We start from the raw sequence: 144,179 nt of genomic DNA, 5'->3' as shown, positions 1-144,179 counted from the left end.
CAAATTTACATTTTCTTCCACTAACAGCCCCAAATACAAAACTACCATGACAGCCATGCCCTAAGATCCCATTGGACACACAAAACCCATGAAAACCACCCTCAAATCGAAGAAAATGTTTCACCAATTACGAAAGCTTAACTGGGCATCTATTTCTTTGAAGAATCTTTGCCTACTTGTGTGAAAAACCTTTGTTGAATCCTAAGCACTGTAGTTGAATGAATTCGAACCTAACCCCCTCCCTTTCTCTATAAATACTGATCTAATACAAACTCAAAAGGGAAAAAAAAAAGATAATGAAGGAAACCTAAGGGAGTCCCCTAGAGAGAGAAAGAAAGATAAGAGAGCTTTCTCTTAGCCTATATACTACCTTTTGTTTACCCGAAATTCAGAGGTACTCTGAACCTTAGATTCCAAACTCGTTTCTTCCATCTACAAGCAAAAATTGTTGCAACCAGAAGCACTCCCTAGCTCAAGTACTCATTTGAACTTCATTTTGTCTCATCTTAACCGTTGAAAACTTTTGACAATGTACATACGAAAAGTAAGTCTTTTTTTTTTGTCTTTTTTGGGTTGCTCAAGGTTCTGAAATGTTGGAGAACCATCATTTTCAATTTCTTCTTGATTGAGAATAGAGGCAGAGAGGCGAGGGTCTTAGGGAAATCAGTATTTAAGACCCAATAACATCACCTGAAGATCAGTCTTAGGAGAAGTTAAAAGCATGTTCCTCCAGATTTAGGAAATTCTACTTGCAACAATTTCTATTTTTCTCCAAAAGAAACTAAGCCTGAACAACTCTCGTATTGGGCTTCTACAACAGCTTGGAAAGAGGGGTGCCTAATGCCTTCCCTCTCCCAGTCCTTGGGACTCGAAATCTCTCAATTATGTGCATTTTCTATGGAGGACGGAATCACCATCAAGACAAGTAAACTAATTTTCGAATCTAAAAATGATGGTTCATTTCCTCTAAAAAAAAATGGATGACGATTCCATCTCTTTCAGCCAGCCATGAGATTCCTGAAGATCACAATGGAACATTGCAAGTTTAAGAGCACGTAGGCCCACAAATAACCATGAGGAAAAAAAAAAAGAAAAACTATGGTTGAACGTCCTCAGCCTTCCTCCTAGCCTCCATCGTAGCTAGCTCGCCCACTGCTATAGTGTCCTTGAAAGCACCATCACCCAAGCAGGCCATCAGCATGACCATCACCCCCTCCATCACCTTGGGCCTCGGCTTTTCTAGAACTATCTTACATCATGGCTTTGATTTGCCCTTGATCATTGTCCCCGTCATCGGCATAACTGTCGAGTTTGTTAGCATCAAAGTCTAGAGCAATGGCCAACTTGGCATAGTCTGCTAAGTCATTCTTATACTGCTTGGATGCTTGGTATTCAGCCATAGTTGACATGTAACTTACACAAACTATAACAAGATCGATTGCTAGCTGAATGAAGGAAGAAGTCTGTAAACAGCTGAATGTGGAGACATATCAAATGAGGGAACATGCCTTTGCTTATACACAGTTGACATGGCAGCACATTATTTCCGGGATATCCTCTGATATCACACCCAAGATGAAGAATGAAGACAGATACAGGATTAAATTGGCCTTTAATTTTCTCTGTTACATGAACTGCCCTCGATCATCTCCATTGGTCCTACCTATCTTCATTTCCTATATGATTCAGATCTTTATGGATGGAAAAAATTTTCTACATTAGCTCCTAGCTGTGATAAGGTTGGAGCCAAATAATTCTCCTCTCCTCTTCATGGAGTAAGCTTCTGCTTGCCAATATAAAAGTAGGTCCTCTAGTATTGAGATTTGTTTTTTTTTCTAATCAAAAAGTTCTGTAATTTTAGGACTGTAAGTGGATCAATTCAATCCAATTCATTTATGTCAATTTTGGATCGGTATTTGTTTAGTCATTTTACAAAGGAAAAAAAAAAAAAGAAAGAAAGAAAGTGCAATGACTCATCTAGATGTTTAAACTAGGAGTGATACTTGTTATCTGTTCACCAGATTATTGAGTTTAATTTGTATTCTTTTTCTTAAAGTTTTTAGGGTAATTTATAGATACCCAACCTGTACTTAGGGGTGGTAACAATCAGCCCGTTGAACTTCATTCTGAAAATGACCCCTTGAAATTCTAGGTTCCAGCACTTTTCCCCCCTGATCCCTGTATTAAGGGAGTCGGTTTAAGTAAAACTACTAAATTGCCCATTTGGAGATTCTATGAGATGACAACAAAAAATATCAAAATGATGAAAATAACCATTTTAAAGCACACAACATTCTCAAGGTGTTGATCAACCACTTAGTAGGTATTTGGGATCGGTGTCGTTTCTTCAGAAAATGGTTACAAATCAGAAATACGTTTTATGAGAAAACACATGCTATTTGGTAAACTGCTTTTCAGAAAAAAAAAATGTTTTCTTAGACCACGCCTTAGAAATCAAGAAAGGTGTGGTATAAGAAAACGCCCTTTTGGTATTTTTCCATTTTTTTCTACTATTGCTAATAGTAATGTGCTGATGTGACATTGAAAAACGTATGGCAGCAACAGCAATGGTACCAAGTAGAAAACCTGAGAAAACAGTATGCTTATGTAACACTGTTTTCTGGAAAAACGCCTCTCAAGAAATAACATTGATCTCAAACACCACCTTAATCATTCTCACCACATTGTCGAGATAATATTATTGAAAGAAAGTTGAGAGAAACATGTGAGAGCGGGGATTTTAGAAATTCTAGGTTAAAAGGGAAAAATGGTTCTCATAAAATAACACAAGGGTAATTTGAGGTTTTAAAACTATTCCAATTATTCCATGAAGTTAATTATGTTAATTGACAGAATGCTAATTGTGGGGTCATAGTACTAGTATCCAAAAGTTAAGGGATTCATTATTGCAAAACAAAGTTCAAGAGCTAAGTGTCATTACCCCTAATTACAGGTTGGCTGTATGTAATTTACCCAAACTTTAATAGTCATGACATCATGCATTAATGAAATTCTTTTCACCAAAAAACAAAAAAAAAAAAAAAACCAAGAATTGGGTGTAAAATATTGGGTTTTTTTTTTCTGGCGGTCAGAAGAAAAATAGTAAAATACCACAGCCACTACATCAAATGTGAACTTTCAAGCAAGTAGGCTTGCAAAATAATCTAGAAAAGAGATTACTGTAGTTGACCAAATAAAGAAACCTCCCATTTATGTTGCTATCAAAAAAGGACAAGATCTAAGAAAAGGTGGAAGGTTTTCTTTCAAAAAAAAAAGAAAGAAAAAAAAAAAGGTGGAAGATCTTTCTTAGAGATTTCATGTGAAGTTCAAGGTTTGCAACAGTAGAAAAACAACAGAATCTATTAACCAACCAACCATGACTATGAAGTCAAGCTCTGGTTTGTCCATTAGGATTCGATCTCTTTTGTTTATTTATTTTTTGTATGCCTGTTCTTCCCTGAAATTTCTGGTTTGTTTGGTCATGCAAGCATTTAAGGAAGTCAATGCGCATAAACCTATATAGTCGAATGGTTATTCTTGATCCCTAATTTGCTTTATTGCTTGGAAAAGTTGATAAATAGTACAATATAGAAGGAATATGGTTGGGAGGCCTTTATCTATTATCTTCTTCAATTAACGTTGATATCAAGATAGATTATTGCTTCAGACTGATAATAAGATTTAGAACCACCCTAGAGAATCCAAACCTAATATCAAAGGTTGTAGGCAGCTTTACAAACAACCGCCCACATGATGAGATCACAAACTGTTTCTGAAACAAAACAAATTAAAGTAATTTAAAGAATCCACTTCCAGTAAGACAGACAAAAAAAAAAACACTATGATAGAAATTATATGGTTCTACATCCATCGGATATATGAATTGGTCTTTCATTATGACAGAGAATAAGCAGTTATATGTAAAGGTGTTAACAGTATTCGAAAATCTGATTTTGAATTCGAGATTCAACATAATCAAATTGAATTCGGATAATTCGAATATTTAATCCGTCGAATTCAAATATCTTATTTATACCAAATAGCTAATCGGATTCGAATTGAGATATGACTTGATTCGATTCGATAAATATACGAATTCAACCGATTATTTAATTCTTATATATAATATATAAATATTTTAAATGTTTTATATAATTTATATATATAATAATTAAATTATATAAATAATTTATATATTTATATACTTAATATAAATATTATATTTATTTTATATATTTATTAATACCTAAAATAATTAATAGTTGAATTTGAATTGAAACAAATATTCCAATATTTAATTGGATTCAAATTCGAATATTAATTTTTAATATCCGTTGGATATTGAATTTTTTAATCGAATTCAAATTCGGATAGTGCCTGATCTGATTCGAACTCGGTCCATTTACACCCCCAAATGTATGCCCCTAATCTACATTATAGAATTTTGATTATAGACTTTCATGATTGGTATATAATTTAAAAGTTCTCAGTTAATGGATAAATTAGGACAGTTTATCCTAATAAGGCTAACATAACAATTTATCTCAACTATTAGAATTAAACCAAAGGTATAGGCACAGGTGTTTCCGAAAATATTGAATTGGATCATTTCCAATGTGCTCCTAGTCAATTGATGGAGTAGATTGTATTGTTGATTGCAATCTCGAGCATGATAATGGTATTATGTTCGTTATCAAACTGGTTTACTTTTGATATACCAAACAGTGGAATCCTTTTAGGGCCAATGCCTAGGCATGAAGCAAACCAAGGTGATATCTAGGCAAGTGATCATTGTAATAAGATCTGTCACCTTATCAGACAAAGAAAATATCCCCAAACATACTTTTTTTTAATGGAATTATAAAACTACGGGCAATGAATTTCAAATTGTTTTGGAATTGGTTTTACACATAAATAATTTATTTTAAAACTTTGTTTGCAAATTATTTTCCTACTATCTATCACTGTAGAAAGCGTGACATTAGGCATTGTCAACGAAGGGAAGAGATCCTTCCCAGTTCCTAGTATCAGATAATAATGGGAGAGAGACTATACTTGAAATATTCATTTAGGTCCTTTTTACTTGATGGATTTAATCCCATTTCAACCAATGGGCCCGAGTACTTAAGGGTGGCAGAAATTGGGTTAATTATGTTTGACAAATAAGGGCTGATTTGGAGGCCCAAAAACCTAGGACAATCTCCCCTGAAAGAAAAGGGAGAATTGGTAGCATAGGTGAGTCCCACCTTCCCTTAGAGAAGAGGAACCCTTAGGTTGCCACACAAGACTCTCCCCGTGACACTCCTCTCAGAAATTTTAGATAGTAGAAACATACTAAGACTAGTGCACCCCTTTTTTGGAATACTTATTAATTGGATTAGAAGTTGATTAATTTGACTAGCCAAATTCTAAGTGGATGGAAACTCTAACTTGATTCAATTCCATGTTTGATCTTAAAAGGAGAAATTGTTTCTCCTAGGTGAATTTCAGCACTGAGCAGTTTCTATCATTCTAAATTTTTTAATTTATACTTGCTTTGGCTAGAATTTTTTATCACCTTTAACATTACAACTTTCATTGTAACCTAGACACCCATTTTGACCCTCCCTTTGTTCCTCACAAGCATTGCCCCTTGGGGACATTTTAGTCATTTTTTGTAATAGAAAAAAGCAATGCAAACATGCATGAAGACAAGGATGGTGGGAAACCACTCCAATCTAAGCATTAAAGCAAACATATCCAAAACAACCAGGTAAATATCCCTACAATTAATCAAATAGTCCAATGCTCCTATCTTAGGTTTGATTGGTATCTATTTACCTCACTAACGGCTTGAGTAATGTTTAGCTGAGTGCACAACATGCCATACATGATGCTCCCTATAATTGAGGCATAGGGAATCTCTCTCATGCCCTTTATTTCCTAAGGGGTTGTAGGTGATATGCCTTTGGAGAGAGTGACTCTATGTCTGAAAGGAACGAATCCCTTCTTAGAATTCTCCATGTTATACCTATTGATGATCTTGTCAATGTAGGTAGATTGGGATAATCCTATTATCATTTTCGATATATTTCTATAGAGTCGAAGTCCCAAGATATAGAATGGTTCTCCAGTATCTTTCATGGAGAATTGCTGTGAAAGCCATACCTTCATCGTAGTCAACATTACCACATTATTCCCAATTAATAGAATGTCGTCTACATATAGAATCATGAAAGTAACATTTTCTCCCACTATCTTTATGTAAATACAGGGTTCATCCAAGATCAAATTGTTTGACCATTGAGTCAAATTGGATGCTCTAACTTCTAGAACCTTGTTTTAACCCATAAATGGACCTGTTTAGTTTACAGACCATGTGTTCGTAACCTGAGGCAACAAAGCCTTACGGCCGTTGTATATAGATATCTTCAATAAGATCTTCATTCAGGAATGCAGTTTTGACATCCATATGCCATATTTCATAATCATAGCGTCTAGATATAGCTAACAAAATCCATATGGATTTAAGCATGGCCAATGGCGAAAAAGTTTTCTCATAATCGACTCCTTTCTGAGTGTACCCTTTCGCTACAAGCCAAGCTTTATAGGTCTCGACATTTCCATCAGGGCCCTTTTTCCTCTTGTAAATCCATTTGCAACCAATTGCTTTCACTCTAAGGGATGGGTTTATGAAAGTTCAGACTTCATTAGTTTTCATTAAAACCATCTCGAATTTCATGGCACCTACCCACTTCAGGGAGTCTATGTTCCGTATAAATTACAGGATCTTCCTCACTATCCGTGGCTTCCATCAAATAATTTTTTTAATCATAGTCATAATGAACTTGAGGTCTAGAAAAACGGGTAGATCTCCTAGGTTGAGTATTATCTGGAACGTGTGGGTTGCCTCCACTACTCCTGAGCTCTCATCATCAAAAACAAATTTTCGATGATGATCATTCAAGATATAGTCTCTTCCAAGAAATAGGCATTTCGACTAACAAATAATTTTTGTTCTCTTGGGTCATAGAAAAGATACCCTACGGAACCTTTGGGGTAGCCTACAAATAGGCAACAACAGGTTTTGGATTCCAATTTTTTTGCATTTTTCCTTTTGATGGGTGTTGGACAACTCCATATTTTCAAGTGTCTTACACTTGGTTTCTTGTCAGTCCAAAGCTCATAAGGAGTCTTAGGAACTGATTTGGTTGAAACCCAGTTCAGCATGTATATTGTAGTCTCCAATGCATGCCTCTAAAAGGATATGGTTAACTCTAAATGGACGAGAAGTGATCGGACCATATGTAATAGAGTCTGATTTTTCTCTCTAATACACCATTTAATTGAGGTGTAGGAGGAAACAATTGTGATATAATCTCATTGTCCTTTAAGTAGTTCATGAATTCGTTAGAGAGATATTCATCACCTTAAACTAATCGAAGGGTTTTGATGTATCTCCCCAAATATTGATTGACTTCTTGTCTAAATTCCGTAAACTTTTCAAAAGATTTAGACATGTGTCTCATTAGGTATCATAACCATACTGAGAGTAATCATCAGTGAAATTTATGAAATAACAATGTTGGTTCTTTGTCCTAACAATCATGGGACCACAAACATCTATATGTATAAGGTCATGTGTGCCTGTAGATCTTTCAGTTTACCTGTAAATGGCATTTTTGTCATCTTGTCCTAAAGGCAAGGTTCACAAGTTGGTAGATCTTCCACAGTGAGAAAATCTAGAGGACCATCCTTCACCAATCTTATGATATGCTCTATATTTATAAGGCCAAGTCAGTAATGTCACAGGCACGTGGGATTAACTTTATCACATTTTCTTTTCTTAGGGATGTGCTCCAACGTAGTTTCGGTTATATTTGTTTCTAGAAAATGATGTAGGACATAAACTATTCCAATTATTCCATAAAGTTAATTATGTTAATTGAAAGAATGCTAATTGTGGGGTCATAGTACTAGTATCCAAAAGTTAAGGGATTCATTATTGCAAAACAAAGTTCAAGGGCTAAGTGTCAACTTCAGAATTTGCACTCCCTTTCTTTTGTTCTAATGCAAATAAAATTGCACTACTACTGGCAAATTAGACCAAAAGGAAACATTGCTAAAACAAACAAAGAACCTGATAATATGTAACCTCTAAGAAAACAAATTAGGATTTGCACACTCTCTCTCTCTCTCACAGGTCCAAATATTGCTTGATAGGGTTTAGTGGGTACATATGCAAGCCATGTAAGGTTTAGAATTCTATGAATCTATGCTTCTCATTCACTATTTGTGGCTTCTGAATTTTCTAATATCTTAATATCTTACCAAGTTGTATGAATTTCTTGGATCATTCATATAAGAAAATTGAAATGTTAAGTTTCTTTCAATTTTTTTTTTTTAAATAAATAGCTTTGGCTCGATTCATGGCCCAGTTGGGTCCACGGGCCAGCCCAGCCTACAGCATGGCACGGGCCCGCATGGGCTTGGGCCGTGGGACGTGCCAGGCCGACCCCCAAGTTATCCCAAGGGAGGGTGGCATGGCACAACCTGCACTTTACGTGGACCCGACACGGCACGTTTTACACCTCTAACTCCTATATTATTATTTTGATTAATAAAAAATGAATGAGAATGAAATTTGTAACCAAACGGGTTAAAATTTTACTCTCATTCTTGTCATAAAAAATATCATTTTTTGATAAAAAAAAGTGTTTGGAAGATGACGGGCATCAAATTTATGGGTTGGGTCGTATAAAATACCATTTATACTCATTTTTTCCATCTTAAAATTTCATCTTAGATAAAAATAAAAAAGAATGAAAATTGAACCAAACATGACCTAACAACCATGATCACAGTTCTTGAGGAGAGCGGTTTGTCTCCGTTTATTTTTGGAAGATGATGGGCAATTTGTCCTTGCATAGTTTTCTACATGTTCAAACATAAAAATATATAGTTATTGACTGGTTAATCCTATTATTATTCTCTCACTTATCTGACAATCACTAAAAATTTTCACTAGTTTTAGGATGTTTAGGGTACGTTTGGGAGAGCTAAAGATTTGATTGAGCTACTGAGCTACTTTGGAGAGACCGAAACCATAAAAGAAGCTTAAGCAGAACACCATATTTTCAACTGTAATAACAACTTTGGGATTTCAAGGATTTTCACCAAACATTACTTATTAAGCTTTTCACATGGGGACACTATGTAATGTCAGAAGCCGTTACGTGAGAGCCTTCCTAAATGTTCACATCAATTCTTACAAATTGATGTGACCGTTAGAGTTATCTTCTTTTTTCTTTGGTATACGTGTTAGAATCGCCCTGATCGATTCATATGATCTACGACTAAAATATCTTACAAGTAATAGTACTTAAATACCCTTATTTGTATGAAATCACCATTCGCTTTTCAGTAAATTATTTATTTCAGTAAGTTTTCCAAAAAAGGTTTACGTGGAGAAGTACATTTATTCATATGTTTTTATTTTTCGTGTAATAAGGTAATGATCATTTTAGATATAAAAAATTAATATTAAAAGAGACATTTTTGTTCCATTCAAGTTTTGGTAATTTTCCCTTAAAACCCCGTTTGTTTTTCGATAAATTATTTATCTAGGTAAATGCAATTATTTTAGTAAATTTTTCCTGAAAAATACTTACCCGTATAGGTACATTTATTCATGTTCTTTTATTTCTCAGATAAATAAAATAATGATCATTTTAGTCATAAAAATCTATTATTAAAATAGATATTTTTATTCTAACCCAGAAAAAAAAACAAAAAAATAAAACAAGTTAGGGGTTGCCTATCTAGTGATTTGAATTAAAAGGCGGCCCAACACAACCCATAAAGAATTTGGGTTGGGTCAGGGTGGATTCACAAATCATCACTGAGTCAAACCTGTAGTTTTTTGGTAAAAAAAATTATTTTGATTGAATAGTTGGCCGATTTGACCCAATATTGGTCAATCCTAAATAGTAAATAAATATATATCAATTTGATCGTAAATGACCGAAAAATGGTAGGTTTATTTAAGTCCAATACAATAAGAATCCAAAAAATCTCAATTCAATTCGATATATAATGAATATATAAAACATATATTGAAATTTGATTCATTTGCATATCTGAATACCTCATTCAAAATCAACACAATTAAAATATTAGTAAAGCTATATAATATTAGCATAAATTTTAAAATTAAATATAAAACAAATATATATAATAAATAAAAAATAAGTTTACGTATATTTTAAATCCAATTTAATTTTAAAGAATTTTACTACTAAATATAATATCTTATATGTGCGTATGAATGTATATATAATCATTGAATCTTAGCGAATCAGATTAAGCAAGATCCAAATCTGACTCATTTATGGCTTAACAATATCCAATCCAACCAAATCGAATTCAATTTAAATTGGACTAAATCTGATCAATTTGCAGCCATATCTCTTATCGTTGCTTTGTCTATTTTCATCATTTAATTAAAAACGATAATCAACTAACATAGTGGTATTATTCTTTTTTGGGGTAATAGCATTTGGGGGTATAATATAATGAAAGTAATATATTTAAAAAATCTTCAAAAATAGTTTTTTTTTAAATAATATCATTAAAGGGCAAAAACATTGTTCATCTTCTTCTTCTTGCTATTTGTTCACCAAAGCCGCAGTCCGCCATCGCCCGCCACTGTTGTCTACTATCGCCCACCACCACCCACCTCCACCTCCACCTCTGGCAACGTTGTCGAAGGTGGTCGGAGGCAGAGGTGGCGGCAGCAACGCTGGTGATTTCTCTGTCCAACGCCGCCACCTCTGCCCCCTCTGCCTCTGGCCACCTCCGGCATCAGAGGCGGCAGCGGGCGGTGGCGGGCAGTAGCGGACGGCAGTTCTAGTGAACAAATGGCAAGAAGAAGATGATGAACAGTGTTTTGTCCTTTATTGATATTATTTTTAAAAGGTTTACCTATTTTTGAATTTTTTTAAAATATATTACTTTTATTGATATTAAACCCCAAAAGTTGCCCTTTTATGCTAAAAAACCCTTCTTTTTTTAACGAAACATAGTGGTATTATTGTATTTTCAGTCATTCTATCACAGCATCCAAAGAATGTAATACCATCTCAGTCAAATGGGAAGGCTTTTGTAAACATTTGGGGAACGACAGAACTTTTATTAATTATCAGATAGTTGAGGGAAATTTAGGTAAATTTCCTTAAGAACAAGGACTAAATGAGCGACAGGGTTGACCAATAGAAATAATTAACAATAGTAATTATTAAAAAAGTTGCGTTAATATATAATTCTTCTACAAATTTTTAATCAATAGATGGGTAGTTAAAGACTGTCAATTTTGTCTTAATTGCAAAATTAGTTTAATACTACAAACTGAAACCGACATTTCTGGATCTTAATCCAATTAGACAGTCATTGTTAGATCAACATTCTAAGGTGTATGGTCTTATCAAACACATATTTTAATGAGCAGATGTCTGATCAACAAATAAAAGAACTACTTAATTTGGCAAGAAGAGTCCTTGATACTGATCGTTGTGAATGCAAAGGCTCTGTTCATTTTTTAGTAACCTATATTTTCGGAAAGTGTTTCTCGCTTACCTATGCTATTTTTGTTTAATTTATCTAGGTAAATATAAAGGTATCAATCGAGATAATTTATACATGAGAAAAATCAATTTTGCTTTGGACCCCATGTTTTTGAAATAAGAACATGGATAAGTTGGTCAATGGAAATCAAAATTCCATTGGTTTATCTTCTAGGAATGTCAATTTTCCCCATCCCAATAAGGCAACAAGTACTCAACTTCCCAACCTGATGGGGTCAGGGATGGGGATTTCTTTAATAGGATAATGATTGGGATAGGGATTAATGGGGATCCCTGACCAGGATTAGAGTCGGGGTTGGGGATGGGGAATGAGGTCCCCACCCCGCCCTGACCCCGATTATATATATTAAATATTATTCATATTAAATATATATTATTATATATATGATGTTATTTGTATATATTAAAATATGTTTAAAATATTATTTATATTTTAATTTTTTTATTTTAAATAAATTTGGTTTTCAAAGTATACTATTAACTAAAAAATTTTGAAAATAAAGGTCCTTGGGTGAACCTGTCCCTATTGGGAATCAAGATTAAGGATGAGAATTTATTTCAGAATTAAGGTCGGAGATGGAGAATATGATCCTATCCCATTGCTACCTTCCCCCTTCAAAATCCCTAAAAGGAAGGGGCCAAATGGTATTGTTAAGACGCTAACCTTGTGGAAAAGTGGGTTATTATTATTATTGTCTTGCTGCCAAAAATAAAAACAAAGAAGTACTACCAATAAAGCATTGAAATCGGCATAATGTGCATTATTTTGTCAAGCTTTACCAATTGATATTGTTTCGGGCACAACCCAGTAGCCCGCCCTTCTTTAGTTCTTTATAAAAGTCGCAGGTCCCAGTAAAAAAGATAATAAATAAAGCTAATGGACATTATACAGGGCACTTTCCCTACAACACAACCAATAATCCATCCTTTGCTCCCTTCATGAAACATGGGAGTTGGGAGGTACCCAAATGTCCCTTTGCTGGATTTATATTTCCAGGCTGTCTGTTCCCCACCCAGTGGTGAGATCTCCAAACACACGTGATGCACGGATCCAATCTAGTGCCGAGTGCCACGTAAGTGGGAGGGAGATTGATAGTGGAAGCCCGGCCCGGTCCTTTTGAACAAACCCTGGGCCTACCTGGCCCAGCCCATCTAATCAGGGCCAGGCCAGAGCAACACGTAGATGATAAGCTCAGTTCTTACAATCTTACTAAAGGTGCTATTCAGCTTATTGTAATGTTTCTAGTTGTTTGTAGCGGAGACCTGGGACCGTGTCCCGCCTTCATCATCAGGGTTGGGGTTGTCAGGCCCAGGGGTTTGGGAGGGGTGGTCCCTGTTTTGTAACTCATTTACCTTTATGCTGTGTTTTGTTGCAATTGCAATGTAAATAAATTTGCAATGATGCAAAACTATGGCAGTGCAAATGATTTGAGTGTAAATCCTGACCTAGTTTTGTTTTAAATTGTATCTTATTTTCTTTGATTCTAACACAAATGTAGTAAATTAAGATATAAAACAGAATAAAGTAAAATTTTAAACAAATTAAACAAGAATTTACATTTTTTACATTTATACTCCCATGCATTTGTACTAGTACAAATAAAATTACACAGCAACCAAATACAGCCTTAAAAAAAAAATTGGGTTGGCCTCGGAGGAGTTTAGTCCATCGTCAGACTTGAAATAGACAAAACCAGAACGTCTACTTAGTCATGGGTCATATGTTTGACCATTGGGTTGACCCAATGTTCAAAGTTTCAATACACTATATACAAAAGAAGGTAAATTTTTTAAACCTCCTTGAAGTTTTTGACCGTTGCTGAAACTTTCCCTCAAGTTCGATAATTGCAATCACCTCTCCTAAATTTTCTGACATAGTTGCAAGTAGACCCCTTTTGTTGTTAGAACTTACTAGAAAGAGGCATGAAAATGTTCAAAATATCCATACAATTACTTTTGACCAAAATATTTATTTTTCAAATTATCTCCTCATATGAATCTTCCAATCTCTTTTTTGAAATTCAATTATTTTTTAATCCTTCACATCTATTAAGCTGCAACTTTAAACTCTATTTTTTTTTTTTTTGTAGAAACAAGCTTCGGTAGTAATTGCATGGGTATTTTTGGACATTTTCATGCTTTTTCTTAGATGATTCTAATAGAGGGGGTCTACTTGTAACTGGTCTTTCGAGCATCATAAATTTTTCTAATTTCTAATATCCTATTTGATGTATTTGCTAAGTCGTGTGGATGTATAGTTTATTTACTTTTGTTGTAATGTTTCAAGGACCTTACTCAATGTTGATGAAATTATTAGGCTTCTTGATGCTATATAATGAACTTTTAGGTGTAAGATGCTCATACATTTTTTTCTATGTTTCCAATCTATACTATTTATAAAAGTGAGAATTTTCATTGGACATAAGCTACCCCTTAACCACTGAATTTTGTGGGAACAAATGTGTCTGATCACTGAATTTCTTGGGGATAAATGTGTACTTTGACAAAACACCATAATCAAGACATTTAATATTGTAATAGTCATTGTTAAACCATAGAAGTCATTTATGTGGATAAATGCCACCTCATCCTTCCATTAAAATTCACCCAATAAAAAAGAAAGGTACCCTCACCTTTACATACACCATTGTAAATGTAAATTTTCCTCCCATTCAAAAGGAAAAAATTTTACAAACAGAAATATTAATTATATATGATAGGAAACAATAATTAAAGGAACCAAATATACATTTGATAAATTAAATATCATTATAACATTTTTTTTGAGAAATTTCACTTAAACATGGCACCATTTTTAAATTGCCTCTATTAATTGAAATAAAAAGGCTATTAAAAAGTCATTCCAACCCAATGCAATTGGACTTCATAAAGAATTTTTCCACATCCTATATTTAAGGTGTTAACTCTCGTTCTTTATGATCATAACCTTTATTTGAGGTAGTTCAATTTCTCACTAATAAATTATACTAATTAAATTAATATCCAATAATTTTAACAATACAAAACCTATGTATTTAAAACTTACATGAAAATAAAACCATCATTCAATTCATATGGCAAGTAGTTAAATCATCAACTTAAATGAGTCAACCCATGGTGTCATAGTTAAATAATAAAACAAATAAATTACAAAATTATAAAAACAAAACAAAAAGTAAATTTTTTAGCACATTTATAATATTATAAGTTTATCATATTAAAAAATAAGTGTGATAAATAAGAAAATTTAGTTATTAAGGATCAAAATGAAATACAAAATTTAAAAACCACCCAAAAAATAAAACCATTTTCTTATTCAAGTGGTGGATTAATGGTTCAACACTTAAGGTCAAATGGGTAAAATAAAAATTTTAAAAAGATAAAAGAATAGAATAGAATGTTAAACTAACTCATAAAGAAAATATTTCTCAAGAAAATATTTGAATAAATAAATATGTATTTATCATGTCAAAGAAAAGTGTGATAAAGCTATTTTCCTTAATGATGGAAATAGAATAGAAAGTTAAACGAACTCCTAAAGAAAACTATTTTCCACCTAAGTAGTGGTCAATGTTCCATAGGGGTCTACTTAGGCAAACCCAACTTGAGCCTAGATTGACTTAGATTGTGATTTAAGACAAGCTAGACTTGGCTTTTCGGTCCTTGGGTTGAGTGGGCCCAAAAGTTTAGCCTTTTCTATATTTTGGGTTAGGCTTGAACCTAGCCCTTAGGTAGTTTGAGCCCAACCCAACTACATGTAAATATAGACACACACACACACACACACACACACACACACATATATATATATATATATATATATATATATATATATATATATATATGTATGTATATGCACACATACATTTATGCCAAATTATAGTAGGTGTTCATTTAGCAGCATGAGCCCAGCCACTAACCCGAGCTCAACCTAAGTGCATCAAATTCCACTGTGATTAGGCGTAGATAGGATAGATTAGGCTTAGGCTCAAGCCTTAGACCCTATTCTTAGGCTTAGGTCTGGGTTAAGCTTAAATTAGGCCTAACTTGTCCAACTTGTTATGGATGAAATAAATTAATAACAGCAAATTACCATAATACAATATTAACAGAAAATTACCAAAATTAATGAATTATTTAAATTATAATTATTGTTATTTTAATTACTATATAATTGTTTTATAGTAATTATAATTTAATTATTATTGACAATTACATAAATTGTTATAAATATAATTAACAATTATGGTAATTATTAGTGAAAATTATCATAATTTATGTAAATTTAAGTTACTTAATTAGTTACCAAACTGTTTAGAAAATAATTTAATAATAAATTGTCATATTTAATTAACTGTTTAAGTAAAATATTAGTAATTAAAGTAACAATGATATAATAGTAAAATACAATTAAATTAGTGAATTTACCATGATTTTTAAGTAAATTACTGACTTATTTAAGTAAAATATCAAAGTAATTAAAATAATTTTCACATTTATTTACTTAATTAGGTAGAATAACTTTTTAGTAATTAAAATAATAATAATTAAGAATAACCCAGGCCCAACCCTTAGAATTAGACATAAGGCCTGAGCTCAAGGTCAAGTAGGATCTATCCAAGCCAAGCCCAACCCACACTAAATTTTATGCACTACAGTTGGGCTTGGGCCTAAGCCGCCAGGCTTGGGATAGTCAATAAGCACACAGTAAGTGTATATATGTATATGCATGCAAATAATGTGTCAATATGTGCATGTACGTATGTATATAGTTCACTTGGACTCGAGTTGTGATAAGGTTGGATTGGGCTCATGTGGTCCAAGGGCTAGGCCTATGCCCAACCCCAAAAATTAAGAAACATTTAGTCCCACAACCAATCCAAGGACCAAAACTCCAAACCCGACCCATGTCAATTTATGGGTTGGGTCGATTCGAATTCAGGCTGGGTGCGCTCAAGTTGCACCCCATGTAAGTGCAATTTTTTTTAACAAGCCCATGCTTTAAGTTACCTATTTATTAATTAGGTAACTTATTTATGTGATTAAGAAATCCTAACTAACTTAATTAAGTAGCTTAATTATTAATTGTTATTACTAACAAAAAACTTTAAAAGTTTCAATGTTAATTCATTTGTCATATTTAAAAATTACAAACAATTGTAAAAAATAATTCAAATTCAATATAATAATCAATCTTTTAAAACCGACCCGGAGGTCAACCCAGTTTTCCCATCGAGTCATGGGTTACCAGTTCGACTGGGCGGGTCGAACAATTCAGTCCAGTGATGTCATAATTAAAATATATATATATGTATGTATATATACATGAATAAAACCTGTATAAATATCTAGAAAATGATATAAAATTATAAATAGATAAATAAATGTCTGAAATATCTTAAAATTTATAAAATGCCTAATATATATATATATATATATAATGCATAAAAATTTCAAAAAAAATTAAACCATCTAAAATTAACTATTCGACTTATCAATAATCTTTTTAAGTTATTAAATGATCAATCATCACCTAAAAAAGTGGAGAGAAGAAGAAAAATTAAAGATGAAAATTAAGTTTTCAAACAACTAACTTAATCTTTCTATATTATGCAATCATAAATCACTAACCATCAAACATTCACTACTTGACATATCAAATTATCAATCATCTTTCTAATTTATGCATTCATCAATCATCAACTAAAATAAAAGTGGGGGTGAAATTCATACCTTTAAAGATGAAGTTCAAACGTTGAACTTTGAGCAAGCAAGCATCAAACTCCCATGGCTGCCATAAGTCATAAACCTATATTTTCTTATCCTAAAAAGAAAAAAAAAAACATCCAAATAAAATTAAACAATTTCATGGCTGTCATAAGCCTATAAACCTGAAATTTCATGTTCTAGTAATAATAATAAAAAAAAACAATCAAACAAGCTCCATGGCTGTCATAAGCCCATAGACAATCAAACAAGTTCTTAGATCAATAAAACGTAAAACCTAAAAGTGAAGAATTGTTCTTAATAACATAATCCATAATCCAAAGTCCAAACTTCCAAGAAAACACAAAAAGTAAAAAGTTCTTAACAACACAATCTCATAATGAACATGATTGCTACCATAATTGGGTTTTATCTTCATCACCCGGTTGTGTTTCATCATCTTCAACTTCATTTTGGTCATTTTCATTAGCTTCTGTATCTCCCAATGGCTCAAGAAGAAAATCTCGATCATCATCATCATCTATACAATGAAGAAAGAAAAAGCTTAAAGTACAATACGAACCACAATTTTTCAAAATATCATATTTGGATCAAGAAACTCCTTCCTAATTGGATTAGAAAGCTGATCCAAAAAATGTTATAAATAGGGGGCAAATTCTACAAAAGGATCACTTCCTTTCTGCAATCTTTTTCTCCCTCTACTCTTGTTGCCCTACCTAATTTGATCTCCACCTCTTGGAGTGATCAAGAACTATTCTTGATATTGTTTCTTGGTGAAGGAACAATCTAAAGTCATGCTCACATAACCCTACACGATTCTTGTGGAGGAATCACATGTTCGCTGTGTCGTCATTAATGAAGGCGGATTTGGTGATCTCCTTGAGCATGAACACCTATGTTGGTAGTTGTTTATATTGATTCTGTATCAGGTATTACCCTCTCCCTCTTTTGGTTTCAGATTTAGTTTAAAGTCAAGATGGACTTGATGAAAACAAATGGAGTTTGGAATCTCGTAAACCCACCCCCCAGGGTGAAAGCAATCAATTATGAATGGATCTATAAGAGGAAGAAGGGCCCTTATAGAAAAGTTGAGACCTATAAAGCCCGACTTATATTGAAAGGGTAAACTCAAAAAGAAAGAATTGATTATGAAGAGACCATTTCGCTAGTGGCCATGCTCAAATCCATAAGGATACTATTAACTATAGCTACACACTACGATTATGAAGATATCTATATGCAGCAACCACAAGGCTTTGTTGCTGAGGGTCATGAACATAAAGTGTATAAGCTGAATATATCCATTTATGGGTTGAAACATACTTTCAGAACTTAGAACATCCAATTTGATTCAACCGTCAAATAGTTTGATTTTGAGCAAAATCCGTATGAACCTTGTGTTTACAAAAAAACAGTGAGAGACAAGGTTACATTTATGGTTCTGTATGTAGACAACATTTTGCCCATTATGAATGATATAGGAATGTTGACTACGGTGAAGGTATGGCTTTTGCAGCAATTCTCCATGAAAGATCTTGGAAAAGCCTCTTATATCTTGGGATTTCGACTCTGCAGATATAGATTGAAAAGGATAATTGGATTATCATATTTTTTCAAAACAAAGACAATTTGATTCCCAAAAGTATTAGAAAAGTTTTGAGAATTTGCCCAGCAATCTAGCATGGTTCGGCCACCATATGATGCATCCTAACCCTTCCAACATATGAATGCATTGTATCACTTCACTTGAGTGACTAAGTAATTGGATCATGATGGATTGCAACTTTGGCTTAGCCTTTGCTTGTACTTTTCTTGTCTTTGATTTTTTTTAGCTTTCCTCATGAAATTTTTGTCAAGACTAGACTTTTGCCCATGACCACATTGCCCCTTGTTTGGGTGGAAGTTATGAGTATTCCTCAAAAGGACCCAAAGGAAGGTGAAAGGGTGTAAAAATATTTTTGGATTTCTTTTAGGCTTTTCCTTTTAAAAAATGGGGTTTTAGAAAGGAAAGGCCAGGTCCAAAATGACTTGCAAGGGATAAAAATTTGATTAGGGTGGTTCAAGGTAAGTGTTGGGCCAAAGATTCCCTCCCCTTTTGTAGATCCCTCAGAGCTTTTGTTGCCCCTTGCCTAAGACATAGGTGGTTAACTCCAAGAGTCCTTATCTTGCTTTAAATTTTCCTTTTTTTATTTTTTATGTTCCCTAAAGAGATTGTGAAGGTGAACGATTCACTTAAGCAAAGGGTTTAGGAGTCAAATTTTATAATTCATCAAGAAATGGCTAAGGTCCAATTATGGGTTCCAAATGGTGAATGTATTATAAACATAAGTGGCTCAGTGGGGTAACAATCACCCAAAGGCGGCCTCTCTTTTAGTAAACTTTATTCAACTACTTTGCCCTAATGTCAGATGAGTTGGGAAATGATAGAAAGCACATTTTCCTTTTTTATGCTTTTTGCTTTCCTTTTTTTTCATTTTTCTCTAGGCACTTTGAGCTTAGGAAGTCCATTCATACTTGGATTGGTGGCATGCATAGACTTGCTACATATGGCTCGAATGAGATGCCATGCTAAGGAATTGCAATAAGAGTTTATAGGCTAACTTGTCATGTTAAGCATCTCATGATGTTGTGATTGGAATGTTGATCTGTGATGCTGATCAGATGTCTTATCATGATGTCATGCTGGAAAGTAATCTGATGACTTGCCTTGATGTGGATTAGATTAATGATTGATGACTTATATGTTAATCTAATGATAATCAATGAATTCTTAACAAATTATGATGCACTTTTGTTCTTGTTATGATTCTAACACATGACCAAACTTCTAGGTAGAGAGTCATTGACTTCAAAATTTGTTATGATCCATTTATTATTGAAAATGCAATTTAGCTTCACATGTCAACAGGTCGAATCTTTCTCAATGTGCTTTCAGTTGCCAATAAATTCCTTTGCTCGAACCTTGCTTCTAGATATAATGAAATCCCAACTTTTTTTATAAATGCATGAATGAAAACTCATTTTTGGGATTTTTGAAATTTTTTATTACTTTTTAAGGATTTTCTTTTGGATTTTGAAAATTTGTTATTTTTTTATTATGAAACTTTTTTATTTTTTGTAATAAAATAATATTTTATTTTTTTTGTTTTTTAAAACAAATTAATGCTAAGAAAAGCTATCCCCTTTTGAAAGATGGTAACCACCTGAATCAAAGATTAAGTTGAAGAATTCCATTAGGGATGCTTGAGTAAATTTTAGGCACTTTGAATTAAGAAATAAGTATCTAGGGTTGAAGATAACTATACTTGGAGGAATAGTTGACTCATTATATCCAATGGGAGATCCAAGTTGACTTAAGTGCATAAGGGATAGAGAAAAGCAGTGAAGAAATGGAAAAAAATATATGGAAATGATGGTTGCTGATTAGGTACATAAAGGAATGAAGGTAAAGATGAGAAAAACCACCAGAAAAAAAATGGATCACGCATGAGTTTGCACTGTGCTTGATTGGAAATCATGATGTATTTGTTTTGAGTGATGCTAATTTGGTTGGATCAAGATCTTCTATTTAACTGTTAGTGTTTTCATCTATACTACTATAAAAAGCACTTATAAGGTTTGAGATTTCTGGAATTTTACTTAACTAAAAAACCCCTCATTTTGAATTTAGACATTCTTTATTTTGGGGGATAAAAAATATAATTTCAATACCACTATTCAATTCATTCAATTCCCTCTCATTAAATCATATATTTAAGGTATTAACTCCTATTGATTTCTAAAATTTTTCTTGTCTAAAATACCCTTCATTTTGAATTTGGACAAATTTCATTTTAAGGGCAAAAATGTAATTTCAATAGTACTATTCATTTTATTCAATTCCCTCACATTAAATCCTATATTTAAGGTATTAACTCCTATTCTCTATTGTTTATAAAAAGAAATCCTATTCTCTATCATTGAATACTATATTTAAGGTTTTTTATTTTTTATTTTTAAATTCTATTAATTAAGTTTATAAATAATGATTTTCATAATATAAAAACCTATATTTTTTAAAACAACATTGAAATAAAACCATTTTTTCATCTATGTGGTGGGTAAGTAGTTCAACCATTTGGGCCAAATGGATCAATCCAAAATGCCAAATTAAATAATAAAAATTAAAAATAGATAAATATATAAAAAACATAAAAAGCAAAGAAAACTTGGACACATCACTATTATTATATATTGTCATATTAAACATAAGTATGATATTTTTTTTGTAAACTAAAACTTTATTAAAAGAGAAAAAGAGGAAGTTTATACAATAGAAGTGCCCAAATGGAGTATGCAAAAACCCGGGCCATACAATAGCAACCCAACAAATAAATATGAAATATTTATCAGTGATGAAAATAGAATATAAAATTTAAAATCAGACAAAGTTAAAACCATTTTCTATCTAGATGGCATATTAAGGGTTCAACCATTTGGGCCAAATTGGTCAACCCATGGCTTCATGATTAAAATTTAAAATAAAGAAATACAAAAAATATGAAAAAGAAAAATAGGACAAATGTCTAATATTATATTTTTGATATATTAAAAACTACATGTGATAAATAAGAATTGTTTTATTAATAATATAACTTGAATATAAGAATTAGAAAAATTGATGCCAAATTGTTAAATTAGGCCACCATGATGATAACCAAGTAAATGGTCCTTTGCAAGTAAGTGATTTGGTTGTAAATGAACTAGAAATCATTATTAGGTGATGGATTTACCCATTTGACTAGTTGATTTGACCATAAGATAAAACCATGTTCTAAAATCAATTGCAATTGCATTTCCCCTCCCAATTAAATAAGTTAACTTGTAAAGTCATAAAATAAATAATGAAATACAAAATATAAAAATTTATAAAACTTAAAAAAAATTTGACACATGCCTTTAATATTATATATATTCTTTATATCTATGATGCCAAAAAGTATGATACCGATCATTGATGTGTATCTACTTTATGGGCTTGATGAACTGAGTTGGATCAAATGGCTTATCTTCTCCAATTTTCAACTACATTACATTGATAATGCACATTGTCATATTGGGGGGGTTCTTTCCCTTTCTTCTAAATTGGCTTGATGAGTTGGGTTGAATCAAAAGCCTTATCTTCCCTGGCTTTTGATATAACTTCCACTATTTGGATGGGCCTGATGTACTTGGTGAGATCAAACAGTTGGCACTTTCATTGTATGGTGCTTACCTAATGACTTGGTAGGGCTTTTTTCTCTTTCGTTAGGCCTTGAGGATTGATTGGATGTTGGCCTTCTAGATCTTGGATCAACTTATTCTCACATATCGCTTGTTGAGGTTAACTATTTGGGGTTGTTGCACTATAGATCACCACTTGAGTTTAAAGCTCACTCCCTAATTACTGCACCTCGATTTCTAAAGACTCAGCCCATGTAATATGCTTGTTGTTAGATGAGTTATCGATCACTGATGATACTTCAAAGGTGAATGTATTACCGGTTGGTAAAGAGTCTTTCACTTGGTAACCTGCACAAACTAGGGCTTGAAAAGTATAATGATAAGTTAAAGTCAACCTACTAACATATTCTTTATTCAATCTCTTTAAGACCATTGAAATTTGGTCCTCCTCACAAGGCCTCTTAACGACTTGGGCTGTTTGGGCCCTTGACCTAGCTATGAAGTCTATAATGATTATTTTGGTTCTTGCTTGACTAATTCTAGTTTACGCCTTGATAATAGTATGTCTAAGGTTGTCAATTGGAATGGATTTGGTCTAATCCAATCCAATCCAATCCAATATTGGTCCATTTATAAATCGACTAGTCCAAATCCATACAAACCAAGTCCAATCCTATCCAAATAAAATGCAAATGGATTGGATTGGGTCTAATCCAAACCAAATTCAATCAAACACCAAAATAACATGAATCAGAACTTTTGTGAAAATGCAATCTAGTCCAATTAAAATGTTGTAATCCAATCTAGTCAAATTAAAATGCAAATGGATCGGATTAGGTCTATCCAATCCAAAGTGAATGAATAAAAGTACTTTGGTAAAAGTGATTTTATAAAAGTACTTTTATAAATATGCTTTTATAAAAGCATTTTCGTAAAAATGCTTTTATAAAAGTGCTTATTCATAAAAGTACTTTTATAAAAGTGCTTTTGTAAAAGTACTTTTATAGAAGTGATTTTGTAAAATGCTTTCATAAAGGTACTTTCTTGTAAAAGTACTTTTATAAAAGTGTTTTTATAAAAGTACTTTCATAAAAGTGTTTTTAAGTCGGTTTAATTTTGATCAATTTAAATTGGACAAGGGTTTGGCCTTATGATTGGATTATTAGGAACAATGTTTTAAAAACCGACTCAGAATCGGAACTATTCTAGTCACTGGTTTCCAAGTTGATGGTTTGAATGTCCAGTTCAAACAAATGGTCCATTTTAATAAAAAATTTAAAAATAATTAAAATAAAAAATAGTCAAATGGGTCGACATTCGACCACTCGGGCCAACGGGTCATTGACCAATTCAACTGTTTTTGGCCAAGGGTCGGGTCAGGGGTAAAAGAGAACCAATTGCTTGGGTGGTTCCTAAGCCAAACGATCTGATTGCTTGGGCCAATAGCGGTTAGAAAACATTGATTGAGAATTTGGTTTAGGTCATATTTAGATTGATAAGAATATGGGTCAATTTATTTTGGGTTGACCCAATCCAATAATTATACTGGACCATCCAAATCCGATTAGATAAGGTTTGCATCAAATTTGATCCAGTTCAAAACTGGTCCATTAACACCATTGTTTTCAAAATTGGAATGGATTGGGTGGTTGGACTGGACAAACTGAGAATCGGTCACCTGACTGGTTCCATTTAACCCCAAAACCTCTTTTTGGCAAAAAAACCATTGACCCGGATAATGTTTTAGCTTTTTTTATTTTTTTGTCAGAGCGGGCCATCTATTCAGACCAGACGGTTGGACCATTCGACTCTAGAACCACTCCCTAGAATGGTTCCCTATCCAATTCGGTTTTAAAAACCTTGATTGACATTGTTAATATACATAGCAACCTGGTGATGTACCTAGAAACGATCATTTCAGCATGCTCTCTCTCTCTCTCAAAGTCCTTAATGGAGCTTAAGAAATTTTGGAGTCAAACTATAGAATACAGTCTCTCCCTAAAGTAAAATTTTGAACCATTCATACTGATTCAATTAGTTAAGGTTTGGGCAGAGTCCAATCCAAACTCAATCCATTGATAGTACTAAGGATGTCTTTGTTATACGAGTATTGATTCACAAAGACATCAACTAGACTTGGCCAAATCTTCAATAGGCTAGGGTCAGTGTTCATTAACCAAGTCGTGACAGGTCCAATTAGGCTCCTTAAGAATGATTGGGCTAAAAGCTCATCAATTAAGCCCATGGGCCTCAAAATTTGCTAATACATTCTAATGTGAGCCCTTGGGCACCCCTGGTCCCATTGTATTTATCCATGTCATGCCACTTAAAACCTAAAGGTAGCCTATGTCTAGTAGTTAAGTTAATGTATGCTAAGTCCAAGTTGTTTCTTTGCAACTTGCTAAGGCTTTGCTCTAGATGGGTCAATAGCCAGTCTAGCCTTAGGTCATGGGGTCACGTGCAAGAGTGTTTCCCCTTGTATGAAATTTTGTGCTACTGGTCATGTTGGAGCAAAGGACCAAGGTGCCTCGGTCTGATTGGTTGGGATATTGTTGCCCCTTTCATATGGACTTGGGATTGGTTAAACTGCTCTTGACTTGAATGGACTATCATTGGTGAGGATTGGGTTAGGCAAAGATACCCTTGGATAGGTTACATTAGGATCATGGCCCATGATGATTGGGCCTACCTTGGATGGCCTTGAATGGGCTGAATTTGCATAGACGGAGCTTGTAATGGTTGACCTTGACTGTATTGCCCCTAGTTGCACTGAGCTGGCATGATTAAGGTCCATGAAATTTGGGCTTGGGTGCACTACCCATGGTTTAACTGAGTTGAGGTCCATGATGGCTAAACTTGACTTCATTGCCCTTGGCTGGATTGGATTGAATAGAGGAGGCTTAAGATGGTTGGGCTTGAGTGTTTTGCCCTTGGTTGGGCTAAACTAGCAAGGGTGGGGCCTGTAAAGATTAGGATTAGGTGTTTTCCCCTAGTTTGGCTAAATTGACAAAGATGGAGGTAAGAGATAAATGTCCTCCTTTTTCTAGGGCAATTATCCTTAAGAAGTCATACTAGGAACCTCCTACAATCAAGTCAAAGGGAAAAATGCAATGCAAGATGAGTGATGTGTGTGCAATATGTGTGAAAGCCCAAAATTAATTAAAGAATCATTGAATTTTGGTTTTTTGAGTTAGGTCCACTTACACAATCCCCAATTGAGTCGTCATTTGTGGCTACCTGACTCATAGGGGGAAACCCATGCAAGCACACTCACAGAGCCATTACCCACATCCTAAAGCCTCCCCACTCACTCTCCAACGTCCCTAGAATCCCCTATACTAGTTTGAAAACAAAGAACTCCTATAGTCATGCACAAATTCAACGCAAAGTAGCCAAAGCACTCTTGAAGCATAAATTCAGTTGCAAAAAAGTCACAGATGTCCAACTTTGTTTTCTCACATATTAGGCTACATAAGCAACGTCTTTGACCTCCCAAAAGACTGGGAGTTCATCCTAGAACTAGAGATCTATATTTGGTGCATAATGTCACGGACCTAGATTCCCTACTTAGAGCACTCTCCTGGCTCTTGAGACACACTTAGGCAACAAAGGTACAAAGAACACAAGGAAAGAGAGATGGAGAACTCAAAGAACTCTTTGTATTGTTCAAGAGAGGGATACAACACTTAATTGCTTGGTTGTTTTTTGCTTGATTCATACTTCCTCCAAATGAGGGAGGGGGTCCCCTTTTATTGGCACCTCCACCTCCTTATGGGACTTCTCTAAAACATAAATGTTCTAGACTTGCTTCTAGACCTCTCATTCTTCTAGACCTATATTAATTCCCTTAGATACATGAGTGCTCTAAAAATTCGCTAGAAGTATGTACAAGGTTCAAGGGAGTTCATGAAGCTTCTAGAATGCTTATGGAATCTCCTTGAACTCTTTTGAAGTGTCTTGGGGCTTCTGAAAGCTTCTAGAGTGTTCATGAAACCTCTTCCATCAACCCTCTCCTCAGTAGGGGCGAGTCAATCTTGTCACCTCGTGACAATAAGGTGTTCAACAATTCGTATCCGGGGAAGCAACCTTGGTTAAAGATCTTGATTCAAAATTTGAATGTTGCTGAAATCGTTTATGAGGTACGATAATTAAAATTTTTTTACATAGCAATAATCAATTTACTTAACCTTGCTACCTCTCTTGGCATTGCTTATTCAATGCTTTTTCTATTCATGATAGGTAAAATTTTGAGATTGACATTGAATGTTTTGCATAAAAAATAAATAAATAAAGTGTTCCCACTTGGGGATCCACCCCAAATGGGGCGGGGATGGGGATGATTTTCCCCCTGTGGGGACAGGGATGGGAAAATTTTCATCCCCATTAGCGGGGATGGGGCGGGGACAGAGAAAGCACTCCCCGCCCCGTAGAGACCCCGATCCCCACCCCGTGGGATCCCTACTAATATATATGTATATATGTATGCATATGTTATATATGTATATATGTACACATATATCTATATATTAATATTTTAAAAAATATGGTTGAATATGTTTGAATCTTTTCTAATAGGATTGTAAATTTTAATTATTTTATTTTTATTTTTCTAAATAAAATGAAAATGAAAATAAAAACAAAATGATTAATATTATAAAGAATCGTAGGGAATGGACCCCCGCGGGGATGGGGATGGGGAGAGGCTCCTCGTCCCCACCCCGCTTTATTGCCATTCCTAACTAAGCAGGTTGGGGTGGGTTGGGCCCACCCAAGTTGCACCCTAGCTCCTTTTGCCTCAAATTCTTTTAACAAAGTTCATACATTGCACGAATCCCCACTAGTTAATAACTAAAGGTGAGTCAAACTTAATGGAATTTTAGAATTGTTTTGATTGTTTTTCAAACAAAATAGTTGCTAAACAGCCAGAAATTGAACCTCAAACACTCCCTCCTTTACATAACATGTTCGCCCTACAATATGAAAAAACTAGATTTATTAGAAAAACAAACAACATCACAAGTACTATTAACTCTCCTAACTAAGAAACTCTTATTTCAATTATCATTACAAGAGAATTTTATATTACTTTTAGATAACAAGGTATATTAAGAGACCACAATTAGATATATTATGAATTAGATGATCGAGCTCAATATTCTTACTAGGGGTGGCAACGAGCTGAGCTTTTCATGAGCTACTCGAGCTTGGCTCGCGAAAAGCTCAGCTCGGCTCGGTTTCAACCGAGCTCTGGCTCGATTATGAAATGATCCAAGCTTGAATATATATATATATATATATATATATATATATATTCAAAGTACATAATAAAATTATAGAAAATAATATATATAATAAAAATATTATAATTCTTATTTTTTTAAATATCAAATAAAAATATATTTTTATTTATAATTTTTTATTTTTATAAAATATTTTTTTCTCAAAATTGAGCTTGAGCTCAAGGTTCTGGCTCGAACCGAGCTCGGGCTCGAGCTCGAGCCTCATACTATTCGGCTCAACTCGACTTGAATCCACCACTAATTCTTACCCTTAAAAAGTAAAACATTCATAAACATCCAAATATAATTACAAACTTCAACACATTGTGGGACCTAGTCTTGAAACAAATTTAGAAAAATAAACATGAAAAGAGAAAAAATGGGATAGGGATATTTTAGAAAATGATTTTACTCTAAAATATAGAATTTTGGTCCAAAATCATCTAATTGACTCCATAATGGATTTCTGACCTTGCTAGATAGCAGATTAGTGTATGAAAGTGGAAGGTGTTAGGCACCATTCTTGCTTGGAATGGAAGCTCTGTCCTTTACTTCTTTTTTCATTCATTGGTAAGGTGTGTTTTGTGTCTCTATTGGGGACTCTTTGACCCAATGGAGAAAGATTATATATGCACTCATTGTTGGAGGATAACTAGTCTAAACTTCTAAGTGTGGTGCCCACACAGCCTCATTCGGTCGAGGACCCATGAAAGGCTCCCTAGCTTGGTACTATGGGTATCTGAGCTAGCCAAGTACCACGGATTGTCCATTAATGTGCCCCATACGGGATCATAACAAACCTCACACAACCAAACTCCAAAACATGAAAAAAATCCAAAGGATTGAGAACTCGAAAGTGTTCTGGCCCCTATAGCATGGATCCGAACTTACCTAAAAAGAACCTTAATTGTGTCAAGGCTAGGTTAAGTGATAAGACCTCAACCACAGTTGAACTAGGATACAACCCTAAACATGCCTGACCGAGGTCACAAGATCAATGTACTGAGATTAGCACAACCAAACTTAGCATATTAACCTTGGCTACACATGTCATTCAAGTCAAGGAGCTAAGCTTATCGAGCTTCACAATTTGATAAAAAGGACACACACACAGAGGAAAAAGATGAAAATGAAGAATAAAGGTTAAATATATCAAACTTTTTTTTTTGTAAACAAAAAAGAGGGAGAGAAGGTAGCTAATTACTAGAAAATGAAAGAAAGGGGGAGATAATGAGCTCTACGAAGCTTATGGCCGGCTCAAAAAGATGGAGCCGCCACATAATTTTTAGAGGAAATGGGGCATCATTGTCAGATTTTAAAATTTTGATTTAAGTCTTTGATAGTAATTTTGTTCTCCATGAGATAGGGCACAAAAGTAAGAGATTTTAGGTCCTAAGGATTGGGAGAGGGAAGGTATTAGGCACCCCTCTCTCCAAAATGTTGTAGCAGCCTAATACGAGAGTTATTCAAGGTCAATTTCTTTCGAACAAAAATAGAAATGATTGTAGGAATTTCTTAAATCTAGAGGAACATGCTTTTAACTTCTCCTAAGATGGATTTTGAGTGATGTTGTCAAGTCTTATGTATTGTTTTCCCAAAGACCCTCACCTCTCTACCTCTATTCTTAGTTAAGAAGAAATTGCAAATTATGGTTCTCCAACATTTCAGAACCTCAAGCAACTTAGAAAAACTAAAAAACCAGATATTATGAAATCATGTTTAAAAGTTAAAATAAAAGACTTACCTTTCATATGTACATTGACAGGAGTTTTCCAGTAATGAGAACATGTTCAAAGAAGCTTGAATGAGATACTACGATGGATGGTGTGCTTTTTAGTTTCAAATCTTGTAGTTGAAAACAGATGGGTAGATTTCAAGTTTGATTTTCAAGGACTTTGGGATTATAGAGGTTGGGATAAATGTTTTTTTTTCTCATTTTCTTCTATTTAGATCTCTCTCTTTCTAGTTTTTTCCTCCTTTCTCTTTTCTTTACTCTCTCTAGGGGCCTTCCTTAGGTTTCCTCCTCCTCAAATCTTGAGTTGGATTTATATTTATAGAGGAAGGGAGAGAAAAAGGTCTAAAATTCATTCAATCACAAGGCTTCGGCTTCAAGAAAACTTTTACAAGAGAATGGGCAAGGATTTTTCAAAGAAAATGGTAATCAATCAACTTTTCCTCTTTAATGAAAGATTGTCTTCGATTTAGGGGTGGTTTTCATGGGTTATGCATCCAATGGGAGCTTGGGGCGTGCTTATCATGGTAGTCTCGTATTTGGGAATGTCAGTTGTAGAAAAATGTAAATTTGATGAACTTTTAAAAGTGGTTTTGTCTTTTCTTAGCTTTAAGTGGGGGGTACCTTGGGGTTTTTGGGTTTATTAGGCTCAGTTTCATTGGTCCAAGTGTTCTAATGAGTTATGTAAGAGGTTAGCATTAGTACCTACACTTATTGAGGTCCTAGGTTGGGATTGCTGATGTGATTATTCAATCTGACGCGTCGAAATGGTATATTTCTAGTTCAATGTTCAAACAGATGAATTAGGATGTAAAATTTGATGTGCTAGGGTTTTTTGGGTCTCTAAACACATTGGTGATGTCTGATTGGTCAAATAGGGTCATGATTATTGAGATCTATGGCTGATAAGTTTGGATCAACGAGATTTGCTAAAATAAAATCTTGATTTGACGAATGGTCAAATTAGGGATATTTGTGATGAATTTTGGTGGGTTGGCACTTTCGAACATCTTGAATCTAATGGGAGTGATGGATCTTTGATTAGAGGTGTAGATTGACTGATTTAGTTTAGACCATGGTCTTACCTTATGGTTTTCTAATCAATGAGAGGGCTCAAAATGGAATCTCACTTTTTCAATGATCAAATAGAGGTGTTTAGTCGTGAAATTTGACATGCTGAGGTTTTTTGGGGTCTCTGAATACAATGGTAAGGTATGATTGGTCATGAAGTTGGGATGACAGATGATAAGGTCTAATCAATGAGATTTGCTAAAATAGATATAAGCTTGATGGAGAGTCAAACAGGAGAATTTTGAGCTACAATTTAGTAGGTAGGTATGGATTAGGGTGGGGAGTCAAGTGGATGATTTTGAGCTGATAAAGATATGGTCAATCTTGGTAATCATTCATGGCCATTAGAATGGAGTCTTGATGTTTTTGTGGTTGGTTGTCATAGATTTGTGTTGGGATTCGCTAGTCTAGTGAACTTGAGGTGATGGATATTTTGGATTTGATTTTGGAGGATTTAGAATTTGAATATCGCATAGATCGGGGCTGGTAGAAAGGAAGTTGGCGTGATTAGTGGTGGATCTTTGTAGTTTAGTCATGAAAGCTAATGTGCAACTAAGTTAAAATTTCTCAAGTCTGAGGACGATGTCTGATCAGGCGTTGATATTGATCTCATGATTCTTATTTGTCTTGTGGATTGTGTCAAATGAGGGTATTTCGGGTTTTGAAAAGTCTCAAATTGATTTGGTTGTGTTTCCAAGTTTATGGGGTCTAAGAGGAGGATACAAAGATGTAGGGTGACGGGACCGAGCAAAAATTGGGTGCTAATAGGGACAAAGAAGGAAAATGATCAAGCTAGGAACTAAAGGAAGAGCTCATTGTCTGAACGGGTGCTTAGCATTAGAATCTTATTCACCCTTAGCTTGGTCAATGTCTTCTCCTTCCTTGGCCTTGCCATCATTTCTTGTAACATGTGCCACTAACTTCTCTGGTGCAAAAGGCTCGAAGCCCTCGATGCCTTAGCCAACTCTGAAAATGCCTCAAAGACTTTTCTTTGACAACATTGGAACATGTAAGAATTAGTGGCATACTTATCCAACTTTTGTTGCTACTACTCCAAGGTCTGAAACTCCTCTATGGCTAAAGCCCAAGATTCTTTGGCAATATGAAATCACTCATCCTCTGTTGCCTCTACCACAACTTTATCAATCATGTCCTTCACCTCCATTAGTTGCTTCTTCATCTCTCTGATTTGGTGCCATAACTTCTTCTCTTCAGCCTTCACCTTGAGCCTCTCCATTTCCAAATGAGAATCTGTCATCTTAAGCTTATTCTCCATGCCCTCATTGAACTGAGACATCTCTCTTATCCGATGATCCACTAAATGAGTGATTGAGTAAGCATTCTACATAAAAGAAGAGTCAAAAGCCTACCAAAGCTTGGAATTGAAAATTTCATTAACAATTACTAGGATCACTTACACTGTCACCTTGATAGCTACGCTTTTGACTGCTCCATAGGTATGCATCCTCATCTCCCGGACGATCTCTGGGAGAAGAATCTCCTGGGCGGGCTCCTTAGAGACCCCTTCCTCTTCAAGCATGTTGGTGGGCTTGACATTCTAGTTTAGACATCAAAATGGTGACTTGACTCCCTGACTACCTTGAAACTTCGGTAGTTCAAACTTGGACTGAGGAGAGGAAGACCTCGATTGTCCCTTCGTGTTGAAGTTAAGATCTATTACATTTTTCCCAATGATGATTTGGAAGTTAGGGAGGCACAACAGTTAAACCACCACCACAAACGACTAGTGCCATATTCAGGCTAGGCACAATCTTCTTCTGATTTGGGCTTCATATAGTTGATAAAGACGACCCACCTCAATTTTCTTTGCCTGCTCCTCCTTAACCTTCTTCTCACATTCCTTTGCAAATGAAAATTTTGAATCTATAGAACACTGTCGATTAGTATACTACGACAAAACAAGGAATTAGATTTAGCAGCTTAGTGACTACGTTACGAGGCCAAGCTGGGCAAAAATTGGCATTATCAATCGAACCTTGGATGTATACTCCATCACATTAATTAGTATACTAGCCTTCCTAGTTAGGGCCTCATTCCCCTCTTCTATTAAAGTCTTAGTCTTGGGTGCCTTTACTTTTGTCTTTGGGACCAATGCTTTTGTTCTCACTCGAAGGACCATCCGTCATTTTGACTAATAAAGAAAAACTTACTCTTTCAGTGATGGATAGAGGGGGCCCTATGGAGCATCTTCAATTTCGGCCACATTGAAAAGTAGTAAAACCCTTGTTGTTGATGCTTCTTCAAGGATAAGAGGGTGTGGAACAAAGGAAAGGTCACTGGTAGGCTGTGATAGATACAAAAACACGGGAGACCCACTAGTTATTTGATGAAGTTCGGTACCAGTTGAACAAGCAAAGCCTAATGATCATCCAATATTATGACCAACCTATTGTCTAGTGGGAATCTAAGGCTAACTTCTAAACTAATTTCATACACACATAGCTTGACCTCTCTGGGCAAGTTGGCCCACTCTCCCTTCCTCGAGCACCTAAGCCTATACTAATTTGGGATAAACTACTCCCTCCTAATCTTCTCCATGCCTGTCTTTGTGAGAGAATAAGAAGCATAATCAAGCTTGGGGAGGGCTCGTTCAAAGACATTTTTAGCTTCCCATCCTCCTAACATTGCTTTCTTGCCTTGGCATTAGCTGGAGAAACAAAGTCCTTGTCTATTTTATCCTATATGTCTTTAGACCTTGCCCTAGAGACATCACCCTTGACTCCATGAACTTCCTCTTTGGAATTTCAAGCCTAATTTGACCCAAGTTGCACCTTGAGACATGGCTTTTGGCATTTCAATATCAGCCCCACACAAAAACGTCAAAAGTTGTGTTTAGTGAAAACCCCAAAAACCCAAACCAGTAGTATATCAAATGCCACTTTTTTTGGCAAAAAAAAAAGGGATTATATTACAATCTCGAAAAAACTGATACATCCAGTCCATCTTGGAGTAGTTGTTTGGCTTTGGTCAGGGCAAAGCCCTCTCAAGTAACCTTTATAGTCTTGCATTGAAAAAAAAAGGATTATATTAGAACTGTCTGGACATGGGCTTTCCCTGACAGAAGTCGATCTCTTTTCATTTCCTTGCATTATAACATTGAGCCATAGTATCTAGAGTTATGTTTACATAGCCTACAACACAATTATCTCAAATGCCACTTAGAATAAAGATGCTCAACATGAGGAATTGGGATCACCTACCAACAAAACAAGTTCCAACAACCTACCAACAATATCTAACACCACACATCTTGCTATAAAACTAGGTCCCACCATAAAAGTGGGACCCGCCATGTATGAGATGTACAGTGTTAGATGTTGTTGGTAGGGTGTTCGAACTTATTTTGTTGGCAAGTGATCTTGACTCCAACATGAGCCGCTCTTTGTCGCAGCTCAATACAAACTAGGGCTGCAAATAAGTTGGATCAGATCCAATAAGTCAAACCGGATACTGATCCGTTAAGAGGCATATTCGGATATCCCTCTTGATCCTAACAAATGGGATTGGATCAAAAAAGTTGATCCTTAACTTAATGGATCGAATTCAGATATTGGTTGATCCGATCCGCTACTACTTGATCCCATCCATTAATTATGAAATATTATATATTATATATTATTTACATATTATATATGTATATTCTATATATTATTTATATATTATATATTTTAATATATTATTATATTATTTATATTACATAATATAAATATAATTCTAATTGAATTGGATTTGAATCAAATATCCGATAATACATTTGAATTCGAATTCGAATCATGCTTTTGAAAATCCGACGGATCGTTATAGGATTCGGATCAATCGGATTTTGTTAAGGGGTCGGATCGGATATGCCCTTACCCAATTCGATCCGATCTGTTTGCAGCCCTAATCCAAACGCAAAGCCCTTCCAAATGCGCTCTTAGGTTCGGTGGGTTCAACTTAACAAGCTTCAACCTTGGGCTATGCTGGGCCATGGCATAAAATAATATCGACGGCCCAGCCCAAGTCTCCACACTGATGAGATAAATATCAGTGCAGGGTTGTTTTCGTCATTGTAATGAGAAACGCTATTATGTTTACGTACATCACAAAAGCATTAGGGAACAACATAGGACATATATAAAGGGCTTCGTTTCGTGGACTCCATAGTGTCTGTAGTGTGTTAAAAAACGCAGATCAGTTGCTTGCTAGCATTACTCTTACCTTATCAAGGAATTGTAATAGCACAGCAAATCCGAATTTTCGTTTCCCTCTCTTCTCTGTTACTGGATCTTCGACTTCTTCGACTGTTCACCATTGGCACACTAGAAAGAGAAGTTTGTTTGCAGGCTTAGATAATAGCTCACATCAATCGGATAAGTGGATAGAGATATACTCTGTCGTTGGTGTTCTGCCGAAATGCTATCTTAGCTACAACAGAAGCAGAGCACGAATGGGGTCCTGTTTCAATAACTCTTCACCTGCATGCTCTCATCTTCTAGCCAGCGATTTTTCCAGGCCATTAAAGCTTCCCAAAATTCTGCATTTGGTAGTTGAACCTCCATATCTCTGTTTCCCTCTCTAATGTCGTAATGCTTCTTTATATGCTCTTATTCCTGTTCTTTTTTTTTTTTTGGGTAGATAAATATATTTTGGTTAAACTGCGAAATGGGTTTGGAATTTGTAACGTTCTGATGGAAGCTATAGGAAACGGGCTATTGAAATCTATCTTCTTTATGCATGGATGACAGAAATTTGATAGCTCATATGTTTATCTGCGTTAAAAGGCATATTTTTATGTGTTTGACATGGCTAAGCTAACACCAAATTTAAATATGTCACTGCTTACTTGCCTGGTGCTCATATTGGTTCTCCTGAATGTTGTTCGTCTTCACTCCAGCGTACGGCAGATAGCACTTCTGTTGAAGAGCAAGAGAAACTAAAGTTTACACAGCCATTTAGAGGAAAATGTTTTCTCTAATGTATGCTCGTTGAACTAAGAGGAATCTTGTACAGAAGGTTCCAGTGAAGATGGAAGAACAACAATACTGAACTGAATGGAGGCAAGGTGCTTGTTGAGTTTTCTGTTAGGGATGATGGACTTTGACTCCAAGAGCATGGCAATTTACGAGACTATACCACAGGGTCACACAATGAATGGAGTGTTAAAACACAAGAAAAACACCCTTTTTTGTACACACAACTCTTCTCTTCTTCTCCTTCTTCCTTCCTCTAGTTTCCTTTTATTTTCTTCTATTCTTATTATCCCCATAACCAGCAATGTATCACTCAAGTGATCAACTATTCAGTTTGCATGTTTTCTTAGGTTTCATTGGAGAGGGAAATTCTACAAGGGATGATTACAACATACTCCAAGATCTGATACTAGGATGCTTATTGGGAGTCACAGATTTACAGGTTGGGGGAGATTCAGAAATAACTATTAGTTGGATGAGAGATGACAGCTTAGGTCCATGGCGATCAAGCCTTTGAGAGTTAGGGAAGCTAGGTTTTTATCCACAAGGCTAAATTCATCAGTGATTCGGATCCCTAGGTCAGCAAACTCCCTTCCTGACTCACTAGCAAGGGAAGGAATTAGTAGACAGTTTCTGTAATGGGGATCCTACCCTCTTGATCAGTGTACTGCCTTTTTCTGTTTCTGGGGATCCTACCTGATCCCATATAGTTGGGACAAGGCTTAGATGATGATGATGTTAGTTGCTGATCAAGGAAAGAAGGAAGAAATTAAATAGGGGGTGGACCACTTTTTCATAAAAGAAATATATTAAGAAAGAAAGGGAGATATTGTTAGAAGCCAAGAACAAAACAAAACCAGTAAGTCTATCATCTAGAAGGTATACTCAAGGATAAAGGCACGTGGGGTAAAGCCAGCTATACAACAGCACGGAAGCTCTTGTGGAAACAGTAGCTTTGAGGGTGGCACACTGGGTAAAAAGTTTAAAGCAGTTCTCAGATTTTAAAGTTGAAGACTTCTTCAGGGTGTGGGGACTTATTGCTGCTTCATCAACTAGGAGGGTTGGATGAAGCTGAATTTCGATGGGAGTTGTATGGGTAATCCTGGCCCTTCAGGTATTGGGGGGGGGGTCATTCGAAATGAAGATGGATCCATTATTGCTTTGTTCTCCAGTCCTATGGAATAGGGTGATATAGCTAGGGCAGAGTTTCTAGCTGCAGTATATGGGGTTGAGAGGGCCAAAGATCTGGGGATTAGTAGACTGATCATTGAGGGAGACTCAAAAACTGTGATAAAATGATTGCAAAAAGGGGAAGGAGTGACCTGGCAGCTGAAGAATGATTTCAGAAGGTTCAAATGGATGTCTAGAAATATGTCTATTCAGGTGGGTTGGGTAAGGAGATCGGCCAACAGCTTGGCTGATAGCAGCAAAACAAGGGGTTCAAAGAACAGAGATGTTTTGGGCACTTTTGTAATGCTGTCTTGGGTCAGCTTCTATCCTGATTTCCCTGTAACTTTTTGTTGTATATTAAAGCTTCTTAATTAATGAAAATTTTCAGAGTTATTGATAAGAAAAAAGCTATACAACAGCACAATACAAGTGGGAACCTTGATTCTTGAATTCTTGAACTGTTACATGTGGATTACAAGCAGATTCTTAAGTGGTTGCAATTAACAGTTGTTACAGTGTGCACCTATAAATAAAGGCTAAGCATAATAGAAAAACTACCTTGATTCTATTCAGACTTATCTCTTTATCTCTCCCTCTCTCTTTATTCTGAGGAGACCACACTATCTCAAACTAGTGTCTCTGTTAGGCAGAAACTCAACAGACATGTAACAAAATTGAGGCTTTCCGCTGGGAGTTGTATCATGAGAAGATAAATGTTTGTTTATCCCCAAAGTGATGCTCTCTTTGCAAGGCCAATTGTGAGACTGGTTACCACCTACTAATCTCCTGTCCTTTTGTTACCCATATAAGGGAATGGTTCTTTTTATTTGGGTGCAGGTGGGACTTTGCTTATGAGCCTGGCCAGTCTGTTGAGATTGGTACTTTCAGTTGGCAGAGAAAAAAGGAAGGTTGATGTGGAGATGCACAGGAGCTGCTGTTGTGTGGTCAGTGTGGGAAGAAAGAAACTCAAGAGTTTTTAATGAAAAAGAGACATCTAAGGAAAATTGTTGGATTGCATCCTAACAAGGGTGATACATTGGCTCAAATCCTTGGTTCACACCTTTTTCTTGTGATTGTATCAGAAGGAAAAAAGGAAATGGTGAGAGGTGGCTGTCAGCAATAATGGGTGCCACTGGAAGAGGGTTTCATACTTTCATTAAATTAAACATTGACGGGAGTAGTTGTGGTAACCCGGGTCTGTCAGGTGTAGGAGGGGTATTTAGGGATAAAGAAGGCCATGCTTTAGCTTTATTTTCGGATCCTATTGGGGTAGGGGACTCAAGTAGTGCTCAATACCTTGCTATGTTGTTTGGAGCACAGAACGAAAAAGAAATGAAAGTGGATAGGCTAATTATTCAAGGGGACTCTGAGCTGGTGGTTGGCTAGTTAAAGAATGAAAAGCAGAAAGTTTGAACCTATAGAGAGGTGCTTTGAAAAATTATATGGTTGACAAGAGATTTTCTGTTAAGAGTTCAGTTGGCACCAAGAGCTGCAAACTGGTTGGGTGACACGCTGTAGATAGGGAACATATGTATTGGGCACAGTTGTAATTGTAATTTATGTAATGGGGTGAGGTAGGACACTCTACCACATATGGGGAAGCTGTATCTGTACATATATTTCTGCTTTGCTTAGGCTGCGTTTGTTTTTGGTTGAAAATTCGTCGATGTAAAACTCAATAGATGGGTTTAAAATTTTAGTGGACCGTTGGAGATTTTTTGATGTGATAATTGATGCAAAATTCAACCTATGGGAAGGTTTGATGTAAACCTTACACTGAAAACAAACATGTGAAAATGCGAACTGGGTGTGGAATTTTACACCGGTCCGTATTTACACTGAAAACAAACGCGTGCAAATGCGAACCGACGATGGAGTTTTATGTCAATTCACATTTACACTGAAGACAAATGCAGCCTTAATGAAATCTGTTAATTATCCAGAAAAAAGAAGGATGCGTAATAAAGGTAGAGCTCCTGTTTGGGTAAAGAGAAAAGGAGAAAGAAAGAAGAAGATGAAAGCGGGGGGTGGGTGGGGGTGTGTGGATTCCCTGCTTAGATAAAGATAGAAAAGAAAAGAAACAGGGAGAAAGAAAGGAGGAGGAGAGCTAGGAATATGTTCAAGAGAATTTTTAATTCTGGTTAGAGCAGATTGAATGTCATTGTGTAGGTTAGAGTTTCCATGTTATCTCAGGCTCTCTTGTCCAATTAGTCGGGCAGGCTTTGAGTTGTAAAACAAAACTTTTATGGTGCCTGTACACCATAACTTATAAAGACAATAAAACAAATTTGTATTTAATTTAAGTGATGCTATAGTTCCTCATTTTCATATTGGCTCACATGACATGACATTCTAGCTGGGTCAGGCAGTAAACTCACTAAAGGCTATGTTCTCATGTGAGTCGAGTTGACACTGCAGTGCCTCACCTCATCCTGCCACCTTGGTGAGTGAGGCACATGCCTTTGTGCACATTGTCTGCATCTGATTTTACCATCACTTTTATCCTAACTATGATTTTTTTTTTCCTGTGGATGGATCCAAATGAAGGATTTGTTTAACTAACACCATATAGTTTTTTATCACCAACTGAAACTTTTCATTAATATAAGTAATTTAATTTTAAATACAGCAAAATGGTTGTGGGAGATAAACCCTCTTGTCTCTCCCCAAGTACAAATCAGTTACAACTATGCCCAGAAAAGATTGAGTTCTACCTGCCCCTTGCCTAGCAAGAGAATCTACAAAGGAATTGGAACTTATTTTATCCAATGCACATTGATGTCAATATTCTATATCAGCCATTTAAATTTTTTCTTCTCATTATTCTAGATCCATAGGCTTGTCTCTTCATTCTATAACCAGCCCACCACCACCTTTGAATCACCTACAATTTGTTGAGTTGGACCGGTTTCTAGTTATTGTGCCCATTTGTTTTTTATTCTTATTTTAAGTTATTAAGTTAGGAAGTTGGACCGGCTTTAGGCCCATTAGTTTATGTTTTTAAGTTGTGACTGTTCAACTACTTTAGTAGCCGCCCTACTAAGGGCGTTCTTATAATATCTCATTCTTTAAGTTAAGTATAAATTATAATGAGGGGTTGGAGGCCAGATCTATTTCAATTCTGGTTGACTTCCTACTCTTTTCTTCTCCTTTTTTCTTCCCTACTGCTGAAACTCTTGATCTTCTTCTTCTTTCTCTTCACAAGGAATTCATCTAAATCTATAATTAATAATTTCTACTTGGTATCAGAGCAGGCTGAAGGTTCCTTGAGTTGTTTTCTCATTCTGCCCTAGATCGGCCGACTGCATGGTGATTTAAGAGGCTGATCGAAGATCTTAGGTAAGCCCAAATTTTGGATTTTTTGGTGGATCTGTTTGCCCTGTAGCTGGTCTAGGGTTTCTTATCAAAATCAGGAAAAACTGGAGAAAATGGGAGAGTTCTGTTTCTGTTAGACTCTTCAATTTTGACTTAGGAAGTGGCACCCTAATTTTTTAGGGTTCCCTGGAGTTTGCTGTAGGGGGTGGTTCAAGTCCTGCCTGATTTGGAGGCTTCTGAAAAGAGCGGCTATCTCTTTTCTCTCTTCTTCTGTCCCGTAGAAAAGGAATCTTTTGTAGGAGGACTATCTAGGGCACCAGAAAGGTGTTGTTGGTTCCAGAAGTGTTTCTTTTGATCCTCTTGCATATTACATTTATTTTCTTTTCACTTTTTGAGAAGCATGGAGGGTCACGGAGTTGAAAATAAGCCCGAGAGTGAAATGAGACCAGTGGAAGGAGGTGCTGGAGACCTTTTCGGGACTGGGCCATTACTACAGTTAAGTTGGATGGTTCAAATTACTTAGAATGGTCACAATCTGCAAAGATTGCCATTAGTGATCGTGGAAAATTAGGGTGTGTCACTGGTGAAGAAATGAAACCCGAAACTAGCAACTCCCGGTGGGTACAGGAGAATTATATGGTGATGACTTGGTTGTGTAATTCCATGCTGCCCGATATAAGTAAAAATTTTTTATGGGCAAATACAACTAAGGAAATATGGGATGGGGTTGCAGAAACCTATTCATAGAGGGAGAATGTTGCTAGGACTTATTAGTTGAGAAATCAGATTATTACTACAAGGCAGGGAGATAAACCTATTGTAGCTTATTTTTCAGTCCTTAAAACCCTGTGCTAGGGGATTGACCATTTAGAGACATTTGCTTGGGAAACCCCTAAGGATGTAGCTACCTATCAGAAACATCTAGAGAAGTATAGGGTGTTTGAATTTCTTGTTGGCCTTAATCCTGAGTATGATATTGCAAGACAACATCTTTTTTCTAGGGACAGTGTTACCCTCTCCTAGGCATATGCTTTTGTGTCAGGGGAGGAGAGCAAGAGAGATGTGTGATGAAAAATCCTATTTTTGATTAGTCAGCCATGGTGAGTACTGTGAGACCTAAACAAGGTGGAGATTGGGGTGGCAGTGAAATCAAGAAGGAAGATAAAAAAGATTTGATCTATGATTACTGTAAGAAGCCTAAATACACAAGAGATATTTGCTGGAAGCTTCACCCACATCTTGTTTCAAATAGACTGAAAAATAAGAAGGGAAATGCTCACATGGCATTCACTGGTGACATTCCGGCCCCTCCTACTACAATTGCTCTGGAGTTTTTTGCAACTGCTACAGTAAGGGCCAAACTTGAGAGGTATGGGCAGCTTCTGAACCAGCGGGATACAACCAGTTCTAGTTCAGCAATATGCGGACAACAAGGTACAAGTGATACTGGTGGAGTTCACTCTACTTCCTTTGCTCACACAGGTAGTTCACATGTCACTACAAATTATGTTTCTACTTCAGGTAAGGAGGGACCTCCTTGGATTATAGATTCTAGAGCCTCAGAGCACATGACCTATAGCTCTACTATTTTTCCTCTTACCAACTCTGTTCTGGTAGAGATAGGGTCTCCACAACTGATGGATCCCATGTTCCCATTGCTGGGAAGGGATCTGTCAAGATTAGTGATTCCATTTCCCTTCCCTCCGTTCTTCATGTTCCAAGATTAAGCACTAATTTGTTATCTGTTAGTAGTTTGATTAAGAATCGAGTTGCTCAGTAATTTTTTTTCTTGGTCATTGTATCTTGCAGGATCTGGATTCAAAGATGACGATTGGGAGTGGTCGTGAAGTGAATGGAATCTACCTCTTGGATCGCTTCCTCCTCATCAGAGTCATCATGTCAGTAGGGATAGTGAGTTAGAGTCTGTGAATCAGATTATGCTTTGGCATAATCGTTTGGCTCATTTGCCTTTTTCTTCTTTGAGTCTTTTGTTTCCAAAACTTTTTGAGTCTATTAGTTTGTCAAGTCTGGAGTGTTTAGGTTGTCAACTTGAAAAGTATTGTAGACATTCATTTAAAGTTAGCAATAAAACGTGTTCCTCTTTTGATGTTATTCATTTTGATGTGTGGGGACCTTACCATGTTCCTTCTATGGGAGGTTATCGATATTTTCTCTTATTTGTGGATGATTTCTCATGATACTCTTGGATTTACTGGATGAGATCCCGCGATGAAGTCATCCTTAGTGAGGCAATTTCATTAGATGGTGCTAATACAGTTTGGAACAAGAATAAATGTGTTCATATTAGATAATGCTAGGGAATATTTTGAAAAACACCTTGCTTCATATCTGTTAGAATATGGTGTTGTCCATCAGAGCAGTTGTTCTTACAATCCACAACAGAATGGTGTTGTAGAAAGGAAGAACAGATACATTGTTGAGATTGCAAGAAGCATGATGATCACATCTACAGTTATAGTTTGGTTTTGGGGTGATGCAGTTCTCACAGCAATATATTTGATTAAAAGGGTGCCCTCTCGTATACTTGGATTTAGCACCCCATTCAGTCTCCTTTTTCCTGAGGGGGAGATGTTTCATATTCCTCTCAGGGTGTTTGGGTGTGTCTGCTTTGCACATATCCTTGGTCCTCACCGCTTGAAGATTGATCCCAAGGCAAAGAAGTGTCTTCCTTGGATATGTAAAAAATTAGAAAGGGTATTGTTGCTATGATCCAATCTCTAGGAGCTGGTACGTTACTATGGATGTCACCTTTTTTGAGTCCACATACTTCTTCTCAAAGAATTCTTCTCAGGGGGAGTGTTTTGGGGAAGTGAGTCAACAGTCTATTCTTGTGAGTCAGCAGTTTATTCCTCTCCCAGTTCCTATGTCTATTCCTGTGCTTGACCCTCTTGTGTCACCTACCTTACCACCTCCTTTGCGTCTTGCTTCTCAGCATTACAACAGAGACTTCACAGGGAGGTTGATTCCACTACAATAGAACTCACATCATTTCCTATTGGTTCCTTGGAGACTCCAGATTCAGTTGACATGGATTCAGGTATTCCTCTTGATCCCTCTATTGTTTCAGTTCCCTTTGATTCTACTAATCCTGTTACAGATAACCTGGATCTTCCTATTGCTCTCAGGAAAGGGAAGAGAAAGTATACTTCTCTTTGTATTTCACAGTACTTATCCTACAGTGGACTTTTTCCTTCCTACCGTGCTTTTCTTTTCTCTCTTGACTCTATGTCTATACCCAAGGGTGTTAGTGAGGCTCTCTCCAAATCTGAGTGGAGGACAACTATGCAGGAAGAGATGGAAGTTTAGTTAAGAATCAGACATGGGACATTGTGGACCAATCCGAGGGCAAGGAGATTGTTGGATGTAGATGGGTTTACATAGTTAAATATTAGGCAGATGGAAGTATAGAAAGGTACAAGGCCAAACTTGTTGCAAAAGGGTACACATAGACCTATGGCATTGATTATTTAGAGACCTTTGCACCAGTTGCAAAGATGACTTATATTCGGATACTTCTTTCTCTTGTTGCCATATACTCTTGGCCCATGTTTCAACTTGATGTGAAGACTGCTTTCCTAAATGGGGATCTGCAAGAGGAAGTGTATATGGATTTTCCTGTTGGCTTCTACAGTGATGTTGAAAGTGAAAGGTATGCAGGCTTAAGAAGTCACTTTATGGCTTGAAGCAATCTCCCAAAGTATGGTTTGACAGATTCAGAAAGGCCTTGATTGCTTTTGGCTACACTCAGACTCAATTTGATCATACCTTTTTTGTGAAGCTAAGGGGATCTTTGGTGTCAGTCCTAATTGTTTATGTGGATGATATTATTGTCACAAGGAATGACCTAAATGATATTGATTGTCTGAAAAAGATTCTACATAAAGAATTTGAAATAAAGGATCTTGGAGAACTGAGATACTTCTTAGGCATTGAAGTTGCAAGATCAAAACATGGAATTTTTATCTCTCAGAGGAAGTATGTCTTGGATTTTTTTCAAGAAATAGGGAAGCTTGGAACGAAGGCAATTAGTACACCTATTGATCAAAAACACAGAATCAATGCATCAAAAGGTGAGCCACTAAAGGACATTGGGAGATATCAGAGACTTGTGGGTTGGCTGCTATACTTGTGTATAACAAGGCCAGACATTTCCTATGTAGCAAGTGTGGTAAGTCAATACATGCATGCTCCACAAGTCCAACATTGGGAGGCTGTTGACAGGATTCTTGCTTATTTGAAGGGACACCCGGGCAGAGGCATATTGTTTACTGATCATGGACAGTTGAAACTAAAGGATTATACAGATGCAGGTTGGGCAGGATGCCTTGATGACAGGAGATCTACTTCAGGAGTATGCACCCTTATTGGGTGTTTTAGAACTTCTCTGGATCCGTTCCCTATTAGGAGAAATTGGTGTACAGGCAAAAGAACCTATGATGTTGTATTGTGATAAACAGACAACATTTAACATTGCCCATAACCCAGTCTAGCATGACCGAACTAAGCACATTGAAGTGGATAGACATTTTATCAGAGAAAGAGTGACTTCTAGGGAAGTTTGTCTTCCATACATTACTTCTGATCTGCAGCTTGCTGATGTTTTCACAAAAGGTGTTGCAAGGAACAAGCTAGAGCATGATCTACACAAGTTGGGAATGTGTGACATTTACTCCCAACTTGAGGGGCTGAGTTGGGCTGGTTTTTAGTTATTGGGCCCATTTATTTTTTATTCTTATTTTAAGTTATTAAGTTAGGAAGTTGTTGGGCTTTAGGCCCATTAGTTTATGTTTTTAAGTTATGACTGTTCAACTACTTTAGTAGCAGCCCTACTAAGGGCGTTCTTGTAATATCTCATTCTTTAAGTTAAGTATAAATTATAATGAGGGGTTGGCGGCCAGATCTAATTCAATTCTGGTTGACTTCATACTCTTTTTTTATCTTCTTTTCTTCCCTACCATTGAAACTCTTCATCTTCTTCTTCTTTCTCTTCACAAGGAATTCATCTGAATCTGCAATCAATAATTTCTACTCAATTATTAGCTTATTAATATTTAGAGATACTGCTCTTTGTACTCCTTCAATTACTACCATTACCTCAGCCCTAATAGAGTGCCCTTCACCAATTGGGCCTGAATATAATGCTGTAACTCTTCCATCTTCATCTCTGAAAACTCCTCTTATACCTGAGACACCAAATTGCCCAAACTACTTCCATCAAAATTTAATTGATGAAATCACTTTCCAGTGGGGACCTGCAAAGTGTGGTGGACATCTTACAAGGAACTGAATCAGCCACCTTCTTCCACCTAAGAAGAATGTTGTCTACCGAAAAAAGAGAAATGATCCATACTCTTTACCCAATGAGCAATTGTAATCATAGTAGTATCCATGATGTCAGCCTTGCTTGTTTTTTTTTTTCCAAGAATATTCTTGAGTTTCTTTCTTCCCATAATGCCCAATGGATAGCAGCTCTTGTACATCTTCACAAAATCCTTCTCCTCTTCTTTGGGTAACTAAAGAAAGTAGAGGCAAATAAGTTTTGTACATTAGCCGGGGGAATCCACCTATGCCCAATCAAGGGAGGTGTCTAACTCTTACAGGGTGAATGTATGGAATGGTATAATGGGGTTCAACCAGGATTTTTGGAGTTTGGTTAGATTCAATGTTGGAGATTGTATGAGCGTGAGATTTTGGGAGGATGATTGGAGTGGAGTTAGGAAGCTGTGTGAGTCTGCCCGAGGTTGTACAGGCTGTCGGAGCATCAGCTAAGGATTGACCATGAAGTCAGAGGTGATCAGGTTCAGGTGGTTTGGTGCCCGAAGTTTAGAAGACCACTTTGGGATCAAGAACTGGGGAATGTATTATATTGCTGGAAAGATTGGATCAGCCCATCATTTCAGTCTCATCTAGTGATAGTCTTTGGTGGAAGGAGAGTAAGGATGGAAAATTTTTAGTTAAGTTCTTCTACTTAGCACTTATCAAAAACCATATGAACATAGGACAGGCAGGAGGTGTGTAGGGAAACCCAGTCCCTCCAAGGGTTGAAGCTTTTGCATGGTTGGTCTCCCAGGATAGTATCTTAACAGCAGATCACTTGAAGAGCAAGGGCTTCAGCATGGCAAGCTTCTTTCATATGTACAAGATGGAAGAGGAGATGGATGCGATTTATTTCTCTTGCAAGGTAGCTAATTTCATTTGGAAGTTTTACTCTGCACTCTTCAGTGTTAAGAGTCTTTCAGCCAAGATTCACTCCTGAAATTTTTTCATCTTGGCCAAGATTTAGAGGGAGCAGGAAGGCAAGGATATCTGGAGCTGCATACCTTTTGCAGTGTGATGGGCCATATGGAATGAAAGGAACAGAAGGTTATTTGAGAACAAGTCCAAGAGCATTGAGATTCTAGTTGCTTCAATCAGTAAACTAGTGATAGACTGGGTATGGATCTCCAGATTTTTCTCTAATCAATAAGGCAGATTTGGGAGAGAACTTCTGGGATGTGCTTGAAATTCGATCTTGTAATGGTGAAAGTTCTAGTGGATTTGTGATTTATTGGTATGTCACCTCCACACCCATTTGGATTGAACTGTACTCTTCCTCTTTTAATGAAATATTTTTTCTTTATTCTTCAAAAAAAAAAAAAAAGAAGAGAACCCATTACCAAATATTAATTACGGAAGGACAGAAAATTGATAAGTGATAGCAAGTCTCACCATTATCTTTGAACAAAACACAACAATGAGGAGAAAAAAACCAATTAGATCTCTTTCTTTGAAGCAAGTCACATGTATTGATTTTCTCCAAAAATAAAAAAAAACTTTCCAATAGAAAGCACGGACTCTAGAGGGGATGGGCTGACACCAAATTTCTTTGACAGGGAAAGGAAGACCAATCAGGGAAGAGGGATAGGATAATGCCTTGAAAAATGAAGCACAAGAAAAAGAGCCAGAAGGAGAAAGAGCAAATCCTATGGTCAGATCTCAAAGGGTCCAAATAAACACCTGAAAGAATGTCAAGAAGGGCTACCACCTTGTTCAAGTGATCAACCTTTATTTCCCTCCTAAAACCCAAATCCCAGTCAACCCTGGAGATCGAATTAGAAAGGTAACAAAAGATGGACATAGGTTGGTCTTTGCAAGTAGGAAGTGTATAAAGGGACAGAAACTATTTTTTCTTTAGAGGGGAGTCATCAATCCACAATTGTTCCCAAAATTTGACAAGTTCCCCATTGCAAAATTCATATCTGATGTAAGGAAGGAAAGAAGGAAAAAGTTCATTGTTGGCTTTCTAGAGAGATGCCCTAGCTAGTGTGTCAGTATCCCACCTGTTAGCCGAGAGCCCATGATTACTCATCACCACCTTTGCCTACAACTTGTCCTTGTCAAAAGGCAATCTCCATAGTCACTTTCCCATTAGAATTTAGAACCATATTCCTCTTCTCTATTTCTAATCTTAGTCTACCGAACAATTTACTTTTATTGACTTGTTCCTAATTAACCCTATGATTCTTCCTCCCTTCCCCTGGCTCTCAAAGAAAGTTCCTCACCAATTTCTCTAATCTTCTAATCACACCTAAAAGGGCAACCCAGTGCAAGAGGCTTCCATCAATATGAGGTCTAGGGAGGGACAGAGATACGCAGCCTTATCCCTGCACATACAGAGAGGCTGTTTCCAAGATTTGAATTCTGGTCACCCAGGTTGTAGTGGAGCAACCCAACCGTTGTGCCAAGGCCCACCCTCCCGGGGCCTTAAAAATCGACAAGTAGTACACTGGTCACCTGATTAAAGTATTCTGCCACCTAGAGAAATATGGGCCTTATTCCAACTAGCAAGCCTTTTAGAAAATCTCTCCACCACTGGATTCCAAAAACTGAGATTCCTAGGATTATCTTCTAGAGGTAAGCCTAGGTAAGTAAGAGGCCATTGGGACACCTCACACCCCAAAACTGCTGCACACTCCTGTCATATTCACCTCTGCAATGCAGCCTTCTACTATTAGTATAGGTTTCCTACAACCCTTTCAGTTAGGGATTGATTTTCAGAACTACCCACTACTTCAATCATCAGAATGATAAAATCAAATGGATCAAAAGACACAACAATCTTGTTGGTAAACGAAAGTGCAGGTACATAAAACATCAATATGGCTTTCGTACTGCTTAGGGGCTTAAGAGCTGGTGTTTTCTACTCTCAAATATGCATAATAGCAAAATAAGTGTAGTAGACATATTATTTAAAGGTTACCTACAAAGTTGCAAGTCTTCCTATCAAATTAATGGCTCATTAGTTCTGATTAATACTTAACGTTGTCTGCACTACCTACTTAAAAGCTCATTTATTTTTATATTTTCATTTTTATAAATGTTGCATATGCAGGTGTGGCTGTGTAGTTTCCTTTACCGGAAGAACTAATTCCAGATTGTACTCTACTTAGATGTTCCATATAGTAATTATGATTTTTTTTCTGTCTGCAGCAGAAAGGACGATTTTGTAGGTCCCGGAGGGCTACCCAGTTTTGGGCTTTCCATGGCCTCACAACTCCTCCATACAAACTTGTAAGTTTTCTTTTGTCTCTCTTATTTTTTATTTTTTATTTTATTTGGGGTTGGGATTGGGGGGATGGAATGGGGTAGAAGTGGTAGAGAGTTCCTTTAGACAGATAAGCACAAATCTTGTATTTGATAAAGGTTAAATGCCAAGGAATCATAGTCCTTACTATATTCCATTTCATGTCATATTTCATCATGGACTCAAGGACTTTTGTGTTAAGTATTCGAGTTCTTTCTGATAAATTTTAGGTTTTCCCTAGTCTTGAATTCTTAGCAGGATTCTTTTTTTGTTTGTCATTTTGCAAATATCATGGGACAGATCATGCAATGACTAGTAATGTAATCAACAGTAAATCCACCAAAGTCAATCCAACATGTGCAGGAGAAGAGGAGAGAGAGAGATAGAGACTTAAGGGTTGGTTCATTATGGTAACAGAATGATTTGGGGAATGGAGGAAGCAGTTCATTTGCATTCCAATGGTAAAACAGAGCAAGGGTTGGGTTGTGTTTAGTTCCTATGGAAGGCTCTGGTGGTAGATTTATGGAGTAGCATAAGAAATTTATTGTTAACATTAATAAAAAAGTAAGAAGCTGGACTCACATGGCAGGGGATATCAAGAAAAGGTAATGCCCTGAAGGAGCCTTCACTTGATTTGAACTTCATGACTTACCCCTTCACGGTAGTCGGTTTACTTGGACCAACAACTAAGATTTCCCTACTCTTGTGAGGCTGGACAGGTTTCTAGTTACTTCTAATTGGGAAAATCTCTTTCCAGAGTTCAAGCAGATTGCCCGTCCTAGGCCAGTTTCAGACCACATTGCAATTCAGTTAGTTTGTGGTGTCAGAGTTAGAGCAAAAGTCCCTTTCAAATTAGAGAATGCTTGGTTTGAGGATGCCACTCTCATTCCTCTGTTGAAGTCTGTTTGGGATGATCTATAGGTAGAAGGTACCGGTTCTTTCATTTTGGCAAAAAAATTGGGGGCCATCAAAGCAAGATTAAAGATTTGGAAATTGGAGAAAAATATGTGTTCAGATACTGAAAAGAAAGCTCTCCTGAGTACCATTAAGGAAATTGACTCAGTTGAGGAATTGGGTCATATTTCTGAGGAACATAGACTAAAAAGATCTCAAGCAAAGATGAAGTTTGATAAATTGGCAGTATTAGAAGAAATCAAATGGAGGCAAAGAGCTAAAGTGGCTTGGCTGAAAGAGGGGGACAAAAATACTCATTTTTTTTCACAAAATGGAAAATGCAAGAGCTAGAGCCTTTGTAATAACCAGGCTGGAGGGAGAGGGTAGGGTGGGTGTCTCTGAGACAAATATGAAGCTAGTGGCTACCAGCTTTTATAAAAAGTTGTACATGGAGTCTTGGTTCTTCAGACCTTTTCCTAGGTCCCTTTCTTTTAATCAGTTGAGTGGTGTGCAATTAGCTCTTATTGAAAGATCCTTCATGGAGGAGGAAATAAAAGCAACAATTAAGTTGTTGACTGATGAGAAGTCTCCAGGGCCTGATGATCTTACAAATCTTTTCTATATTAATTGTTGGGATTTGGTGAGTCGGGACATTCTGAATGTTTTCCAGGACTTCTATGAAAGGGGTTCCTTGTAGAGGAGTCTGAATACTACCTTTATAACCCTCATTCCAAAGATTGAAGGCGCAATGAATATTAAGGACTTCAGGCCGATTAGACTTCTACATAGCTTCTACAAAATCTTAGCTAAAGTTCTTGCTGAGAGAATGAAAGGGGGTTCTTGGTAGTGTTATCTCAAATAACCAAAGTACCTTTGTTTCGGGTAGGCAGATGCTGGACTCTGTACTCATAGCCAATGAACTCATTCATTCTAGGAAAAAAGAAGGTTCCCCAGGGCTGATTCGCAAACTTGATATTGAAAAGGCCTATGATCATGTCAACTGGAGATGTGTTGACCTTGTGCTTCATTAGATGAATTTTGGGAAGAAATGGAGGAATTGGGTTAAAGTTTGTATCACCTCTCCAAAATTCACAATTTTGCTTAATGGACAGTCTGCAGGTTTCTTTGATGGTTCCAGGGGTCTTAGATATGTTGACCCTTTGTCTCCTCTACTCTTTATATGTGTAATGGAGATCCTCACTTTATTCCGTAAGAAGGCTGCAACTTCAGGCGAGTGGGAAGGGTTTGCAATTGCTCTGGGGGGAGAGAAGGTGAATATTCTCCAATTTGTAGATGATACGTTATGCTTCTTGGATTCCTCCCCCTCACAGGTGGAGTTAATCCTTGGGATCTTATATTTGTTTGAAATGATTATTGGTCTAAAAGTTAGTTAGAACTGTATAGAACACTGATGTGGACCCCATTGATGTGGTCCCCATTGTGATCGTATGGCAGCATATTTTTGTTAGTTATGTTAGTGTTAGTTGGTAGTTATTTCAGTTTGTTTTTTCAGCTTGTTATTTCAGCTTTATTATTAATTTATTTGCCATGTAAGCAATAAGGGAAATTCAACCCTTTTACAATTAGTCAACATATATAAATATTAAGAGTGGGTCGGCTGATGTCAAGACCAAACCCTCTCTCTTTTCCAAAATCTCTTCGTGTGCTTATTCTCTTCTCTCCCTCTTTTCTTCTTCTCTTTTGCAATTTCTTCATTCTTTTTATTTTGAAATCAAGACTGATTGTAGTCTTGATCGACTACTTGGTATCAGAGCCGACCTAGAAGCTCTTATGCTAGTCTAATTAGATTGACTACATGAGAATCTCCTAGGTTTAGAAGTTTTTCAACAAAGGAGGATCGGCTGATTCTTGGAGGTTACTGGTAGTGTGTGGCTGCTACTAAGAAGATTGTAGAAGGCTGGGAGAGTTCCAATAGTTAAGAAGAATCAGAAAAGGCTTTGGATCCTCAAGATTAGGGTTTTGCATCAGACAGAAGGTGGCGGCCAGAGATTTTCTTTCATAAAGTAAGTATTTTCTTGAGAATAACTTTGAAAAAAATCATCTTGGTCTATTCTGAGAGGTGCAACTGGAAAATGTTTTTTTTTTTCCTTTAGGGTTTTGAGAGAAAACCCTAAAATTCAGAACCGTTGTTGGTTTCAGATCAGATTTTGAACTGGTTTCATACAGAATTTTGTTTTCTTTGTTCTTTGGAAGACCTAGGCCGATTGTTATCAGTTGTTTGGGTGTTGTTTTTCTATTATAGTAGTTAAAAAAGTTTTTTTTTTTTTTATTAATTCTTGACCAAGAATGGAGTTCAAGTATCAGGGGGAAGGTGTTTTTGGGACTAACAATTTTGGTAACATGTTTGAGAATGCCTTTCTGATTACAATTGTGAAATTTGATGGATTAAACTACTTAGAATGGGCTCAATCGGCCATGATGGCCATTGGGGGTAGAGGAAAACTCAGCTACTTGTTGGGAGATGTGAAAGAACCAACTAAGGATGACCAAACTTATACCAAATGGGTTTAAGAGAACTATTTGGTTATGACATGACTGTGCAACTCTATGCAGCCCAATATCAGTTGGAACTATTTATGGGCAAAAACAACCAAGGAAATCTGGGATGTCATGAAAAAGACTTACTCCCAACCCCTTAATGTTGCTAGGGCTTATGAATTGAAGTGTGAGGTTAACAACCTTAAGTAAGGAGAGAAACCAGTCTCGGTTTACTTCTCTACTTTGAAATCTCTGTGGCATGAAATTGACCACCTAGAAACACTTGAGTGGGAAAGTCAGAAAGACGCACAAATTCATGGAAAGCAAGTTGAAATTAATAAGGTTTTTGAGTTCCTAGCTCGTTTGAATCTTGATTATGATATTGTGAGACAACAACTACTAACAAGGGACAGTGTGACCTTATCTCAAGCCTATTCCTTAGTTGATAGTGAAGAGACTAGGAGAAAGGTTATGATGCAACATCAACCCTTCCCACCAGCCTTGGCAGGAGTTAAACCTAAGTTTGGGGGTGATATGGAGAGGGATATAAAGAAGGAAGGTAAGTGGGATCTAGTGTGTGAACATTGCAAGAAACCTAAGCATATTAAAGACACATGTTGGAAGCTGCACCCTTATCTAGTTCCAGCAAAACTCAGGAACAAAAGGGGTAATGCTAATATGGTTGTTAATACTGATTGTGCATCTTCATCGGGCACAAAAGGCACGCCTCTAGACACCCTAGCTGCTGTTCGGGCTGCCTTGACTCAGTTGGAAAAGGAAGTTGGGAATTCAACTCAATCATCTCAGCCGCCATTAGCTCCTCCCACATCAGCCTTTGCTCATTCAGGTACTCGGACCTCAGCTTATCATGCTTCAGCTCCATGTAACACTGAACATTGTTGGGTAATAGACTTAGGTGCATCTGACTATACGACTGGCTTGTGATCACTGTTCACTACCTATCACTTATCTTCTGGCAGAGATAAAGTGTCCGTTGCTGATGGTTCCCTTGTTCCCATTTATGGCAAGGGAAACATCAAGTTGTCTAATACCATTTCCTTATCTTCAGTTCTGCTTGTTCCTAAGCTTAATACTAACTTGCTTTCAGTCAGTAGCATTACAAAACATTTAAATTGTTCAGTGAATTTTTTCCCTGACTGATGTGTTTTTCCGGACTTGGAGACAAGGAAGGTCATTGGGACTGGCCGCGAGACGAATGAGATCTATTTGCTTGGAGAGAGTTCTCATTGGGAAGATAGTGAAGATATGAAGTCTTTTGTTTCTTAGTCTGTTAGTCAGGTTATGCTTTGGCATAATCGGTTGGGTCATTTATCCTTTCGGTCTTTGAAGAGTTTGTTTCCAAATTTATTTGAGTCTGTTTAGATGTCCAATTTGAGATGTGAGAGTTTTGACCTTGCAAAGCATTGTAGAAGTTGAAAAAAGTCCTCTTGATGTATGGAACTACTTGAGATTAGAAGCAAACAAGAAAATAAACAAACAAGAGAGGAAGAAGAGAGAGAGTTGGCGGCAATGAGGGTTAGAAAGTAAGAGGTTTGAACATAACCTCTCTCTAACACTCTAAACATTTTATTAAGAAGTTAATCTTTGAAATATTACAGAGAGGCCCTTGAGTGGGCAAGAAAATACGAAAACAGAACATTACAGAGTATGGGCCCAGAATAAGGCCCATTACAGAGGGAAACATAACATAACATGAAATGACAGTCTATGGGCCATTCGGCCCATCTCCTCTACACTCCCCCTCAAGCTGAGAATAGATGTTAATCATACCCAGCTTGCCAGTGTCATGTTGAAGCCTTGCCTTGGAAATGCCATTGGTGAGGAAATCTGCCAATTGTCCTTCAGAAGTAATGAATGGAAGACACACTCCACCAGAGGAGACTCTTTCTCGAATAAAGTGTATCAACCTCAGTATGTTTGGTTCTATCATGTTGTACCAGGTTCTGAGCAATGTTGATGGCAGCCTGATTATCACAGTACAACATCATGGGTTTGTCACGATCAATCCCAAGTTCTTCTAATAAGGACCTTAGCCACAACAATTCCAAGACTTCATGTGCCATGGCTCTATACTCTGCTTTTGTGGAGGATCGGGCCACAACTGATTGTTTCTTACTCCTCTAAGAGACAACATTACCAGCCACCAGACTGTAATACCCTGAAGTAGATCTTCTATCATCAATGTTTCCAACCCAATCAACATCAGTATAGGCTTCAAGTTTTAGATGACCATGCTTGGTAAATAGAATTCCTTTTCCTGGAGAGCCTTTCAGATAGCACAAAATCCGTTATGCTGTTGCCATATGAGTATCTCTAGGAGCATGCATGAACTGGCTAATACAACTGACAGCATATGCAATATCTAGCCTAGTCATGCACAGGTACAGAAGCTTTCCAAGAAGTTTTGAAAGACCCCTTTGTCTTCCAACAAAGTTTCATCCGAAGCTGAAAGTTTGTGATTCATATCAATGGGAGTTGCAATTGGTCTTGCACCCATTTTTCCAGTTTCGGACAACAAATCAAGGACATATTTCCTCTGGGAAATAAGAATCCCATCCTTGGATCTAGCAACTTCTATGCCAAGGAAGTATCTCAACTCCCCTTGATCCTTAATATCAAATTTTGTACGGAGGAAAGACTTAAGGTCCAAAATGCCTGAGACATCATCTCACCAGTCACTATAATGCCATCAACATACACAATGAGATACATTGCTAGAGATCCACTTTGTACGGAGGAAAGACTTAACAAGTGTAGCTCTAAATCTCTTAAACCAGGCTTTAGGAGATTGTTTGAGGCCATAAAGTGATTTCTTCAATTTACGTACCTTTCCTTGCATATCTTTCCCATACATTCCTGGAGGAAGACACATGTTGACCTCCTCATGTAAGTCACCATTCAGAAATGCATTATTTACATCTAACTGATAGAGAGGCCAATCAAAGTGAGCTGCCAGAGATAAAAGAACCCTCACAGATGTCATCTTGGCAACAGGGGCAAAAGTCTCCAGGTAGTCAATCCCATATGTCTGTGTGTAGCCTTTTGCAACAAGTCTGGCCTTGTACCTCTCAATAGTCTCATCAGCCCTGTATTTCATGGTAAAAACCCACTTGCACCCAACTGGATCCTTTCCTTCAAGCAAATCCACCACCTCCCAAGTACCATTTTCGTGTAGAGCATCCATTTCATTCTTCATGGAATCTCTCCATTTTGGAATCCCAAGAGCTTCTGATACAGACCTAGGAATGGGATTAGAAGCAACTGAAGAGAGGTAGGCAAAGTATGAAGGAGAAAGTAGGTCATAAGAAAGGTGTTTGGAAATGCAGTGTGCAGTGCACTTCCGCTTTTCTTTCCTAACAGTAATGGGAACATCAAGATCTGGGAAGGATGATTCCAAGGGGGCTGAAGCAATACCTGTTATCTCATCTGTGATTGGGAATGTATGAGCCTCATCTGTTGTAAGGGAAACTACTTGCTCATTCCTGGATCTCTGACTTTGATACACTTTGGGATTATGGGTAGGACGAGGAGGTAAAGAAATAGGAGCACTAGGACAAGAGGAATGAAGTGGTTGATCCTCCTTTGATTCATTTGGTGAGGATACAAGCTTGTCAAGAGACTTAATTAGGACAGGAAGAGGAAGAGCAAAAACTTGTGACAGACTCTCCCCCTGTTGACAATGTCCTTCTTGAGAGGAGCCATAAAAAGGAGAAAGTTCATCAAAGGTAACATCCATAGAGACATGTCGGGTGCCAGTCTTTGGATCAAAACAACAATAACCCTTTTGTGTGGGGGAGTAACAAAGGAAGATGCATTTTTGGGCTTTTGGTTCAAACTTATGTCTCTGCACACTTGGAATGTGAACATAACAGGTACAACCAAACACATGAAGAGGAATTGGGAAGAGATCCTTGTCTGGATGAAGAAGACTGAAGGGGGATTTGAACCCTAAAACCCTGGATGGCATACGGTTTATGAGATAGGTAGCAGTAAATACAGCGTCACCCCAAAATCTTGTGGGAACATGTGAGACAAACAAGAGGCTCCTTGTAACTTCAACAATATGTCTACCATTCCTCTCAGCAACTCCATTTTGTTCAAGGGTTCTAACACAGGAGCTTTGGTGAATAACCCCCATGTTAGATAGATACAAGGATAAACTCTTCTCAAAATACTCTTTTGCATTGTTAGATCTTAAAACCTTAATTCTGGTATCAAATTGAGTTAAAACAAGCTCATGAAATTGCCTCACAAGTCTTGGGATTTCATTAAGTATATCCAAGTGAATCTAAAAAATTCATCAATAAACAGGATAAAATATTTGTAACCCCCCATAGAGGATAAGTGGTAAGGCCCCCACACATCAGAGTGCATAATATGAAAAGGAAAAGAAGATATTTTATTGCTCACAGGGTAATTGTTTCTACAATGCTTTGACAACTGACATGACTCACAATTGAGACTGGACACACTGACTCCCTTAAACAGTTTGAGAAGTAAATGATTTAAAGCAGAAAAAGGTAAATGACCCAACCGACAATGACTCAACATAATTTGACTGACAGACTCTGTAGAAGTAGAACCAAAAGCAACATTCTTGGGATGATCAAAGCATTGGCTAGGGGTGTCGAGCAAGTATATTCCATTCGCTTCATGGCCACTCCCAATCACCTTCCGAGACTTAAGGTCCTGAAACACACAGTGAGAAGGGAAAAAGGTTACACAACAATTCAATGACTTGGTCAAGCTACTTACAAATAATAAGTTGGTATTTAATTTATGTACATGAAGAGTGGAAGATAAGAGTAAGGAGTTTGTAGGCTTGACAATTCCCTTGCCAGGGATAGGGGCAAGAGAACCATCAGCTAATGTGATTTTGTCACAATTAGGAAGCAAATCATATGAAACAAACAAAGTGGAAAAGTTGGTCATGTGATCAGAAGCACCTGAGTCTATGATCCAAGGGGTCTTGGGATTACCTGAGGTGGATGCATGGTTAGCAGAAGCCCTTATACTTGAGTGAGCAAATGCGGTGGTGGCTGGACTTCCAGAAGGGTTGGATGATGAAGTTACACCTTCAAGCTGGCTGATCATCTTTCCAAACTTCTCATATTCAGCTTTCATGGCTGCCAACTGTGCACAGGTAGACTCAACCTCTGTATCTGTACTTGTGGCTGCATGTGCACTTTCTGTCTTTCTACTATCATTCTTCTTCTGGAATCGGATAGGGACAAGACTGGGATGCAATTCCCAGCACTTGTCCTTGGTGTGTTTCGGCTTTTTGCAATATTCACACATCATTTCCTTCTTTCTTGTGCCACTGGGAGCTCCTATAACCCCTTTGGGTTTAATTCCCATATTTGCAAAATGATCATTGATACTGACTCCATGAACCTGCACTTGCCTCCTACTTTCTTCATTGCTGAACAAAGCATATGCTTGAGACAATGAAACATCTTCCTTGGACAAAATGTTTTGCTTTGTGATGTCATATTCAGAATTCAGCCCTGTCAAGAACTCAAAGACCCTATTCCTTTCAACCAATTTCCTATATTTTTAAGCATCCTTAGGGGTATCTCATGTCACAGCCTCTATCAAATCAATCTCTTGCCATAGAGATTTCAGGGTTGAGAAGTATGCTGCAATTGACTTCTCCCCCTGCCTTAGATTCTTCACATCACTTCTCAGTTTGTAGGCTCTGGCAACATTCAACTTCTGGGAGTAAGTTTCTGCAACACTATCCCAGATTTCCTTAGCCGAGTTCATCCACAGATAATGCTGACTAATCTGTGGCTGCATTGAATTCACAAGTCACCCAATCACTGTGTAGTTTTCTTGCACCCATCTCTCATAAGATGGATCATCCTCTGGAGGAGCTTTCTTGCTCCCAGAAATAAAACCCCATTTTCCTCTGCTACAAATATAGATTTTCACTGATTGTGACCAAGCCAAGTAGTTGGTCCCATCAAGTTTAACTATAGTTATAGCCAACATAGAATCGGCTGGGGTTCCCAAAGTCTGTCTATATTTAGCAACATTCTTGTTTTCAAGGTTTGAGAAATCCATCATGTAAAGGCTCCAATTAGGATTTTAATAAGCTTTCCAAAATACTGGGGGTCTTGATGAGCTTTGTTTGAGCTGAATAAGCAACAACAACCAGCTCACAACATCAGTTCAATCTTGATAACTGTGACAGTCCAGCTCGGTGGTAGCTCTTTCTATACTGTTTCAGCCTTCAAAGGACAACTAACAAACCCCCAATCACAAGGTATTTTAGGTCCCCAACAACCGTTGTCCCCAAGAGGAAGAAAAAAAGGCCACAGTCCTTAAGAGACCTTTTGTTAAACACTCAGTGTGCAGTAGTTAACAGCCTACTGTTAACTAGAAGAAACCACTTCAAATTGTTCTGTATAGGTCCAAGAAGCGGCTGGGATGAAGATGAGACTAGTACCACTTAGTCTAAATCAGTTTCAGCAGTTTGGCAGTCTAATAACAACCAAACAACTCTTCCAAAATAACCCAGAAATTTTTGAGTTGAATCAGTCCAGCAACAGTAGGACAGAATGGAGGAGGGGTTTGAATGCTTTAACAGTCCTCCCAAGCAACAAAATAACCTAGCAAAGAACTGAGAAACAAAACTTATAGTAAGAGAATCTCTGATTTGAATTTCAAACCAGGCCAAACACCTTGCTCTTTGAGATAACTTCGAAATCATTTTCTCTGATTTCAAATCAGGCCGAACACCTTGCTCTCTGATTCTTCCTGGTCACCGAACCCTTCTCCAAGTGTGTAGAGACTTGGGCACCCTCCAATGACCTTCAAGAACCAGGTGAATGACTGTTGGCTGAACTAGAACCACATGAGGGTCATGCCAAGCAATGGCCCGCTTTGATACCAAGTTGAAAACAGTCCTCTTGATGTATGGAACTACTTGAGATTAGAAGCAAACCAGAAAAAAAACAAACAATAGAGGAAGAAGAGAGAGAGAGCTGTCAGCAATGAGGGTTAGAGAGTAAGAGGTTCGAACATAACCTCTCTCTAACACTCTAAACATTTTATTAAGAAGTTAATCTTTGAAATATTATAGAGAGGCCCTTGAGTGGGCAAGAAAATAGAAAAAACAGAACATTACAGAGTATGGGCCTAGAATAAGGCCCATTACAGAGTGAAACATAACATAACATGAAATGACAGTCTATGGGCCATTCGGCCCATCTCCTCTACAGTAGAACATCTTATTCATTGAGTAATAAAAGTAATAATTCTTTTGACATTGTGCATACCGATGTTTGGGGCTCATATCACATTACTGCTATGGGGGGATATAGATATTTCTTGTTGTTTATTGATGATTATACCTGCTTTTCTTGGGTTTATCTTATGCGTTTTAGAGATGAGGTTCCTGATTTGATCCAGATCTTTCATCAAATGATTTTAACCCAGTTTGGGGTCAAAATCAAAATCTTCAGATTCAATAATGCGAAAAAATACTTTACCAACTCATTAGCCTCTTATTTGCTTGATCATGGGATTATTCACCAGAGTACTTGCCCTTATACATCATAACAAAATGGAGTTGCTGAGAAGAAGAATAGGCACATATTGGAGCTGGCTAGAAGCATTATGTTTAACTCCAATGTGCCTATTTGTTTTTGGGGATATGTTATTCTTACAGCAATGTATCTCATTAAATGAGTTCCTTCACGGGTTCTTGACATGAAGCCTCCATTTACCCTTCTATACCTCGATAAAAAATTGTTTATTGTTCCCCTTAAAACCTTTGGTTGCACTTGCCTTGTTTAGATTCTTGAACCTCATCGTTCCAAATTTGATCCTAAGGCCTCCAATTGTATTTTTCTCAGTTATGCACAAATTCAAAAGGGTTATTGTTGCTATGAACCTACTTCTGGGAGGAGATTTATCTTGATGGATGTTACTTTCTTTGAGGAGGCACCCTATTATCCTAGGGTTTCTCCTCAGGAGGAGAGTAGTGAGAGTGGGGTTAACTCATCAGAAGTTTGTTTACCTGTTCCATTGAGTGGTGAGGGATGTAATGGGGAGGGTTGTCAGTGGTGTCAAGATTTGAGAGTCTATCACAGGCAGTGGAGGCAGGTTGATTTCGGTCATTAGCAGTCCAGGCCAGCCCCAGTTCCTTCTGCGGATCTAGATCTAGGTACCACAGTCCCTTTATCAGATCCAGGTCCCACTGAGATACCTTCCACTGTTGCACCCTTACCTCCTTTGGAAGACCTTGACCTTCCCATGGCAGTCCGTAAAGGCAAACGACGTTGCACCACATCCACAACTCACTGCATTTCCCAGTTCCTGTCCTATGATCGCTTGTCCCCCTCTTATAGGTCCTTTCTCACATCCATTGCTGATATTCCTATCCCCAAAACAGTGTAGGAAGCCTTGTCAGTTCCTAAGTGGAAAGATGCAATGAAGGTTTAAATGGATGCCCTTCTGAGGATTAGTACTTGGGAGCTAGTTGACCAGCCTAAAGGGAAGAAACCGGTTGGATGTAGATGGGTATTTATCGTGAAACATAATGTTGATGGTTCCATTGGAAGGTATAAAACCCGATTAGTTGCAAAAGGATTTACTCAGACTTATGGTATAGACTACTTGGAGACTTTTGCTCCAGTAGCAAAGATGACCACTATTAGAGTTTTGTTATCCCTTGCAGCCAGTTACTCTTGGCCCTTGTTCCAGATGGATGTTGAAAATGCCTTCCTCAATGGAGACTTACAAGAAGAAGTCTACATGTAGTTACCTCCTGGATTTTATGATGCAGAGACAGGAAAGATGGTTTGCCGATTGAATAAAGCCTTGTATGGACTAAAGCAGTCTTCTAGAGCTTGGTTTGATAGATTCAGACAAGCTCTTGAAAAATTCGGCTATGTACAGGCCCAGTCAGACCATACATTGTTTATTAAGAGAGTGGACTCTTCCTTGACTTTGCTTGCTGTATATGTGGATGATATTGTAGTGACAGGGAATGATAACAGTGAGATTGAGTCTCTTAAACAACTCTTTCATCAAGAGTTTGAGGTGAAAGATCTAGGAGAGCTACAATGTTTTTTGCGTATTGAGGTAGCTAGATTTAAACATGGGATTTTCATTTCTCAAAGAAAGTATGTTCTAGATCTATTGGAAGAAACTGGAAAGTTGGGTGTTAAGCCTATAGATACACCTATTGAACAGAATCACAAGATCAGTGCAGAGGGTGGAGAGCCACTTGAAGATAAAACTATGTTCCAACGGTTAGTTGGAGAACTCCTCTATCTTTGTCTCACACGACCGGACATCAGTTATGCACTCTCCTAGAACTACTCACCTCCTTGCAGTTGAGAGGATATTAGCATACCTGAAGAGGTGTTCAAATAGAGGTATATTATTCAAGAATAATGATCACATGAATATAGAGGTTTATATAGATGCTGATTGGGCTAGGAGTGTTGATGATAGAAGGTCTACCTCTGGATATTATGCTTTTGTAGGAGGTAACCTTCTCCTAGAGGAGTAAGAAACAAAGTGTTGTTTCTCGTTCTAGTGCTGAAGGTGAATATAGTTCTATGGCTAATGGTGTGACTGAAATCCTATGGCTGAAGTCATTATTTGAGGAGTTGGGTATTGCTTATGAGAAGCCCTTAATGTTGTATTATGATAATCAGGCTGCTATTAATATAGCTCATAATCCGATACAACATGACATAACTAAGCATATTGAAGTAGACTGACATTTTGTCAGAGAAAGCGTTTCATCTCAAGAAGTGTGTCTCTCGTATATCACCTCCAACATGCAGCTTGTAGATCTTCTCACCAAGGCTGTTCCAAGGAAGAAGTTAGAGGGAGACCTATGCAAGTTGGGAATGCCAAATATCTATTCTCAACTTGAGGGGGAGTGTAGAGAACACTGATGTGGACCCCACTATGTTCGTATGGCAGCATATTTCTGTTAGTTATGCTAGTGTTAGTTGGTAGTTATTTCAATTTGTTATTTCAGCTTTATTATTAGTTTATTTGCCATGTAACCAATAAGAGCAATTCAACCCTTTTACAATTAGTCAACATATAAAATATTAAGAGTGGGTCGGTTGATGTCAAGACCAAACCCTCTTTCTTTTCCAAATTCTCTTCGTGTGCTTCTTCTCTTCTCTCCCTCTCCTCTTCTCTTTTGCAATTTCTTCATTCTTTTCCTTTTGAATTCAAGACTGATTGTAGTCTTGATCGACTATTGGAACAAAAGTCAAATTATCCCAATGGGCCAGGTTTCCAACTTAGTAGATTGTGCTGGTATCTTGGCTTGTCAGATTGAGTCCCTTTTAGTCAAATATTTGGGGCTCCCTCTAGGGGTGAGTGGTGGTTCTTCTACAAATTGGGACCCGGTAATTGAGAGAATGGAAAGAAAACTGTTCTCTTGGAAGGCAAATTACCTTTCTTTTGAGGGTAGGGTGACTTTGATCAAGAGTACTCTCTCCAATTTACCCACCTATTTTTTGTCTCTATTCTCTATTCCAAACAATGTTTTTCTTTTTTTATCAATCTATTCCAAACAATGATGCAAATCAGCTTGAAAAGATTTGAAGGAGTTTTCTTTGGAGATGTTGGGAGGAGGAGAAAAAAGTGCATTTGGCGAGTTGGGAGCAAGTTTGCCTCCCCAAAGTTGAAGGGGGGTTAGGCATAAGGAAGTTGAAGTCTTTTAATTCTGCTCTCCTCTGCAAGTGGATTTGGAGATTTGCAGTAGAAAATGATGCTTGGTGGAGATCTCTCATTGCTAGCAAATACGGTGTGGATTGGGGTAATTGGAGAACGAGGGACCCTCCTCCCAATTGGGGTAACTATGTGTGGAAAGGGACAATGTGGAATTTTTTAGCTCTGGTTGCTAGAGTCTCAATTAAGGTTGGCAATGGTAACAATACCAAATTTTGGAAGGACCCTTGGTACTCAGATGAACCCCTTGCTAATTCCTTTCTTCTCCTCTTTCTAGTGTGCTTCGGATCAAAAGGCTTCAGTTGCAGAGTGCTATAGTGTTTCTGGTGGTTCAGTTCTTTGGTTTCCCTCATTCAGAAGGAACCTTTTTGATTAGGAGGTGGATGAGGTTTTGCATCTGTTGTCCTGTCTTCAGAACCATGAGTTGGATTTCAGTTTGGAGGATAAGTGGCAGTGGAAATGGAACTCAGACGGTGTGTTCTCTGTTAAGTCTCTGGCTTCTAACCTTTGTAGTAGGGTTGTTCCTGATTTCCCTAACTGTCAAGTGTGGAATCCCACCAGCCCATCTAAAGCTAACCTCTTAGTTTGGACTATGGCTTTGAATGAATGTCTTACTAGAGCTAATCTAGTGAGAAGGGGCATTTAGATTTTGGACATGTCTTGTAGTCTGTGTGGGAGTAGTGCTGAATCCACTGACCATTTGTGCATCCACTGCCCGTTTTCTGCTCAGCTGTGGAGCCATTTCCTCAGCTCCATGAGTCTAAGTTGGGTGATGCCGAGGTTGGTTAAGGAGATGTGTTGCTGGAAGATCATGGGTTTGAGCAAGAAAAAGAACACTGTTTGGAAGACGATTCCGATTACTGTATTTTGGTTAAGGAGATGTGTATGCCCTTAGCTCCAATCAGCATGATGTACATTATGATGTTTATTGTAAATGAATAAAATACATATTTGATTCGTGTTATTGTGGTGTGCTTCTGTGTAATACCCTTAAATTGGACACATATGAGACTCATGTTAGTTTAGAATCTTCATAGTCGTTGGATGGATCTAGGGAGATTTATCCTGCCAAGGCTAACACTGATGTGCCACCAAGTTGGTTGGAGTGGCTTGTCTCAGCTGCCAGGGTGAGACTTGAGGTGCATGTAATGTGAGTTTTCTTGAAACCCTGAACCAGACCAAAATTCCAATATTGCCCTGGACCTTAGAGACAGATGGGCAAAACTGGAATGTTACACCTAACCCTTAGACTCGACTATGATGCTGCATTAGGTGTTAGATTGGGCTGTCTTTGATGTGCCAATCAGTATATTGGGACAGTCCAAGAATTCATCTGAGTGGGTGATCATAGTGATAGGATCAGCCCCTTTGTTGGACAAAGTGAATGATTGGGAAAATGCACTCTCTCTTATGGAAACCTAAAATGTTGGCAGTGGATTTCAAATGTGTTTGAAATTTAGTTTTGCAAAGTATATTTATATTGAGATATACTTATATATATTATGGTTTCAAAATGTTTGCAAAAGGTTTTAATTCTCGAGATCCATGTGAGTAGAGAGTGCAACACTGTACCTTGCAGCTGAGGGAGAGGTCCTCTCTTGTCGGGCAGTGTTTGATCATTAAGGGCTGAGAGGTTGAGTGTAAGACTATTGAGGGTTATACCTGATGGGCTAATCTTGCATTATTTACCCACAATCCTTGGGCCTTCATAAGATGGCTGGACCCAATGACCATTTAGTGTAAATGTTGGGCCCATTAAGAGCCCATGGTGATGGACTCAGGGGTTCACTGTATTCAGCAGTGAATTCGGCCGAGCCTTGTAATAGAGGCTTGGCTGAATCCATGTGGTTGATGTGCAGATCAATGTTAGGGTCTCACGCCATACAAAAAGAGTCAAGTTAGCCAACATTAAAGGGAAGTGAGTCTGAAAGCTTAACGAGCCTAAATCCATTTTGGATTGGGTTAATTAAATAGGGGCGGATCTGGGTTTGGATCAGTAGATAAGGATAAGAGGATAAATCTTATCCACTTAAGGAGTCCAGATCCAAATAAAGGTTTGGATCAGGAAACTCCTAATTTGATTAGGAATAAGCTGATATTTAACTGCAGATAAGATAAAGAATTATCCTTATCAATTAAAGAGTTTAGATCCAAATAAAGATTTGGATCAAAAGACTCCTAATCAGATTAGGAGGTTGTCTCTTTAAGGTTATAAATAGAGAGTAGGGCTGACTTGAAAAAGACATACAACACAAGGAGAAGACAACTCAGTTAGACTGATTTTTCCTTCAGTTCTTTTTCTTCCTGTTCTTGCTGCCCTACCGTGCTCGATCTCCAATTCTTGGAACTGATCAAGATTTTGATCTTGATATCGTTTCTTGCTAGAAGAAACAATTCTGAAGCTATGCTCACTACCCCATTCGGTTCTTGCTAAAGAATCATAAGTTCTTGGTGAAGAACTACCTACTGATCCTGTCTCATCCTAAGTTGTGTCATCTTCAGTGGAGGGAGGAGTTGATACACTCTTTGGGCGTGAACACCTACATTGGGAGGACCTTTTTGCATGGATTCCGTATCAGGTATATCCCTCCCTAATTTTGGTTTCAGATTTGGTCTGGTTTGGCTACAAGAACGAACCTTGAAAATGCAGTTTTCTAAATTGGGATTAGGATTCCCGGATGGGAGTAAATAAATTTTTGAAATTTCGCCCAACCTTCCTGCAGGGTTCGGCCATCCATATGATGGATCTCCCATTCCTTCACTAATGTCTTGGGTGTCTGTGTCTGAGGATTTCAGAACTTGTAATATGTTATCCGTCTTTCTTTCTAGTGCTTGGTGGAATTTGTAATTGCTGATTTGATCAGTCAGCCTTTTCTGGGACTGATTTCAGCCTTCCGTGTGTAATTTCTTCTCAATAAATATTGCTTTACTTTCTCCAAAAAAAAAAAAATATAGAAGAAGGGAAGCCTACAGTTCAAGAAAGTTGAAAAGGCACCAAACACTAGACAGTTGGTTGAACCAAGATAGAAAGCCGGCCCAGTTGAATAAAAAACAGTCATGTGACCACTTAAAGGGTCAGGTAGCTGGTCAAATTGGGGGGACGCTTCCAACGGTCTCTCATCTTCTTGTTCGACTCTAAGCCCCTCTCCCCCCTCCCACTCTGCTTTGGTGCAGTGGCAGAGCAACAACCCAGGGACCTTTCTAAAATCTCAAGATCTTTCAAAGTTGTTTGGGCCTCAGAATGCAACTTGGCTTGGAAGTCGGTGTCAAGTACTAAAATTGTGACCTTGGACAAATCCAAACCAAAGATTTTAGGGTTATATGCATTGTGCGAAGAGTCTGATGAAGACAATGATTGGGAGCATATGAGACAGGAGGAGGATTGTGAGGTGGATCCACCTTCTAGCATTGGGACTGTTGACACCACCAAAGCATGCAGAGTGTGGGACAATGACATATTAGGGACGGAGCTTCTGTTTGAAGACCCCTTGGCTGGAAACCCTAGATCTGATGGTTTTTGGAAGCCAGTGGTGAAGAGGTTTTCTAAGAAACTAGATCTCTAGAAAAGGAATTATATCTCTCTAGGTAGAAGAATCACTTTGATCTGAGCCACATTGGCAAGATTTCCTATTTATTTCCTTTCCACTTCCCACATCCCAACTATTATAGCAAGGCAATTAAAAAAATAATGAGGGACTTTTTGTGGGAACCAGGAGAATAAAAAAAAGGATCATTTAGTAAAATGGGAACAGGTTAGTAAACCAAAGGAGAAAGGGGGGCTAGGGATAGGAATCATTTTTCTTTAGAAACATTGCTTTATTAGGCAAGTGGTTCTGGAGATTTCCCCTTAAAAGAAATAGGTTGTGGCATAAGGTAATAGAAAGCATTCATGGGTTAGAAGGTAACAGCTAGGATACTAAAATTGCTCCCCACTCAACTTCAGCTTCTCTTGGTAAAGCAATTCATGAGATTTACCCTATTTTCTTAACTCCATTCATTTTGATGTGGGGTGGGGTGATAAAATCTGATTTTGGAAGACTTCTGGTTGGGGGAGACACCATTCAAAGATTAGTTTCCTGAAATTTATGCCACCTCTAACTTTAAGGGTGAAACTGTGTCTAGATTGGGAACACCTACTGGTTTAAATTGGAACTTGGGCTTCAGAAAAGGCTTAAGGGAAAGTGAGTGTACATCTTTGATTTGCCGTCTTGACTTTTTGGGGAAGCCTTCCTGGACCCAAACCTTGAGGACTCTAGAATTTGGTCAGTCTCACTATACGGTCTCTTTACCTATTCCTCTTTTTTCCAAGTCCTTGCTTTTCCTGTTCCTCAATGGGTGGACTTCCCAATGAAAGAAAGTTGGAGTAAGCTTATTCCTCCTAAAATTCAAGCCTTCTGGTGGGAAATATTCCTTGTAAAGGTAAGTACTTGTGATATGCCACATAGAAGTAGGCCTTCTTCTTGCCTTTCTCCTCACATATGCTTATGTAGGAGTAGTGGCAAGACCCTCTCCCATTTATTAATCTCTTGTTTCTTTGTGCACTGAATTCGGAAGTTTTTCTGTGCTCTTTTTGGTTGCAGGTGGGACTCTCCTCAAGATGTAGTGGGCATCTTCAGTCCTAACTTCTTGAGGCAACCAAAGGAAAGAGGGAAATTACTCTAGAGAGCTACTAAGGCAGCAACTAGTTGGGTAGTTTAGGAAAAGAGGAATAACAGAATATTTATTGGAAAAAGCAGAACTTTGGAAGAGGTAATAGACAACATAAAATTGAAGGTAGCACTGTGGGTAAAGACCTTGGATAGCTTCCAAAGTTTCTTAGTCACTGATATCTTAAGAGCCTGGACCAAAGTAAAACAGTTATTGAGAGAAAAAGAAAAAAATAAGAATGGAGTGCACACCCCCAGAAGGCAACAAAGTAAAATTGAACTTTGATGGGAGCTCCTTTGGTAACCCGAGTGTGGCAGGAACAGGAAGGGTAATCAGAAACTCTAATAGTAGGATATTGGCTTTAATTTTAGGGACAAGTGGTATGAGAAACTCCCTGAAGGCTGAATTATTGGCGTTGCTGCAAGTTCTTCGATTAGCAAAGCAACTGGGTTATAAACAGGTGGAGGTAGAAGGGGATTCAAAAGTAATTCCATGGGAAAACTGCAATAGATATACCCCATGGACTCTCAAACATGTTGTAAGGGAAGTGGAGTGGATTGCAATGGACATAAATGCTGAATTCAAGTGGGTAAGGAGTGCAGATGGGTTAGCTGATATTAATTGATGGGGGGTGACTTTTGACTTTCTTGTCATCATGTTGTATTAATCTCATCTTTAATCAAATATAATAAAATAGTTATTCTTCTGATAAAAAAAAAACATAAGTAGGACCTAAGGCCCATTAACACCAAATAACATCACAGCCTAACAAGGAAGAAATGACAATACATAACAACCCCACTGAGAATTCTGTCTCTCAACACTTGATGTCAAGTTGGGCATATAGATTAGTCATGCATTCAAGCCCAGCTTGCTAATGCACTGATCAAATTTTGCCTTGTTAAGTCCTGTGAGTACTGTTGAGTTTTGGGCTGATATAACGTGTTTTTTATTTACATAGCATAGTTACGGTATTATTGGGCTTTAGGCCCATTAGTTTATGCTTTAAGTTAAGAGTGTATTTTTAAGTTCTCACAAGGCCCACCTTGTTAATGCACTGATCAAACTATGCCCAGATTGCTAATGCACTGATCAAATTTTGCCTTGTTAAGTCCTTTGAATACTGTTGAGTTTTGGGATGATATAACATATTTTTTATTTACATAGCATAGTTAGGGAGTTATTGGGCCTTAGGCCCATTAGTTTATGTTTTAAGTTAAGAGTGTTTTTAAGTTCTCACAAGCAGCTGACTTACTAAGGGCATACTTGTCTTTGTACTCTCTTTTATTTATTAGTATATAATCTAATGAAAGGGGTGGCCAGACCTAATTCTGAGCTTCTCCCATTCTCTTGTGTCTCTCTTGTCTCTCTTTCTCACTTGAAACCTTTTCTTCTTTTTCTTTTCCTCTTTCTTTTACAGTTTTTATATCAAAACAGGTTGTCCAAATTTCTCTACTAATACATCAGTTGGCTGTCTATTCTGTATCAACATAGGGAAAGCAATCATCTTCAAAAACTACACGTTCCCTGATAAAATAACTTCAATAAGCTTGGTTCTCAAGCCTATCTTTATTAGTTGACTCTTGAGGAAGAAGTTCTCTTCAATCTTGCTTTGATTGTGCATTTTCCGGGCATTGACCATTGAGGTAACACCACCACTTTTGCATATCAGTCCTTTTCCAGGATTGTGCAAAAGCTCTATGGTGATTCCCTTTTGCATCTCAATTTCATGTCTCTCCTTACCTTCTTCCTAAGCTTAATTCAGATTTTAGTGGAAGATTCTACGTGCCAAGCATCTTTCTTTGGTCATTTTCATGTTTCTGCAAGGGTTTTTTTTCATAGGTAAAATATGGTATTTGTATTAAAGATGTAATTCACTAAAAATTATCTCAGTGGCACCTAAACTACAAACATGTATTGAAAACCAGGATCATATTAGGAAACATTGATTTTTATTGCTTATAGAATAGGAATTTCTATAATATTTTGATAACTAAACTAACAAGCTTTGGAAAGAAGAGGTAATTCAATGCTTGGAAGAGCTGGTGGGCAACTTTTCAATGTCTATTAAATTAAGGAATCTACAAGATGGTTTTGAATGGGTCCTCACGAACGTCTATGGGCCAAACTCCTATAGAGAAAGGAACAAGATGTAGGAGGAGTTAGGGGACATTAGGGGACTTTGTGAAGGGTCTTGGTGTTTAGGAGGAGACTTCAACATTGTCAGATATGTGGGTGAGTCGAATGGAGGTAGACAATGGGTTTCTTCAAGCATGAGAAAATTCAATGCCCTTGTTGAAGCCCTTGAGCTGAAAGATATTCCACTAGGGCAATCTTTCTATACCTGGTCAAAGCTTCAAGCCAACCCCATTTTCTCTAAGCTTCATAGATTTCGAGTGCCTCTTGATTGGGAAGAGCATTAAGCTTACTTGGGAAAACCCTACCTAGAATCACCTCAAACCACTAGCCCATTTTCTTGTTTCAGAGGACTAATGATGGTGGACCAATACCTTTTAGAATTAAAAATATGTGGCTTACTCACCCAGAATTTAAGAAGAGGGTCAATACATGGTGGAACAATGAGGTGCAGTCATCTTCGTGGGAAGGCCAAAAATTCCTTAAGAAATTGGAACTGCTGAAAAAGGAGATTAGGGAATGGAATAAGGAGAGAGGTGGATCAAGGAAGGGGATGGAAACACAAGATTCTTCCATGGCATTGCCAATGGAAGGAGGAGAAAGAGTTTTATCTCTTCTCTTTTGGTGGGGGAGTGTGAAGTTACAGACCAAAGAGAGATTGTTAAGGCATTCTCAGAGCATTTTAGGTCTATTTATAGAAGACCATTAAGCGAAAGATGGGTGGGGTGAAGGAATTGACTGGAAGACTTTGGATGGGACTTGATGTAACCGTTTCTGGTCATGTATCATTTTTTTCGTGATGTATCAATTTTTTTGGCTAAGTACCTCGTCATCTTGTCTGCTCCCATGTGGTTGGTGGCTCAGAGGCTGAAGTGAAGCTCCCTGGTGGCGAGTTGCCTGGTGGCGAGCTACCTAGTGGTGAGCTGCTTGGTGTTGAGCTCCCTGGTGGTGAGCTACCTTGACGAGCTACTTGGTGGTGAGCTTCCTCGATGAACTGCTTGGAGGTGAGCTACCTTGATGAGTTGCCTGGTGGTGAGCTACCTTGATGAGCTGCTTGGAGGTGAGCTACCTTGATGAGCTGCTTGGAGGTGAGCTACCTTGATGAGCTGCTTGCTCTTTTAGAAGCCTGTAAGGAACCAGATGTCAGAGGACCCAGGGGTGGCTTACCCGGCGGGGACACTCCGATGGCCAAGTTAGCACAGTATAGTAGTAGAGAGCTTGAAGATGATATAAGAGAATGAGAGAGCTAGAGAGCAGAGATTACCATCCCTTTTGCATTTTAGCCTCTTCTTGCCCTTGGGGGTGAGGTCTTTATATACTGGAGTCCTCGTGGGTTAGGTGAAGCAGTTCCTGGATTCCCGCTGTGATGGGACATGCTTTTGTGCTAGGTGGGGATAAAGCCACCAACTAGTAAGGTTGCCCATTTTCGCCTGACTCGGGGAGTGGGTGATCTAATATAGCCGTTGCAAGTCACAATCCCGTAAAATGCGGGGTACGGTGGTGAGCTCCTCGTGGTTGTCAAGTTGGTGCCTGTGTCAGGCTGCCAGGTCGGTGCTTGGGCCAGGCCGCCAGGTCGTGCTTGGGCTAGGCCTCTAGCTTGTGCCAGGGCCAGGTCGCGCTAGGGCTAGGTTGCCAGCTCGTGCCAGGGCCAGGTCGTGCCAGGACCAGTCTGCTAGCTCGTGCCAGAACCAAGCTACTAGCTCATGCCAGGGCCAGGTCACGCCAGGGCCAGACTGCCAGCTCGTGCCAGGGCCAGGCCACCAGGTTGTGCCTGTGCCAGGCCGTGCCTGGTGGGATACCATCAACTTAGCAAAGGCAAGTTATTGTCAAAGTGGTCCCGGGTGTCACCTAGTTGTTCTGAGGTGCAGGCTACATGAGGGTGAGCTGCTCGTGGCGAGCTGCCTGTACTGAGCTGCCTAGTGGCAAGCTGCCTATAGCGAGATGTCATTGGAGGGCCAAATCCGCCCTCATCAGGACTCAAGTACATTTTTTGGAATGGAGGTCAAGGAAGCAATGTTTTCTATGAATAGATCAAAAGCTTCGCGGCTTGATGGCTTTACAATGGATTTTTATCAAGATTGCTTGGACATAGTCAAATATGATGTTCTTAGAGTGTTTAGGGAGTTCTACAGAAGAGGGGTTATTAGTTCGGGTATGAGCTTTATGTTCATAGCATTGGTCCCAAAGAAGAATACTGCTAAATAGCTAGGGGACTTCAGATCCATTAGTCTAATCACTAGTACCTACAAGGTGATAGCAGAGGTGCTGTCTTTGAGGATTAAGAAGGTGATTTCCCCACTTATTTTACAATTTTAAGGGGCCTTTGTACAAGATAGGCAAATAGTTTATCAAATTCTGATTGCGAATGAATGTGTGGAGGCCCAAAGGAGATTAAAGAAAAAGGGACTGGAAATCAAGTTGGATTTAGAGAAATCCTACGACTTGGTGGATTGGAATTTCTTAATTGATATCATGAGAAGGTGTGCCTGAAGGGAAGGGAGATCCATCATATGAATGCTGAACCATGCAGGGTGGCTGGACGAAATTTCAAAAATTTCTTTCTCCCTTCTAGGAATCCTATTCCCAGTTTTAGAAAAACTGCATTTTTCAAGGTTCGTTTTTGAAACAAACCGGACCAAATCTGAAACCAAGATTATGGAGAAGTATACCTGATACAGAGTCCACACAAAAGCTCCTCCCAATGTAGGTGTTCACGCCTAATGAGGTTACCAAATCCTTCATCCACTGAAGATGACATGGCCTATGTTGAGGCATGATCAACAAAGGGGTTCTTCCCCAAGAACCCAGATTCTTCACCAAGAATCGAGTAGGGAGTATGTGAGCACGACTTCAGATTGTTTCTTCTACCAAGAAACAACATCAATAACTGTTCTTGATCACTCCAGGGGGTGGAGATCGAAGTGGGTGGGGCGGTAAGAGCAGAGGGAGGAAAATGTTGTAGAAAAGAATTACTTCTTTAAGAAGAATTCACCCTCCTATTTATAACCTCCTTTGGATTAGCTTCCTAATCCAATTAGGAAAGAGTTCTTTGATCCAAATCTTTATTTGGATCTAGACTCTTAAATGTATAAGATTTATCTTATCTTTTAACTAATCCTAATAAGATTATAAACCAGAATTCACCCATTTAATTAAATCACTTAAGCCTAGTTCGAAATGGGCTTTAGGCCCATTTAGTCACATAGCTCACTTTCCCTTTAAATGTTGGGTAGTTTGGTTCTCTTTGTATGGCGTGGGACCCTAGCATTGATCTCCACAAAAGTCATATCGGTTCAACCCAACCTTTGTTACAAGGCCTGGCCGAATTCACTGTTGAAGACAGGAACCCCTGAGTCCATCAACATGGGCTCTTAGTAGGCCCAACATTTACACTAAATGGTCATTGGATCTAGCCACCTTATGAAGGCCCAAGGACTATGGACTTATGTGAGATTAGCCCATCAGGTTTATTATCCCTTGTTATAACTCGGCCTGCCTTTGAGTTTTGTTAGTTTGATAACAACCAAGAAGAAAGAGGAAGAAAGAAGGAAGAAAGAGAGAGAGAAAGGAGGAGAAAAGGACAGAAGAAAAGTTTGCTTCAAATTAGGAAAATGTCACTCTCCCATTTGGCCAGACATGTTTTTATATTATTAATATAATGGAAAAGACACATGTGCCCTTATTTAAGTGAGGGACACTAGTTTTAATATAATATTACAGATCAACAACCTCAACATAAGTATAAACACAGAAATACCCCTACACTAACATCCCTAAATGGTCTTACACTTAACCTCTCAGCCCATAGTGATCAAACACTGCCCGACAAGAGAGGACATCTCCCTCGGCTGCAAGGTACAATGTTGCGCTTCTACTCACATGAATCCCGGCGGGAATTAAAACCTTCTGCAAACATTTTGTGATCCATAATATATATGTATATCTCTATATAAATATATTTTGCAAAACAAATCTCAACAAGTTTGAAATCAGTTGCCGACAGTTTAAGTTTCCATTAGAGAGAGTGCATTCCCCAATCATTCACTTTGTTCGACAAAGGGGCTGATTCTGTCACTATGACCACTCACTTAGGTGAATCTCGGATTGCCCCAACATACCTAGGTTTTGACCCCCGCTAAGGATCTCACTTATTGGCATATCAAAGACAGTCCAATCCAACACCTAGTGCAGTATCATAATTGAGTCTAGGGGTTAGGTGTAACTTTCCAGTTTTGCCCATTTGTCTCCAAGGTCTAGGGCATAATTGGAAAATGGTCCGGTTCAGAGTTTTAATCAAACCCACACTACATGTGCTTTAAGTTTTACCCTTGCAGCTGAGACAAGCCACCCCAACCTTCTTGGCAACACATTAGTGTCAGCCTTGGTAGGATATACCTCCCTAGGTTTATCCATCGACTGTAAAGATTCTAAACTAACACGAGTCTCATAAGTGTCCAGTTTAAGGGTATTACACAGAAACATACCATAATAACATGAATCAATTATGCACTTTATTCATTTACAATAAATGTCAATAAGTACCTCAATCTGATTGGAGCTAAGGGCATAATTGTCTAACAATGGCTTTGGGAACTTGTGGTGTAAATGGATTAGAGGTTGCTTATAGTCTAGCCATTACTTTGTTATTGTTAATGGGGTGGTGTTTGATTTCTTTGAGGGATATCTTGGGGTTAGACAAGGTGAGCCTCTCTTTTTCCTTTTCTTTTCACTTTGGTAGCTGAAGGGTTGAGTAAGCTGATCTCTAGAGCAAACTCCCTGCAATTACTCAGAGGTTGGTCAATTGGGAGAGACAATACTTTGAATACTCACTTGCAGTTTGCAGATGATGGTTTGATATTTTGTGAGGGTGATTGTAGGGAAGGGGTGGAAAATGTATAATTGGTGGTGAAACTCTTTGAGAGGTTGTCTACCTTGAGGGTTAATTGGTCTAAGAGCATAGTTGTTGGAATCAATGTAGAAGAAGATGATTTAAGGGACATAGCAAGTGCTTTAGGTTGTCAGAGGGGAGAGTGGCCTTTGAGATATTTAGGCTTACCCCTAGGTGACAACCCTAGATGGACTAGTTTTTGGACCCCTATGGTGGAGAGGATTGAGAAGTGGCTAGCTGGATGGAAAAGAACTATATTTTGATGGGGGGGATTAACTCTTATTAAGTCCACCCTTGCAAACCTTCCAGTGTACTAAATGTCAGTGTTTAGGATGCCCTAAGAGATTGTGAGGAAAATTGAAAAAATCATGAGGGACTTTCTCTAGGAGCCGAGGGAAAAGAAGAATGGCTTTGCTTAGCAAATGGCTTTGGCGGTTCCCTAATGAGAATGAAAAGCTATGAAACAAAGTTGTTGCAAGCATTCACAGCATATCTAGCAATGGATGGAATGCTGGTTGTCTTCGTAGAGCTACCTATGCTTCCCCCTGGAAGGCCATCCATGAGATGGCTTTGGGTATGACTTGGCTTTAGGTCAAAAAATTAGGTTTTGGGAGGATGTTTGGATTGGGGATGATATCCCTTTGGGTGAGAGATTTCGTGCTCCTTTTAACCTTTCCAGTTTTAAGGGTAGACCTATATCTGATTTCTTAACCAAACAGCTTCATCCTTTTGGGTTGAATTGGAACTTTGACTTTAATAGGAACCTTAGAGAAGCTGAAATTCCTAGTGTGTCTGAGTTGCTTGGCTTGTTGAATTCAGTGTATATGGGTGAAGAGGGGTATGAATTCCAGGGTTTAGGGCCTAAATTCTGATGGTTTGTTCTCTTGTATCTTTCTTCAATTCTTTGGTTGCCACTTCATCCTCTCCTTTCCCAGTTAAGGAAGTTTGGTGCTTTCCCATTCCCTCGAAAATTAGTGCTTTCTGTTGGGAAGTGTTTCGTGGCTGTATTAATACCTATGACTTGCTTCAAAGAAAAAGACCAACTTGGTGTTTGTCCCCTAGTTGGTGCGTTATGTGCAAGTTAAGTGGTGAAACTGCCTTTCATCTCCTGATGTCTTGCCCTCTTGTTATTTTTATTTGGAATTGGTTTTCTTCCCTCGTTGGATGCTTTTGGTCTCCTCCTTATAGGTTGGAAGGATTGTTTAGCCCTTTTGTTTTTAGTTGTACTAAAAGGAGGGGCAAGATCTTGGGGAGATGTACAAGATTAGCGGTACTATGGACAGTTCGGGAGGAAAGAAATTCAAGATTATTTGAAGAAAGAGAAAGGAGAAAGGAAGACTTGGTGGAAATCATAACTTTAAGAGTGGCACAATGGGCAAAAAGTTTGAAACTGCTTTCAGACTAAAAGGTTGAAGACTTTTTTAGGGCCTTGGCTGTTATAGTTGGTTCATCTTCTAGAAGACAGAAACCTACTGAGATGTCACCCCCATTATGCAGTTGGAAGAAATTGAATTTTGCTAGGAGTTGTTTGGGTAACTCGGGCTCCTCAGGCATAGGGGGTAATTAGGAATGAGAAAGGAAACATCATAGCCTTATACATCGGGTCTGCTGAACAGGGTGATGTGGCAAGAGCAGAACTGTTAGCTGCAATATACGAGGTCGAGAAGGCAAAGGAGTTGGGCATTGGTAATCTAGTCATTGAGGGTTGTTATCGGGCTTGTATTTAATTAAATAAATAGAAGGAAGCTTCTGATATTAGCCTAGAAGAAGAGATGGTGAAGAAGGAGAGGAGAAGAAGTTGAATAGAATAGGGCTAACCAGTCTCTATCGAGAAGGAGAACTGCTGCCATGTATGCTTAATTCATAATGAAAAGTAAAATTACAATATTACCCCTGTATACAGAGACTTAAGCCGCGCTGCATCATAACCCTAGAACAAAAACTATATTTTAACACTCCCCCTCAAGTTGGAGCATATATATCATATAACTCCAACTTGTTACAAATGTATTTCATCCAAGCACCACTCAAGCCTTTGGTAAACAAGTCAGCTAGTTGATCTTCATACTTCACGTATGGGGTAATGATTTCTCCACTAATGACCTTTTCTCTAACAAAGTGACAATCCGCCTCTCTGTGTTTGGTCCTCTCATGATACATTGGATTGTCAGAAAATAGCTCCATGGGGGTTGTGACCGATATTCCCATCAGCTGTAATAGTTGTTTCAACCACACCAGCTCACATGTAGTGTGGGCCATGGTTTTTTACTCGGCCTCAACACTACTCCTAGTCACCACATTTTGTTTCTTGCTTTTCCAAGTAATCAAATTCCCTACCAAAAACTTGTAGTAACTAGTTGTCGATTTCTTGTTAGTAATTGACCCTGCCCAATTAACATCTGTATATCCTTCCAAGGAAAGTTCTCTCTCTTTTTTATACAATAACCCTTTACCTGGAGGACCATTCAAATAGTGTAGAACACTAACAATGCCTTCCCAATGGGTTGTCCTTGGGTTCCACATGAATTGACTCAATAATCCAACATTGAAGGAAATTTCTGGTCTTGTAATGGTTAAATAAATCAGTTGTCCATATACTCTCCTGTACCATCTAGGATCAGCTAGGGGCTCCCCCTCACTGTTAGACATCTTCACATTCGGATCTATAGGGGTATCCACTGGCTTTGCCCCTAAAAGACCAGTTTCTTCCAACAAGTCAAGCACATACTTCCTTTGTGATAGAGAGATTCCCCACTTTGACCTTGCTACTTCTACGCCCAGAAAATATTTCAAGTGCCCCAAGTCCTTAGTTTGAAGCTGGATTTGTAGGAAATGTTTGAGCTTTTCAATGCCATGCTCATCACTTCCAGTGATAATAATGTCATCAACATAGATCAGCAACACAATCTTCCTAGAGGTAGTATCTCTATTGAACACTGAATGATCAACCCTACATTGTGTCATCCCAAATTGTTGTACTACACTATTGAATCTCCCAAACCAGGCCCTTGGAGATTGCTTCAACCCATAAATTGCTTTTTTCAACCAACACTCCTTACCTTCCTCCCCTTGAGCAACGTACCCTAGAGGTTGCTCCATATACGCCTCCTCCTCTAGGTCACTATGAAGAAATGCATTTTTAATATCTAATTGGAACAACAACCAATCAAAGTGTTCATCCAAGGAAATAAACACCTGGTCTGAACCCATTTTAGCTACAGGTGAAAAAGTATCAGTATAATCAACACCATGGGTTTGTGTATACCATATGGCTACTAAATGTGCTTTATATCTCTCCACACTACCATCAACAAGATGCTTAATAGTGTAAACCCACTGACAACCAAATGTTCTTCCTTGGAGGCAGAGAAGTGAGGCCCCAAGTATGATTAGATTAAAGAGCATGAAATTCCTCATCCATCTCCCTCTTCCACTCCGGAGAGAGAAGAGCATCCTGAAGAGATCTTGGAACTAACACAGACGATAGAAGGGATACAAAATTCCGATAGGATGGTGTCAGTTTTGATAGTGACATAGGTCACTCCCTAATCTATTATTGAATGGACCATTGAAAGTAACCAAAAAATGTGGACGATTGAATGGACTTGGACAATATCTATTTCGGTCCGCTAAACTACTGGACGATTAGATTCTGGACCAGTCCAATCCGATGTAAAACATCGGAAAGTCCATACTAATTCAATTAGTTAAGGTTCGGGCGGAGTCCAATCTGAATCCAGTCCATTGACATCCCTACTCTAACGTGTCTTCCCAAAGATAGGAGCAAGGGATTAACTAAAGATATCTTATCTCTACCAAAGAGAAGTTGATATGTAAAAACAGATGAGATATGCTGTCCCTATGATTAGAAGCACTGGAATCAATAATCCAAGAGACATTATAATTACCTAAGATGATAGCTTGATTAGTAGTAGTACAAGTACCTGAATGGGAAAAGGCAATAGATGATGATGTACTAACTCAGTGGAGAAATCCAAGGAGGCAATTGTAGAAAGGATAATTATTATGACTATTCAATGGTTGAAAACTTTGGAGTTGTTTAAAGACTTCTCAGCTGAAGACATTTACAGGAATTGAGAAGTAGTGGCATCTACAACTTCCATGAAACCTATTGTGCAGGAATTGTGGTCCCCACCAACACAACAAAGAGTAAAATTGATCTTCGATGGGAGTTCTAGAGGTAACATGGGCCCTTCAGGTATAGGAGGAGTATTCAGAGATGAAAATGGCAGAATTGTGGCTCTGTTTTCAGGACCAATAGGAGTGGGGGACTCATTGAGAGCGGAGGTGATGGCCTTGCTTCAAGGTGTAAGATATGCCAAACCATTGGGGTTACACCAAATTGAGATAGAGGGAGACTCTAAATTGTTGATTGAGTGGCTGCAATCTGGTAAGTTGGGAGCCTGGATTTATAGACAGCCCATAAGGGAAATCCTCAACATAACAAGGGAGATCAGTGCATGCTTCAAATGGACAAGGAGATCAGCTAATGGTTTAGCTGACATGTTGGCTAAACAAGGGACTGTGAGGGAGAGAATGTTCTGGGCAGTTTTGTAAGAAGGATTATTGGGGGCTCAACACCTACTTAGGGGTTGACAGCTGTACTTAAATCTGGAAAGTTAGTCTTAAGTTATATTAATCAAGTTACTGTTTCCAATAAAAAAAACTATTCTCTCCCAAAGTTTCATATTGTGGATCATGAGTTTAATCCCTCGATAGTTAATACAACTTTGTATATCACCTTTATTCTTTAATATAGGCACCACTACTACTACTTCGCCAATCATCAGACATCTTTTCTTTTTCTATCATATTAAATAGCTTAGTTAGCCATAACAAGCCTACCTCTCCCATGCCTAGCCTCACCTTATCGCCTTGAAAACTATGGGTGCAATTGAGTCTAACTTTGGTTATTGCATTGAGAGAATTCTCTACAGACCCAATGGGAACCATCCCAGCTTCAAGATGCTGCTTTGAATCCATTCCAAACTTCATCATTGCTTAAAAGAATCAATATCATAGATACTGTAAACAAAAACAAGGTATACCAACCTCAAATCTGTTGACCTACATTCAATCCAACACCAAACACTAGGGTTCCACCAACCCTGGATCATGAGAGAAATAGGAGAAAGTGCAATATTTCAAGCGAGCCTTTCCAGATAACTTTCTAAAGGATGTCAATCTCAGTGGAGATCCAAAATACACCTAGGAAGGCCTAAGCACTAAACCCAAACTACCTCCTTAGTCTCTTATTCAGTCCATGCAAAGTTTCTTCAGATGGTCCAGATTTCAGGCAATGATCTCCAGGAATACCTTCTGGGCCTTAAATTAACAGTTGAAGGCCTTCTAAATCCTCTGCCCACCAGGTGATAGCATATAAAAATGATAAGCAACTTAATCCCCCATATGCATTGTTGATCCTAGTGGTGTTTAGATTCTAAGAGAAGGGAAAAGGGAAGAGCTTCTCTGGAACCAAGATGTAAATCAAAACAATAGTGAAAGAAATAAGGAATTACTGCTGTGATTACAAGAAGGGTTCAGAACAGTTGAAAAGAAGAAGAGAGAAGAGAAACAAAAGAGAAGAATGTTTTGGGAAGAGAAAAATCATGGGCTGTCTCCTCTCTCCTACAATGATATATTTGATCACCTATAGTGAAAGATACAGAGACAAATCTGCCCCTAGTAGGCAGCAGCACTAAAAGAAAAGAAAAGAAAAAAAAAAAGATGAAAGATGGACCATATCAGCCCATTAGTAAACATAAAATAAAATAGAATACAATAGGCCCATAGAAAGAAACAATTCCTTCTAAACACCATCTCTTAACAGGATGGTAACATTATGGTCATATTACTAAATTGATTTTTGAAGTTGCAGATATGCTGAGGTGCTGTGCAATGTAGGTAACGCCTTGCATGAGCACCACTTTTGGTTATGAGCATGAACCTATGGTATAATATCGTTAGTGTTATTAGATCTGTACCTCATATTTCCTCATTTTCAATCAGTCATGGTGTTTCTTTATATTATCAACTCTTTTCTTAAAATAATCTATCTGTATGCAGGATGCATTGGAACCGTATATGAGCCAGAGGACACTGGAAATGCACTGGGGAAAACACCATCGTGGCTATGTGGACTGTTTGAATAAACAGCTTGAGAATAACAATGTATTATATGGGTACACCATGGATGAACTTGTCAAAGCAACATACAACAATGGGAACCCTTTGCCAGAATTTAACAATGCTGCACAGGTCTGCCCAATATGCTGGCTTTATGAGATCTAAAAGGGATTAGTCATTTTTCCTTTAGTTGTCCAAGTCAACTCAATAATATGAGATATTTGGATGAGTTACTATGTGCCTCATGATTGATGTGTCTGGCTCAAATTATTCTTGACAAGACTGATTTTCACAACAACACGGATGGTATCAGTTTTGGCTGAGGAACTCTTCAATTCTATGCATATATCATGTTTTATTCTTTATTCCTTTGTTAATGTCACCGTGAATAATATAGAACCAACAGAACTTGACATCCTGAATCCATGACCCATACCATAGAGGTGGCCTATGGGCTTATTAAGTAGGAATAATTCTATGCATATAGTCATTTTTCATCCAAGTAGGAATAATTCTTGAACTATGCTTATGTATATGATTTTTTTTTTTTTACTTCATGACCCTTTTGACCTGTGGTTTGAAGGTGTGGAACCATGATTTCTTTTGGGAATCTATGCAGCCTGATGGGGGCAAAACACCTGAAGGAGGTGTCCTTCAGAAAATTGAAAAGGATTTTGGTTCCTTTGCTAACTTCAAGGAGAAGTTTGTAAATGCAGCACTCTCAGTTTTTGGTTCTGGCTGGATTTGGCTCGTCTGTAAGTTCTTAATGAATCAAATTTGATATTTTACTCTATTTATTTGAAATAACTAGAAAATGTATACAATACATACTTTGCATGTGGAAATTTTAGATGATGATGACAATAGCAATAATATGATTCGAAAATTTTCTATAGTTTTTATATTTCTCTGTGTATAAAAATGTCATCCGTAGGAACTTAGGGGTAGCTTAAATAGGTGATAAAATGAGAGAGTTGAGTAAGATGGTTTGGTTACATGCCTGATCCTGTATCTCTTTAGCTGTGTCATCCTATATAAAACTTTTCCTCAATGTGGACCACATGGTGGGTAACAGTGAAGACATCAATACAGATCCCTTATCCTTCAGGTTTAACAATTGTGTCAGTATGATAGCCCACCCTTTCTGTTCCACCTACAAATAATTTAACACCTTTGGACCACTTTAAATAATTTAACCCATCTAAAGGTGCAATGGATACCAGAAAGGTCCTATTTTCTGCACCAGTATTATGAATAAGTTGGCTTCCATAAACAGCTTAAAGAGGAAGAAAGAAGAAAGCCAGTCATACCTTTCTCCAGTCCCTCAAATCACTTTTATTAGAAACTAATTGTAGTTTGGATACAATTACAAGTATTCCCATAGTAGGGTGGCTAGCTCAATAAAGACAAGAAAAGTAAAACATGCCCATAACTAAGGCCCACTAATAAATACATAAATAGCACTAAAAATAAAAGAAAAAAACTAAGGCCCATCCAGCTTAGTATCTCTACTCTCCTCGAGCTGAGCATAGATATCAATCATGCCCAGCTTGCTTACCTAGTGCTGCAGTTTTGCCTTAGGTACACCTTTGGTTAGAACATTTGCCAGCTGCTCCTCTAAGGCAATGAAAGGGAGACTGACTTCTCCAGATGCCATCCTCTTTTATATGAAGTGTTTGTCTACCTCAATATGCTTTATTCTGTCATGTTGGATTAGGTTGTGAGCTGTATTCATTGTAACCTGATTATCATAGTACAACATCAAGGGCTTATCATATGCAATGCCATCTCCTCTAGAAGTTACATGAGCCATAACAACTCTAAAACCCAATGTGCCATGGCCCTACCTCATTTGAAGATCTAGCTACCACAAACTATTTTTACTTTTCTGAGAGATAATATTCCCTCCTAGCATAACATTCTATAAGCCTCTAGCTTCATATGTCCATGCTTAGAGAAGATAATGCCCTTCCCTAGAGTTCCTTTCAAGTAACACAAAACCCTTTTGTAGAAACCATATGTGTGTCTTTGGGGGCATGCATTAACTGACTAATCACACTTATAATATATGAAATATCTGTTTGTGTCATACAAAGTTATAGTAACTCCCTCAAAAGTCTCTGTTATACTCCCTTGTTTGCCAAGAGCTCACCATCATTGGCTGAAATCTTATGGTTTGCATCATAGGAGTAGAGGCAAGTTTGGCACCAACTTATTGCTAGGAAATGAGTTGACTTAGTCAGGCAATCCATAATCATCCAAACAGTATCTTTACTCGTTTGTAATCTAGGTAATCCTATTACAAAGTCCATGGTGATGTTCTCCCACTTTTATCATAGGATTGGGAGAGCTTGCAGCCATTCTGCTAGCCTTTGGTGCTCAGCTTTTACCTGTTGACTTACCAAGCACTGTGCCACATATTGGGCAATCTCCCTTTTCATGTTATTCCATGAAAAATTCTCACAGATCCATACATCTTAGTACTTCTTTGATGCACTGTGTGTCCTGATTTGTGAGCTTCTTCCAGAATCTTTCTTTTTATCTTTGGTTCATTTGGAACATATAACTGGTTGCCAAACCTTAGCGTTCCATCCTCATGGACGCAAAACTCCCTCTTTATTTTCTACTACTTGACTCTTGATCTTATTCAATTGAGGATCATTACCTTCAACATCCCTAATTCTTCCTTCAATGTAGGCTGAACCTTCAAATTTTCCAATTATGCTCCTGGTTTATGTACCAAGACCTCGATTATAAACCTTCCTAGGTCTTCTAGGATATACCTTTGTGTTGTGATCAAAGCAACCAAATTACTAGTGTATTTCCTACTCAAAGAATCTGATACCACATTGGCCTTCCTTCGATGGCAATTGATAGTAAAATCATAATCTTTTCGTAGCTCCACCCACCTCCTCTTTCTCATATAAAACTCCTTTTGAGTGAAAAGGTATTTAAGGCTTTTATGATCACTAAATATTTCACATCGCTCACTATACAAGTAATGTCTCCATATCTTCAAGGAAAATACAACTACCAACTCTAAGTCATGTGTGGGGTAATTTCACTCATATGGTTTCAATTGCCTCAAAGCATAGCCCCTCACTTTACCATGTTGCATGAGTACACACCCTAAACCTTGCTTAGAAGCATCAAAGTAGATGGTGAAACCCCCATTTATAGAAGGAATTGTGAGAATTGGAGTTCGTACTAACCACTTCTTCAACTTTTGAAAACTTAATTCACATCCATTTGACCATTCGCTTAACACCCTTTTGAGTTAATCAAGTCAAAGGCATGGCTATATGGGAAAAATCCTCAACAAATCCACCACCGCTTCTACTTTCTTTGGGTCCACTGATACTCCATCCATGGATATTACATGACCCAAAAATACTACACTATCAAGCCAAAATTCACACTTTTTCAGTTTTTCATAGAGCTTCTTTTCTTTAAGAACTTGCAACACCATTCTTAAATGCTCTTCATGCTTATCCTTACTCTTTGAATACACAAGGATATCATTTATGAATATTACAACAAGCTGGTCCAAGAAAGGCTTGAACACTTTATTCATTAGATCCATAATGGCAGCTAGTGTTAGTTAAACCAAAAGGCATCATACAAAACTCATAATGTCCATACCTCATTTCAAGGAAATTTTGGGAAGATCCATTTTAATCATTAGTTGGTGATAACTAGAACAAAGGTTAGTCTTGGAGAAAATTTGAGTACCTTGCAATTGATTGAAAATATCATTGATCCTAGGTAGAGGGTGTTTATTCCTCATTGTCACCTTATTTAATTCCCTATAGTGAATTCAAAGGCATATACTTACATCCTTTTTTCTTTACAAATAACACTAGAGCACCCTAAGGAGACGCATTACGTGTAACGAACCCTTTGTTTAACAACTCCTACAATTGTTCCATCAGCTCCTTCAACTCCATTGAAGCCATCCTATACGGGGCTTTAGAGATAGATTGTTAGGACAAGTTGCATTGAACCCAGTCCAGTGTATGGAAATAGCCAGCCCAAATTCAAGACCTGCAATAAAAGAACTCCACATCAGCTCTCTGATCCAACTAATGACATGGTGGCACAACTGAATGTAACAGGTGTTAGACAGTGTATGCACTTAGCTCTAATAAGATTAATGTACAAATACATTTATTGTAAATGAATAAAAGTACATTATTGTTTCATATTAATATTGGTATGTTTCTGTGTATTTACCCCTTAAACTAGACACTTTTGAGACTTGTGTTAGTTTAGAATGTTCTCGGCCGTTGGATAGATTTGGGGAGTTTATCCTACCAAGGTTGACACTGATGTGCTGCCAAAGAAGTTGGGCAGCTTGTCTCAGCTGCTAGGGTTAGACCCGAAGCACATGCAATGTGTGTTTGGATGAAACACTAAACCCGTGCCATTTTCCAGTTATGCCTTGGACCTTGGAGATTGATGGGCAAAATTGGAAAGTTACACAACCTCGGATTTGATTATGGTACTACACTAGGTGTTGGATAGGACTGTATTTGATATGCCAATCAGTAAGATCCATCAAGGGTCAAAACCTAGGTATGTTGGGGCAGTCTGAGAAGTCACTTGAGTGAGTAATCATAGTGATAGGATTGACCCCTTTGTCGGACAAAGTGAATGATAGGATTTATACTCTCAGGTGGAAACCTAATTCCAATTGTGCTTGAAATCTGATTTTAAAAAATACATTTATGATATATATATTAATGTTTTATGAAAAATGTTTGCAAAAAGGTTTTAATTCCTAGGATCCATCTGAGTAGAGAATGTGACACTGCACCTTGCAGCCAGGGGAGAGGTCCTTCCTTATCGGGCAGTGTTTGATCATTATGGGCCAAGAGGTTAAGTGTAAGAGACCATTATAAGGCTGATTACTTAATGAGCTTTATCTTACTTAAGTCCATTATCTTTTGGTCTTTATAGGATGGCCGAATTCGTTTGTGTAAATGTTGGGCTCATATTGAGCCCATAGTGATGTGCTCAGGGGTTCATTACGTTTTGCAGTGAATTTGGCCAAACCTTTTCACAGAGGCTAGGCCCAACCCATGTGGATTTATGTGAGGTCATTCTGGGGTCCCATGCCATACAAATCAGGCCTAAGTTGGCCATGCAACATCATGGATCGTTAGGCTTAAGATTAAGTAAGTTGTCACATGACAATTGCTCTAGGCCAAATCTGGGTTTGGAAATGGGTATAGTGCATCCATCCTCTTAAGAGGATGAAGCTTATCTCTTAATAGAGTTCAGATCTAAATTAGATTTGGATAATCTCCTAATTTGATTAGGAGAGTGCTCCATAAGGAGATAAAAGAAGAGGGCAAACTAGACTAGAACACCACTCTCTCTTGTTCTCTCTTGTTCTCCTTTGTCTTCCAAGAAACCCTATCACGACCTAGGCTTTCAAGGATTGATAGATATCAGTTTTCTTCTAATTTTTGCAAGAAAAATCTGAGGAATTTCAGGCTCACCTTCCCCAGTTCGATCCAAGTAGTTGCGTTGCAGTTTTGTTGAAAACTATGTTGCTGAATTAGCTTCACCTATACACTATGCCATCTTTAGTGGAGGTTGTCTTTAGGACTAATTTAGGCGTGAACTTCCACCTTGTGATCTGCGTTTGTGGTATTCGTATCGGGTATAAGTCTCCCTCTTTGTTTGGTTTCAAATCTAGTCCGATTCAGTGCAAGATTGATCCAGAAAATTCAGTTTTCAAATTCACCGAGAAATCGGTTCCAACAAGGGTTAGAAAAGTTTTTGAAATTTCTCCCAGCCATCTAGCATGGTTCGACAATCGATATGATGGATTCTAAACACCTCCAACAATAGGAACTGGGAACTAACTCCTAAGATTGTTAGAACTTCATGAATAAATACAACATGAGGAAGCATAGGAGAACAACAACCATTCAGACAAATTCTCTCTCTCTCTCTCTCTCTCTCTCTCTCTCTCTCTTTCTCTTCTCAATTCAAGAGGTGGTTCCTTCATAGAACCTTGCGTTAGGCAGTTCCTAACAAATTGATATTAGAGCCAGATGCCGAACACATGAGCAACTTTGATGGATGCCAGAGTCGACCAAGTTGAAGTAGAGCTCCATCGGGTATCTGGGGACATAAGGGAAATGAAAGACACGTTGGCAGCTCTGGTAAGGAAACTCGACCAAACAGAAGGTGAGGGAAACGGGGGAGTCGATCCCAGTGAAGGAGGAAGTCATGACAGCAATCGACTGAGTGGTTCATGGCCAAAAAGAAACCCCAAAATCATATTCCCAGTCTTTTTTGGTGGTGACCCTGTCCCATGGATCTCCAGGGTGGAGAAGTTCTTTGAATTCAATGAGACCCATAGCCAAGTCTCTCTAGCAGTGGTCCATTTGGAGGGGGACTCGATTCTTTGGTACCGATGGTTTCAACAACGATGTCGCAGGTTCTCCTGGATGGATTTCACGGAAGCACTATGCATTCGGTTGGGGAATCGGGTTGTGAAGATTTTAACGAGTCTTGCCAAACTCCCACTATCCCCTTTCCTATTCACTCTGATTGCTGATGTACTTGGGAGATTGATTCAGAGAGCGGATTCAAGGAATTTAATAAAAGGATGGAGAGTAGAAAGGGAGGAGATACCTCTTACTCATCTACAGTTCATAGATGACACTATCATTTTCTGTGAAGGTGGGGACATTGAGTGGATCCGAAACATAAAGTTGGCAATACAACTCTTTGAGCGGGTATCCAATCTCAAGGTAAATTTGGATAAGAGTAGTTGACGGGTGTGAATCTAGAGGAGAGGGAGCTTAGAGAGTATGCAGATGTGTTAGGGTGTGCAACCTCAGAATGGCCGATGGCTTACTTAGGTCTCCCCCTAGGGAAGGCTTGCTTCTTGGAGGAAAATTTATCTTTCCTTGGGGCGGGGGCAGATCAACCCTAGCTAATCTTCTTGTCTACTTCCTATCAATGTTTAAGATCCCCACAAAGGTCTCTAACACTTTGGAAAAGCTTATGAGGGATTTCTTATGGGAGCCTGAGCAGAATCGGGATCTTAGGGTGAGTTGGGAGGTGGTAACTAGAGGTAAAAAGCTAGGAGGTCTTGGGATTGGGAATCTTAGGAAGTGGAACATGGCATTGTAGGGGAAATGGCTATGGAGGTTTCCGATGGAAAGAGACAAGTTGTGGACAAAGATTGTGGCTAGCATACATGGGTTGGAAGACAATGGTTGGGAGCCTGGAATCTTGGCAATGACTACAGCCGCTTCTCCTTGGTCAGCCATACACAAAATGCTTTCAGTATTCTCCCCTTGTATCAGGTATGGTCTTAACTCCGGTAATAAAATAAAATTTTGGGAACAATATTGGGTTGGGGACTCACCTCTAGTGGACAAATTTCCCTCTTTGTATGCTCTTTCTGATTTGAAAAATGAACCCATTTCTTCCTTCTTAACCCCCTCAGACTCTTCTTCAGGGTTTGGGTGGAACCTTGGGCTGAGAAGGGAAATTAGGGATACAAACTTGGACCACATTTTGTCTTTGTTAGCCATCCTTGAAAATATCTTCTTGGATCCCATTAAGGAGGGCACTAGATTTTGGGTTCCCTCCTCTTCAGGTGTTTTCTCTTGTGCCTCATTTTTCGAGACTTTAACTCAGCCTTCTGATCCCATTGGTTTTTCTTTCCTGGTTAAAGAAATTTGGAGTATGCCCATTCCTCCTCGGGTTGGTAGTTCCTACTTCAGAAGAAGAGACCCAACTCTTGTTTACATCCTAATAGATATACTCTCTGTAAAGCTAATGGGGAAACTGGTTACCACCTTATGGTCACTTGTTTGGTTGCTAAATCAGTTTGCGAGTGGGTCTTTTCCCTTTTTGGGTGTGTTTGGATACCCCCTGGGAGTATCCAAAACTTGTTCTCTCCCTCTTTTTTAAGATGGCCGAAGAAGTGGGGGAAGACTATGTAGAGAAGCATTAGGGCTGTAGTGTGTTGGTTTCTATGGGAAGAAAGAAACTCACAGATATTTTCAGATAAGGAAAGAACCATTGGGAACTTATTAGATCTAATCCTGTTAAGGGTGGCATATTGGTTGGAAACTATGGAATTGTTCTCAGATTATTCTGTGGCTGATGTGGTGAGAAATTGGAAGGAGATAGCCTCCTCTACCCTCTATAAGAGGACCTGTAGTCCTTCGTGGTCCCCTCCTCCTTCTGGGTTCATAAAACTGAATTTTGATGGTAGCTATATAAGGAACCCAGGGCCTTCTAGGATTGGGGGAGTATTCAGGAATGAGGTAGGGGCTATTATTGCTATGTTCTCAGGCCCAATTGGGGAAGGAGACTCTCTTAGGGCTGAGATCCTCGCAGCCTTGGAAGGTATCCAAAGAGCAAGGGAGTTGAACATCAAATGTTTGGTTCTTGAAGGTGACCCGGAGGTGGTGATTAGGTGGCTAAAGGGGGGAGGCAACGGATTATGGAGTTACAACAATGAGAAGAATAAATTTAACTAGCTGAGTAGGGATATTGTGGTTCATTACAACTAGGTGAAGAGGACTGCTAATTCTTTTGCTGATGGGTTAGCAAAGCAAGGGGTGGATAGGGTTTCGACTTTTTGGGCTAATTTTTTATTTTTCCTTGTATTCTTTGGTGGGGAGTTAAGTCTTTTTACCTCCCCTTTGTACCTAAGCTTCACATAGTTTCATATCTTTAATAAATTTTCTTGTTATTGATAAAAAAAACTCCGACAGACTGGGAGTGTGTGTGAGTACCAAACGGAGTTCGAGTACCTAACTATATGCGCGCACAACTGGCCAGAGCGTGCGTTGGTCAGAGCCTTCGTCGGAGGACTCAAGGAGGACATCAGATTGGAGGTGAGAGCACTTAAACCCGCCACTATTATGGATGTTGTCGCCATGGCCAAGATTCAAGAAGAATGATTGAATAGAGCAAGGAAATTTAGTCGGCATTGATTACCACCACAAAGATAGGCCAACTTCCCAAAGTCTAACAAACACAGAAGTGAAGGAGTTGGCTCAAGGAAAGAAGATGGCATTCTAGGTAAGCCCAATAATATGAACCCCGACCCAACTATTCCTTTCAAGAAGTTAACATGGGCTGAAATGTAAGCTCACAGAGAAAAGTCTCTGCTATAATTGTGAAGAACGGTTTGGGCCAGGTCACTGTTGTAAAACTTTGCAAATCGACACACTCCAAGATGACAATGAAGACGGAGTCGAAAGTGGTATATATCCCAATGAATCGCCAGACAATTGGACCAAAGAGCAACAACCAGCATTGGAGATATCTTTACAGGCCCTTACCAGGCTCAATTCCTCACAAACAATTAAGGTTTCAAGAAGAATCAAGGGGTTCCAGGTGTCTATCCTTATCGACAGAGGGAGCACCTTAAATTTCATAACAGGTATGTTGGCCCAACAACTAGGGCTACCAATCCAACCCATAGCTGCATTCAAGGTCCAAGTAGCAAACGAGACATCTCTTCCTTGCGCGGGCATTTGTACAAGCATCAAACAATGAGGGTTTTAGGAAGAGTCAAGGGGTGCCAGGTGTCCATCCTAATCGACAATGGAAGCACCTTAAATTTCATAACAGGTGTGTTGGCCCAACAACTAGGGCTAACAATCCAACCCACAACCGCATTCAAGGTCCAGGTAGCAAACGAGAGATCTCTTGTTTGTGCAGGCATCTGTACAAGCATCGAATTGACAATCCAAGGGCAGCCATTCGTGGTGGACTTAAACCCACTAGAGCTCAGTGGAGCCGATATTGTATTGGGAATCCAATGGCTAAGGCAGTTGTGGCCGGTACTGTGCGATTGGGCCTAGTTGTCAATGGAGTTCATGGAAAATGGAACCAAGATCTGCCTACGAGGTATACCCATAAGAGGCCCAAACCCAATTAGTCTATCTTGTCTCTTGAAACAAGCCCAAGATACCACTCAGGCCATTCTCTGGGGACTTAATCAAGCTAGCCCCAAATTAGCCAAGGCCCAAAGTACAACCACACAAGAAAAGCACCAGCTACAGTTGAGAGCACTTCTCCCACAATATGCAATAGTATTCCAGGTGCCTATAGAACTACCAACTTCTCGGGAACACGATCACGACATTCCATTGCTTCCAAGAGCACCCCCCACAAATATAAGACCCTATTGTTATCCTCAATTTCTGAAGAAAAAAAATCAAGAAGCAAGTTAAAGATTTATTAGATAAACAATTCATCCAACCAAGCCATAGCCCATTTTCTTCCCCAGTCCTCTTGGTCAAGAAGAAAGATGAGACATGGAGTTTTTGCATTGATTATAGGGCACTCAATAATATCATAGTCAAGGATTGGTTTCCAATCCTGGTGATTGATGAGCTTTTGGATGAGCTCAAGGAATTCCAAATTTTTTCCATGCTGGATTTATGAGAAGGCTATATCAAAGTAGAGTTTACACGGATGACATATAGAAAACAATATTTCGCACTCATGATGGACATTATGAATTTCGGATCATGCCATTCGGTCTCACAAATGCTATGGAAACCATCCAATCCCGCATGAATGATTTATTTTGCCCATACCTACACCGGTTTATACTGTTTTTTTATGATATCTTAGTTTATAGCTCCACATGGGCCCAACACTAGGAGGATTTAGAAGTCAGCTTGAAGGTTCTCTTGCACAATCAGTTATATGCGAAAGCTTCTAAGTGTGCTTTTGGCCAATAGAAAAGTTTTAATAACCTGTTTTGATATAAAATTTGTAAAAGAAAGAAGAGAAGAAAAGGTTTCTGCTAGAAAGAAAGAGAAGAGAGATAAAAGAGAATGGAGGAGCAACCAAAAATCTTATCTGGTTGCCCCTTTCATTAGATTATATACTCATAAATAAAGAGTGTACAAGTACAAGTATGCCCTTAGTAAGCTAGCTAGTTGTAAGAAGCTGAAAAGTCACATTTAACTTAAACATAAACTAATGGGCCTATGGCCCAACAACTACCTAAGTTATGTAAATAAAATCAAATAAAATCGACCCACAACTCAACACTCCCCCTCAAGTTGGGAATAAATCTCTCACATTCCCAACTTGCATAGATCATGCTCTAGCTTGTTTCTTGCAAGCAACATTCTCCGGAGGTCACCCATTCCCTTATAAAATGCCTATCCACTTTGATGTGCTTTGTCCTATCATGCTGAACTGGGTTGTGGGCAATGTTAATTGCTGCTTGATTGTCATAGTATAACATCATAGATTTTTTTGCCTCGATTCTAATCTCCCCTAACAAGGAACAGATCTAGAGGAGCTCTGAAACACCATCTGACATGGCTCTGTATTCAACTTCTGCACTTGACCTTGCCACAATTGTCTGTTTCTTACTCTTTCATGAAACTAGATTACCTCCAGAAAGAGTGCAAACTCCTAATGTAGATCTCATGTCATCTAGACATCCTGCCCAATCAGCATCTGTGTAAGCCTCTAACTTCAACTTTCCATGGTCAACAAACAATATGCCTCTACTTAGGTGTCCCTTCAAATAGAAAAGTATCCTATCAATAGCCTTCCAATGCTGAAATCGTGGGGCATGCATGTATTGACTCACCACACTCACTGCATAAGAGATGACTGGTCGTGTCATACATAAGTATAGCAACCGCCCCACTAATATCTGATACCTCCCAACATCCCTCACTAGTTCACATTCTGAAGCATTTATGTAGTGATTCTGATCAATAGGTGTATTAGCTGCCTTTGCCCCAAGTTTCCTCGTCTCCTGTAGTAGATCCAGAACATACTTTCTCTATGAGATGAAGATCCCATTTGTGGACCTTGCCACCTCAATGCCCAGAAAGTGCTTAAGCTCCCCAAGATCCTTAATTTTAAACTCTTTGTGCAAATTCTTCTTCAAGGTATCAATATCGCTCGGATCATTTCCTGTAACTACGATGTCATCCACACACACTATCAAAACTGACACCAGTGACCCCCTCCTCTTCACAAACAATGTGTGATCAGATTGAGTTTGAGTATAGACAAATACAACCAATGCACTTTTAAACCTATCAAACCAAGCTCTGGGTGATTGCTTCAAACCATATAGAGACTTCTTCCACATAATTGTAGAAACTAGTTGGAAGATCCATATACACCTCCTCTTGCAAATCCCCATTGAGAAAAGCATTCTTCATATCAAGTTGGAAGAGTGGCCAAGAGTATGTAGCTGCTAGTGATAGAAGGATCCAGATTGAGCTCATCTTTTCCACTGGTGCAAAAGTTTCCAAGTAATCTATGCCATAAGTCTGAGTGTACCCTTTGGCAACCAGCCTCGCCTTATACCTTTCTATACTCCCATGAGCCTTGTATTTCATTGTATAAACTCATCTGCATCCAATTGTCTCCATGCCTTGTAGTAGATCCACAATCTCCCACATCTGATTCTTAATCAAAGCTTTCATTTCCTCCTACATAGTTGTCTTCCACTCAGGTTTGGAGAGAGCCTCACTAATACCCTTGGGTATAGACATGGAGTCGAAGGAGGAAAGGAAGGCTCGGTAGAAGGAGATAATCCACTATAGGAAAGATAGTGTGAGATGCAATGAGCAGTACACTTTCTCTTCCCTTTTTTGAGTGCAATATGAAGATCAAGGTCATTTGCAATGGGGTTAGAAGCAAGGGAAGTAGTATGTTTAGACTTCTTACAGTTGTCATAGATTAATCCTTCTTGTCCTCCTTCCTAGGTTCATTTCCACCCTTGTCTCCAGTCGGCTTAGGCTTCATTGTGATGACCATAGCTGACTACTCAGGGCCAGGGTTCCTCATCATCACATTCCTCTTACTCTCATCTCTAGACACAAAGGCATATACCTGAGAGAGAGTTGGTCTTTGGAAAGAATATGCTGCCGTGCAATGCCATACTCAGGTTTAAGTCCAATTAGAAACTCAAAAACCTTATTCTTCTCTATCAACTTCTAATAAGTTGTTGCATCCTTGCTACTTTTCCAAACTACAACCTCCAAATGATCTATCTCCTGCTATAAGGTTTTGAGGTCTGAAAAGTAAATAGCAATAGATTTATCTCCCTGCCCAGTAGCAATCACCTGGTTTCTCAACTGGTAGGCTCTAGCAACATTTTCATTCTATGAATAGGTTTTTGCAACTCCATCCCAAATCTCCTTAATTGTGTTAGCCCATAAAAAAATTTTACTTATATGGGGCAGCATGGAATTGAATAGCCAAGTAATCACCATGTAGTTCTCCTGTACCCACCGGGAGTAGTTAGTTTTAGGTTTCTTTTCCTCACCAGTGACATAACCCAATTTCCCACAAGCACCAATGGTTGTCTCTACAGATTGTGACCATTCTAAGTAGTTTGTACCATTTAACTTGACTGTAGTGATGGTTCTAGCCCGAAGAGGTCTCTAGCACCTCCTTCCCCTTGTCCAATTTCATTTCCAAGTTTGTTTTCAACTTCACAACCCTCCGTAGCTCCCAAAAAGGATTAGAAAATCAATTTGAGATGAAAAGAGAGTATTTATCTCCTTTAGAAACCTCAAACACCCTTTTGGTACCCTAGAAGTCCCTCCCTCCAAAGATTCCCTTTTCCGTGGGAGCGGGAGAAGAGAGAGAAGAGGCTGCCGCTCCCTCCAAAGGCCTCCAAAATAGCTAGGACTTGAACCGCCCCCTTCAGAAAAACTCAAGGAACCCTAGAAAACTAGAGCACTTCTTCTTGGGCCCAAACTGAAGAGTCCTAAATCAAGACTCTCCCCCTTTCTCCAGTTCTTCTTGATTTTAGTGTTAAACCCTAGACCAGCTACAAGGGATTGCAAATCCATAAAAAATTCCATGAACCGGGCTTTCCTGAAGTCTCCGATCAACCCTTTACCTCATCATGCAGTCAGCCAATCTAGAGCTGCATGATGGAGCAGTTCAAGAAACTTTTAACTTGGCTCTAATACTAAGTAGAAAAGTTTTGATAACCTGTTTTGATATAAAATCTGTAAAAGAAAGAAGAGAAAGAAGAGAAGAAAAGGTTTTTGCTAGAAAAAAAGAGGAGAGATAGAAGAGAATGAAGGATCAGCCAAAAATCTTATCTGGCTGCCCCTTTCATTAGATTATATACTCATAAATAGTGTACAAGTACAAGTATGCCCTTAGTAAGTCGGCTACTTGTAAGAAGCTGAAAAGTCACACTTAACTTCGACATAAACTAATGGGCCTAAGGCCCAACAACTACCTAACTAAGTTATGTAACTTAGTTAAAATTGATGGTTCTAACTACTTGGAGTGGGCTCAGTCAGCCATGATGGCGATTGGGAGCAGAGGGAACTTAAGCTATGTGAGTGGAGATGTAAAAATACCAGCCAAGGAAGACCCTTCATATGCTAAATGGGTTCAAGAGAACTATTTGGTCATGACTTGGTTGTGACTCAATTAAAAAGTGAAGTTGGTAATTCAGCTCCATTATCTCACCCATTGATTTAAAAGGCACACAAGTGAGGTGCATTTTAGGGTAGGCGCCTCGCCCAGGTCCTAGGCACAGCCCATTCAAAAGGCACACTCTTGGTGCGCCTTGCTCCTTTAGAAAATTTGCCGCTTTTTCCTTTTTTTTTTGAGTATGGCGGCTGGGCCGGGGGCTCCACCCCCGAACCCCTGTGCCATGCACCTTCGAGAATCCCCTATTTGGTAATGTTGTCCATTCATTCATCCTAATAAAATATCTTCTTAAAAGCAATTAAAACTATAAAATTATTATTTTGTGAAAACTAAGAATTTAAAGACCCTAACATGGACTTGTTTGGGCTTGCCTCGAGGGGCGTGGCACAAAGGCAGCTCGTAGAATTAGGAATGTAATATGTCACATTAGCTAATTGAGAAAAAAAAAGAATTGTGGGTTTTATATGTTTGATTTCATTTTTAAATTCTCATTTGAATATATATATTATATTTATGTATTTTAATTTTAGATAATAGGTTTTTTAAAACATTTATTTTATAATTTTTTTTATTTTTTTGAATTTTTAGCTTTTTTTTAAGTTGTGCGCCTTGCCTCAAAAAGGCGCGTGCCTCACCTTGTGCCTTGCACCTCAGGCGCAAAATGGCCCTTGTGCCTTGCGCTTTTAAAACACTAATCTCAGCCATCGATTACTTCTACTACTCCTACCTCAGCATTTGCTCATTCAGGTACACAAGCATCAGCATATCATGTTTTAGGCCCAAGTAATAATGGACCTTGTTGGGTCATAGATTCAGGTGCATCTGACCACATGACATTGCTTATCTTCTGTGTTCACTACTTATTGCTTATCCTCTGGCATAGATAAGAGTATCCATTGCTGATGGATCTCTTGTTCCCATTTCTGGGAAGGGAGACATTAGATTATCGGATGCCATCTCCTTGTCCTTAGTTTTGCATATTCATAAACTTATGTACTAACCTATTGTCAGTTAGTAGCATCATTAAAAATCAAAAACCATTTAGTGACTTTTTCCCCTGATCGATGTGTTTTTTAGGATCTGGAGACAAGGAAGGTGATTGGGACTGGTTGTGAGACGAATGGAATCTACCTTATTGGAGGGTGTCTACATGAGGAAGATAAAGAAGTTGGAAGGTTGTTTGTTTCTCAGTCTGTGAGTTAGATTATGCTTTGGCATAATAGGTTGGGTCATTTGTCTTTTAAGTCTTTAAGAAGTCTGTTTCCTAGTTTATTTGAGTCAGTCCAAATGTTTAGTTTAAAATGTAAAAGTTGTGAACTCGCAAAGCATTATAGAACAACCTATTCTTTGAGCAACTATTCGTTTTGAAATTGCGCATACCAATGTTTGGGGACTATATCATGTCACTGCTATGGGGGGGTACCGATACTTTCTACTGTTTGTTGATGACTACACCTGTTTTTCATGGATTTATCTTATGCACTCTAGAGGTGAGACCCCTACTCTGACTCGGAACTTCCATCAAATGGTCCTAACCCAGTTCAGAGTCAAAATCAAGGTTTTCATATCAGATAATGCTAAAGAGTATTTTGCAAAACCCTTGACCTCATATTTCCTTGACCATGGGGTTGTTCATCAGAGCACTTGTCCTCGCACACCTCAACAAAATGGGGTTGCTGAGAGAAAGAATAGGCATATATTGGAGGTAGTAGAAGCATTATGCTAAACTCTTATGTTCCTATACGCTTCTGGGGGGGATGCCATCCATACAGTCGTGTACCTCATCGACAGGGTTCCTTGTCGGGATGCCATTCATTCAACCTCTTATATCCTGATAAAGAATTGTTCACTATTCCCCTTAAAACCATTGGATGTACTTGTTTTGTTCAGATTCTTGGACTTCATTGTTCTAAGTTTGACCCTTCCAAATGCATATTTCTTGGGTATGCACAAAATCAAAAGGATATTGCTGCTATGAACCTACGCCTGGGAAACGGTTTGTTTCTATGGATGTGACCTTCTTTGAGGATGTTCTCTACTATCATAGAGTTTCTTCTCAGGGGGAGAGTAGTGAGATGGGTTTACCTACATCAAAAATTCCTTTACCTGTCCCAATCACTGAAGGGGAGTGTAATGAGGAGGGTTGTCAAAAGTATAGGGAGTTGAGAGTGTTTCATAGGCAGTGGAGACAGGTTGATTTTGGTCTTCAATAGTCCAAGCGAACTCCAATTTCCTCTGCAACTCCAGATCCAGGTACCACATCTCCCTCACGTCCTACTTCAGATGATATGCCTCCTACCATTGAGCCTTCACCTCCTTTGGATGATCTTGATCTTCCAATTGCTATCCGGAAAGGGAAACGACGTTGCACTTCATCTACAATACATTGTATTTCTCAGCATCTGACTTATGATCATTTGTCTCTATCCTATAAGTCCTTTTTAGCATCTATCTCTGCCACTCCCATTTCTAGGACAGTGCAAAAAGCCATGTCAATACTAAATGAAAGGATTGCCATGAAGGTAGAAATGGATGCTCTTCTCAAAAATAATACATGGGAATTGGTTGATCAGCCGAAAGGGAAGAAACGGGTCGGGTGTAGATGGGTGTTTACAGTAAAATATAATGTTGATGGCTCTATTGAGAGGTATAAGGCCAGATTAGTTGCAAAAGGGTTTACATAGACTTATGGCATAGACTACTTGGACACCTTTGCATCGGTAGCTAAGATGAACACTATCAGAGTGTTATTGTCCATTGTTCCAAATGGATGTTAAAAATGCCTTCCTCAGTGGTGATCTACAAGAGGAGGTATACATGGAATTGCCTCCTGGATTCTACAGTATAGAAGCAGGGAAGAGGATCTGCCGATTGAATAAAGCCTTATATGGACTGGAACAATCACCAAGAGCATGGTTTGACATATTTAGACTAGCTCTTGGAAAATTCGGCTATGCCTAAGCCCAATCAGATCACACTCTTGTCATTAAGAAGACAAACTTTTCCTTGACTCTACCTGTTGTTTATGTGGATGATATTGTGGTGACAGGGAGAACTAGGGGTTAAACAACTACTTCACAAAGAATTTGAAGTCAAAGACTTGGGAGAACTACGTCATTTCTTGGGTATTGAAGTAGGTCAATCCAAACAGGGAATTTTTGTCTCTCAAAGGAAGTATGTTTTTGATCTTCTAGAGGAAACTGGAAAGCTAGGGGTTAAACCAGTTGACACACCAATTGAACAGAACCACAAGATTAGAATTGAAGGTGGAAAGCCTCTTGAAGATAAGGTTATGTTTTAGAGGTTGGTAGGGAAACTGCTTTATATGTGCCTCACCCAACCAGACATTTTTTATGCAGCCAGTGTAGTTAGCCAGTACATGCATTCTCCCACAACCACTCACCTTCTTGTAGTTGAGAGGATCCTTGCTTACCTGAAGAGATGTCCAGGCAGAGGCATACTCTTCAAAAATAATGGTCACATGAAGATAGAAGTATACACGGATGCTGATTGGGCAGGGTGTATCGATGACAGGAGGTCTACTTCTGGGTATTGTGCCTTTGTAGGGGGCAACCTTGTCTCTTGAAGGAGTAAGAAACAAAATGTTGTAGCACGTTCTAGTGTTGAAGTAGAATGCAGATCTATGGCACATGGTGTGGTTGAGGTATTATGGTTGAAATCCTTGTTTGAGGAACTGGGAATTGCTTATGAGAAACCCTTGATGCTATACTGTGATAATCAGGTTGCTATTAACATTGCCCACAATCCAGTACAGCATGACAGAACTAAGCATATTGAGGTGGATCGACACTTTATCAAAGAGAGAGTTGCCTCCCAATAAAACCCTTGATGCTTCACCAAGGCAGTTACAAAAGCTAAATTGGAAACAAATTTATGCAACTTGGGAATGATAAACATCTATTCCCATCTTGAGGGGGAGTGTAGAGATGCAAAGCAATAACTTCTGCTGTTATTTTATTTATTGTGGTCCCCACTGCTGCTGTTAGTTAGTCTTTTTATATTTGTTATTAGGCTGTCGTTAGTAAAGTTAGTTTATTAGTTATTTGTCATTTGCCTATGTCTAAGCAGTAGGGACTTTAATTTAATTATTATCTTTTTAATGTTATTATAAATAGGTGAGTGGGGCGGCAGATATAGCCTATCACTCTTTTCTCTCATATTTCCTTTCTCTCTTCTTTCTTCCTTTCTTTTCTTCTTCTCTTCGCCAGGAAATCTGCATCAAGAATTGGACTGATTACAGTGGATTTGTCTACTAGGACTATCCGGAGTACATTGCTAACAGTTAGATTTGTCAACAATGCAAATACGAGGCCCAATCTCCGGCAGGCCTACTCCAACCCCTTCCGGTTCCTACCCAAATTTGGGAAAACATATTGGTGGATTTCATTATTGGGCTTTCGCTTTCACCAAGAAAATCGGTGATTTTGGTGGTGGTAGACCGTCTCACCAAGTACAGTCATTTTCTGGCATTAGCACATCTGTTCACCACAACAACTGTGGCTGATGTCTTTGTACAAGAAATAGCCCGCCTCCATGGATTTCCCAAATCTATTCTATTGGATAGGGATCCCGTGTTCCTTAGTACATTTTGGAGAGAACTATTTCGTGTACAGGGTGTTCAACTAAGGAAATCAACTAGCTATCATCCTTAGTCAGATGGACAAACAGAGGTAGTCAACAGATGGTTGGAGACATACTTGCGTTGTTTTTCAGGGTCCACAGTTCCACACCCAAACGTTGGACCCAATGGCTCCACTGGGCTGAGTGGTAGTATAGTACCACCTATCATGTGGTTGCGAGAATGACACCTTTCCGTGCCTTATATGGTCGAGAACCACCTGGCTTACTGCCTTACGAAAAGGGTTCCTCTCCAGTTGCTTCATTGGAGGAAGCATTGACCCAACAGGATGCTATCTACGAGAGTTCAAACACAACTTGAACCAAGCACTACAATGGATGAAAAACACATATGACAGACACCACTGGGAGGTGGAATATCAAGTAGGTGACTTTGTATACTTGAAGTTGCTTCCCTACCGTTCACTATCAATAAGGCAACAACGCTAGGACAAGTTGTCTCCACGCTACTTTGGACCTTTCAAGATCATCGAAAGGATAGGCAAGCTTGCCTACCGCTTGGAGCTACCAAAACACTCTAAAATTCATCATGTATTCCACATTTCAATTCTGAAGAAAGGTCTCAAGCCAGATGTAGTAAGTCAGCCCACTCTACCCAAGTTTATTGAAGACATGGCTTTAGTCACAGAGCCACAATCCATTATTGATTTTCGTTGGGTAAAGAAAGGACACCATGTTGAATCGGAAGCTCTAGTAGTGTGGTCTCAACTACCCAAGGAAGATGCAACATGGGAGCCTTATATCCAACTCCACCACCAATTTCCCTATCTTGACCTTGAGGCCAAGGTTTGTCTTGATAGGGGGGTATTGTTAGGGCAAGCTGCACTGAACCCAGGCCGCTATATGGAAATAGCCAGTCCAAACTCAAGACCTACAAAAGAACTCCACGTCAGCTCTCTGGTCCAACTAATGATAGGGTGGCATAACTGAATGTAACAGGAACTGGCAACTGACTCCCAAGATTGTAAAAGAATGTAACAACTTCATGAATAAATACAACCTGAGGTGGTTCCTTAATAGAACCTTGTGTTAGGCAGTTCCTAACATAGATCCCGTGCCCGTCATTAATTCAATGGAGATTCCAATCTCCCTATCTGCAGGCAGCCTTGGTAAGTCCTCTAGAAGCACGCCTGGAAATTTTTGCACAATTGGAATACGAATATCCTTAAAGTTTCGTTCTCACTGGCTAGTGTCTTTCACTATGTCCAAGTATGCCTTACAACCTCTTCTCAATAACTATTTAGCCTATAGGGTGGAGATGACTCGAGGAGGAACATTTGCCCCACTACCTATGAAGCAAAATTCAGGTTTACTAGGGATTTGAAATATCACTCTCTTTTCGTGACACTCCATGGAGGAGGCAAATTAGTTATTGTAGAGAAGATGGGTCGAATGGCCCATAGGCTGTTACTGTATATTATCTTTATGTTCTTCTCTATAGTGGGCCTTATTCTGGGCCCATACTCCTTTTATGTTCTTCTTTTGTAATTTCTTGTCCAACTAAGGACCTCTCTTGTAATTACTAAAAGATTAACTTAATAAAAGTGTATTAGAGAGTTAGAGGGAGGTTAAGTTTGAACTCCTCATCCTCTAACCTTTCTTGCCGCAACTCTCTTTTCTTTTCTAATTCTCTTTTGCTAGTTTTCTTTGTTTCAAACACAGTCCCTACTTCTAGGACTGTTTTTCAACTTGGTATCAGAGTCAGGTTACTGCTTGGCGTGTCCCTCATGTGGTTCTAGTTCAGCCAACTACATGAGGAGGTTCTAGGGCTGAGAGTTTACAGTCATCCGCCTGATTCTTGGAGGTCATTGGAGGGTTCCCAAGCTTCTACACACTTGGAAAAGGGTTCGGTGATCAGGAAGAATCAGAGAACAAGTTGCTTTGCCTGATTTAAAATCAGAGAAAAGGGTTTTCGAAGTCATCCATAGAGGACAAGCGTTCGGCCTGGTTTATTGTTCAAATCAGAGACTCTCTTGCTGTAAGTCTTTGCTCAGTTGTTTCTGGGTTAATTTTTCACTGTTCTGGACTGTTAAAAAGTCTGAAGTTTCCTTGGAAACAGTACAGCTATTCGGCTATCCTCTAGTCTGATTTAATCCAAACATTTCTGGGTTGTTATTTATTTCTTTTTTGGACTGTCAAGTAGCTGAAATACCTCTGGAATCACTACTACTGAGACTACTTCATTCGGCCACTGTTGCTGGATTGCTCCTACTCAGAAATTTCTAGGTTGCTTTGGAGGTCCTATTCGGCTGATTATTGGGTTGGGAAGTTGCTGAGATTGTTTTAAAACTAAGTGATACTAGTCTCATATTCATTCCAGCCCCTTCTTGAAGGCTGAAACAGTAAACAATGCCCTATACTTTGAAGGCTGAAACAGTAGACAGTGGGCTGTTAAGTATTGCACACTGAGTGTTCAACAAAATGCCCTATACTACCACCGAACCTTGCATGATGGATTTCTCAAACTTTGAAAACAAGAATACTATTGAATATGGGCAGATTTTGGGAACCCCAACAGATTCTATGCTGGCTGTAACTACAGTCAAACTTGATGGGACCAATTACTTAGCTTGGTCACAATCAGTGCAAATCCATATTTGTAGCAAAGGAAAATGGGGTTTTATTTCTGGGAGCAAGAAAGCTCCTTCAGAGGATGATCCATCTTATGAGAGATGGGTACAAGAAAACTACACTGTGATTGGGTGGCTTGTGAACTCAATGCAGCCACAGATCAGTCAACATTATCTGTGGATGAATTCGGCTAAAGAGATCTGGGATAGTGTTGCAGAGACTTATTCCCAGAAGTTGAATGTTGGTAGAACTTACAAACTGAGAAGTGATGTGAAGAATCTAAGACAGGGGGAGAAGTCACTTGCAGCATACTTTTCAATCTTAAAATCTATATGGCAAGGGATTGATTTGATAGAGGTTGTGACTTGGGATACCCCTAAGGATGTTGAAACATACAGGAAATTTGTTGAACGAAATAGGGTGTTTGAGTTTTTGACAGGGCTGAATTCTGAATATGATATTACAAAGCAAAACATCTTGTCCAAGGAAGATGTTTCATTGTCACAAGCATATACTCTGGTCAGTAGTGAAGAAAGTAGAAGGCAAGTGCAGGTTCAAGGAGTTGGTATTAATGATCATTTTGCAAATATGGGAATTAAACCGAAAGGGGTTACAGAAGCTCACAGTGGCACAGGCAGGAAGGAAGTGGTGTGTGAATATTGTAAGAAGTCGAAACATTCAAAGGACAAGTGCTGGAAATTGCATCCCAATCTTGTACCTATCAGATTACAGAAGAAGAATGATAGTAGAAAGACAGGAAGTGCACATGCAGCCACAGGGACAGATACAAAGGTTGAATCTACCAGTGCACAGTTGGCAGCCATGAAAGCTGAATATGAGAAGTTTGGAAAGATGATCAGTCAGCTTGAAGGTGCATCTTCATCATCCATCCCTTCTGGAAGTTCAGCCACCATTGCATTTGCTCACTCAGGTACAAGGGCTTCCGCTAACCATGCGTCCACCTCAGGTAAACACAAAACCCCTTGGATCAGACTCAGGTGCTTCTGATCACATGACCAACCTTTCCACTTTATTTGTTTCATATGATTTACTTCCTGACCGTGACAAAATCACCTTAGCTGATGGTTCTCTTGCCCCTGTTTCCGGCAAGGGAACTGTCAAGGCTACAGACTCCTTACTCTTATCTTCCACTCTTCATGTGCCTAAATTAAATACTGAATTGTTATCTGTAAGTAGCCTGACCAAATCATTGAATTGTTGTGTAACCTTTTTCCCTTCTCACTGTGTTTCAGGACCTGAAGTCTTAGAAGGTGATTGGGAGTGGCCATGAAGCGAATGGAATATACTTGCTCGACACCCCTGGCCAATGCATTGATCATCCCAAGAATGTTGCTTTTGGTTCTACTTTTTTAGAGTCTGTTAGTCAAATTATGTTCAGTCATTGTCGGTTGGGTCATTTACCTTTTTCAGCTTTAAGCCATTTGTTTTCAAAACTGTTTAAGGGAGTCAGTGTGTCCAGTCTGAATTGTGAGTCCTGTCAGTTGTCAAAGCATTGTAGGAAAAATTACCCTGTGAGCAATAAAAGATCCTCTTTTCTTTTTCATATTGTGCACTCTGATGTGTGGGGACCATACCATTTATCCTCTATGGGGGATTACAGATATTTTATCTTGTTTATTGATGACTTGTCTAGATTCACCTGGATATACTTAATGAAATCTCGGGATGGAGTCCCAAGACTTGTGAGGCAATTTCATGAGCTTGTTCTAACTCAATTTGATACCAGAATTAAGATTTTCAGATCTGACAATGCAAAAGAGTATTTTGAGAAGAGTTTATCCTTGTATCTTTCAGACATGGGGGTTATTCATCAAAGCTCCTGTGTTAGAACCCCTGAACAAAATGGAGTTGCTTAGAGGAAAAATAGACATATTGTTGAAGTTGCAAGGAGCCTTTTGTTTGCCTCACATGTTCCCACAAGATTTTGGGGTGATGTTGTACTTACTGCTACCTATCTCATAAACCGTATGCCATCCAGGGTACTAGGGTTTAAATCCCCCTTCAGTCTTCTTCATCCAGACAATGATCTTTTCCCAATTCCTCTTTGTGTGTTTGGTTGTACCTGCTATGTTCACATTCCAAGTGTGCAAAGACACAAGTTTGAACCGAAAGCCCACAAATGTATCTTCCTTGGTTACTCCCCCACACAAAAGGGTTATTGCTGTTTTGATCCAAAGACTGGCACCCGACATGTCTCTATGGATGTTACCTTTAATGAAATTTCTCCTTTTTATGGTTCCTCTCAGGATGGACATTGTCCACAGGGGGAGAGTCTGTCACAAGTTAATGCACTTCCTCTTCCTGTCCCAGTTGAGTCTCTTGGCAAACCTGTATCCTCACCAAATGAGTCAAAGGATGATCAATCACTTCATACCTCTTGTCCCAGGGACCCTATTTCTTTACCTCCTCGTCCTATCCATAATCCCAAAGTGTATCAAAGGCAGAGATCCAGGAATGAGCAAATGGTTTCCTTTACAACAGATGAAGCTCATACATTCCCAATCACAGATGAGATAACAGGTACTGCTTCAACTCCTTTGGAATCATCTTTTCCAGACTTTGATGTCCCCATTGCTGTTAGGAAAGGGAAGCGGAAATGTACTGCACACTGCATTTCCAAACACCTTTTCTTATGACCTGCTTTCTCCTTCATACTTTGCCTATCTCTCTTCTGTTGTTTCTAACCCCATTCCTAGGTCTGTCTCAGAAGCTCTTGGGATTCCAAAATGGAGAGATGCCATGGAAACCGAAATGGATGCTCTACATGCAAATGGTACTTGGGAGGTGGTGGATTTGCCTGAAGGGAAGGATCCAGTTGGGTGCAAGTGGGTTTTCACCATTAAATACAGGGCTGATGGAACTATTGAGAGGTACAAGGCTAGGCTTGTTGCTAAAGGCTATACACAAACATATGGGATTGATTACCTGGAGACTTTTGCCCCTATTGCCAAGATGACATCTGTGAGGGTTCTTTTATCTCTGGCAGCTCACTTTGATTGGCCTCTCTATCAGTTGGATGTAAAGAATGCATTTCTGAATGGTGACTTACATGAGGAAGTCTACATGTGTCTTCCCCAAGGGATGTATGGGAAAGATATGCAAGGAAAGGTATGCAAATTGAAGAAATCTCTTTATGGTCTTAAACAATCTCCTAGAGCCTGGTTTGAGAGATTTAGAGCTGCATTTGTTAAATTCGGCTATGTTCAGACACAGTCGGATCATACTCTGTTTGTGAAGAAAAGTAGATCTTTGGCAGTGTATCTCATTGTTTATGTTGATGACATTATAGTGACTGGTGATGATGCCTCAGGCATTCTGGCTCTTAAGTCTTTCCTCCGTACAGAATTTGAGATTAAGGATCTGGGGGAGTTGAGATACTTCCTTGGCATAGAAGTTGCCAGATCCAAGGATGGGATCCTTATTTCCCACAGGAAATATGTTCTTGATTTATTATCTGAAACTGGAAAACTGGGTGCAAGACCAGCTGCAACTCCCATTGATATGAGTCACAAACTTTCAGCTATAAATGGAATTCTGTTGGAAGACAAAGGGGTTTTTCAGAGACTTCTTGGGAAGCTTCTGTACCTGTGCATGACTAGACCAGATATTGCGTATGCTGTCAGTTGCATTAGCCAATTCATGCATGCTCCTAGAGATACTCATATGGCAGCAGCAGAACAAATTTTGTGCTATCTAAAAGGCTCTCCAGGGAAAGGAATCCTCTTTACCAAGCATGACCACTTGAAACTTGAAGCCTATACTGATGCTGACTGGGCTGGAAATATGGATGACAGAAGATCTACTTCAGGATATTGCAATCTGGTGGCTGGTAATGTTGTCTCTTGGAGGAGTAAGAAACAATCTGTTGTGGCCAGATCTTCTGCAGAATCTGAGTATAGGGCCATGGCACATGGGGTCTCGGAATTGTTGTGGCTAAGGTCCTTAATGGAAGAACTTGGGATTGATCATGACAGACCCATGATGTTGTACTGTGATAATCAGGCTGCCATCAACATTGCTCACAACCCGGTACAACATGATCGAACCAAACATATTGAAGTTGATAGACATTTTATTCGAGAAAGAGTCTCCTCTGGAGAAGTGTGCCTTCCATTCGTTACCTCTGAAGGACAATTGGCGGACTTTCTCACCAAAGGCATCTCCAAGGCAAGACTTCATCATGACACTAGCAAGCTGGGCATGATTGACATCTATGCTCAGCTTGAGGGGGAGTGTAGAGAAGATGGGCCGAATGGCCCATAGGCTGTTACTGTATATTATCTGTATGTTCTTCTCTGTAATGGGCCTTATACTGGGCCCATACTCCTTTTATGTTCATCTTTTGTAATTTCTTGTCCAACTAAGGACCTCTCTTGTAATTACTAAAAGATTAACTTAATAAAAGTTTATTAGAGAGTTAGAGGGAGGTTAAGTTTGAACTCCTCATCCTCTAACCTTTCTTGCCGCAGCTCTCTCTTCTTCTCTAATCCTCTTTTGCTAGTTTTCTTTGTTTCCAACACAGTCCCTACTTCTAGGACTGTTTTTCAACTGTTACTAGCCAATCCATGCCAAAGATTACATCAAAATCCCATAACTCTAGCATCGTTAAATCAGCTAACGATTCCCTATCATCAACCTTAACTATACAAGACTTGCATATATGATTATCAGTCAAAACACCCCCTAATGGAGTTTTAACAGATAACTCAATCTCACATGGGACAGATATCCAATCATGTTTCTTCGCAAAAACTGGCAGATAGAAAGGAATAAGTGACATCAGGATCAAAAACACATAGGCATAATCAGATTACACAGAGAGCATACCTAACACAATTACATTAGAGGCCTGTGCATCTTGTTGAGTAAGAGCATACACCCTAGCTTAACTTCTAGGTTTCTGAACTCCTTTCTTCTCATTAACAGCTACAGTTCTGCTATCTGTAGTTTTGTGAGTGCTCTGAGATGTTTGAATGCCAGACTTCTCTTTCTTGTAGGTTAGTCAACCATCTTGTGGCCCTGTTGGCCACAACCGAAACAAGTCCCATTGATCCAACAACAACTCGCTTCAGAATAATGCTTTTGGCACCTACCACCTTGTCCTCCTTTGGGCACTTAAACACCTTAAGAGCTTTCTCCATCTCTTGGATCCACTTCTTTGCCTTAATAGGGTCAATGGTACCTTCGAAAGGTGGCATACCGATCATCTTAAATTCCAAAAACCCATTGCGTTGCTTCCACCGTGCCATCAAGTTTTGTTCTAGTTGTTGTTGATAGTTTTGCAATTGTAGTAGCTGCTGGTTCAACAATGCAGAGATGTTGTTATTTGTAGTATTCTGTTGTTGGGCGAGTCCAACCATTTATTGTAATATTTCATATATTCCAGAAGTATTCTCAAGACAAGGTTAGGGTAGAAAATTAGGCAGAGGTATCTAATCTCCATTAATATCCCCAGCATCACCAACAAAACCGTTAATTTCCTCTTGTCGATGGGAACCTAGATTGATGACTCTGACCACTCACGGTATGAGGATTCAAGGGACAATCTTCTTTGAGCGGAGAGGCATATTGACCTATTGAATCAAATAGTAACGTTGAAATCATGTGTCAATTACCTAAATTATGTTAAATATTTTCTAATTCACTATAACAAGTACATTAGATTTATGATCTAAAAATTAACTAAGCAATAAAGAAACACAATTGATCATCAAATGCCCCAAGTTAATCTAACCCTTACCCAACTCACCACAAACCTAAAGAATTCCCTAAAGATAAAACATGGCTCTAATACCACTTATTTGTCATGCCTCGAACCTAAGTCAAGACACAACAATGCCACATGTTCTTTTCAAAGAACATGCAAGGCTATCCTGCTTAAAATCAAAATTGGAGATTTGCAAAATTATCTTAAATTCCTCAAAATAAAGTTATGCAAATCTATTGAAATAGCCCTTACATCAAATAGACCAAGAAAAACCTCATGTTAACGAATGGGATTATAATTCCTATTCAGCCAATAATTATCTTAAAAAAATGCTTCCTTTAAAACACAATATATATAAACAATTAACTAATGAGGTTTAATCTTAATTTCAAGACCAATGCGCTAATGGAACTGTAGAGAAGATGAGCCGAATGGCCCATAGGTTGTTTATTCTTTCTTGTTTTTTATGTTTCTTTTCTGTAATGGGCCTTATTATGGGCCCATCCTGTCAATATTAAGTTCTTTGTAAATTCTTGCCCAACTAAGGGCCTCCTTGTAATTATTCAAATATATCTAAATAAAATAGTGTTAGGGTGCTGAGAGAGGATAAGTTCGAAACTCTCTTCTCAGACCCTCATTGCCGAACTCTCAGCTCTCCTCTCTTCAATTTTCTTCATGGTATCAGAGCATACCTGAACTTCAATATCCTAGGGCTGGAAGCTTAACTCGTGCTGACTGGTTCTTCGAGGTCATTGGAAGTGCCCAAGACTCGAATCTCTTGGAGAAGTGGTTCGGTGGCCAGGAAGAATTAGAGAAAAGAAAAAGGGGGAGGGGAACAACTTGGTTTTGGTTTGAAGCTCGAAACTGTAAGTTGTGCTCAGATTTCTGGGTTCAGTTTTCTTCAGGTTGTTCTGTATTGCTTTTGAATGTGTTTGGACTGTTGAAGTGTCTGAAAACTCTGGTTGTTTTTTACTCCTTCTTGGACTGTTAAAACTGCCGAAACATCCTTGTAACAAGACTGTGGATTGTTTCTTATACTTGGCTGTTTTTGGGGGGCTGTACGAACTGTTCTTGAGGCCTGTTTTTTCTTTTTGACAGTGGGGTTGTCTATATTGCCCATTTTGCTGAAATAACCCTTTTCACAAACACAGTGTGGGCAATAGAGACAACCCCACTGTCAAAAAGAAAAAACAGGCCTCAAGAACAGTTCGTACAGCCCCCCAAAAACAGCCAAGTATAAGAAACAATCCACAACCTTGTTACAAGGATGTTTCGGCAGTTTTAACAATCCAAGGAGTAAAAAACAGCCCAGAAATTTATGGGTTAAACCAGATTCAATGGCAGCCGAAGATAGTACAAAACAACCAGAATTTTCGGACACTGCAACAGTCCAAAAACATTCGAAAGCAATACAGAACAACCAGAAGAAAACTAAACCAAGAAATCTGAGCACAACTTACAGTTTTGAGCTTCAAAACAGAACCGAGTTGTTCCCCTCCCCCTTTTTCTTTTCTCTGATTCTTCCTGGCCACTGAACCACTTCTCCAAGTGATTCCTTATTGACTGTGACCATAGTTAAACTAGATGGAACTAATTATCTAGCATGGTCACAATCAGTAAAGATTCATGTATGTAGTAGAGGAAAGTGGGGGTTCATTTCTGGGAGTAAGAGGTTCCCCCAGAAGTGGATGCAAGAAAATTACACTGTAATTGGGTGGCTTGTGAACTTAATGCAGCCACAAATCAGTCAACACTACCTATGGATGAATTCAACAAAAGAAATTTGGGACAGTATTGCAGAAACTTATTCCCAAAAACTCAATGTGGCCCGGGCATATAAATTGAGAAGTGATGTAAAGAATTTAAGGCAAGGGGAGAAACCTCTTGATTTATATTTCTCAACCCTGAAGTCCCTATGGCAAGAGATTGACCTAATAGAAGCCGTAACTTGGGACACCACCAATGATGCAGAAACCTACAAAAAATTGGTTGAAAAGAATAGGGTATTTGAGTTCTTAACTGGACTAAACCCAGAATATGATATCACAAAACAAAATTGGTTGTAAATAGTGAAGAGAGCAGAAGGGTTGTTCAGGTTCAAGGGGCTGATATTAATGATCACTTTGCCAACATGGGGATTAAACCTAAAGGGAATGTTGGAACTTCTGGTGGCACAGGAAAGAAAGAAGTTATATGTGAGTACTGCAAGAAGCCGAAGCACACTAAAGACAAGTGCTGGAAATTACATCATAATCTTGTTCTCATTCGATTTCAAAAAAAAACATGATAGTAAAAGATCAGGAAGTGCAAATGTAGCTGTCGGGCCAGATAGTGAAGAGATGTTTGCTTTTGCACAGTTGGCAACCATGAGAGCAGAATATGAAAAGTTTGGGAAGATGATAGTCAACTGAGTGATGTGACCTTTCCTTCTAACCCTTCAGGAAATTCTATTGCTTCAGCATTTGCTCATTCAGGTATAAGGGCTTCTGCCAATCATGCTACCATTTCAGGTAATCTCAAGATTCCTTGGATTATTGACTCAGGTGCTTCTGACCATATGACCAATTTGTCTACCTTGTTTGTTTCATATGACTTACTTCCTAGACGTGATAGAATCACTTTAGCTGATGGTTCACTTGCCCCTATCTCTAGTAAGGGAACATCAAGGCTACGGATTCCTTGTTCCTACCTTCTGCCCTCCATGTACCTAAACTAAATACAAATCTGTTGTCTATGAGCAGTTTAACCAAGTCACTAAACTGTTGTGTAACATCTTTTCCTTCCTACTGTGTTTTTCAGGATTTGGAGTCTCAAAAGGTGATTGAGAGGGGCCATGAGGCGAATGGAATATACCTGCTTGATACTCCGAGAAAATGCACTAATCATCTTGGGAATGTTGCTCTCAGATCTGTCTCTTCAGAGTCTGTTAGTCGGATTATGTTGTGTCATTGTCGTTTTGGTCATCTGTCTTTTTCTGCCTTGAGTCATCTATTCCTTGAACTGTTTAAGGGAATTAGTCTGTCCAGTCTTCATTGTGAGTCTTGTGAATTGTCAAAGCATTGTAGAAACAGTTATCCTTTGAGCAATAAAAGATCTTTTGTTCCTTCTAATATTGTGCATTCTGATGTGTGGGGACCTTACCACTTACCCTCCATGGGTGGCTACAAATATTTTATCCTGTTTATTAATGATTTTTCTCGGTTCACTTGGATATTCTTGATGAAATCCCGTGATGAAGTTCCAAGACTTGTAAAACAATTCCATGAATTTGTTCTAACCCAATTTGATACAAGGATTAAAATCTTCAGATCGAACAATGCAAAAGAATACTTTGAGAAAAGCCTATCCTGCTATCTTTCTGACATGGGGGTTATTCACCAAAGCTCATGTGCTAGGACCCAGAACAGAATGGGGTTGCTGAGAGGAAAAATAGGCATATTGTTGAAGTTGCAAAAAACATCTTATTTGCCTCACGTGTTCCTACCAAGTTTTGGGGTGATGTTGTACTTATTGCTACCTACTTTATAAACCGTATGCCATCAAGGGTTTTGGGGTTTAAGTCTCCCTTCACTCTTTTTCATCTAGACAATGACCTTTTTCCTGTTCCTATTCGTGTCTTTGGTTGCACATGTTATGTTCATGTTCCAAATGTCCAAAAGCATAAATTTGAACCCAAAACTCAAAAGTGTATCTTCCTTGGTTATTCCCCCACACAGAAAGGTTATTGTTGTTTTGATCCAAAGTCTGGCAATCGGTATGTCTCAATGGATATCACCTTTGATGAGCTTTCCCCCTTTTATGGTTCCTCTCCAGAAGGACATTGTCCATAGGGGGAGGATTTGTCACAGGTGTTTGCTCTTCCTCTTCCTGTCCCTGTTGAGTCTCTTGATGTGTCTGCCTCTCCTTCAAATGCATCAAGGGTGGATCAGTCGTTCCATTCTCCTTGTCCCAGTACTCTACCTCCTCATCCTATCCTCAATCCCAAGGTGTATCAAAGGCAAAGATCCAGAAATGTGCAGGTTGTTTCTCCTACAACACATGAGCCTCATACACTTCCAGTCACAGAAGGGACAACAGGTACTGTTTCAACACCTTTGGATTCATCCTTCCCTGACCTTGATATTCCCATTGCTGTTAGAAAAGGAAAACGGAAGTGCACTGCACACTGCATTTCCAAGCACCTTTCTTACAGTTTGCTTTCACCTTCATACTTTGCCTATCTCTCTTCTGTTGCTTCTCATCCTATTCCCATGTCTGTGTCAAAAGCTCTTAAGATTCCAGAATGGAGGGATGCTATGAAATCTGAAATCGATGCCCTACACAAGAATGACACATGGGAAGTGGTGGATTTTCCTGAAGGGAAGGATCCTGTTGGTTGCAAGTGGGTCTTTACTATCAAATACAGAGCTGATGGCACCATTGAAAGGTACAAGGCCAGGCTGGTTGCAAAAGGCTATACACAGACATATGGGATTGATTATTTAGAGACTTTTGCATCTGTTGCCAAGATGACATCTGTGAGGGTTCTTCTATCTTTAGCTGCTCACTTTGACTGGCCCCTTTATCAATTGGATGTGAAGAATGCATTTCTGAATGTTGAATTACATGAGGAGGTTTACATGTCTCTTCCTCTAGGGATGTATGGAACTGATATGAAAGGGAAGGTATGCAGGCTAAAGAAATCTCTTTATGGACTAAAACAGTCCCCTAGAGCATGGTTTGAGAGATTTAGAACAGCACTTGTTAACTTTGGTTATGTGCAGACACGGTCTGATCACTCTTTTTGTGAAGAGGAGTGGACCTCTGGCAGTATACCTCATTGTGTATGTAGATGATAATGCAGTGACTGGTAATGATGTTTCAGGAATTCATGATCTAAAATCTTTTCTCCATACAGAGTTTGAGATTAAAGATTTGGGGGAATTGAGTTACTTTCTTTGCATAGAAGTGGCTCAATTCAAGGATGGGATTCTTATCTCCCAAAGGAAGTATGTTTTTGACTTGCTCTCTGAAACTGGAAAGATGGGTGCTAGACCAGTTGCTACTCCTATTGATATGAGACCTAAACTCTCAGCCTCAGAAGGGACATTGTTAGAAGACAAAGGAATCTTTCAGAGACTTTTTGGGAAACTTTTGTACCTATGCATGACTCGGCCAGATATTGCTTTTGCAGTCAGTTGCATTAGCCAATTCATGCATGCTCCCCGAGACACTCATATGGCAGCTGTAGAGAGAATCCTATGTTATTTGAAGGGCTCCCCAGAAATTGGTATTCTGTTTTCAAAGCATGGTTATATGAAACTTGAAGCCTACACCGATGCTGGTTAGGCCGGGAACATTGATGACAAAAGATCTACTTCTGGGTATTGCAGTTTGGTAGCTGATAATGTTGTTTCTTGGAGAAGCAAGAAACAATCGGTTGTTGCTCGGTCTTCTGCTGAAGTAGAATACAGGGCCATGGCACATGGAGTTTTTGAATTATTATGGCTCAAATCTTTGATGGAAGAACTTGGAGTTGAATATGACAAGCCAATGATGTTATACTAAGATAATCTGGCTGCCATCAACATTGCTCACAACCCAGTGCAATATGATAGAACCAAGCATATTAAAGTTGATCGACACTTCATTAGGGAAAGGGTCTCTTCGGGTGAAGTGTGTTTTCCTTTCATCACATCTGAAGGACAGTTGGCAGATTTTCTCACCAAAGGCATTCCCAAGGCAAAAACTTCATCATGATACTAGCAAGTTTGGCATGATTGACATCTATGCTCAGCTTGAGCGGGAGTCTAGAGAAGATGGGCCGAATGGCCCATATGTTGTTTATTCTTTCTTGTTTTTTATGTTTCTTTTTTGTAATGGGCCTTATTCTGGGCCCTTCCTATCAATATTAAGTGCTTTGTAAATTCTTGCCCAACTAAGGGCGTCCTTATAATTATTCAAATATATCTAAATAAAATAATGTTAGGGTGCTGAGAGAGGGTAAGTTTGAAACTCTCTTCTCAAACCGTCATTACCGAACTCTCAGCTCTCCTCTCTTCAGTTTTCTTCAGGAACAAACTCTCTACTCTTCCCACACCCAAGCAAATATGCAAAAAAACTAATCCTTAGTGTCTGAAAATGTGGAAAGGAAATGGATGAGACACTACTCAGTATTTCACAATCCATCCCATTATAGTTGTCAAGGTGCCAAGGCGAGGCTGGGCAACAGGGGGGGCACCTTGTCACCTAGTTGCCTAGGTGATGGATTTTTTTTTAAGTAAAACCGTATATCCTAGGGGTAGTTCCCTAGGTTCCATAACCATATTTCCTTAATAATTATTCATAATTTTCATAAGAAAAGTATAAATTTCATGTTTTAGTCTAGAAAATCAACATTTTATGAGAAGAAAAAGAACAAAGGAAAGAAAATTCAAAAAAATATGGGGGTTGAACCCCTACATTTGTTATAGGAAAGAAGAAAAAAAAAGGTGGAAGAAGAAGAAAAGGTGTTGATTAGACACAAATTTAAGTTCTTCCCTTGCTTATTGGTTTAGGTTTTGAAAATTGATGGTTCAATCAAGGACCAAAATTTCGATACAATACGCCCCATATCGGGTGTATTGTATTGTATCTTTGGGGTTCCAATACACCTGTTTACAGGTGTTTTCGGGGACCCTTTTTTTTAATAATATATATATTTAAAAATGAAATTGAAAACAAAAGAAATAAAAAAATAGGGGGAGTATCGTTATAAGTACCAATACACCTCTACCAATACACAAAGGTGTATCGATACTTTGAACCATGGGTTCAATACAGCAGTTAGCAATGTTTGCGTTGATTAAACCCTAACAAAATAAGAAAATAATAAAAAGAAATTAGTATATAAACATATAAAATGAACTTTCTAGTTTATTAATGTCTATTTTATAATTATAATGTCAAAAAAATAAAAATATAAAAGTATTTTATAACCCAGTGCACAAAACGGCTTGGTGACTAGGCGAGGCGAGCCTCCAAGGGCACCTTGTCGCCTAGGTGTCGCCTTGACAACTATGCATCCCTTTAGTCAGATCAACAGTGTTAGAAATCATTATATAATAATGATTACAACAAATTCATTCTATTAAAGGAAATAACAACTCAAATAGTTACAAAACAAAACTTATATACTAGAACAAAATGGTTTGAAACACATAATGTAGAATGTGTAATAGATTTAGAATGTAGACTATGACACTATGACTACTCTAACCTTAGTGGTAAGGTCTAGAACCACATATATGCCCTGTGGTAAGGGCCTAGAACAGAATAGTCTATGATGTCACCGTATTCATAATGGCGGGGTCCATAGTGTAGTCACTTAATCTCAAAATGCAGACAAATACAACAATCCACAAATGAGTCTCGATAGCACATTTACCAATAATAGTCAAACATATCCGACTTGGATACCAAATATTCAAAAAAATTCAATGAAGTATTTCAAGAAAGATGGGGTATCAAATAAATCATTTCAAATAGCTAATAGTGTAGTCAGTATAATTCCAAACTACAATTGTCTAAAAATGTTTTCTTGTAACCTATAGTTTCATAATCAGTATAATTCTAAACTACAATTGTCTAAAAATGTTTGTTCAATTAACATTTTCAAAACTAACCAAGGAGATGGAAGGTTGCTTACCTGGTAAACTAAATTCCAAGTACCAAATATATATACCAAGTCAAGATGTGTTGTGAAAGCCTATATAAATAATAAATAGATAAATAAATAAATAAATAATTATTACAACAAATTCTGAACTGTTTATGCTGTGATGATGCATATGCCTCTAGCTCATTGTACAAATCCCACTTAATCTAAACCGATTTATCGCTTTAGGCTTCTAAGTTTCTCTAATTTCTGATTTTCAGCTTACATGCTCCCGAGTCTAGTTTCCAACATTTATGGCTCATTTTCTAATAAAAAAGTTTATGAATTTATCTTTCAAATATAGACTCCCCATGAGCAATTATAAAATAGAACTGAATTTGAACAAAAAATATTACAAAACAGTTGTTTTCCGGCACCCAAATTTGACTGTCAACAATCCAGAATACCCAAATTTATCATGAGCAAGTACCCAACTTCTCAAACTCGTAACTTTCAATTTGGTTATTCGTTTTTGTAAATATAACCTACCATTAAGATGACATCGTGGCATACTATCAATTAGACACAAATTTCAATTACCATCTTGCACCCCCTTTTGGATGGTCTAAAAATAGCTAATCATCATTCTTTCTGAATTTCCCAGGTTCAGGATGTTTAGAATGTCAACTTCCCAAGATCATAACTTTTCATCCATAAGCCCAAATTAGGAGTTCTACCTACCGTTTCAAAGAGCTCACCAAGAACTAGTTTGAAATCAAAATCTGGCCATAGACATCGTTGGACGGCCACTTTCCGGCAACCTAAAGTTGGCTGACGTCCACCCTGTTACAATCCAAAATTTAACATAATTCACAATCTGCAAATCCAAATGCTACAAGATTGGATTTGTTGGGATCCTAATGGCATGGGGTTCTGATTAGAATCATTTTCCTTATCGGAAAGTGCCCAGAAAATGGACATCCGGTGAAAAATCCTATTTTTTTTGTTTAAAACTAATTCTACAATGCAAGAGAAAGCAAAACTCAGTGATTTAAAGAAAAAATAACTTATCTAGATTGTTTGTAGAAGAGATCTCAATCTGAATCAGCCCCTCTTTGAGTCTGCAAGACCTGACTTCCTCCTTCGTCTGATAGAAAAGAGAAAAGGCTCATAAGATTGAAAGAAGAAAAAAAGTCTCTTACATTCAAGACTAACATTTAGGTTTAGTCTTTGTTTTCTTTTGTTTTTCTGCTAAAAAGACCCTCCAAGGTGGGAAAATTAGCCCCCCAGACTCTAATTAAGTAAATAATCTTTTTGTTTTTCTGAATTTTACAGTTATACACTATATGTACTTTTTTGATGAACTTGCTTGTGTTCCACTCTCTTGATCTGAGGTTCTGAATTTGCATCTGTTTTTTGTGTTCTGGTCTCTTCAGTGAAGACTAAAGAAAAAAGGCTTGAGCTGGTTAAAACATCAAATGCCGTTACTCCACTTGTCTGGGGTGATATTGTATGTCAATCTCAGATTTTCTGTTTGATCTCATGCCTAATTTTTCCTCTTAAAGTTTGATAAATGTTCTCTCTCTCTCTCTCTTTCTATGCAGCCAATCATAAGTTTGGATATGTGGGAGGTAAATTAAGGATCTTTCATTTTTTTTCTTTTTCCCCCTTTCTCATCATTACCAATTTTTGTTCAGTCCAACCAATTAAACAATCGTCTTGCCATATCTATTTGGGATTGGAAATTCAAAGATTGCTAATGATTCCTCTCTTTGCCCTCTTGCAGCATGCTTATTATCTAGATTACAAGGTATGTAGAACTGTTTGCTACTAATCCCTACCATTCTTGGATAACTATCTATAATTGATTCATGGAAAACTAATAACGACATATAATGAGATCAGAGTTGAAGGAGCGTAAAAGTAGTCTTCCTTGCCTATGTTGAAAATATCCATACATCTAATGGTTTCTAAACTAACTATTTGGAGTCTTTCCAATATTTTATTATTTCATGCCTTTGGAAAGTTGCTGCAAATTGTCCAGGGTCTACAGATGAGTGGATAACTATGATCTTTCAACTTTGTAAATTTCTCATCCAGAAAATCATGTTAGACCCTAAATGGTGGGTTCTAAACATGCGACCTTTGCAACAGAGAGAAAAGCCAGTCTCTTCTGAATTCTGATCAGCCCCTTGAGCCTAGTTAATGGATTTGAACTTCAACATTTTAAAAATATTTTCCGGGATGGGCCGGGTTCCAGGCCCATGACTTCAAACATAAGATATTAAATATACATGATATTTCATATTATATGACATATAATATATGCATAAAATTAATGATACATTTTATAATGTAAAATATTATATATTATGTGTATTATAGGTATCATATTATTTATTTATAGTATAATATATATACATATATGTGCAGACCAGGACTAAAGTATTTGGCCTAGCCCAGCTTGGGAATTTCTTGGCTGGACTGGGTCGGGCTATTAATGCTCACCCTTACTGATACTTGTCTTGGCCTCGCATCCAGATTATCTTCCCAAAACTTCGATCCATTTATTTTCCTCTCTCCACTTTCTCCTCTTGCAAAAGCCACTCAACTATTAACAAGCCATTTGGATCCTAAAGGAAATTGGATCTTTTCATTTTAGTTTTTAGAAATTCAGTCAACAGTGGTGATTCTGTTGTCTCCTAAAATTAGGAATTAGGTCATTTTCAGGAAGGCCTAAAACAATCTCATTTTCCCAACATTTATCAAAAACCAGGAGTATATCCATTTTTTACTGAACTTTCGTGCCCTAAAATGTAATGATATGTGGAGCCTGAACAGGCTATGAATTAACATAGTTGTCAATTACAAAATATTTTCAGATTGAAGAAATCTATTTGGTTAAGGTAGCAAGTGACACTACAATAAAATAAAAATAGGTTTAGCTCACAATAATAAGTCCATAAGAATTAAGTAGAAAAAAAAAATACAAAACATCATGTAATCAGTCCATTAACCCACTAGCAAACGTAAACATAATATAATTCATTCCTTTCTACCCTCCCCCTCAAGTTGAGCTGAGCATATATGTGAATCATGCCCAGCTTGCTAAGCATCAACTGTAGGGCTACCTTGGGGACTCTCTTTTTGAATATATCTGTCCACTGCTGATCTGTCTTCACAAAAGGAATGCAAACATAAGAAAGTGCTACCTTCTCCCATATGACGTGCCCGGTCCACCTCAATGTTCTTGGTTCAACGATGTTGTACAGGATTATGCGCAATATTAATTTCTGCCTTATTGTCACAATATAGTAATAAAGACATCTGAATGGTTATACCCAACTCCCCCAATAAAGATCTCAAACATCAAGCCTCAAATAAACCATGTGCCATAGTATGATAGTCTACCTCAGCAAGTTAGCATTAGACCTTGCCACCACATTTTGTTTCTTGTTCTTCCAAGCCATCATATTTCCTCCAATGAAGGTACAACGACCCAGTCCAGTCTATATCAAATTAAACCTCCACCTTCAAATGATCACGCTCCATGTATAGAATCCCCTTACCTGAACTCCCCTTTAGGTAAGCATTAAGCAACAATCCTATCAACTGCAGCCATATGTGATGTATGGGGAGTGTGCATGTACTGACTCACTACACTAACATCATAGGAAATATCTGGCCAAGTCATGCATAGTTAGAAGAGCCTCTTTTCGAGAATAGCTTGGCCCGTGCAGGTCAAGGCCCATCACCAACTCTCATCTAGCACACCTTTGGTTGAAGGAAGAAGACCACCAGTGCCACATCAGCAAATCCTCTGTCAGAAGTTGTTATGAAGGGAATCTGAGTTAGCTATGCCTAGTATTGTAATCAGGCCACACTATATAAGGCCATATCTATAAGTTACTAAGAATTGAAGAGGAATAATGTTTTCCCTTCTTTGCAAGGACTCTTTTGTTTGGACTAAGGAATCCCAAAGGGCTTTTGATACCCTCAAGGTTGTGGTCTCAACACCACCAGTTTACCGAACTTCATCCAACCTTTTGTGCTCGAACGTGATGCTTCTGGAGTAGGATTGGGAGCAGTTCTGATGTAAAACAATCAGCCAATTGCCTTCCTTAGCTTAGCAAGGCCTTGTTAGCCTAGGCTCAGCCCAGTCTACATATGTCAAAGAGTTGATAGCAATCATGTGTGTAGTCCAAAAGTGGTGGGCCTATCTTTTGGGCCGGCAGTTCGTGAGTAGAACAGACCAACGAAGTTTGAAGCATCTCCTTGAACAGTGACTCCATACACCAAAGCAACATGTAGAGAAGATGGGCCGAATGGCCCATAGGTTGTTTATTCTTCTTGTTATTTTGGGCCCATCCTGTCAATATTAAGTTTTTTGTAAATTCTTGCCCAACTAAGGGCCTCCTTGTAATTATTCAAATATATCTAATAAAACAGTGTTAGGGGGCTGAGAGAGGGTGAGTTCGAAATCCTCTTCCCAAACCCTCATTGCAGAACACTCAACTCTCCTCTCTTCAGTTTCAACATGGTATCAGAGCGTATCTGAACTTGAATATCCTAGGGCTGGAGGCTTAGTCACGTACTGCCTAATTCTTGGAGGTCATTGGACGAGCCCAAGACTAGAATCTCTTGGAGAAGGGGTTCAGTGACCAGGAAGAATCAGAGAAGAAGAAAAAAAGGGGGGGAAGGGGAACAGCTCGGTTCTGTTTTGAAGCTCGATTGTGTTTGGACTGTTGAAGCTCGAACAGTAAGTTATGCTCAGTTTTCTGGTTCTGTTTTGAAGCTCGATTGTGTTTGGACTGTTGAAGCTCGAACTGTAAGTTATGCTCAGTTTTCTGGTTCTGTTTTGTATTACCTTCGACTGTGTTTAGACTGTTGAAGTGTCTGAAAATCCTAGCTGTTCTGTACTACCTTCAACTGCATTAAATCTGGTTTAACCCAGAAATTTTTGGGTTGTTTTTTCTCTTCTTCTTGGACTGTTAAAACCTACCGAAACATCCTTGTAACAAGGTTGTGTAATGTTACTATTGTTTGGCTGTTTTAGGGGGCTGTACGAACTGTTTTTGGGGTCTTTTCTCTTCCTTGACAGTGGGGTTGTCTCTATTGCCCACACTGTGTTTGTGAAAAGGCCTATTCAGCAATACCAATTGGTACTTACTCTTCTTGGCTAAGTGTACAACTTTGAAAAGGTACTTCGGCTGAGTGCACAATGCCTAGGTGTTTCTGATTACTTCTTGAAGCCTGAACTCAGTGTATTGTCTTCTTGTGGTCGGCTGAACTCAGTGTGTTGCCTCCTTGTGGTCGGCTGAACTCAGTGTGTTGCCTCCTTGTGGTCGGCTGAACTCAGTTATTGCTTGTCCTTATTCAATATACATGTAGAAGTCATCTGAAATCATATTTGGAGTGTTTACATGATGTACTCCTCAGAGTTTGAAAACAAAAGTGGTGCTGAATATGGACAGGTTCAGGGGACTCCAAGTGATTCCTTATTGACTGTGACCACAGTTAAACTAGATGGAACTAATTATCTGGCATGGTCACAATCAGTAAAGATTCATGTATGTAGTAGAGGAAAGTGGGGGTTCATTTCCGCAAGTAAGAAGGCTCCCCCAGAAGATGATCCATCCTATGAGAAGTGGATGCAAGAAAATTACACTGTAATTGGGTGGCTTGTGAACTTAATGCAGCCACAAATCAGTCAACACTACCTATGGATGAATTCAACAAAAGAAATTTGGGACAGTGTTGCAGAAACTTATTCCCAAAAACTCAATGTGGCTCGGGCATATAAATTGAGAAGTGATGTAAAGAATTTAAGGCAAGGAGAGAAACCTCTTGTTGTATATTTCTCAACCCTGAAATCCCTATGGTAAGAGATTGACCTAATAGAAGCTGTAACTTGGGACACCACCAATGATGCAGAGACCTACAGGAAATTGGTTGAAAGGAACAGGATTTTTGAGTTCTTAACTGGACTAAACCCAGAATATGATATCACAAAACAGAATATTCTTTCTAAAGAGTGTGTCTCTTTGTCACAAGCTTATGCATTAGTGAGTAGTGAAGAGACCAGAAGGGTTGTCCAGGTTCAAGGGGCTGATATTAATGATCACTTTGCCAATATGGGGATTAAACTTAAAGGGAATGTTGGAACTTCTAGTGGCACAGGAAAGAAAGAAGTTATATGTGAGTACTGCAAGAAGCCGAAGCACACCAAAGACAAGTGTTGAAAGTTACATCCTAATCTTGTTCCCATTCGGTTTCAGAAAAAACATGATAGTAAAAGATCAGGAAGTGCAAATGTAGCTGCCGAGCCAGATAGTGAAGAGTTGTCTGCTTCTGCACAGTTGGCAGCCATGAGAGTAGAATATGAAGAGTTTGGGAAGATGATCAGTCAGCTGAGTGATGTGACCTCTCCTTCCGACCCTTCAGGAAATTCTACTGCTTCAGCATTTGCTCATTCAGGTATAAGGGCTTCTGCTAATCATGCTACCTCTTCAAGTAATCTCAAGATTCCTTGGATTATTGACTCAGGTGCTTCTGACCATATGACCAATCTATCTACCTTGTTTGTTTCATATGACTTGCTTCCTGGACGTGATAAAATCACTTTAGCTGATGGTTCACTTGCCCCTATCTCTGGTAAGGGAACCATCAAGGCTACGGATTCCTTGTACCTACTTTCTGCCCTTCATGTACCTAAACTAAATACAAATTTGTTGTCTGTGAGCAGTTTAACCAAGTCACTAAATTGTTGTGTAACATTTTTTCCTTCCTACTATGTTTTTCAGGATCTGGAGTCTCAGAAGGTGATTGGGAGTGGCCATGAGGCGAACGGAATATACCTGCTTGATACTCCGGGAAAATGCATTGATCATCTTGGGAATGTTGCTCTTGGATCTGTCTCTTCAGAGTCTGTTAGTCGGATTATGTTGTGTCATTGTCGTTTTGGTCATCTGTCTTTTTCCGCCTTGAGTCATCTATTCCCTGAACTGTTTAAGGGAATTAGTCTGTTCAGTCTTCATTGTGAGTCTTGTGAATTATCAAAGCATTGTAGAAGCAAGTATCCTTTGAGCAATAAAAGATCTTCTGTTCCTTTTAATATTGTGCATTCTGATGTGTGGGGACCTTAACATTTACCCTCCATGGGTGGCTACAAATATTTTATCCTATTTATTGATGATTTTTCACGGTTCACTTGGATATTCTTGATGAAATCCCGTGATGAAGTTCCAAGACTTGTAAAACAATTCCATGAATTTGTTCTAACCCAATTTGATACAAGGATTAAAATCTTCAGATCGGACAATGCAAAAGAATACCTTGAGAAAAACCTATCCTGCTATCTTTCTGACATGGGGGTTATTCATCAAAGCTCATGTGCTAGGACCCCAGAACAGAATGGGGTTGCTGAGAGGAAAAACATGCATATTGTTGAGGTTGCAAGAAGTATCTTATTTGTCTCACATGTTCCTTCCAGGTTTTGGGGTGATGTTGTACTTACTGCTACCTATCTTATAAACTGCATGCCAACCAGGGTTTTGGGGTTTAAGTCTCCCTTCACTCTTTTTCATCTGGACAAAGACCTTTTTCCTGTTCCTATCCGTGTCTTTGGCTGCACCTGTTATGTACATGTTCCAAGTGTCCAAAGGCATAAATTTGAACCCAAAACTCAAAAGTGTATCCTCCTTGGTTATTTCCCCACACAGAAGGGTTATTGTTGTTTTGATCCAAAGTCTGGCAATCGGTATGTCTCAATGGATGTCACCTTTGATGAGTTTTCCCCTTTTTATGGTTCCTCTCCAGAAGGACATTGTCCACAGGGGGAGGATTTGACACAAGTGTTTGCTCTTCCTCTTCCCGTCCCTGTTGAGTCCCTTGATGTGTCTGCCTCTCCTTCAAATGAATCAAGGGTGGATCAGTCATTCCATTCTCCTTGTCCCAGTACTCTACCTCCTCGTCCTATCCTCAATCCCAAGGTGTATCAAAGGCAAAGATCCAGAAATGTGTAGGTTGTTTCTCCTACAACACATGAGCCTCATACACTTCCAGTCACAGAATAGACAATAGGTATTGGTTCAGCACCTTTGGATTCATCCTTCCTTGACCTTGATATTCCCATTGCTGTTAGAAAAGGAAAACGGAAGTGCACTGCACACTGCATTTCCAAGCTCCTTTCTTACAGTTTGCTTTCACCTTCATACTTTGCCTATCTCTCTTCTGTTGCTTCTCATCCTATTCCCAGGTCTGTGTCAGAAGCTCTTAAGATTCCAGAATGGAGGGATGCTATGAAATCTGAAATCGATGCCCTACACAAGAATGACACATGGGAAGTGGTGGATTTTCCTGAAGGGAAGGATCCTGTTGGTTGCAAGTGGGTCTTTACTATCAAATACAGAGCTGATGGCACCATTGAAAGGTACAAGGCCAGGCTGGTTGCAAAAGGCTATACACAGACATATGGGATTGATTATTTAGAGACTTTTGCACCTGTTGCCAAGATGACATCTGTGAGGGTTCTTCTATCTTTAGCTGCTCACTTTGACTGGCCCCTTTATCAATTGGATGTGAAGAATGCATTTCTGAATGGTGAATTACATGAGGAGGTTTACATGTCTCTTCCTCTAGGGATGTATGGAACTGATATGAAAGGGAAGGTATGCAGGCTGAAGAAATCTCTTTATGGACTAAAACAGTCCCCTAGAGCATGGTTTGAGAGATTTAGAACAACACTTGTTAACTTTGGTTATGTGCAGACACAGTCCGATCATACTCTTTTTGTGAAGAGGAGTGGACCTCTGGCAGTATACCTCATTGTGTTTGTAGATGATATTGTAGTGACGGGTAATGATGTTTCAGGAATTCCTGATCTAAAATCTTTTCTCCATACAGAGTTTGAGATTAAAGATTTGGGGGAATTGAGATACTTTCTTGGCATAGAAGTGGCTCGATCCAAGGATGGGATTCTTATTCTCAAAGGAAGTATGTTCTTGACTTGCTCTCTGAAACTAGAAAGATGGGTGCTAGACCAGTTTCTACTCCTATTGATATGAGTCATAAACTCTCAGCCTCAGAAGGGACATTGTTAGAAGACAAAGGAATCTTTCAGAGACTTATTGGGAAACTTTTGTACTTTTGCATGACTCAGCCAGATATTGCATATGCAGTCAGTTGCATTAGCCAATTCATGCATGCTCCTCGAGACATTCATTTGGTAGCTGCAGAGAGAATCCTATGTTATTTGAAGGGCTCCCCAGGAAAGGGTATTCTGTTTTCTAAGCATCGTTATATGAAACTTGAAGCTTACACCGATACTGACTGGGCCAGGAACATTGATGACAGAAGATCTACCTCTGGGTATTGCAGTTTGGTAGCTGGTAATGTTGTTTGTTGGAGAAGCAAGAAACAATCGGTTGTTGCTCGGTCTTCTGCTGAAGCAGAATACAGGGCCATGGCACATGGGGTTTCTGAATTATTATGGCTAAAATCTTTGATGGAAGAACTTGGAGTTGAATATGACAAGCCAATGATGTTGTACTGTGATAATCAAGATGCCATCAACATTGCTCACAACCCAGTGCAACATGATAGAACCAAGCGTATTGATGTTGATCGACACTTCATTAGGGAAAGGGTCTCTTCGGGTGAAGTGTGTCTTCCTTTCATCACATCTGAAGGACAGTTGGCAGATTTTCTTACCAAAGGCATTCCCAAGGCAAAACTTCAGCATGATACTAGCAAGCTTGGCATGATTGACATCTATGCTCAGCTTGAGGGGGAGTGTAGAGAAGATGGTTCCAATGGCCCATAGGTTGTTTATTCTTCTTGTTATTTTGGGCCCATCCTGTCAATAATAAGTTCTTTGTAAATTCTTGCCCAACTAAGGGCCTCCTTGTAATTATTCAAATATATATAATAAAACAGTGTTAGGGGGCTGAGAGAGGGTGAGCTCAAAATCCTCTTCTCAAACCCTCATTGCAGAACACTCAACTCTCCTCTCTTCAGTTTCAACACAATAAAAGTAGATTTATAAACTCTTGGTACTCAGAATACAAATCGGGCCCATCCAACTAGGGGTGCCAATTGGACTGGATTTGGTCCAGCCCGATCCAGTCCAATGTGAGTCCATTATAAATGGACCAGGTCCAAATCCAATGAATGTTTTGGACCAATTTGGACCAGTCCAGTTCAATGTCTGGACCATCCAATCTGTTCAAATTCCTTTTGATTTAGATTTGTTTCAAGCCAAACCTGGTCCATTGACACATATTCTTATCTTATATCAATGGACCAGATATTGGCTTAATCCAACCCAATCCAACATAAATTTGTTATGGGCGCACCAGGTTCAATCCAATCTAATAAATATTTTGGACCGGATTGGTCCAATCCAATATGTCTTGTTGGTTTGTCCAATCCTTCCAAATTGATTTTGGACTGGAAGGGGTCCATTCCAAAACCGGTCCGTTGACACCCTTACATCCAACAAAACAGTCGATTCACTGTCGTGGGTAGAAGAATTTGTCCAACTCACACTCTCAGCCCATCTATCCCCTATATGAGATTATATGGGAAGAGGTCAGGGACCACCTACAGCTAGACCACATTTTAGACCAAATTACTTTATGACCCATCTGTAGTGCAGCTAGTGCCCATGTACTCTCTCATTGGCCCAGATTCATTCGACAAGGGCTGGTTTGTTGTAGCTCCAGGTTCAGCCCATCTCTCAGTCTTGCTTAAACTGTTCCATGACTCAGCCGTGGGTCGCAACTCGGGGATCCTGTGCACACTTAAGCGCATAGCCAGGTACTACTATTGGCCACACATGCAGGAAGATACCCAACAATATTTGGCTGAATGCAGTGTTTTCTAGAAGAAGAAATACATCTCACAAGCCACTTCTGGACTTCTTCAGTCTTTATCCATTCCCCAACAGATATGGGAAGATATTTCCATTGATATTGTGATCAGCCTACCCAAATCTAAGGGGAAATCGGTGATAATGGTGGTAGCTGACAGATTGACTAAATACAAACACTTCTCCACCCTACCACACCTTTATACTGTAGCATTGTGGCCGAGGTCTTTGTGAGAGATGTAGCCAAGCTCCATGGTACACCACACTCCATTGTTTCTAATCGGGACCCTTCCTTTCTTAGCCAATTTTGGAAGGAACACTTCAGGTTACAAGGGACACAACTGAACAGGTCTACCAGTTGCCATCCTCAATCAGATGGCCAAACTAATGTCCTCAATCAGTTCTTGGAGACGTACTTTAGATGTTTTGCAGGGGAACGAAACAACCTTGGCAGTGGGCCCACTAGTTACCCTGGGATGAGTATTGGTATAATACCTCTTTCCACTCAACAGCTGGGATGACCCCATTCAAGGTTGTTTATGGTAGAGATCCCCCTTCATTTCTCCCTTACGACAAAGGGTCCACCATGATAGCCTCAGTAGAAGCCTATTGGCCTGTGATGAAATCCTACAATCACTCAAGGATAACCTGTCAAAAGCCCAACAAAGGATGAAGGCTGACTATGACTCCCACCACATGAATGTTGAGTTTCAAGTTGGGGATCTTGTCTATTTAAAGTTTCAGACATATGGACAGTTCTTAGTGGCCCGCCAAGCTTGGCATAAGCTTGCCCCACGATACTTTGGCCCATTTAAGGTGCTAGAAAAAGTCGGCAAGGTATCTTACAAGTTGTCCCAGCAGCATCCTGGTCACACCCTGTTTTCCATGTCTCTCTTCTTAAGAAGGCTGTTGGGCCTAGCACTGCCGTATCTCAAACACACCCCAGGTTCACTAGAGATGGGGACTTGGACACCGAGCACACATTGTGGACCATCATTGGGTCCAAAGGGGCAATTGATTTGTACTAAAGGCTTTAGTAGAATGGGCTGGGCTCCCGCCAGAAGATGCTACTTGGGAGCCCAACTTACCATTTCCAAGACAGGTTCCTTAACCTTGACCTTGAGGGCAAGGTCCATCTCAAGGGGGGAGGATCTGTTGAGAATAGCTTGGCCCACGCAGATCAAGGCACATCACTAGCTCTCATCCAGCACACCATTGGTCGAAGGAAGAGGACCACCAGTGCCACATCAACAAATCCTTTGTCAGAAGTTCCTATGGAGGGTTGTTATTCCCAATATTGTAATCAGGCGACACTATATAAGGCCATATCTGTTAGTTATTGAGAATTGAAGAAGAAGAATTTTTTCCATTTAGGAGGCAAAGTCTCCCTTGAAGAGACTCTTGAGGTGAGCAGTTCTTTCCATCTCCCTACAAGTCTTAGATATATGGCACAATCCCCCAGAATCTCCCCCTCAGTAGCACGTCTTATGACCAGTGTCTGCACTCTGCAGGCTTTACTCCTAGCTTTCCAGTGTCTCTAATCAAATCCAATACATACTTTCTTTGTGAAGTATAAATACCATGTTTGGATTTGTTTACTTTTTTTTACCCCAAACTTTTGGTGGAGGGTAGCCACCGTAAATTTTATTAAAAATAATCAGAGGAAAGCCTATGGGGGGGACATAAATACCTAACCCCTCTAAGAAAGCTATACACCAAGATTCCAGTTAATAAAATATTTATACTAAGAAAACAAAAAACCTGAATAAGGAAGACCAATTTGGTCCTCTTGTAAGCATATATTCAGAGGAAGGTAACAAAGCAGTAGCATCAAAGATCGTGGAAGTTCTTGTGTCACAAGCATAGTTGGCAAGAGAATCAGCAAGACGATTACCTTGATGAAAAGTATGCTGAATATGAAAATCTAATCCCTCCAACAGAAACTGATCCTCTTGTTCCCAATACCAAAGATAGTGAGGCAAAGGGGAAGTCCGACAAACCAGCTGGACCAGAATCTGAGAATCAGAAAAAACACGAACTTTGGACAGACCCAAAGCTCTAACTAAACAAATGCCATCATGAAGGGCAAAGACTTCTGCAACCAATTTATTCTCTTCCCCATAAAAATTTGAAAAGGCAGAGATAAAATCACCATTCATTGTTCTAACCACACCCAACCACCACTGATTCCAGGATTACCCTGAGAGGTGCCATCAACATTCAGTTTGACATAACCCGGAAGAGGAGGCTGAAGATAAATAACTCCAGAAACAAGCTGATTTGCCTTCCCACTGCCTTCTATTTCTTTCCTTCCAAAGTTCCCAAACAATAAAAAGCAGACAAATCCCCACAAAAAAAAATCATACTGAGAACCATATCTTTTAGCAGTATCAGACCAACGGGTGTGCCTAGTAACACAAGGATTTGTTTACCTCAATACCAAGAAGTATCCCAATTCACTGTGTCCTTAATTTCAAACCTTGAGTACCAAAAAGCAATATCTCTCCAGGACCTTCTCCAAGTCCAACACTTGGTCAGAAGCAATATCTCTCCAAAAGTCACCAAACCAGACCACAAACATCAAAACCTCTAGCACTCTAACTATCTCATGCAGTTAGCTGGACAAATAGTGCATGAGAAATAGTACCTTCATTGAGACTAGGCTCCGATACCAAGTTGTTGATCAGAAAATGTGCAGATGCCCAACACACTAAGAAAAACGTCATTTTTTCCAAACCAAAAAACTTTAAATTTGGTTTCCACAATGCCCAAGAGTTATTAATGATTTAGTGTTTGATAATCATATTTGACATATATACAAGAATTCAGAAGAAAACAAAAGTGGGTTGTACTTATTTGGATAACAAGTTGTCTAGGATTTGATTGATAATTTAAATTGCTTTCAATTAGATATGAAGTTGGAATATGGAATTAGAAAAAATGTACATCTTGGTGTGCCAGGGGCATTCTGTCATGTAGAACTCTAATATAATCAATCTACTATTTATCCATATTACAGATAAACTCTAAATTGCTAAGGTTGATTGTTATGAATTTTTATCAGTTACACTCGATCAATGATCAGAAGGGGTAAGAACACTGAAATCTGCATAAAGAAAAAAATCCTAAGCCAGATAAACTAAAGACAGGAAAAATTGAAAGCTATATACATCACAAGCATGCTGAATCACCTTGAAGAGGCATCAAATAAGAACATAAAAAATAACCATTTCCTGCCTAAGCACCACCCAAATTGTCCAGGCCTCAACATCAACTATCTGATCTAGACATTAGCAAGACTATCTACCAATGAATTAGATGGTCTGTAAATCCATCTGAATGTGTCTAGAAGCCATTGCTCTAACTTCTTTAATTTGGTGATGTTCAAGGATCATCTAGTTTCATATCCAACAAACTCTCTCAAGTCCTGTGAATGTCTCTCCACCTCAACCCTCTCAAGTCCTAGAAAGAAAAACAATCTTAGGCTTTTTATGAGAGCTAAGAGATTTACTCTGGTTGAAATCCCATCCCTATTAGTCTTTTCATGTCAACCCTAAAATACCATTTATAGAACTTGCCCATACTTCATCCAAGGAAGGAATTTGATCAAAATGTGTGATGTCCAAACCAAGCAGCTTTTTTGTTCAACTTTAGTTTACCTATCAATGAAATTGGTGGAAGGTCTGAGAAAAAGGACTTTATGCAATGCTGTAGACTTTGCTGATGTGCTGAAACTCAGCAATTGAAAAGATCATTCTCTTATCAAGAAATGTTACCAGAATCCCAACTGTATAACCAAACGTGAATTTTGTAAAATGGTTCTATTGGAAATTTAGCTTCACAAAACATTATTATTGGTATTACTGGTATATTGTTGTTCATTATTGCCATAGTAATATTAGATTTTGATAAAGTAATTTTCTACCTATATTGATAAAAAGAAGGTTTCTCCCTGGATTGCAGCTACCCCTGGTTGTAGACTTTTCAATATGTCCCATTAGTCATCATCTAAACACATAACAGGGCATACTTTTAAAAATTGATACCAGTATCTTTACTCCTAAAAGACCCTTTATTTGTCTCTTTCAGAAGTTAATAAGCACCTAAAACTGTTCTGTCCTTATATCATTGGAGGTTTCTGATAGTTGGGAAATTTTGAACAGAACGACAGAGGCAAATATGTCAACATCTTTATGAATCACCTTGTATCATGGAATGCTGCAAAGGCTCGCATGGCCTGTGCAGAGGCCTTTGTGAATTTAGGAGAGCCGAAGATTCCTGTGGCTTGAAATGCTCCATGCCTCCATTTTTGGTTGAAATTGTTCTTTTGACGTATTGACCCTTTTTCATGTTGGACTTGAAATGCATATGCCATGGCATTGATGGCTCAAATGTGTATACTGATTTTTACCAGCAAAGAAACACCAGAGTTGTTACGAGTGCCCAATGGATAGATGCTTAGATATTGAGATGATAATATATCCAAAGTGCCTTTGCGAGAAATCATTAGGTTCCCCACGTTTCTCAAAACAGACAAATTATTGGATCGTTTTTTCTTCCTATGTTTCTTGGTAAGTTAAGGTTGCTCTGATATAAAAATTGCTTTTAAGACCAAAAAATTCTACCTAGTCCTAAAAGAATATTTAAAACTTTTTTTTTTTTTTTTGTAACATTACAAAATAGATCAATAGCCTAAATGCATCTCTGTTCTTGAGGTGGGGGGGTGGGGGGGAGTTAGTCAATATGTATGATTTGTTTTCAAAATAAAGCAACTGCGGTATCAGCAAAAATAATGTGATTTTGATGATATGGTATTTATTTTTGCTTTAAAAAACAAAATCATTTATATTGAATACCGCCCCTAAGGGAAAAAAAATTCGTTTCAACAGAATGGATATTGGCAAATAGCAACTGCCAATAGCTAATGTATGTGTTTTGTTAAGAATTTCACACGAGGACCTCTTGAAAGATCAGAGACAGGATGGGAAATACTTGTAAAAGATTGAAGACATTAAGGAGTAATGCTAATATCCTGCATTGGGATATGCTTTGGACACATGGATATGAACAAAAGTTAAGATGCACGTGGACATGTTAGGATATTCAAATAAATCCCAAAAATATATTAATAACAATAAACATAAGTTGTATATGATTATAGATAAATTGTTCACAATTATCAAAAAAAGTTATTTACATGTAAAAATCATTTTTTTTAATGGTTTATATGAAGTGTGAGATATTAAGACACGATTGGTGATGATTGAAAAATGGTAGAACTAAATTTTGTATGTATATACCTTAATTTTCAGAAAATCAATCTGATTTGTGTTAATACTTATTAATACATTAATTTTAATAACCAATTTTAGCATTTTTATTGAAAAGCAAAATATATTAAGAAAAACCAGAAGCCAAGAAAGTCTAAATCCAAAAGCTTTGGAGGAACCAACCAAATAACCTCCTTCTCAAAAGCTTTAGCCCTAGAAGCTATACAATGGACCAACCTATTAAAAACAGAGGAACAAAACAGAAAGAAGCACAGTCTAATCAATCACAAATCGAAGAAATCATCAACCAAAAAGTTACAACCACAAGTAAAGCCTCTGTCAACAACCACAAGTGAATCTAAAACTACCACCACAGAACAACACCCTCTATCAACGACCACGAGTAAAGCCTTCTTAATAGCCACCGATTCAACCTCCACCGCAGCTTACCTGATCACACCTTCCTCCTGTAGAAAAAAGAAACCCATCATTTGAATGGATGAAAGTGTTAAAAGTAGGGGTGAGCAAAATAAAAATCGGTTTCGGTTAACCTTGTACAAAAACTGGCGGTTAATGGAACGGATCCTGTATATATAATGTATATATTATATATTAAATTTATATTTATATTTTTAAAATTGAATAACCTTATTGGTACGCATCTGTGCGTCTGTCACTCTATCCGCCTACTGTATAGCCTAGCGCCTTTTTCAAATTTCAAACAAGTCCAAGAAAAAGTAAAAACTTAACCTTAGTATCTTACCTCTCCATGCAAATTTGTTATTTTTAAAATTCAAATATCCAATAAACAAAGACGCCTATATCCATCTCTGCCTAGCGCCTTTTCACTTTTCCCTCTTTTCAAGTTTTTGGAAACCTAAACCGTAATAGGCATTAGGCTTTCTCTCTCTTAGTCTCTCTTGTGATTCTTCGCTTTTTCCTCCTTGACACTCTTCATCTTCCTAGTTTTTCCTCTAGCGCGTCCTCCAACCGATGGCCTCCCAAGTCTCACATAGTGGCCAATTCTCCTCTTGCTCCAATGCTTACCTGTGCCCCTTTCTCTCTCAGTTGCCTATCATCTCTGTCTCCGTCGCACCAACTATCAAGGTGCCATTCGACGCCTCAACTTTGGTTTTTTTTGCTCACCCCTACAACAACCAACCAAGAAGCCGGTTACCGCCTCAACTCCGCCAGGATCACCACCTCTCAGGCTCTATCATTGTTTCTTTCATCTCTCATCTCTGCGGCTCCGCCACCTCTCAGGATAGGTAATTTTTTCCTTTTTTCTTAATTTTGAGTGCAAAAAAAAATTGAAAAACCGAATCGTGGTTAATCAGTCCACCGGTTAATTAATGGACCGATTAACTGATTACTATAGTTCGGTTTTGGTTTAGATTAAAAATAATAATGGTCAAGTCGATTCGGTTAAAAAAAACCCACGGTTCGGTTACCGAACCGTGAGCACCCCTAGTTAAAAGATAGCATTAAGGCTCAGTTTGGAAGGAGTACAAATACAAATATGTACAAAATAATACGAAATACAAGGCTTTGCACCCTACATATTTGAATTTGTACTCCTTCCAAACTAAGCGTAAAGAACATTATTTTTAGTGTATTTGGGTGGCAGGGTAGTTTAGCAATTCCATCTTGAATTAAGGACACTCCAATCCAATGTTCTTCATAAATAAGGGTATATCTGTAATATAAAGTTGGGTCAACTACTTACAGAGGATTAACACATTCTAATCTCTCTAATCAAATCAGTTGTATCTCTCCATTCTCCTTCTCTTCATTCTCTCTTTTCCTCTCTTCTATTCTCTTCTCTTTTCTTTCTCTCCTTTCTATTTCAAATTAGACTGTTCTATGCATCTACCATACCACATTTTCACATGATTAGGTTTTTCGTTCACTATTGAATTGATTAGGGTTCCTTCTAGATGGCTACAACTGCTTGCTATAGGGGATCGGACTAGTTTCAACAGGGTTTCTAGGTGATTAGTGATCATTAATATTATTTGTGACCTTCTAGTGGACCAAAACCAAGAAGGGAAGTGATGGATGGTTTTGATTAGTACTGAGAAGTGAAAAATTTTCTTGTGATTTTGTGATGGAACTAAAGCTGTGAAGGGACTTTTAGTGACATGGTAGGTCTACTTGTGAACTGTGAATGTGATCAGGTTGATGAAATTTAGTTGTGATTTCATTTTTGTGAGAATAGTGAGATATTGTGGACGTAAAATCAAATGTTAGAGCCCCCACAACCTTTATGTTGACCACCACTAAGTTGAATGATAGTGCAAACTGTGTTGTTTGGGCAAAATTAGTAGAGGTTCCACTCACACCTATTGGAAAATTAAAGTATCTACTGATAAGAAGCCCATGATTGATAATTCCAAGTGCTCAGAGTGGTTACGAGAAGATGCATGAATTTAAACATGGTTGTGAAATTCTATGGAGACAAAAATCAATAGTACTCTGATAATTTTTTGCACTTTTAAGAATATTTGGGAGCAAGCAAAGAGGATGTACTCAGGGAGTAACAAAATTACTAGAGCATAGGGCGATAAGTCTTTCGAAGCTGATTATTACTCGGATATGCTGAGCATTTATGAGAAGTTGAATATGTATCATTGTCAGCACCCGATTTTGCTTGGTCCATCACCTGAACCCCCAATTCACCTCGAATGTCTGACCAGAACCTTCCAATCTCCCCAAAACACCCCAAAAACCCAAATTTTACCATGAGAGCCCTTAGATCCACAGTTAAACCTGCCTGATACCTATCTGATGGCCCTGATCGATCCCTACTTGCACTTCAATCATTAGATCAAACACAACCATCAAACGCAAAGACCTCCCAAAACACTTACCCATGAAATTTGAACTCAAGATTCTGAAGGGATGAGAGATCCATCCCATGGACACCCAAAGATTGCGGAATAAGGGGGGGCGAATTTCAAAAATTTTTCTCTCCCTTCAATTGGGAATCACATTCTCGAATTAGAAAATCATATTTTCAATGATCATTCTTGAACCTTAAACTGAACCAGATCTGAACCAAAAGGAATAGGAGAGAATTATACCTGATACGGAGATGTAATATCTCCCAACAAAGGTGTTCACGCCCAAGGAAGGATCCAAAGACTGCTCCCAATGAAGATGGCGCAGTGCAGGATGGAGCAGAATCAGCAGTGTTCTTCCCCAAGAACGCTATCCTTCGCAAGAATCAGTAGAATGGTATGTGAGCACAGCTTCCTTTTCAATCCTTTCTCAAATAATTGATGTCAAGATCCAATCTTGACTTCTCCCACAACTAGAGATCGAACTGATAAACAGGGCGGCAAGAATAGGAAGGCGGCAAGAGAGTATTCGCAGGGTGCAGAATTCTCTCTTCTTGATTTCAGCACTAAAGAGGATCTGATGTATATCTCCTAAATGTTGTCGCCCCCTCCTTCTTTTGTTAACTTAAAAGATCAGCTTCTAATCCCATTAGGAGCTGCTTATCCAAATCATATTTGGATCAGCCTTCTCTTCTAGTGATAAGGATAAACACTTATCTTATCTACAGATTAGATTAGCTTTCTCCTAATCCCATTAGGAGGTTTCTAGATCTGAATCACATTCAGATCTGGACTCTCTAAGTGGATAGGATTAAGACCCTATCCTATCTGCTAATCCATCTCAGAATTCGCCCCTTTAATTAAATAAATAAATAACCCAGTTCGAAATGGGCTTTAGGCCCATTAAGCTTATGTGCTCACTTAACCTTCCTAACTGCTGCCCAGTTGGGCTTCCTTGTATGGCGTGGGACCCAATCATTGATCTACACATCAGCCACATGGGTTCGGCCCAGCCTTTGTTACAAGGCCTGGTCGAATACACTATTAAAGACAGTGCACCCCCTAAAACCCATCGAATGGGCTCTATGGGCCCAACACTTACCCTAAGTGGTCCCTGGGCCAAGCCACCTTGTAACACCCAGGGACTATGGGCAGATGCAAGATTAGCCTATCAGGTATTATCCTCAATGGTCTTACACTTAACCTCTCAGCCCTTAATGATCATACACTGCCCGACAAGAGAGGACCTCTCCCTCGGCTGCAAGGAACAGTGTTGCACTCTCTACTTATATGGATCCCGGGAATTAAAACCTTTTTGCAAATATTTTAGAAACCATAATATATATACTTTTATATCTCATATAAAATATAATTTGCAAAACAAATCTCAACGGTTGAAATCGGCTGCCGGCAGTCTTGGTTTCCAACAGTGAGAGTGCATCCCCGATCATTACCTTTGTCCGACAAAGGGGCTGATCCTGTCACTATGATCACCCACTCAGATGAATTCTCGGATTGTCCCAACATACCCAAGTTTTGACCCCCGCTAAGGATCTCACTGATTGGTACATCGAAGACAGCCCGATCCGACACCTAGTGCAGTATCATAGTCAAGTCTAGGGGTCGGGTGTAAATTTCCAGTTTTGCCCATCAATCACCAAGGTCCATGGCAATACTGGAAATCTGGTACAGTTCAAAGATTCAATTAATCCCACATTGTATGTGCATAGGGTCTCACCCCGGTAGCTGAGACAAGTCACCCCAACCGACTTGGTGGCACCACAGTGTTAGCCTTGTCAAGATAGGTCTCCCCAGACCGACCCACTGGCTGTGAACATTCTAAACTAACACGAGTCTCAATAAGTGTCCAGTTTAAGGGTATTACACAGAAACATACCAAGGGAAAATGAATCAAATATGCACTTTTATTCATTTACAATAAACTCATAAAGTACATCAATTTTGATTGAAGCTAAGGGCATACAAAACTGTCTAACAGATTCCTCTGTTCACTCGTCCATCAAACCAAGGTTCCATTTCAATCTCTCTCGTTAGCCAAAACACTCGATACCAAGATTCCCTTGATCTTGATACAAACGAATCGATCAAACCACACCATTAAATTCCGGATACATAAAAACGCCTGCCCCAAAAGTTTCGACCCCAAAAAATTCCATTAAACCAAGATTTCATTCTAAAACATCCTATTGACCCAAATTCCTATGATCTTGACCCTCTAAGACTAATACAAACCTCACCATCATGTCCTCGACACTTCCAAATGCCCACCTATAAAATTTCAGCTCAAAACACCTTTGTTTACCCCTTCATCGCACCTAGATTTCGTTTCAATACTCTACTCTAGAATGACTGGATTCCGAATCTTTCCAATCCGAGCCCATCTAACCTAATCTAACCTTGCCAATCACCTTAGACTATCCAAAAACCCTACCCTATGCAATTTCACCCAAAACTACCTTTGTTTGCCCTTCAATCATATACAAATTCCACTTCGAAGCCCTAGATTAGCCGAATCCAGCCCTTTACAGATCTACCCGATTTCGGCCCATTTGAACCAATATGACCCTTCCAATCAACTCAGAATATCTGAAAACCCCCTCATACTAAATTTTGACCAAAATAACCCTGTTTGACCATTCATAAAAAAAAATCCTTTTCGGTCAATTTAAATAACCCATACATAAAAACCCCTCTTTGTACCCAAACCTATCTCGACCCCTCAAATTTTGACCCAAAATCCCAGCCATTCATCAGAGAAGCCCCGGTTTGACCCCTTGAATCTAGTTTGACCAAGTTTTCCTAAATTATAAAAATACCCCTAGATTTCACTAAATTTATGAAACTACCTTAACCCTACCTATAAATCCAAACTAAATTTTCATTTGGAGGAGGGTGAAATTCGAAGGAGAGTTTTCACTATTCACTGTCTTCCAGCTCTCGACACTGTGGCGGCCCTCAACCTTTGAGCATATCTCTCTCTCACTCCACCTCCAACTAGATCTCTCTCTCTCTTCCCTTTCTACTTTTTCTCTTCCTCTTTCTTCTTCCCGTTTTCCCTCCCCTGTTCCATCAATGTCATTGTTTGCAGCAGCAGATTCCATTAGTTTTGTTTCCTTCTATCTCACATTCTCTCTCAGTCTCTATCAACCCCTCCACCAATCGCCAAAAAGTTGTTCGATCACTGTTCATTGTCTTCCCCCTTGGACATGAACAAAGCGGCAACAACCTTCCCTCTGATTTCGTTCAATCATTCTCCCTTTCTCTCGCTCGCTCCTTCTTCATCATTTTTCCTCCACCTCTACCACTTGGCAAGTAGGGCAATCAACCCAGGTTTGTCTTCCACAATCCAACAAGAGGAGAGTTACGGAACCATTACTGGACTCGAGGCCTTCCATCCACCACTGAAGTTCTATAACTCAAGACTGAAGATTAGCCCACTATTACCTAACCCATTAACTAGCTGCTCTTTGGTGTTTGGTCTTTGTAACTTGTCGTAGCTGGTCTGGGAACCCCTACTAAATCTCACCACCTAGTTGAGTGGTAACTTGACCAGCTGTATCCATTCATTGCTTTGTTTGTGTTCATCCTCTGATCAAGAACTCCACCCAGTCAAGCCTAGTCAGCCACACTATCAAGTTGAGTTTGGAGGCAACAAACAAATTGCTTACAAAGAGGTTCTCGGTCACCGAAGATTGTTAGCTACGCTCCTAGTCAAGCAAGGTTATCAGATTCTAGACAGTAGTTTTCGTGCTGAACTGTCAGTCTGAAGGCACATTCCTCAACTTTCACCTTCTACCATACATCATAGTGCATCAGCTTACGATTTTCTATTCTTTCTGAATTCCATTTGTAGATTTCATTTTATTAGACCTACATAGTGGTTCAATTATTAATTCTTATTTGGATTAAATAGTTTAGTTTCAATTCCTGTTTCACACTCATCAAATTTGGTTAGCTCGAACTAGTAAGCTTGGAGTCCCATACTGTTGTATTTACCACTAATCGGTGTCCATTGCAGCGTTTAGGATTGTTTAATGCAAATAGTTGGTAGCCTTCCCTTATGGATGGATTGATACCCATGTGATGTGAACAAAAATAGCTGAAATAAACCTAGTTTTGGATTGTACTTCTTTTTGTTGGTAAATCACCATTGTTAACAAAATTACATGCCTAGTCTTCCAGTTACTCTGGTTCGATGACACCCCAAAAGAAATTGACAATTGCCTTATTTTTAACTATCTAATCATTGACCAAAATTGTAGAAATTAGAAATAGGTTATCAAGTCATTCTCCATTGACTACCTAATAATATTGTCTCATGCACCGCTCCATATTCTCCTTCTGTTTTCTTTTTCCTCTTATATCAATAGATAATATACTTTTAAGCATAATTGAATAATCCTCACTTCTTTAGGACATTTAGTCAATTGATGGTCTTAGTGTAAACTTGTCATATCAAGTGTTGTTTTCACCTCACTTCTTTAGGACATTTAGTCAATTGATGGTCTTAGTGTAAACTTGTCCTATCAAGTGTTGTTTTCATGATGATTACATGATTAATTGTATATTAGTGTCTTTTATTATGGATTAGTCTCTTTTTACCATTAGGATCTTTCTAATGGTGCTTGAGTAGTTTACATCACTTGGATTAATCTAAGAAATCCTTACCCTTACACATTTATGCCATGTCATGTTTTAACATAGGTTATTATATGATTGTGGTTACCTTTTATCAGGTTTTAGTTCATTTCTTTTGGATGACATGAATAATTCTCATTTTGTCATAGCCAGTTGGATGATTCCTCTCTATTAGTTAGTAATAAAGTCTGAATAATTATTCTTTTATTTCATACCATTATATTCCCCTTACTCTACATCATCTAGGCCGTTGTGTTTACTTCACTTTGATTATTATGCATCATTAGTTATTTGAAATAATGATACATCTATTAGAATCAGCCCCATTCATTCTTTTATAATTCTTGTCTCTTTTCAAATCATGAAGCAGTTAGTTTGCACATGTTTTAACTTTGGGTTTCCCTCATGTGGGCTCCACCTATTGGACGTGGGATAGGGGTGCCTAACCTCTTCCCTCTCCCATCCGAGTCTTACCCAGACTGGTTTAGCTAGTGCCTTAGGATTTGGAGTCATTATTGGACTAAAATGAGTTTTGATGCGATTCCTCAAGGTCCTATTACCTCCACTTCATAATCTGACGGGTGGCGTCTCCAAATCCAACCCAAGTGAGACATTTTTCTGACGCTCACAATCATCCTATTGCTAGTGATGTAACTATTATGAAAAAGCAGGGAAAGGAATTGTATGTAGCCAAATTTCTTTCAGGAATCAAACCTGAATGAGTCAGTGAGAGCTTAGATTTTGGGTATTCCAAAGCTACTTGACATGGAGGATGTATTTTCTTGACTGTAAAGGTTCAAATTATTTGAGTCCACCCAAACATCTGATTGAGTAGCATTGGTTATATCTGGAAGTGGACAAGGTTGAAGTACTTATGGAGGACGACGTGGCAGTGGTGGTCATGGCCCTTTAGTTTTCTTAAGTGGTGAAGGAGATAATGGTATTTGGGGTGGTCGTAGCCGAGGCAGAAATCATAATACTAGGTTTTATACTCATTATGGCTTCGAAGGGCATACAACTAGTTACTGTAGAGATCTATATGGAGTTCAGTTTTGGTCACATTGTCACCATAAGAGACATATTGTGGAGTATTGTCATTTGTTAAAAATAAATAAACAAGAAGTTATGCTAACCAAGTGAGCTATCCAAACGATGTGTCACAATCCCAACCACAAACAATTGCTACAAACGATCAACTAGAAGGGTAAACAATGACTGTTTCTATGAAAAAGTGTAATTGGTTGGTTGCAGCCATGTATTCCTCCATTGCTATTCTTGCCCAATTGTTAGGTATTTGGCTTCACTTGTCTCTACCTTATCATCTCCATGGGTCATTAATTCGGGTGTTACTGATCACATATGTCAAGTACTTCATCTATTTTTTTCTCAATTAGCTCTTTTATCTTCTTTTGTCCAACATGTTAAACTCTTGCTAATGGATATAAATCTCCAGTATTTGGCATAAGACATGTGAACCCAACATCCCAACTAACTTTATCATTTGTTCTTCATGTTCCTCACTTTCCTTTCAATCTTTTGTCTGTTAGTGATGATGCGCAATCCGGCCACTCCTAGCTGGAAGTGATGAGGCTTCTAGTTGTTGACGGGCAAGAGATACCTGCAAGAAGGACGAAGGGACTCGGGGCTGAACACCCGGCGGGGACTCTCTGATGCTTAAGTTAGAACTTGGTAGTGAGCTGATAAAGAGAATGAGTATGCAAGAAGATGAGAGCTAGAGAGTGGTGAATATGCGATCCCTTTGCTTCTAAGGGGTCAGAGTGCCTATATACTGGCATCTGACAAGTTCAGTGGGGTTGATCCCAAATCCCTGCTATGACGATCTGCTATCAGGTCGTACCTCAGAGTGGTTGGCCATTACTGTCAGGGCTGAGAGCAGGCGGGCTACAAGGACCGTTGCATGGTATGGTCCCGCCAGCTGGGAGACAACCTGCAGGCACGATGCCGCCAAGTGAGAGACAGGGGCGCAACCTTCTGAATTCAGGTGTTGTGTCGTCAGGCGAGGGATGAGGGAGCAGTCTAGCAGGTACGGCTTTGTCAGACGAGAAACTTCCTGTGAAACGCCGAGCCGCCCAGTAGCGAGCTACTTTGTGGCGAGCTACTCTGTGATGTGCTACTGGTGGCGTGCCCGAGGTGATTCTGCCTGAGGCGAGCTGCCTGTGGCTAGCTCGAGCTGTCTAGTTGTCAAGAGGCCACACAGTTGGCATGAGGTGCCAGGTGTCACAATTTCACTAGAGGGCCAAATCTGCCCTCATCATTTGCCCCCCACTCCCGAGTTGAGAGTAACTCGGTAAAGGGAGTAGATTTCTCCTTTTTGGCCCGTAAGTTGACGAGCTAGTAAGCGTTGGCCCAATTTCTTAGGCTCTAGGAGCTGCCTGCGAGTGGCAAGCTACCCGCAAGGTGAGGAGGTCTCTACCAGTTCAATACTGTAGCCCTTAGGCTCTGGGGGCAACTTATAGTCCACTTTTGTTGATTTTGCCCATGCTGATGAGGCGGCTGGGTCTTGAGCATTAGTATGGCCCATGTTGTTGAGGTGACCGGGTCTTTCAGCAGTAGTAGTGCCCATGCCGTAGAGGCGATTGGGTCTTTCAGTAGTAGTAGTGCCCATGTCGTAGAGGCGACTAGGTCTTTCAGCAATAGTAGTGCCCATGTCGTAGAGGCAACTGGGTCTTTCAACAATAGTAGTGCCCATGCCGTAGAGGCGACTGGGTCTTTCAGCAGTAGTAGTGCCCATATCGTAGAGGCGACCGGGTTTTTCAGCAGTAGTAGTGCCCATGCCGTAGAGGCGACTGGGTCTTTCAACAGTAGTAGTATTGTGGCCCGTAGGCTTTGGGAGCGACTCGTAGTCCACTCTTGAATTTCGTTGCTCCTTAGTGTTCTGCAAGGAACTAAATGTTAGAGGACTCGGGGTGGCTAACTCGGCGAGGTCACTTCGATGGCTAAGTCAGAACTCGGTAGACTGCAAGCTAGAAATCATAATCTGAGAGCTCGAACTTGCTTACTTGTTTCTGAGGCTGGTGCCTTTACAGTTCGTCAGTTCGTGCCTAGGCTAGGTTGCCATATTGGCGTCTGTGCCAGGTTGGCGCATGTGCCAGGACACATGCAGGCCACATCGGGCCGCCAGGCCGCCGGATGGGCGCCTTAGAGCTGCGATTGCGCTGCATCAACCTCATGATGCCGGTCACCCATTCCTACAAGAAGCTACTAGGAGCTCGACCTTCGGGGGCAGCACTACTAACTTTAGGTCGCCAACTTGCATGGGAGCCTTTGAAGGCTCGACCAGCAAGGGCACCCATGTAGTCTGTTGGCCGCCAACTCCTGCGGAAGTCACGAAGAGCTCATCTTTGTAGAGGGGACCTCGCGAAGAGGACTGATGAGGTTTTATCTGAACTGAAAGTAAAGTTAGTAGAGCTACTTAGTCTGTTAGCTTGAGTTCATAAGAAATGGAAAGTGATAAAGCGAGAGCTTCAGTTTCTAAAAAGGCGAGGACTTAGCTTTCTGGGAAAAGAGGACTTAACTTTGGTGGGGCAAGGCACTCCCTGACTTGCCTTGTTGCTGCGAGGCGGCGGGGGTTGTTGGTCCTCTCTTGCCGTGGGAGGCTTGGGAGGTCTCCCCCCCGCGGGAAGGTCAGCTACTTCGGTGGTGATTGAATGGCTGCTGGTTCAGCGGTGCTATGGGGCACCGCGGTTGGGCTGGTTGTTGGCTTTGTTGCAATGTCTAAACCTTTTTATTTAACTCATTCAAACGTTTGGGTTTGTGTCCTATAGTGTCTTATTTGGGTATTTTGTTACTTTTGTTGATGATTTGTCTTCATCATATAATTGAATTTTATGTGCATGGAATTATAAATCAGACATCTTGTATTGATACACCACAATATAATGGAGTAGTTGAATGCAAAAACCACCATCTACTATAAGTTACACAGGGCCTCCTTAGTAAGATGCATGTGCCAAAAGTTTATTTGAGTAATGTTGTTCTTATGACCTATGATCTCATTAACAAAATGACTCCATCAGTTCTTCCAATTAAGATACCTCATTCTATTTTTATTTCCCAATGTTCCTTTGATTGTTTTACCACTTCATATTTTTGGATGTGTTTGCTTTGCCCACCTTTTTGATTGACAACATAACAAACTTGAACCCTATGCAGGGAAGTGTGTCTTCTTGGGATATTCAAAAATCCAAAAAGGGTACAAATGTTACAGTCCTTCTCTTTGTCGTCATTTTGTTAATACTAATGTTACCTTTCATGAGTTCACTCCATATTTCTCCTTTAGTGATTCACTCCCTTCTCCTCTGAGTGATTCTCTTCCTCTTCCTATCTCATTGTGCACTTTTTCTCCATAACCCACCAACACTTCTACCTAGGCCACCTATTTAATAGGTATATCTACGCACACAACTAGTTTTATCTTCAACATCATTTGCCTTTCCATCTACGAGTCTTACTGACACCTCTACTACTACTATTACTCTAGTTGTTTAACCACCTTCATACCTTGATCTACCCCATTGTCCTTCGCAAATGTACACATTCCTATATTGTCAATCATATTAATCACTTTGTCCATATCCATCATTATGACGGTTATCACCCTCTACCCTTGATTTTATTACTTCCCTTTCTATAGTTTCTATTCCTAAATCCCTACAAGAGGCCCTGCTTGACCTTGGGTGTGATGGTTATGGAAGAAGAAATGTGGGCACTTCATCAAAATGATACATGGGATTTAGTTCCTCTCCCTTCTGGTAAGCAACTTGGAGGATGTAGATGGGTGTACGTTGTGAAATTTAACCTTGATGGTACAGTGGATAGACTTAAAGCTCACTTAGTTGCTAAAGGGTTTATTCAGTTGTTGTTTGAAAAGTCTTTTTAGAAAGCT

The 144,179-nt window shown here is 38.8% G+C and overlaps 1 protein-coding gene across 3 annotated transcripts; it reads left to right on the top strand.

The window, feature by feature from the left end:
* Nucleotides 1-34,748: 34,748 nt before the first annotated feature.
* On the top strand, nt 34,749-130,951 carry FSD3 (Fe superoxide dismutase 3). 3 transcript variants are annotated; one of them, XM_088983213.1, is made up of 8 exons: nt 34,749-35,178; nt 48,581-48,661; nt 80,560-80,751; nt 81,203-81,374; nt 117,071-117,144; nt 117,239-117,265; nt 117,421-117,444; nt 130,668-130,951. In XM_088983213.1, exons 1-8 carry the CDS (start codon nt 35,083-35,085, stop codon nt 130,791-130,793), a joined length of 792 nt encoding a protein of 263 aa, XP_088839339.1. In that variant the 5' UTR covers nt 34,749-35,082; the 3' UTR covers nt 130,794-130,951. The 3 variants fall into 3 exon arrangements, with proteins under 3 accessions (XP_088839339.1, XP_088839341.1, XP_088839340.1); XM_088983215.1 differs by having other exon boundaries at nt 34,753-35,178; nt 48,584-48,661; nt 81,239-81,374; XM_088983214.1 differs by having other exon boundaries at nt 34,804-35,178; nt 48,584-48,661.
* The last annotated feature ends 13,228 nt before the right edge of the window (nt 130,952-144,179 follow it).

The sequence above is a fragment of the Nelumbo lutea genome, chromosome 4, assembly GCF_056320005.1.
Source record: "Nelumbo lutea isolate HS-2025 chromosome 4, American lotus-T2T, whole genome shotgun sequence".
In the NCBI taxonomy this organism is placed as follows: domain Eukaryota; kingdom Viridiplantae; phylum Streptophyta; class Magnoliopsida; order Proteales; family Nelumbonaceae; genus Nelumbo; species Nelumbo lutea.
Note: the sequence above shows the minus strand (reverse complement) of the source record. Positions and strands in the feature narration are given on the sequence as shown.

Bases quoted from the DNA above. Each gene is read 5' to 3' on its own strand.
- FSD3 (XM_088983213.1), top strand. From the start codon at position 35,083: ATGGGGTCCTGTTTCAATAACTCTTCACCTGCATGCTCTCATCTTCTA. The intron at 81,375-117,070 runs GTAAGTTCTTAA...TGGTCTCTTCAG, and splicing joins TGGCTGGATTTGGCTCGTCT to TGAAGACTAAAGAAAAAAGG. The intron at 117,266-117,420 runs GTAAATTAAGGA...GCCCTCTTGCAG, and splicing joins TAAGTTTGGATATGTGGGAG to CATGCTTATTATCTAGATTA.